Genomic DNA, 144,179 nt, shown 5'->3' with positions numbered 1-144,179 from the left:
AAGTCAACATCACCATCTGATGTGTAAAACATTCCTAATTATCATAGAGCACACCCCGTGCTAATTACTGTGCTTGCCTCAAAATAATGAGCCATGATAAGCCTAGAGTTCATGACAATAGATTTACATTTAAATGCCATCCAGTTCACTCAGTGTCAATATGCTGCTGGTTACCAGACTGACAGACATGATGAAATTAGCGTGCAGGCTCTCCCACAGGCAGGGACAGTGAACATGCTTCAGGGAGACCACAAACTGCCTGAGGGATAACAAAACTAAAGGAACTTTGTGAGCCATTCAGGATATAACTGAATGTCAAGAGACAAAAGGAGGAAAAAAAAAAAAAACCAAAAAAAAAAGAGACAGTACTTTAAAGACAGCAGCCAGCTGTGGCCTACAGAAAATCTTAAAAGAAATCTTTGTAGACTCTCCAGGAATATCTCATATCTCTGTACATCCCCAAAACAATTGCAGTAGATTGTTCCAGAAGTTCATGTGCATCACTGTCTGCTAACTAATGAAATCAGAGTCTCTGCTGGTTTTGGAGTCAACATACTTTTATCAGTTTCAGTGGAATTACACCAGTTTGTACAAACTGAGGATTTGGTAAGCCAACACACAAGAGAACTGTAAAAGAAGTATGGTCCCACACATCCTACACGAAGGGAAAAATGCAGAGGTAGATGTCACTCTTGGGTGAGGGGGAAGAGGAGAAACAAAAGAACATGTACTTGAAAAACACACATATCCACCTACAGAGAGAGCATTTCTGCCCACAGAACAAACTCTGGGTGCCCCACACAAACAGCCCTTGGACACTTCACTACTCTAATGGTGCAGATTACTGCTTTGCAGGTACAAATAAGGAGTTTCAGAACACAACAGGCAGGAGAGTATTTTTGGGCAGAAACATCTCACCCACATTATGATAATCTGGCCTTTGCCACCACATGACAGTCTCCTTCGCTTCATGAAGCTTGAGCTATGTGGGTGGGAAAGAGCTCACAGCTTATTTTTGGCTGACGATGGCTCCCACAGCACAAGTGTATATGTTTGAAGCAATGGCAGCTTGTTTCCTCTCTCTCCCTTCACATTGTGCACTTTCCATCATTCGCCATTATTTTGACAGAGCTAGCAAAGTAAGCCACTCATTGGTTACATTTGAGAAAAAAAAACTCCCAGCAAAACATTATCACATCTTTTAAAATATCTCCTGTCACAATACCCAGGGGCTTCTTTATTTTGGGTGCTCATTGGCATCCCTCTCTGGCCTAGAGGTACATACAGACTTCAGATTTGTATCAGCCTTTACAAGACATGATTTATATTCTGCAAAATTTAGGCATTGCAGGTATGTGTACAAATGCTGGTAACTTCTGACTGGAAGTGCCTTCTGGAACTAGCTGACATGTACCAAGAGTGAGATAACCAAACCACAGGCCTGCTCAAAGTGAATACCACAAACTGACTGTTAGGAGTGAATTCTAAAAACGAAACAAAGCCAACCAAACAAAAAAAACCTTCCCCTTCTTCATCTCTCCATTGCTACACCACCCATCCCCATCGATGCCTTTGTGGATGCAGACAGGCACTTAAGATACTTCATACTTGCAGGAGAAAAATAAACCAAACCAAAACCAAACAAAACATTACATTTCCTTCCTCATAGAGATTCCTATCTGTATGGGAACATGACTTCTGCTTTAAACCTTGTACTGAGATTCTAAGGCATTACTGTGTCTATTGCTAATTACTCAGGAGTATTGCTCAGGAGCAATCCAAGTCTGAGATGTGCATACCTGTGCAGAAGGGTTTTTTGCTTGAGCTTAGGCATGTGCCTTTCCAGTCTTAATATCTAGCACTAATGGCGCCTCTCTACTTAGATGAAGCACGAGAATTATGTTTCCCTGAAATAGAAGTCTTTCTGCCTTATTCATTTTCTGTGAGGACACCATCAGATTAGCTCAGGATACTCTTGACAGAATTATTTTCCAGGAGGATATACTGGCCTTTGATGAACTGAAAGTAAAAGTTAATTTAACCAAAGTGCCTACAAATGATAGAGAATGTTTTAAGGACTATTTGTAGTTATCAAAACAGATTATTTTGCCTTCTTTCTACCACAAATGCAGATAGATAGATATATATATCTCAAGTCTACAAAGAAATTTTTGCTTGGATCCCAAATCAATAAGATCACATTAGCAGCTTGCTACTCTTGAGCTCACAGGGTGCTGGAGCCACTATCCTCCTCTAAGAGGAGGACCCACAGTTGAACAGGCAGACCCTCCAAACTTGCTGAGAAAAGAAGTTGATATCCCTGTATCTCACCCACAGACTGCTAGGTTCCTGAGCTGACTACAGCTGATGTATGTACCTTTATGTGGTGGCTTGTTAACCCTGTTCCCTTCCTAGCCCTGGGCACTCCCTCGGTTTCCCCCTATTTGCTCCTGTGCCCCAGCCCCACCCACGGACTGCCCTTGGGCCCCTGACAAAACCACCCCGCACCCAGACCTCGTTGTCTCTCTGCCTCTGAACGTCGTGGGGACAGGATGTGATTAAAGCCATCTCAAACCCTCATGAGAGACCCTTCTCTGCCTTCTTTACCCCCCCTGCCCTGTAACGCTGCTGGCTGCCGGAGCCAGCTCGCGGGGCTGTCCCAAATGGACTCCGGGATGCGACTGCTCGCATGGCCCTAGGAAACCTGGCTGAGCTCTCAGGGAGCAGCAGCCTGCTAGGCAGACTCCAGAGGTTACAGCACCTTTATCATCATCAGAAGCTGTAATAGCCTCTGTTAAAGTGAACACAGAGCCTGCACAGAACACTGCAATATGTGCTAAGGCTCTATGTTCACTTTAAGACTGTTGGCTGCTACATTTTGTCAGCTCTTTTGGAAATAAGGCTGCTCAGTAACTGCTTTCCAAGCTTTCACATATGTACAATTCCCATCAGCTACAAGTGTAAATTTGCAAGCAATGGGAACAACACACATGCGGTCTGATGGAATCTGTAGAGAAGGTAAAGCTGTCACCAGATGGCATTTTTAAGTTTTGTAGAGCCAGATATTCACAAGCAGCATCTGAATTTTGAGTGCTTCAATTTTGTTTTTTGGGGGTTTTTTATTTTCTTGAAAACTCTCAAAACACAGCATTTGCTCCTAGAAATATCTTGTGATATTCTGTGGCTAAACCTCCAACAGCTCATTTTTCATGACTACATACCTAGACTATAAGAGCTCTAAATTACTACTTGGGTACAGACTGCTCAAAAATTCAGTCTATAATGTCAGTAAATAAACTTCGTATGAATATAGTTTTGAGTCAGCCCTAACAGTAGAGAAAATAAGTAGGTTGCCTGTTCCGTTCCTACAGGGAAACGTTGCCAAAAATACATAACTGTCACTTTTCATCTTTGGAATAATGTTAGCTACTGAAAAAAAAAAAAAAAAAAAAAAGATTCACAATGAGCAATTATGTCTTCAGCTTTCATGTCATTTTACATCATTCCACTATCAGCCATGCTCAAAAGCTTAGAGGCAACATTCTAGGTCAGTGACTTTTGCAGGCAGTGTATTCACTGTTTGGTAATTAAATCAGATACATTTAAAAAAACAGATTCTGAAACAGACAGCCACTTACAAATACATGACCAAAAGCATCACTGGCACTGATGACACTGGATGAGGAAAATTATACATGGTAGCAATCATTAACTATCACTGAGGATTATAAATTTAAGGATTATGATATTAAGAATAACTGGATCAGCAAATCACTGCAGAGAAAAATCTTTAAGATGTAGCTAAAAGCCATAGTGAAGGACTGACCTACTTTTCATCACCAAGTTTTATTTATACGTGTATAGAATTTTTTCTTATGTTATGGTTAACAAAACATCTCCCACCAAGAAAGCTCTCAACTATTAATAAAGCTAAATAGAGAATGAAATACTGCAGTAGATGCTCAGCCTTTAGCCTGCATCTCAGGCAAATAGCCACTAGTGCTGTTTCAGATAAAACTTTGAACAGCAAAACAGGGTCACTAATTTTCACTATGTGGAATTTTTCTGGATAAATTATTAACTCTTAAGACATAAAATTGGAATGTTAAAAAACTATTTCATATCAAACATTGCTCAGAGGCATCTATTTTGTAAAAATACAGAGCTTTGCCACTTTTTCAAACCTTGCATTTGGAAATGAATATTTATTAAGTCAGAAAAATATGTGGTAGGTGCTATAAGACATGCTCTTTGTAAGAGCAGTTCCCATAATTCTTCAAGGGACAAACGTATCTTTATTAAAAAAAAAAAAACAAAAACAAACAAACAAAAAAAAAACCAAAACAGCAACACACCAAACAAAAACAACCAAACCCACAAACACATTAATTTAGAGAGATACTGTAAGAAGATAAGCAGTGTGTTAAGCAGTGATGTTAATGGACCAAGGCATGTAAACAGTAAGAATGTAAGTTCAAGCCAGTCTTGTAATTCATGTAGTTTCACTTATTCCTCCACAACAGCAGAGACTATTGGTATTCCATGTTTTGAGTGTACATTCTTCATCCCATCCACAAGGTGCTATTCAGTTTTTGTTACCTTAGATCCCTTACCCCCAATAAGCATTCATATGAAAATCTTCATTTGTGACAACTCTGCGAGAAGATCCAATTTTAAAAGCCCATTTTGTTGATTTTTTTTTTTCGTCTGGATACTGAACCACTGGCTTTTTATTTCAAGATAGACACAAGCTACAAGGCCCAATCCACAGTCAGAGATTATTAAAATACCCTGTCCAGCTAAGCCTGCAGACCACTACAGACATTGAAGACAGCCCCACAAGCTAAAGATGTCACAATCCAATTGTAGCATTGCCATAGTTACTTCTAAAGTCCTGAACTGAAAAACTATTCTTACTTTTTTGCAGGACTTGTGTTGGCTGTAACACATGGAAAAACTGGCTTCAAGGAGGAAAATGCAACCCACCACATGTATATTTCTGACTATTACAAGACATGAAGCCTAACAAGGGGTTTCTGTGTCCCTTCCTGTGCCATAGGCAGAAGTTTGCAGGGGTGTCACACTCAGCGGCCAGCAGGTGTTGCACTGGGCAGCCGTGTAAAGCGCCTATTCACTGAACGCTGTCACTGCACTTATGTGCTCTGTATGGCAAGGAAAACAGAGAAAACAAAGAGGCTGTTATGCTTTAACTTCAAAGCCTCATACCCCAAGCTTCTGCTCTGTACCTCAGGCAGTGAAGCCCAGAAGAGAGGCAGCATAGTCCCAGGTAAAGATATTTTTCTGCTCTAATAACTTAATCTCTGCAGTACTTATAAGAGATTTGATTATTTTTTAATCTTGATGTAAGCATAGTGATAGCAGAAGGTCATCTGACATTTGTCATTTGACTGACAAGTAAATTTTACTCTTAAGCTTTCCAAGTTCACAGGAAGGTTTTGTCTGAAAGGTCATAGTTTAACCTTAAGTTTACCCATAAGAGCTGCAAGAATCTTGCTGCACAAGAAGTTAGGAGATATTGATCTTCCCAGTTTACAGTTATCATTCTCCAGTTGCACCAATTTCCTCTCCATCGGGGTAGAGCTTTTATGAGATCCCTAAAGCCTGTGTGCCGTATTTATTCTGTTGGTCTAATTAAAGGTATTACTATGTACATTGTTACTGAATCTGTCCCCAGTGGTGCTTCACATCATAAGTAACAGATGTGAAATGTACTCCTATTGGGACAAGCACTAGTATTAATTCTTACACTATCTCTTTAACCACTACATCACCTCACTATTTCTTAGGATTTTTCTTTAAATGAGAGAAAAAAAAAAAATACCACGAATATACATGGAACAAATAAATTTATTAGATCTTCATGGGCCCATATAAAGGCATAAGCATTTTGATTATGTAAAATGAAATCGTTTGACAACACAAGTGAGCAGTACCAAATTTCTGAAGTTTAATTGCATAGGACTGTCCCAAATATTAGTCTGTGAAAGATGGGGGAAGGGCAATATGTTTTCCCAACATATCTGCAGCTCCCTTTTCCCAATTTAATTCTTAGTTGTAAAGTTAACTAAGATGCTCAAGTCCAACATCAGGTTCTCAGTGAACTTGTTGAATAGTCCTGGACTTCGGACAGAAGCTTGCACACCACCACTCAATAACTTTTTATTTTGAGGGCAAATAACTGTCAACTGCCTTGAGCCTCACAAGTACAAGGCTATGTCATTGCTTCTCTGTTTCCTACAGCACCTATTATCCCATTGTACTGGAAATTTTAGTTTGCTCCTTACAAATCTTCAATACAACTCTTTCTCCTTACATCCCAGGAGATTTTTAAAAGTTGGACCATTTAATCCAATATTAATCCAAGGAATTTAACTTTATCCAACAGACAGACAATGCTGTGACTCCCCTTACCCTGTGTTCCCACTTCACAGAGATGCAAAAAATTGATGCCTAGAAAGAAGAACATCGGTCCTCCACTAAGCTTTTCAATCTTTCCTTGGAAGCACATCTCTCAGGCATTTTTTCAGGAAAAAGTGTGGGAGAGAAACTAGAGTTTCACATATGATTGACACTGTAAGCACAGGACACTCGGCAGTAGAAAAGAAACATTACTTGAACAGAGGTACCAGAACTGAAGATCTGTAGACAGAAATACAGGCCCCACTTTCTCACTGCAGACCAGTAGCAAAATGGAACAAGTAATATGTCCCATGGTCAAGCCTGCCGGCATCTTTGCTGGCCCCTAGGCAGTCATGCTTTGGGACAGCAAGGACATGCTTGAGTGACCCAGGCACTGTGGACACCAATGGCACAGGTGGATGATGGTGCAGATTAGGCCACATAGGAATGGGAGGAGGAGGTGGGATGCTTAGGATTAAGGAATTGTAGTACTGATAGAGAAGAATCATAGACAGATTCCAGTAAGAAAAAGTTTAGAGAGGTTGTGTGAAATGAAAACTTGGGGGGAAAAAAAAAAAAAAGAAAAGCCAAAAGAGAGAATACAGAAGCATCAGACAGCGTCTCAGCACAGATTAAAAACCATAATTCCGCAAAAGGAGTTGAGACATTTTGGAGGAATAGGGAAAGTGGGCCTACAAATACCTCAGAAAAAGGATCATGGAAGGACACACAATAAGTGGCATGCAGCTGTCATACCCCTTCTCCTGCTCACTTCCATATTTGCTAACAGCCCACTGCAATCATTAATCCCCTTGGTTTAGACAAAGATGGCATAGTGACAGTGGCTTACCTCTGCAGCAACAGCCCTGTGAACCCAGGTATCCATCTTTACCAGACACTCATTTTTTGACTCAGCAAACTGGCTCCATTGTCTTGCTGTGACTCTACAGGTCAGACTCTGGACTGGAGTCCACTCAAAGGTAGGTTTATATATTGGACCAGAGACTGGCAGTATCTGGCACATCACTGGCCTTATTCCCTTACACACAGCTACAGCCACCTGTCCAGCTCCCCCTGCTCCCTGAACAAGATGTCAGTGATTTAGACATTAGTGATATAGCACATGGGAGAATCTTTGCTAGCTCACTTTCAAAATAAGCTTTTCTATTTCTAGCATTGCAATAGGAACTGAGAGTTAGAAGGATCCAAAATGTAAATACATTTTGCTCATAAAACTACCAGGCTTTCTTCCCCTCCTTGTGGGTATTTTTCAAATTGAAGGAGTTGGCTGTTTTGAAGGGAAATAATGTCTGAGAAATCCATTGTGAATTCTGGTAAATCAGTATTAGTCCTTTTGTAGCCAGACCACGATAAAAAGCCTAAAACTTTTCATTGCTCTATTTATTTATTGAAATGTTTTGTCTCTGGGTGGAGTTTTTGAGGATGAACATCCCATTCCTGCAAGCATGCTCAGACAGCTATGCCCATGCGCAGCTGCTGATCCCATGTCTCACCATGCAGTTGCCTGCACTGCTGTATCAAAACAAATAGTCACATTTTTGTTCCCTACTTTGATTAATCAAGATTCATTCATTTCTTTTAAGAAATGTTCACAAGTTATGCTATAGCAACTTTTCACCTTGTGCTGTTTTTATATGCACAAGAGGATTGGTCTCATCCAGGAGGCTTTAGACAGGTCACAGCAGTTCCTGGCCAAATTCTTTCATCCTCTTGAAATACTATTTTGAAGTTCCTTTGTCCTGAGACAGTCATAGTCAGACTGCTTTTGCTTTCTGCCTCAAAACTCAGTAAAAACATAGAAACACATGAACAATAAAGGCATTTGTGATTTTCTTACAAGCGGCAGAAACTGTTTTCCGGGAGTTAATTTTTTCATCTCAGTTCTCTTTTCTTCAAGCCAACTTCTTTTTTTCCCCAGACTGTTAGAGTTCATAAAAAAATCTTCTGGCTTCTAGCAAACTTATGTTCTACTTTCATCTAGAAAGGCATAAATGTGTTGAGCCAAAGCCACAGTATTCACCACTATTCGAAACAATCTGTGTAGCTTTTTTACATCCCTCTTTGCAGCCTCCTATGCAAAACTCAGTACATAACCACAGCAGTAACCTTTCCAACTGTCCACACACATCATGCTCTGGGTAAACAGTCATATATAGCAGCAGCCTGTGGAGGGGTTTTTTATGACTGGGATCAAAATAGCTCCCTCAACTTGTATGTGTGAATATTGCCTTTATCATATAACCAAGACTCCAAAATTAGAATTGCAGTGGGTATTTCTGCTGATCTGAAAGATTTAACATCTCTTTTCTCATAAAAAATTCTATCTGAAATAAAAAATTAATGCTCCCAAATCTAGTACTACTGTACACAATGTAGGAAAGAGACAGTAATTTGGTATCTCAATAAATTTTTTAAAAGAATATTGAGCCAAAAAATTCAATTCCCACCAATGAGACATTGGAGAAAATTAAATAAGAGCTGTACACCAGGTTCCTTTTTTTATTGTTTTATAAGGACAGACCTGACATTTAGTGCAACTCGGGTTCAGAAATCATTCTTCTCTCAGATCCTCTATATTGAGGAACATGTAACAGCAGCTAAACATGCAATATAGTCCAAGCATTTTGTATAACTGGACTTCCCTGTCCTGTTCCCCCTCAATAAAATAATGAATTAACCATAAAATACATTTACTTAGTAGAACAAGTCTTTTGTGATTTCCAGTTAAACTGCATCATCAATGGATCAAAACAGGGAAAAATTTGGATCTCAGATTAATTTCATTCAGTATTTTCAAGCAAACACATTGAACATGCTAATCTCTTAATACAGATTAAATATAAAATAAATCTTAAGTTAATGTTTTAACTTCAGACCATGTATTTGAGTTCACCCAGAAGAAATTGGTAGGAAAGCTAAGACCCACCTTCTTCCATCTGGTTTGGTTTGTCCTGAAACCATTTCCCCTCTCCTTTCAGATGCATTAATTCAATCACTGAACTGTAAAGGTCTGGCTTTATTTAACATCTGTGCTTTGATGCACATATATAACTGGAGGATTGTAAAGCTTTTTGCTAAGCAGTATTTATATCTTTAAATTCATTAGGATTTTATTAGCTGTTGTCAGAGGTCATACACCAAACTAGTAGGTTGGGGACAAAATCCATATATATCTTCTGTGGACACCACTAAAGAAAAAGTTTGACAGGGGACAAACCATCAACTTCAGGGACCTGTTGTACTATAAATTCAGACAGACCTGAGTGACTTTCTTGCTCACTCTACACACCTTGCACTCCAATAAGCTTGACTGCTGTTGTCCCCACTTAGAAAAACAAAATATTGTATTCTACAAGGTGTTTCATTGGATCTAAAGGCTACAATTGAGGAAAGGGAAATAGATGTCTGTTTGCTTTATAAATATTATATTATAATATATATCTTTATATATTATATAATAATATAATTATTATGTATTTATATATTATAAATATAATACAAGCACAGGAACACAAGCAAAAAGAGACAGTGTCCACACAAAAAGGGTTTCCTGCATTGTTTCAACTTTCCTTCAGACTGAGGCATTAACAGAATCTGGTTTTTTGGTCTATACACAAAAATTGTATTTAATCATAATAGAGTCCAAGAGAAGTGTGCAGGTAAGGTGAAGATATGACTATAATGATGGCACTCAGTCACACCCCTCTTCTCACTAATTACAACACTCTCTCTCAAAAATTTCCAGGTATTTTGAGGAGCAAGTCTCTCCCTGAAAGAATCTACATAAAATCTGAGTAGCCTGACCAAAAATAAAAAAAAAATAGCATCTCTTAACTATGCTGTATAACCTCAAGATTAAGGGGATGCTGCGTGGCACTAAGTGATATAGAGGAGCATTTTTATTCACTTGCACCTTGCTCAAAATTAATTTTTTTTCCATATTTACTAATTTTAAAAAGTTGGTCCTTATGAGAGTGAGGTAAGCTTTTATCATTCACAAGAAACAGTATAGAAACAAGCCCCACAAAGCTATTTTCATGAAACCAGGGTTCAGCTGTGTTAGCCACAGAATGAAATACAATGTTGTGGCAAATTAAAAAAATATTTTGGAGTTTAATTTCAACTGTCTGTGTTGAACACAGAAAACTTGCTGTTAGTTTGTTCAGTTACTGTCTGGACTCGGATTTCCAGGGTTTTAGGAGTGAAAACTGAATACATGACTTAGACACCTTTGAAAACTCTGACTGACATAGGATAACATCTTTAAAACACTGGTTTTATTCATGGCTGAGACTCAGAGTGGCCCCAGGTGCGAGTAAGAGTTCCTGCACTGGTTTCACCTGAGGCAGCCACATCATTTGAGAGTTCACCCTGACTGAGCAAGTAGTAATAAAACAATCAAGGAAAACTAAATAAATGAAATCCATTATTTTAGCTCCAAGGATCCAGTATTTGTTTTCTTCCAGGTAATTGCTTGGGTACTGGAAACCTGGTAGCATGATGTGCTTGCTCTCCACTACAAAGGAAAAAACCCCACCTTATTCAGTCTCATTCCAAAGCTGTTACCCTTTACCCTAAATTTGGAAACTGAAATGAGATCAGTAATACTTTTCATCACTGTTTCTGGAAAAGGCTTTTTTCCCTGATGTGTAATACCCAATTAAATATTCTATCTGAACACTTTTGATATGACAATACCAAATGATAGTGCATATGAGCACAGAACAACTAAATCTGCAGAACACAGAGTAGAACATGGACTGGCATCAGAAACCCAGACTGGAATTTTCATCTTAGTTAATGTAATTTGCAGTTCACTTTTTTGGGGTGGGAAGAAGCTGGTGTGTTTTCAGAGGATTTTAAGATTGAAGAGTCAATGAACATGAGACTGTAGGTACAGATTCCTTGGCAAATAAAAACACACAATGCTTCACAAGAAAATAAGCAATCTTAGTTTCTTAACACATCCTACAAGCACAATGTACAGAACCTGACAGAAGTCACACATGAACCCGGGTGGAAATGAAGAGTTTCTCATGCATAATTGGTCATTAAATTAGCTGAAAATTTCTCCAAACTGACATAGGATAACATCTTTAAAACACTGGTTTTATTCATGGCTGAGACTCAGAGTGGCCCCAGGTATGAGTGAGAGTTCCTGCACTGGTTTCACCTGAGGCAGCCACATCATTTGAGAGTTCACCCTGCAAGCCAGCACCCAAACACCCTGGCATTCAGGAAAGTTAAAGGACATACGTTTGCTGTTTAGGCCACCTTAACAAATTTGCAAAGAAAAAACATCACTATGGAACCTAGCAAGCAGTGACCTTATGAAAGAAAGCCCAAAAGAACTTTATGCAGGATGTTGCTAACTGGCATCCTTTAGCTCTAGAACAGCTCCCACATAAACCAGGAAAGAGCTATGCAGAGCCACTGTTTCAGTCCATCAGTAGTACCACGAGTGCCTCAACACCTCGGGAGCTGCTAACCTTCCAGTCAGCTCTCAGACCACAACAGGTGAGGGTGAGAAAGCCGGCAGCTTGCACTCCAGACTAGAGAGCCTCCAAAGCTTTTCAAGCAGAAGCCACACAACTGTGTAACATAGATGATGTTACTGTGAACCTCAAATAAGTAACAGACCTATTGACAAAAGAGCAAATAGCAAATTCTGAATGCTGATTCTGGAAGCAGAATAACTGTGTCATACACTGTTCTTAAGCCTGTATTTTGACACATTATTGGAGGAGAAAGATGGTCCCTAACAGTCTTTCTCTACAGAAGGGGCTGAAAAATACATGTGGTAAGCAAATTTGAAAAGAGAAAATACAGTAAAGGGAGGGAGGGGGGGCACGTATTAAGGATCAGCTACTGCAATTTTAATGCTATGCAAGACTTCAGGAAAAAAGTTCAATTTTTAAGTTGAATTAGTCATATTAGGTTCAATAGGGTATGGAAATTAAAGTCTGAAGTCTCAAATCATACTTAATGATACATAAGGCTTCCTCTTAAAAAATAAATTACTACTCTTTGATAACTCTAAGAACTTCCCAAGCACAGAAAATGACCCTGTTAAAACACAGATATAATACTGATCACCCAGCTTTCAAGTATTATCTAAATACAGGGTGGGTTGAACTGGTCAAGTGGGAAGCCAGCTCTTTATCAAATTACCCACCAGGATTCAAATGGACATTATTTAAAGTAAATCAAAAAATAATTAGGTTAAGTCAAAGGACTGCTGATTATTAGCAACCCCAGATATTAGATTATGCAACATGCTAATAAACCCTTAGTTAAAGGCTCACTGGTTCCTCATCAGGCATGCTGAGTTAGGTGCTAATCAAGAAAGTCCTCACTAACACAACAAGAAGTGTTACAACTTCAAAGAAAGGTCTTCAGGAAGAGAGAATTCTGACTTGGTATCTTTAGGCAGCTGTTAAAAACAGGGTCCCATGTCTAAATCTATATTCTCAACAGCTCTCAGAAACGGCCACTGGTACTTTGTATCATATACTAGAAAACTTCAGCCCTTAAAGCAATCTTTCACACATGGCTTCTATGCTTATCTATAAATATAATGAGCAACCAGCCCCCACAGTGGTGCCTTGCTGTCTGTCTAGAACTACTCCTCTATTGTAAAATTTTCAGACAGTGCTTTTGCCCGTTAATAAACAAAGCAGCCAAGCTTGCCTCTGAGAGTTTAATCTCAGAACATCTAAACTGCACACATACCCATATATCTTTATGAGCAGATATTTGGAACAGAAACAAACTTTAGCAGAGATCTGCATTTCAAGCTACAAATCAGAAATGCACTCTTTGATGACCTTTCTTTATATACATAGTACAAAGTACACTATTAATAAACAAACATATGCCCCAAGTTCCCAGAGTCAGCTTTATAGCAAAGCTGTCCTTATGAACACAATGTTAGGTCTCCCACAAAAAACACATTTGCTTTATAAAGAAAACTGTGTAGCAGAGTACATCTGTACCCATACTAGCAGAATATACATATATAAATTGGAGACTATAAATGCACATTCACAAGCCTTGTGATACAATGCTTCATTCCAATTTAGCCATTTACTCCATAGGGACCCTTGTTTCTCTTGAGCTTTTCCATCCGTGTTCTAAATCCAATACCTGCTTTAAATCATGTTGTGTTCAGTCCACTAGAGGTTAAGAAAGCTCTTAGGAAGACCCTTTCAAGTTGTAACTGCTGGAGCTCTCACAGGTGGCATATTAAAAAGTTACAATACCAGACATGGACACAGTCCTGAGTCAGAAGCTGGGACCAGCTAGAGGAGAACACTAATGGGCAGTCAAAGAGCCTAGATTCAGCAGGGCAGACATGCTTTGCAGCTTTCCACTCCTTGCAGATGCGTTTAGGAGAGGCACCACCTGTTTGCCCAGATGTTTACATGCTCCTTTCACAGATAACTAATCAACCAGCTAATCAACCCTGATTGTGTTATGAGAATTTTACAATTAGTGGATACTCCATATACACAACAACTCCCAAACTTACTGTATTTCATCTACCCACAGTAATCCCATCAGGCTGTAAAAATTACAGTTGCATCCATGCTTAAAAGAAATAATCCCAATGAAGCATAGAAGAACCCAAAATGAAGTAAAGTTGTTGAAATATTTTCAGGGAAGTTATGCTCTCTGTAAGTTATTGTAAAGCTTGACCTCCTTTTTTTTTCTCCAATGGGGTTTCTCAACCCCAAGACAGACACTACTCTGTTGACTTTGCAGGGACTACAATTATACTATTCCAGTCACACAGCCCAAACTCTGTTCATTTTCTTTGTTTCTGGTATTAAAGGCAAAATAAATGTGATATAATAGAGTGAAAACCTTGGCACATTACTAATGCAAGCAGAAATACCTAATGAAAATACAAAATAGATCATCTAAATAAATCTTAGATTCATATGCTTAGGCTTACTACAAGTAGCTCAATTAAAGTACCATTTAGGCCCAAGTTTGAGAATATTTTGTATTTCAGGAACCTGTACAAATATTTCCAACTTATGTAATGAAATAGGCAACTTATAAACAGATATAGCAAGAGTTAATTAATATATGGGTACTTGTAGATCACACACCCTTGCTAGCTTATAATAGAGATCACCTGAAATTAAAAAAAAATCTATTGCTTTTCTTTACAGCAAACAACACTATATGGTGTTCCATTGGTATTTGGTTTAGGTTATTTTTGTATGTGGTGATACGTTGGTTCAACTTCCTGGTTAAAAGTTTTTGACCTTCATTTTCTAGAAGGGGCATGCATGCTGACACGAGGTGAATGCATATCATTTCATCTGCACTTCTTTTGTATGTTTAAGTTTATAATCAGTTTCTATTTGAAGGAAAACTAACAATAGTTATGGAGGAAACAGAGCTTTATCTGTCCCAAAAGCATGCTTTCACAAATACAGAAATACTCCATTTCATATTTGGGGGCTTCTATCCCTGTCCCCTATATTTTCAGAACCCTTTTCTGTCACTCTTCAGGTACCAGGTTCTGCTAAGAAAAGAATTGACTTGGTTTTGCATTTGCGTCTTTAAAAGTCTTTTTTACAGCCACAACTGCCAAACTGGGCTCACCATTAAATAAAAGTAGATTCCCGAGAACATATATTTTCTTTAAGTTCTACATTAAAGAGCCACAGATTTAACGCACGCAGGTTGTCTTGTGTATTACACAGAACAAGGCCTTTTTTGAATGTCTATTTCATATGCTGGTTTTTGTTTGCTCCCATAGCATACACACACTGATAGCCAAGAGCATAAATTATTGCAGTTTTCTCAGACTCAGAGCTCCCTGCCTATGCCAGTAAACTACCATGTTATTTTTGCTTCACTAATTCATTCTGTAACCAAATTCCTCTATCAAGAGGAAGTGATCTTCCTAGAAAAACAGTAAGATGTGGATAAACACCACCTATTCAAGCTTTTGATTATTTTAAGACTAGGTTCTTAAACTTAACTTTATTTTGACCTTAGTCTCAGTGCATAAAAAATTCCATAGATAGACTTTAACTTCACAAATTGGAATAAACTTACGTCCTCTCCCCACTACCCTCAATTCAAGGAATTGCCACTAACTAATTTCAGGTCCAGCTCTGATATAAAGTAACTGCACATTCACATTCTCTTTCTTTGTCCATACTGCAGATATAAGTGATATATTTTTTTTTTTTAATTTAAGCAGACCTGGTAAGGAAAAAAAGAGAAAAAAGGAAAAATCTTCCTAGTAGCAAGAAAAAGTGCATATGTAATTGGATTGCCAACAGTACGCATCTTCCAGAAGGAAAGACACACCACTGAAGATTTCTGCTCCTTAAAAAGCATTAAATACCTTCACCTACTTTTCTGACCCCAGTTTAGCATAAGAATATCTCACCTGACCTCATGATCTGTGACAGCACCAGAAAAACAAATCTTTGTGAGACAACCAAGGATACCAAGAGCACATACAAGAGATAAGGGCACTGTTCAAACTTTGCTCAAGAACTCTTGTTGGGAATCATGTCAGCCTGCAATTTGCTTTGACAAAACCTTTCCCTAGTTTCCCTGTCCACACCATTTAAAAGGCCAAGCCTCCTCTCTGTGTCACACACATATACGTAGCTACAGTGTCCCCAAACTGCAAGGGCAGTTGAGTGAAGCAACGAGCCTGAGGGCAAGGGAACAGAGACTGAGCTTACCCAGGGAGCTTCTCCCAAACACACACAGCAGCAACCTTATCTCAGCGTGAAGCCAGAACCTTTAAAACTCAGACTCCAAGTCACTTCCAGACAAAAAGGAAACCTTCCTCTCCCCTACTCCCACCACCCACACAGATACTCTAGCAGCAGAGCAGGTCTGATAGGCAAGTTAACAGGAACAGCCTACCTGAACATACCAGCTCCTCACGGGACACCACCGGGACACCCTCCACAAAGAGTTTACTACTACCTGGAGACCAGTCCAGTAGAGCCTTTACCGGGGCCTGAGGGTGGGCTGGGCCCCGATGCAGCTCTTCAAATCTCAGGTGCAGCCAGTTAGGTCATGATGTAGCCACCTCAGATCTCAGGTGCAGCCACTCAGGCACTGATGTAGCACCTCAGATCTCAGGTGCCGCCCTTCAGGTCCTGATGTAGCCCCTCAGGTCGTGATGGAGCCCCTCAGGTCCCAGGTGCAGCCCCTCAGCCCAGGCAGCCTCACCCCCGGGCCGTGCCACGATGCAAACCTCCACTGAAGCTCCTTCAGGTTCTTTGCACTGGCGCAAGGTCTGCAGGAGTTACTCCATGAGCCTCAACAGGTGATCCCAGGGGGTGCTGGTGAGGCTCTCCCAGGCATTTCTCTCAGTGCCAGGCTCATGGTACGGCTGTGGATGAGCATCCGTGCTCTGAGATACCTCCCCAGGCTGTAGCTGTCATGTAGCAGGCCCTTGATTGACCACAAAGATTTTTTTATATTTTAAAGATGATTACAAAACCTAATGTCTCCCATACTATGAACTGTTTAGCTGCCATATCCCTACTTGTGCTCCACCTGATCTCGCCAGGAGCAGTGGTTCACATAGTGGCTGGTTAATGTGAGCTAACGAGGAAGCTTTTTCACAAGGGGAGTTCACTTCTGATATTAAACAGCAAAAAAAAAAAAAAAACCAAACATTGTGCGGTAGTCTATGGGCATAATGAGTTGTTAAAAGCTTTCAGAGTACTTTCCAAAATTTTACCTCCTGAAACCATGCCTATGGGGGCTTTTCTCCAAGTGGTGTGATCAATCTTTTGAGTTACACCAACTCTTAATTACATATGTAAGGAATCCACATTGTCTAGCAGCTCTGTCCTACTGTGACTTTAAAAAGTATCAATTCCAAATTTCTTGAGTGCTGCAAAAATCTTTCTGCATCTAATACTCAGCATCTGTCTCGAAAACATATCAATCATATGATCACAAACAGCTGTTGCATTAGACTTTTAATCAGCCACGATTTTCAAAGGAGACAAAGAATGTTGGATGCAGTGATGGAAAGTTATTGCAGAGAATGCCCTACTTGAGAACTCAAAAATCCAGTCTCAGGGACTCTGAGCTTTACTAAGCACTGTAAATACTCTTCACGTATACAGACAGTAGAGTTATCTGATATAAATTGGAATAAAATACTAAGACACAATGCACATACAAGCTGTGTAAAAGGTGCTCCAGGCAGGTATTTTGCTATTAAACATAAAAGGAATGTTCCACTAACTCACACAGATTGCAAAGAATAAAGTTGCTGCTCAGCAGTCTGTTTTCTCTTCAAGTTTCATAAATCTCATTAATGAGGGGTTATGAAGCCTTATTGGAGGTACAACATATCCCTTTGCTTAGAAAGCGTTGATGTCCAAAAATGGCCAATTTCTCCTCTCAGTAATGTTAGTGTGAATCTGCATTAGCTCTGTTGGATTCAGGAGATAATACAGGGTAGCTCCTGACTCATTTTCAATAGAACATGCCAATTTGAAATAGTAATATGGCTACTCTGTGTTATCCATCTGACACAAAACCGCAAGACTGAAGAAAAGAAAGGCTACTTCTAGAATTGCTTTGGGGTTTTTTTGCTTTGGTTTTTAAATCCCAAACTCCTGGCATTCTACTATTATAAATAGCTTCATAAAGTACTAGAAGCTATGATATATGATGCAATCCCTTTAAAATACTTTTAAGTCCAGAGCCTTAAGGCATTCTAAACACATCCACACTGAGAACATGAGGCGTGGTGTTTGCTCCACAGTCAACCTGCATAAGCTTTCCTAGTCTTTGCCTTGATCCCGCCTCACCTCCTGACCCCTGCCTGACTTAGATGTTGCCTGCTGACCCCTTTTTGCCCAGAAGCAGGGGCTGGGTGTCGTGCCAGCCATCTCCTGGACTGCCTGTGCCTGCAGCAGAGGTGAGTGTTGTAAAGGCTGCTGCAGCTACTTGGGAACTCTTATCCCTGAGTGAGGGAGAAATCCTGGAGCTAAGGTCCACGGGCGAACAGTCAACAGAAATAATGCCAATCAACAAGTGATATAAAGTTCCTGGCAATAGTCAAAAGCTTTTATTTCTGTCAAAAAACATGTACTTTTGCCTTCCTTTCTCATAGGCAGATGAGGGTTTTCCTTCATTTTAGTCAGCCTGTGCTGCTTGAGGGAGCTCAATGCAGACATTTCTCTGCCTGCCTTTTGCCTCCTTCTCCAGGTGCTTATTCTTGCTGTGCTCAAAGCAGTTCAAGGTCAAAACACCCTGCATAGCAAAGACATTTTGTTTGAAGAAAGCTTCTGTGAGATGGGCAGGGCAGACTCAGCATAAAACTGTATCCTGCAGCAAAAAGTAAGTTCATCCTGTCATACCGTGATTTGTGGGTCCATCTAAAATAGCCATGGGATCATGAGGTTCTGTGAGCCTGACATTGACACCAGAAACAGTCACTCATGACAAATGTTACCTAGAAAGTATACTAGAGGAAAGATTAGGACCCAGAAGTCCTCTACTGTCTATCCAGCTGAGACAATATTAACAAATTCTTTTTAAGTGGTCAGACATATATGCAGCGGGTTGACTCTGTCTGGGCACCAGGTGCCCACCAGAGCCACTCAGCCACTCCCCTCCTCAGCTGGGCAGGGCAGAGAAAACGTAACAAAAGTCTCCTGGGTTGAGATAGCACAGCGAGAGATCACTCAGCAGTGAGCATTGTGACAGGCAGAACAGACTTGACTTGGGGAAATTAAGTTGTTACTAATCAAACTGGAGTGGGCTAAGTAGAAATCTTAAAACACCTTTCCCCCACCCCTTCTTCATTCCCTTCACTCCTGATTTGTCTACCTCCTCCCTGGCAGCAGTGCAGGGGAACAGGGAATGGGGGCTGCTTTCAGTTCATCACACATTGTCTTGGCTACTACATCCTCATCAGGGGGAGGACTCCTCACACTCTTCCCCTGTGCCAGCGTGGGTCCCTTCCATGCGGTGCAGTCCCTCGGAAACAGGCTGCTCCAGCGTGGGTCCCTGGTGGGTTCAAAACTCCTGTCAGCAAACCTGCTCCAGTGTGAGTTCCTCTCTCCACGGGGCCACAGGTCCTGCTCAGAACCTGCTCCAGTGTGGGCTTTCTATGAGGGCACAGCCTCCTTTGGGCATCCCCCTGCTCTGGTGTGGGGCCCTCTATGGGCTGCAGATGGACCCATGGACCTCCCTGGGCTGCAGGGGCACAGCTGCCTCACCATGAGCTGCACCTCGGGCTGCAGGGGAATCTCAGCTCTGGTTCCTGGAGCACCTCCTGCCCCTCCTGCCTCGGTGTCTGCAGAGCTGGTTTTCTCACATATTCTCACTCCTTTCTCTTCTCTCCATCTGCAACTGCACAGTGCTCCCCCTTTCAAATATATTGTCCCAGAGGCACTGTCATTGTTGCTGATGGGCTTGGCCTCAGCCAGCAGCTGATCCATCTTGGAGACAGCTGGCATTGGCTCCATAGAAGCTTCCAGCACCTTTTCAGAGAAGCTACCTCTGAAATACCCCACACTTCCCCTACCAAAACTTTTCCATGCAAACCCAATGCAACACAGTGGATTGTAACTCAATTTTGGATGCTGACTCTTCCCCAGAAAAAAATGCAAATATAGGTGCTATAGATTCCTTCACATTGCAAACAGTCATATGAAAGACAGATGGAAAACTCATGGGAATAAATGTTCCCTTGTCCTTCAGAGATTTTTCACACAGTTCCTAAATAACTAAATAAGGTGCATTTCCAAACAATTCCCAGACACAATGTTAATTAACACTATAAATCAGATACCTAAAATCAATAAAATCATAAATTAATAGAACTTGTAGAATTACACAAGTGTGGAGTACAGAATGGTTGTTAAAAAAAGGCAAGAGCAACAAAAAAGCCCACCAGCATTTGTTGAAGGCAGATTACCATGGAGCTGACATTACCTGATCTGTGGGGCTAGCAGAGTTCTCCCACCAGCACCAGTGATTGACAGAGTGCTTTCTAGAAAATACACTTTGTGCATTTCAGATGTGATCTGGGACCTTCAGTTTTCGAAGTCTGAGTTGCACCATTTTCACCTGCCTTCATGCCCTGCTTTGTGAATGGGTCAGCACTTTATAATTAACATGAAAACACTTCTTTAAGGTACAAGAAAATGTTTTTCAGTATTCAGTATCATGAATCAGTCTCACATCTTTAGATACCATAAGTACAGCTGGGAGTGGGGTTTCTTGTTGAAAAGAAAGTAGCCAAATTGTCACTTTAAGCTTTTCATGATAAATATTGCCAATAATAAGCCAATAGGTAAAATAAACATCCTTGAACCCTGTCTTAATCTTTGGTATCAAAAGTTCTACCTTTTGTCTTCCACCCTTACTTCAAATTCAGCAAGGTGAAATGACTGAATGTTTTAGTAGAAAGATACCTAAAATTTATTAAAATACACAAATATCTGTTTTTCTTTATGCCATGTGCTTAAGTGTTCTACCACTGCAGATCATTGGCCACTAACTTTAAGGAGAGATTAGTGAAGCTGAAGACCAAAATTCTTGAAAGTCATGCTTAATTCCCATTTCTGCTCCTCAAAGTAGCCCTACTGAAATAGAAAAGTAGTTTTCTCAGGCATCAGTCACATTCAGGAAATAAAATCCTATCAAGTCTTTGGTTCCATTGCAGAAAAAAAACTGGTCCATAAATTAAAAGAAATGTAGCACTCAGAAAACGAAAGTGGTAATAGAGCATGTGTCTTTTTTTCCCAGGGCAGTTATAATTATTCTAAAACATATCAAAAGAAAAGCAAGGAAGATAGGAATTGTCAAAACAAATTGGATCCAAGATCCGGTGTCAAAGACAAATGCTTGACACAGAAAGCAAAAAGTTCTGCGCTAGGAGAGTGTGAGATGGTCTTTCCACTCTGATCATTCTTGGTTCTTTTTCTTAAATCAGATCACTTGATTTGAACCCCATTTATGTGTTCCCTGCTAGTGGCCATTACTGCACATGCGTATCTTGACTGACCTTCACTTCTGCTTGCAGTTCCCTCTTTCAGTTAAGCCTCCATATTCATCAAGAAATTAGAAATGCTTTTTTAGCTGTTAGTACTCACTAATAGTCATCTTGGAAATTTGTTACACCTGGGTTGCCAACACTATGAAGCACATGTCTCTGACAGCCTCTTAATTTAGGTGTGTTCTCAAGAAAAGCGTGTTCCAACAGATCTTTCACTCTCCATGGTTACAGCCTGCCCACATTAATGATATGAATCAGCACTCCTGTTAACATGTCTTCCCATTAGTACTGCTTCTCATAAAAATGTTTGGGTTGTTCTTTTTCTGGGTTGTTCTTTTTATTCCCCCTTCCCCCCCCCCCCCTCCCCCCCTTAAGTAACACAGACTTTTTACAGCACATTTTTGCTCAGAAAACTGCAGACAGTATGTGCTCCTTTCTGAGCTACCTAAATCGTACTTTGTATTTCTCCAGGGATTCCTAGTTGAGGTCTTCAGTCGTGGATTTTTATTCCATTAACTGAAATGAAACAGACATGTAAATTTAATGGATAGCTCTGAACGTCCTAATTCCTATTCTGTACTCACTCTGCCAAACTACAGCAGCATCTGGCCCTGAGCACTCAGTAATGCAGCAGGAGCAGCTGCGTGTCATATACAGCTATACAGAGGTCTCACCTGTGAAACACAGACTTTGTTGTAGGATCAAGCAATAGCTGTACAGTGTGAAGGATACAGTCAGGGATTAGCCTACCAGAGCACTGCCTCGTTACTGATCCCATCATTTATAGGTATTTATGTGTATATAAAATGCTTTCTTGTACTCACATTTTTGTCCTGCTTCCTCCTTGATTCTCACAAAAACAAGCCACATAACAGTGTGGGGTTTTTTCTAAAATGCTTGTTTGTTCCCCAGTTACTGAAGATAACGTCACAGTCTTTCAATGTTTTTTTATCTTAACACTGAACCCTATTTCAAAGTATTATATTCACCAGTTTCCAAACAGCCTTTGTATCTTATTTCCCAGTGACTTGCCCAGAACCACACTGAAGACAAGGGCAGAGGAAGGAGCTGAGTCCTCCACCAGCGTTCCCTGGTGGGCAGATAACTCTCCAGGTCAGTCCTTGCTTATAGCTGGGGTTACTGTGCCTGGCAATAATAGCTCATACACACAAGAACCCCATCAGATTAAAGGCTCACATTACCTGGAAAGGTCTTAACATCAGATTAGGTTCCCAAATTCCTTTCTCCTGGAGGCTAATGAATGTGAGTTTATATGCTTAACTATTACTTCTCTGTGTAGACCTCAGGCATAAAATATAGGCCTACTGCTTGCCAAAAATTCATTTTAATGGTTCTGATAAGTAAAATTGAATTATTATAGATTAGTGAGTGTATGGATCAATCTTGGAGATCTCTACTTTGATACTTTAGTATATATTAGTGTTCATACTTATACTTCCATTCTTAATAGATGTACATGCATATGAGATGGGAGAAGGAACTGCTTTACTACAACTTAACCTGTTTTGCTGAGTTCATAGAGAATGGCTTTTCAAGCAGGATACTCTTCCTTCTCTTGAATCTGCACCAAAAAGGAGAAGTATAGGAGCAAACCTGTTTCAGATACAGCCTTCTGCATATGTCATTGAGACAACTGATCTAATAAACAGTGCGATCTGGCACCATTCAAGCCAGTACAATTTTCTCAGCACTGACAGCACTTCCGCATTGCTCCAGATAAACTGGCTCAGGTACCAGGCTCTATAGCTGCTCTGTCTGTGCAGTCTGCCCAGGCAAAATCTGTCCTGCCTCTCAGCCAGGCTAATTAATTCTGATGAGCCTGCTGGAATAACATTGCTATGATGCATCCGATTCCTGAGCTCCAAGCACACTGGCTTGGCATTAGCTGGGGAGCTCCTGTGCTGTGCTGCACTGCAGGACACTGTCAGATACTGCATCTCACATTTCACATACAGTGTACTCAGACTCTTAATAACATTCAAGATTTTGGCAGTTTTGCTTGAGTTAGATGGGAAGGGAAAAAACCTGCAAATCAGTGGGTGACTCATCACTTCCCCTTTCGTCTCAAAGAGTTAACACCAGGTACATCCAGGAGGCCATGAAGGGTTTGGCACCAACACCATGTTCTCCTCATCCATGGCAACAAAGATTAAATAAATATTTATTTATATTAAAAAATTGCTTTAGTAATACGTTTTTGATATTTTTTTAATTTGGACGTGAATGTTAGTGAAGTTTAGTGCTCATAAAAATGAGAGATTAATCCTGGCCAGAACATGGGTTGGTTCAAGTGGACCCTGTGTAAACTCCCACACATGTCTCTGTCAATGTGCCTCAGCGAGGAGCAGCAGTGAAACGTGGCTCCTGTCCCAGTTCTCAGCCTCTCCGGAGGGGAGAAAGTCAAATCTGCTGAAAAGCTCAATGGTTCGCTTGATTGCAAATAGGTTTCAAGCCCACCAGAACAGCACATTTAATTACACTTTCCTGTTTTGACACTGTAACAGGTACTTGTACGTCCTCCAACTATGCTCATGTAATTGGCTCTATCCAAAAATAAACCATGAGGCACCAGAAGTTGTATCTGTGATGGTGGGGTTTGGGATTTTTTTAATTACCTGTGAGTTTTTAGTCTACTGGACTCACTCCTGATGTAACAGTAGTCACTTCTAAGAGCAAATTCTAGTTGCCTCTTGCTTTGATCTTTTACAGGCACAAAAAATAATCCCAAGGAACAACTAATGCAGAGGAAGAGAGCACTGAGAAAGAAGCAGGTGTATGACTCTTGAGAAACAGTATAAGCAAGTAAATAGGAATTCCCCACAGGCTGTTCAAATTGTGTGCCTGTTTGCCAGGTAACCAGGGCTAACCACATACGGTTTTCCCCACTGTGTACCACTGGCAAGGAATCTTATCGCTGAACCAAATTAGCAGGAAAGCATATTCTTAGACTGCCATTGGCCAAGGACCAGTTTAACAGTGGACTCCAGGTAAAACTTAAAACAGATGATTATTTTTACCTTTTTTTTTTCCCTAAAGAAGCAGAACATGAATGTTAACAGCATCAACCACAAGAGTACCCAGATCTGTTCTCCACTTACAGGGCAGTAGAATCCAAGAATTGATTTGTTTCAAGGCAAGTAGTGCACCAAGTGCACATTTTTATGTGGATGACCTGTTTTTCCCTTAGTTTTTGGGGAGAAGAAAGAGCTTATTACAGAACGGAAACTTTCTGCACAGAGGCAGTATTTGCGAGTATCAGTTTCTCTGGTACTGAGGAGAAAAGTGTGTTGAATATAATCTGTTGGAGAATGGTTAGAGGATCAGGGATATGGATTATTGATAAAGGGTACAAATTAATAACAGAACTGTACAAGAAAAAGCCTGCAAGCAAAGGACTGCATGAGAAAAAGCCTCCATGAGAAAATGCCTGCGTGAGAAACAGGCCTGAGAACCAAAAAGGAGTTTTTAGGAGGTACAGTGCTGTTCTGATAAAGATGTGCTGACCATGAGAAGGGAGGAAGATCTTTGATCTCTCAAGACAAAACATAAATAATAGAAGCTTGCCAAATGTAGTCTTTTATCTAACCCAATTATGTAGAAGTTAGAATGCGCTTTCGTAAGTTTGAACCAATTAAGAACTGATAAGCATGTATACTTACACTATATAAGTGCCTCTGTATTGCCAATAAATGAAGCTTGCATTACCAATCACATTGATTGTCTGCATGTTTTCCCCTGCCAGAAAGTCAGCAATAATCTAGTCATACTTGCTTCTCTTATTCAAATCCCAACTTACTGCACAGCAAAATCATTGGAAATGATCCCACTAATTTCAGTTGATATAGGGCAGAGTCCTGGCTCAGACGACTGCTGTGATCATATTGACATCACTGGACATTTCTAAGCAATATTGCAAAAGCAGGTTGTCCATGGAACTGCTTTCCCCATGCTCACAATGTGCTTTATGGAGCAAAAACCCACACTGGGAAAACGCAGAGAAGGCTATAACTCAGGGAATTGCTTACGCACTATCCTGTCGGGTCAAAAATTTTGGTTTTCAAGAGAATGTGAAATGCATTGGGCTTAAAAAGCTCTCACTTATATAACAGTTGCCAAAGGGCAGCCTATTCATTAGCCAAGACATAAAAGTAAAAAGGCTGCTCCAAGGCCTTGAGGCAGCAGAGTTTCTTGAGCTGTGCTTCATAACAGCTGCCCTCCAAAGTCTGGTTAACGTCATCTAAAATGCTTTTTAACAGAGGACTAGGATGACACACTTACTGTCACAGCATTCCCTCTTTGGACAGAAAGAGACATCCTCTGTTTCCAGAGCTCTTCTTTCCAGTGCTGAACTCTGACATACTGGGCTTGTCCTTTACCTCAAAGTATTCACAGCAGGAAAATTTGCTCTTTTCTTCTTTAATATAACCTTCTGCTCTCCTTAGTCCTTGATAAACAATGGATGCTCAGATATTTATTGTACCATGTACTGCTGGCCCTGCACAGTTCAGTCCTCTACGAAGAGGCTGCTTTGATCTTTTGAGGATCAGGGGCAGCCTTACAGAGTATTTATGCTTCAGTTTTACAGGGCAGCAAGTAGGGAACCAGTACAAGGGAGCAAGGGGAGAGAATGTGTTCCTACCTATCAGATGATTTTATTAATTTGCCATAGAAATAATTAATGCACACTGCAATTTTTCCCTCAAATGCTGCTATAAAATGATATAACTGGCTAAAAAAAGAAGTCTTCCTCTCTAAATCTGGTGTGCCTTTTTCCAGTCCAGAAGTCCAGCAGAATAGCTGGACACTTGCATTTATTTCTTGCATACAGCCTGCTGCCCTGCCACGGAGGCATATCCTGTTCTCGTTCCTGGGCTGGGTTACCCAGGCTACCTTCAAACAGCCCTTTACATGTGATCTCTGCTTGTGAACCACTTCAGAGGAGCCATCGGCACACAGTTGTAGCTGTTCAGAACAGTTACCATCACATGGTCACTCAGTTGTGTTTGTGATGTCTCTCAGCCAAGAGTGTCAGGTTGCAAGGGAAAGTACTGGCTGGGATGTCTACTGTAGATCAAGGTCTTGCCAAGGAAACCTGAATAAACCTCATAAAAATATTTTCTCCTTCCTATTTATTTTAGATTTCTGAAGTTCTAATTACTTAATTTATCAAACTTGATTTATTTAAGAATTTACTTTGGATGCTGTTGTACTTGATGGTTTTGAGCAAAGAAATAACTGATTCATAATGACAGTCGGATGGAAAAACTCACAGCACCAGAAATTAAACTAAAAAAACCTCCTGATTTATTTATATTTTTAGCTACTAGCAAAAGCTTAAATAGAATGCTAGATGCAATTTTTTTTAATGGAATGCAGAAAAGAACTAAAGCAAAACAAAAAAATCCATAAACACAGGGAAGACCATACCCACCTGCTCCATCCAAACACTCTGGAGGAGAAAAGGGAGAGGAGATTTAAATGGCTGCTAATAGCATTGATCTGATGTCTCCTGAGCATTTCTTTGTGAGTGTAGGGCCACCTCGGTTCAAGCTGCCTCACTGCTTCTCCCACAGCGAGTCCTGCCAGGAGCATCCTGCCATGCAGCTGGCACCACTGCTGGCCTCAGGCCTGCTCTGCTTTGGCTTAAGGAAGCTGCTCACTAGGAGGAGGTGCCTACAGGAAGGCTATAGGGTTTATGCACCAAAGACGACATTTACAAGTACAAACAACCTCGTAAATGGGTCCTGATATCCTCAAAACCAATCTACATTCATGATGCTCAGCTACAGGTGTGACAAGCAGTTTAATTTTCCTTGCTATTGCCATGACAGCAGAACAGACTTTTCCTGTGTGAACAGGGCTGAGACCATGATTTCACACATGTTGTCAGTTCATAGTTGTGCCTCTCAACTCTATATTAGACTAGAACAGCGGCCTAGGCTTCAAGGCCTTTAAAACTCAAAACGGATTAAGACCAAAAATTGCTGTAGCCCAAACTTAACCACATGCTTGTAGTGTAGCCTATCATGAGTTGTGATGTTGTCTGGATACATACACCTGCTCGGACAAGGAACCTTTTCCTCCCTGTTTGGGCATAAGTGAGGAAAAAAGGAGAAGTAACCGGTATCCCAACTCTCCCATTTGTTAAAAGCAAAAAAGAGGGAAACAGCTCTCTCAGAAAACAGCATCATTCATAAAGCGCATTAAATAGCTTTGTACTTCAACAAAAGACCAGAAAATGAGAAGAGGTGCTTGTTAATGCATTTCTGTGCAGCAGTGCACAGTTCATGACTTTAGAAATACTGAATTAGGAATTCAAAATTAGCAAGCCTGAAGCTGTAGCTCTCACAAAACGCCATCAGAAAGCTGTTCCTGCATGATGGAAACGTAGAGAACAAGGTATCTACTTTGTGGCTATTTCTTTTCTATCTTGCCTAAGACAAACTCTCAAAATAAAACCTCAGCTGACCAGATGATGGGAGGATTCACTTCAGATGCAGAAGATGCAGATGTAGCTCTGAGTGGAAATGGGCCTTGAATGAAAATATCCACAAGCATCATGTCGGTAAGCCAATAAATTCAACTGACCTGCTTTTCTCACCTGCACAGGTAATCCCAAACTAATACTTTTTCTCAATAAAATTTGGAGTTTTAGTCCAAATATTCAGTTGGTACCTGTAGCATTGATTTTACAGGAATCAGTAGTTTTTCTGTCATCTACACATATAAGACCTAAAATATCAAGACTCTTCAGAAGCAGTAAAGCGGGGCCCATGGAATTGTGCACTGTGTCACAACTAAGGCTGGTCACTGTCACAGCCCTGCTCTGCTCACCCTGCTGGAGCACAGTGACACTGTGTCAGTGTAGGGGCTGTCCCTCCCCTGCTTTGCCCTCGAGATGGGCTCTGCTTCCCTGGCAGGGCAGACAGCTCTTGCTGCTTCCTGGCACCCAGGATGTGGGAAAAGGGGCAGGGAGCATGGGGATAGGACTAGGCTGGGTGTCATGGGTTAGCAAGCATAGTCCCAGAAGTGATGTTCTTAAAAAGGGGTGCTTACAGCTTCCTCTGTGACCTGACAGAACCTATCAGCTGGCCAGTTTGAATATGGACAATTCTTTGAGCCACTTAAAATTGTGACCGCCTCTCTGATCCACACTTAAGAATAGACAACCCCCCCCCAGCTCTGTCTCGTTTCCAGTGCTGGGACAGGTGGCTGCAGGCCCCGTGTGGGGGCCAGCGGGCCCGGCCCAGGCCCTGCTCAGGCTGGCCCGGTCCAGGCCAGGCCAGGCCAGGCCAGGCCATCCTGGAGCCGATGGGCCCTGTTCCACCTGCGGAACCCCCCCCAGCCCTGCTGTGGGCAGCTGGAGCAGCTCGGCTCCCCCTCTCCAGGGCAGCCAAGATTCAGCTGAAGCTGCACCGCTGTCCGGCAGAGGTCATGTGACCAACAGTGATAAGCGAAATTCCAGCTGCAAGGCCTAGGTGAGATTAACCCTTTTAATGCTGTGGAGAGCTGAAAACCTGAGGGAAGAGAAAGAGGAGATGCTTAAAGCTGAAATTCAGTTGTGAAGCTATGATGTATCAGAGTACCCGTTGTAATTTCATGGAGGCATGGGGGGTGGAGCGTTTAACTTGTACTTGAGAGCAAAAGCACCTGCACTGAGATAGGCAGATGCTGACGCAGCTGTAATTTAATGAGAAGTTTGAACAGGGAGAGATGGAAGTGATGAGGACTTTTGCTCCAAATGGGAAAGGAGAAGACCTCAGTTCCTAGAGATGCTCCCAGAGATAGTCCTAGAGACGAAGATGAGGAGGACCCTTTGCTCCCAGGAAAGGAGAAGGGCCTCTGTTCTTAGAGATGAAATGCTCCCAGAGATGGGTGAAGAGAACTTTTGTTTCTGAACGGCTCAACCTTGAAATTGTACCCCAGTAATTTCAAGAGTGGACCCTCGAAAGCAGTTGTGGGAAAAGCTGCAAGTCGGGGGGAAGGGACTCACATGCGAGCAGAGAACCAACCTGGGCGGCTGTCTCGTTGTGATAATGTTTTCATAGCATGGGCAAGAGAGACTCCTCTTCCTAAATGGACTGAACAAGGTTATTATGGAAGTGATAAACAGACTGAACATCTCAAGGGTTGTCTTTTTACATTGTCAGTGGGAGAAGGGAGAAGGGGGGGGGGGCGGGGTAGAGAAGAGATCTGAAGGTGAGGTATGATTTTTTTGTCTTCTTTTAGGTCTGTTAATAAACTTCTTTATATTCTTTCAAGTTTGGTGCCTGCTTTGAGTTTCTCCTAATTCTTATCTCACAGAAGATAAACAGTAATGAGTATTTTGGACCAAACCACTACACTAAATTGGTGTTTCCGCCCGGTTACAAACCAAACCCGCTACACTGGGAGATGGAAACAGAAGGCTGTTGTGGAAAACAGCCTTGAAGTCAATGAAATGCTGGAGCTTCCAAATAAGAAGAAAGCCTAGGAAGCTGATAAAATTTTTCAGATAGAAGGACATCACAATTCAGTAACTGAAGCAAAAACTACAGAAGGAAGAGTCAGAGACTTCAACAAATTACGCTGTAAAGATGAGAGTAGAGCTTTCTGCAGGGGGCTGTGAGCCTTGTCTGCCCTGTGAGTCTTTCCACTGTGACTGGAGCAGAGCAAGGTGTTATTTGATAGTGGAAATGCCTTGCTCTCTTTGGAAGGAGACATAACTCTTTATGGAATAATTTACTAATGCCATTTAAGAAATTGAATTCCTGTTCAGTGAGAATTTTATTTATGCTAAATCAATGTATGAAGTCAGAATTTCATTTTATTGCTGAATAGAAATTATATTAAGAAAGCAGCCTAGAAAAAGGAAACACTTAACGATACTGAACTGTTTTAGTCTTGAAGTGGTTTCAATGACATAATGATATATTAAAAATAATATATTTAAGTATTTCAGAAAGTAGCAGGAGTAAAAGGAACTATACTACTAAATATAGAACAAGATATTGTTAATCTCAAAATGACATATTAACATTATTAAAATAGGATTAAAATTATTCATTATTCTTTTCTTCAAGAAAAATATCCAAAATTGACATTTCTTGCAAAATATCTGCATTTGGCAAGAACACCATCTTCCAGTGGTAACTTACTACTGTCATTTTTTTACCATTTTTCTCTGCAGTTGAAGAACACGCACACTGACTTCTATTGCAACATCAGGAGAGCTGACAAATACATATTTGGTAGCTACTGATGCCAGTGCTGATTTAGACTGTGACAACACCAGTGCTCAGTAGCCATGCAGTCTCCTGCACCTCACCTATAATTGATTTTTTGCAAATTCATCCTGAAAACCACTATTATAAAGACCACCAGCTGCACTGCCCCACAAAAAAAGCTAGTACAGCCCCACCATGTCATCCCTGTTTCTCCTATTTTCCTTTCTTTAAGCCAAGCAGCTGCCAAATCATCAGCTCATGAATTTCTGGCTGGGAGTGGAATCTCACACTTGAGGCAATGAGCGATGCATGTGCACACACACGCACACACATGCTCTGCGTCTGAACTAGAACTTGGTTCTGGGGAGACACAATCTCTGCAATGCTGCATAAACAAATGCCATCTCCATTACCTCAAATGGCTCCATGTTACTGAAGTGGAGCAAGCTGGATGCACTGCAGGAGGCTCAGAAGTGAGCAAAAGGCGTTTGAAGAATTTCAGCACAGCCTGCCGGGAAGCTCTGAAAATACACAAGGGCCTCCCCAAGGACTCTGTGGAGCACTGACATGTGTGAGCTCTGGCTCCCAGCTGACTGCCAGGCAAGGTCAGGCTATCAGGAGGGTTCATCTCAAAATGCAAAAATTTGAAACTGAGTGCTGAAACTGATCCAAAATAAACTTCCTTTTATTTTTCCCTCTGTGTGTCAGACAGTCACACTTATGACTACATTAGCACTGCCAGCCATGGCACGGCACAGATGTGGGATTGAAGAAACACCCCAGCTGTAAATAGATCTATACCTATTCCTCTGAAAAAGGTTTATTACCTTAATTTTAAAAATTTTAGTAACATTATGCATTGCTGATGCTGGCAATCCTGAGTCTGAGGACGTAACTATTTAAAGCTAAAATAATGAGAGTAATATTTTATTATAACGTGTACTAAGTATCCTTCCTAATAATTTTTTATCACTAGAAAGATCTTTGAGCATAAACTTGCATGGTACTTTTGTAGTCACTTTTCTTTCTTTTGCATTGAAAAGACAGATTGACTTAGAAAGCTTTTGTATAAAACTTTTCTCTGTTGCTGTACCTGTCAAATAATTGGATGATATTTATCAGAAGACTTGAGGTTTTTCTGAAGCAGAGCTGATGTATATAGAAATGTTCTGTATTCTGTAACTGAAACTTCCTTTTCTGCTGTAGCTCTCCCTAGTCTAAAACCAGCATGTTGGTCCTTGGAAAACAGTTGCTTTATGTATGGAAAAGTAGCTGTGGTACAGCTGTGTAGAGCCATCCGGGAATTTCTGATATTCTTTTAGAGGCAATCTGTAGAATGTACCATGTCAAAAAACCCCTGGGCCTTTACAAAAGCAAGATGCCTTGTCAAAGAGATAAGCATTGCTACTGGAGAGTTTTTCTGAGGAATGTTAAATAAAGCATACAATTTCTTGCTTAATGAAACACCTGTCTTGGAGCCGCTACTCACTTTACTTTCTTTGCTGCCTCACACAAACAAACAGCTCATGATGGTAGCATTTTTCTTCCCTCTGTAACTCTTAGCCCCAGCACTTCCTGTGGCTCAGACCCACTCCCCAGCACAATTTGTGCCTCTCCTACCAGATTTCACCCAGCTTTCCTGATTTGCAGCAAAACCCAGAACTCACTGCCTGCCTCACTGCCCCAGCAGCCCTCCTGCACAGGAAGTGTCCTCAGGGTAACAGGGAGCAGAGGGGTGGGACAGGTGGGGACCCTCCAGGGCTGTCCAGACCCTTGGCTCCTGCATGTGGCCACCAGCTCCCCTCAGCCTGTCCATTCAGAGCAAGGAGCAGAATGCCCTTCCTTTCCCAGTGGGAGTGAGCTCAGTGCCACTGGAGCATGTGCTCCAGCAGCACTGGCTGGCTCAGAAGTGGAGAGGGTGAGTTCATGGACACTGGCTGCACATGTGGGTGGGAAAGGAGCAGGCACAAACATACCCTGCAAGAGCAGAAACCCAGCAGTGGGAGCTGGGGTGTGGGAGAGCAGCAGGGCTTTTGCCATCTCCTGGAACCCTGACCGCCAGAGTTGTGCATGCTGGCCCTGTTTTGTGGGATTGTGCAGCCTCTGAAAATGTTTTAATATAACTGCCTTGCTCATTACAGAGCATGAAAAACAGGAAAAAACTAAACAAAAGCAAACATGCACAGTCCATTCCTCACTGCAGTTACCTGACTGAGCAGAATCTTGGGTAGACTCTGGGGTTCTTCCTCTCCCCCATCTTCCCACACTGGATTCCACTAACACAGCATTGTAATTTTTACATACCCGCCTTTATGTCAGCATCTACCCAGAAAATTGTGGGAGAAATCCAGTCACTCCAGTCACATGAACACTTGATTACCTTCATCTGTTGCTCAAACTCCTCTCTCAGCTCATCTGTTGCTTAGTTGTTTTTATCCTGGACTTCAGATTCTAAACCATGCTCCAAGAGTGGCTCTCTCAGCTTGAGTCAGTGGTTAGCAGGCTTTCTGTGGTTTAGCTGTACTTCATGAGATAAACATTTTTCATCTTACTTTGAGACTGTTTCTCAACTTTCAGGCTATCCCAAGTCTCCAGTGTGCTACACTATTGTTCTTGCCCTGACAGAGCCAAAGCAGTTCCTAGCAAAGCTTACTAGCTTGGGCTTCGTGTCTCACCTGTAAAATGTTTCACCGTGTTCCTGGGGAACCTGAAATTAATCCTAAAAGTGAGTAAGGCAAGTGGCTGGAGCATCCAGCATAAGGAGCACCTTCTACAAGCTCTGTGTCACCACCTCATGGATGTTTGGAAAGAAATGGACAAAAGAGAAGGCAACAAAGCATCCCTGGCACACACATGGAGAATTGTTGGAAGCAACCAGAACTTCTAAACTATGTTAAGACAGCCTCCTTCAATCATACTGGGATTTAATGAGGTTTAATTCTACAATATGTTCTTTAATTTGAAAATAATTAAAAGCCAAGAGCTCAGTTTACCTCCTTGTGACTGTAAAGAAATTTACTGCAAAAGTGGTTCACACCAGGCACATGATGGCAGTTTCAGTGTAAAGCTCCATTTCTCTAATAATGAAAATGTGCATGAAGGAAAATTTAACATAGTTAAGGACTTCTCTTTCAAAGTACATGCACAAATCAAGAGTTAACTTGGCATTCTTCTCTTTAAAAAATACCAGCAAAAGACCACAGAAATCATTCTAGAATATAACTAAACAAATCAAAAACACCCACAGTTTTTACAGCCTAGGTGCTGCAGGAGCTTAAAAACCATAGGAACCTTTTTTCAAGGAATTGAAGTATATGAGTGCCCTCAGATTTAAAACAAGAAAAGTTTGGTGTAATTTTTGATTTGGGAAACACTTTCAGTTATTCGTAAAAGTGTGACTAGTCTCTGTCTCCACAGCCTTAGATTAGACAGCAACGCTCACCTCTTTATTTTACTACCTGAACTAGCTAGAGAGCCTTTACAGTTGGCAAATCTTAAAAGAAGGAAAATAAATTTATTGTTCTCTGACATGCAATGAACACCAGTGAACTAATCTGCATCCAAGGTTCTTTATACTTTTAATCTTCAAGGTATGCTAAATTTGCAATTTTGTTTTTAGCTCCTTTAAAACCAGCCAACAGATTTTGGGCCTACAATATCTTTTAAATTACCTTCCCATGTAGTCCCTAGAGCTTTCCCTCCACAGATGACCCCCTTCAGCTTTGCTAGTTTATCACCTAACACAAGTCCTTATTGAAAAGGGAGTTCAGCTGACAGCCAAGCGGAATCCCCCTGCTCTGTGTCTGCTTGCTGACACTTTCTGAAGCAAGACTGCCAGCAAGCACTTGTCTGAGCTGATAATTGTAAATGAAGTATTTGATCTAGGCTAATGGTACAATTAAATTAGGGTTTTAACCAAGTGTGACTGTACATGTTGTTTAGACAGCTCTCTAAGTATTTTCAATTGTGTTTTGCAATGAGAAATTAGGAATAAGCAGTGATAAACTTGGAGCACTGAATCTGTTGTGTGACTGTTCCTTTAATGGCTTCAAGCAAAATAAAATGAAGCCTCTTTCCTGTGTTCTGAGAGAGTCATGACACTTACCTGGGTACACACACAGTTTTAGAAGAATTAAATTATGTGTTTTCCTACCGACATTTGTAAATTTTATCCATGTACGGGACAGTGCAAGCTTTTATACCTTTAGAAGTAAATGATCAGTTTCCATAGTACTAGATAACAAAATCATTTTCACCTTGTCAACTATTAATTATCTTTTTTATTTGTTCTAAAAACAGTAGGCTAAAATCCAGCAAGAAATAGTAAAAATATCATAATTGCAACATACAAAACATCATTATGAAAAAAAAAATCCTGTACCAATTAAAATCTACAAGTTTTGAGGAAAATTATCAAAGTATTTTCCAATTCTGAAAAAAGGTTGGAGGCATTATGGAAGTAGTCCTTTAAATAAAAGTAAGCATATGAAATGTGCAAGCGCTCAGTTCTTTAAGCTCTAAGAGTAACAGGATGTGTTTTCCATCAAAACTGTTGCAATGATTCAAATCCGCTCTCCAAACTCCTATAGTAGTCTAACTCTGGAATATCAGATTAATATATGTGGAGCAATAAGGACACCTTGAGGACAGTCAGAAAAATGCAAAAATTGCTATTCCACACTGATATGGGAGGATTTACACGCTCTTTGTAAGTCCGAATTCTTTGGAATTGCCACATGATGTAAACGATAAGGTCTTAAAACTGTCAAAGTCCCACAAGTCCCAAGAGTATTATTAATGCTCTCATTACTCCTGAAATACTAGAGTATATGCTTACCTATAGGTTCACTTACTTGCTAGTAGTTTTGAGGACAGACCTGTTCTTGCAACACAATAATCTTGTTCTGAGTTGCTTTTTCCCTCGTTACAGAAATAAAAAATTTTCCTTCGCACTGCTCAGCATAGCATTACACTGTACACATTTTTAAAAGGCAAAGTATAAAAATAGTGAAAAGGTTTCTGGAAAAGTATTAAATGCTAATCTACACAAAAATTAAACTGCCACAGTTCTTTGTCACTCTCTGCAAGTTTCAAGTATTCCTTTAAATTTGTACCTTTCAAAAACTGAAATAACTAAACATTTTCCAAAAAAAAAAAAAAGTGGGAAGAGGAAGAAATCTTATACCTCTTCTTTTACTTAAGATTTTTTGCATGTGAAAAAGCACTTTTTTTTTAGTCTAGCTCTAAGATAGAACTGGAGTTGTGGGGCCATTTGTAGAGCTTTCTGTTCCCTTAGTGCTATCTGCAGCCTTAGAATCATCACATGTTTCAGGTGGCTCCTTTTCCTCTGGCAGTGGTGTGGCAAGACCAGTTGTGATCAAATCAGCTTCCTGATTTGATTTTCCTGCTTCACTGCAAAATTCAACTTTATCTTCCTGCTGGCTGTTCTTCTTTATTTGTCCATTCTGTGCAGGGTAGGTACTGGCAATGGTGTCATACAGAAACTGGTAATGTTCCTTAAAAATAAAGAGAAGAAGTTAGTGTGAATGGAATGCTCAGAGCCCAAGAATTAATCCATTCTTTCCCTGTTCTCTTAAATTTTAGGCATGTAGCATGTAGTTGGACAAGCAAGACTGCATATGAAGCAGCTTCCACAGTTTTTGGCATAGAGAGTGCTGCTCCTATGGTTTATTCTGACTTCATGTGAATATGACACAGAGACAGTTCCTCTGGAGTGACAGAAACAAAACACTCAGTGGCTGCCAGCCTGCAAATGGAGTTAATCTCCCAACTGCAGAAGGGACACTGCCCGTACATCATGAACCAGCTGCAGGAACAGCAATTTACACAATTTGTAGTTTTATACTATTCACCCTTTTCCAAAGGTGGTACAGAATTGCAGCTCTGGACATCTCAGACTCCTTCATTCCTATCAGCTAAGACCAATGCCCAAATGCTGGTGAGTGTGAATGTTCCAATTAGAATCAGTGCTCCCTATACAGAAATTATGCCCAAGGTTATGAGGATATTAGTGTCCTTGATAAGTAACCTCATCTTTTTTTCTTTTAATTCATAAGATTTACTTACAAAGGTGGAGACCATTCCCAGCCTGGTGCGACGAAGAGATTTTACGACTTGGAAAACATCTATTACTTCTTCTATTTCTGCACTTTCCAAGAGGGTCATTAAAGCACAAAATACACCAGTCTGCTGTGATCCATCACTAGAAGATGTGTAAAATGTACACGTAAATTTACAATGTAAAATCAGAAGTCTTCTGACTAAATGTTAGGTATGTTTTAAAGCCTTTATACTCATTTACATTTCCAAAGCATTTTTTACTGAACTGAAATTGTCACAATTAATTATATGTGTAGGACTCACACTGGACATAGTTTTTCTAGAGAGTACCTGGATCTCAAGTATCACTTAAGGGGAAGAGAGAAATTCAAAATGTCAGACTTGCAGTCTCAACTATTGTTAGCAGGATTATCTTCTGGTTTAGATGGCATGCAAGGCTATTCCCTGAAACAGTCCTAGAAAAGTGAACTTTTATACTAGAGCAAGAGATGATCCTAAAAACTCTACAGGATGTTCACTAGTGTATCCTGAAAGTGCACTCTGACCTAGCATTTCCCCACAAAATAGGTGCACCAGCCAAGAGCAGCTGCTCACAGCACCTGCTCTGTGCCAACACTTGCCCAAGAGAAGTGTGCTTGCTTTTCATCACTACAGTTCAAAAGGTTAAGATTGAGCAATTCAAGGAATCTTCTAGGGGGAGTTGAGTCTCCAGACACATGGAAAGGCTTGTGAGAAAAGACAGGCATCCCAAAATTATGGTTGCTATGTATACCCAGAACTTAGAGCTAGGTGAATATGTGTGCTGAACTCAGACCTACCAGCAGTGGACAAGGAGTGGGACACTGCGGGTTCTCCTGTTGTCCTCAGTGGCTGGTCTGGCTGGAAGCTTTTGTTTAATGTTGACAATCATGCTGACTAAATCTTTGGGGGTTTCTGGAACATCACAGCCACTCCATTTACGGTACTGATACTGATACACCTTCTGAGTTTCTTTTGTCTGGAAAACAGCAGTGGAGATGTAGTTAATGCTCAGGATAAAATATGGATTCACATAGTAACTCTATTGCTGCTGATTTACAAAGGAAGAATTATATTCCTGAGGAACTGCAGGGTGATAGTTCTATCTCATGAATATGAGGGAGGTACACATCCAAGCTTTGTTCAAAGTACAAAAGACAGCTGATCTCCTGAGACTCCCCTCCCACCATCTCAGCAACTCACTAAATAGAAAACTTGAGATAATTTAGCATTTCTCATGACTGACTGCTGGTCTGGAAGAGAAAAATATTTCCATTTCTTAGAGCAGGAGGTAACTGCAGTGGGAACTGTCTCTTCTCTTTTTTGAGGCTAAATTTATAAATTTGTTTTTAAATTTAAAAACTTCTTGAAAACCTCCTTTTGGAATTAGCAAAAAAACCTTTTACCTTCAGATGTGTAACATCAAATGCACGTATGGTATAGCTAGGACCAGAGTTGACATCTGCCATTTGAACTTCTAAGCCATCATACATTTGCTTTCCTTCTCCCCAGTACTGTGCACAGAGTTCCTAAAATGGATAAAAGTGCAAGTCAGTGATTACCATTCAAATCTCCTTTGATTTTGCCTTCCATGTGCACTTACAGATTTTAGTAACTTTAAAGTAGGAGGAATTCCACTGTAGTTTAAAATATAGCATCACACACTTTTCCATCAAAAATTCATTAGAGAGTAAATTAAGTAGGTAAATCATAGAGCAAAATACATTGGAAATGCAAATTCCTTATGCTATGGAAAACTCTTAAGTGGAGTGAGGGAATGAGAGAGTGCAGTGCAATGTTTTGTTTGCACATAGAGGATACTCAGTATGTCAGTGTGCAGACAATACCCTCACCTGATCTCCTTCCTTCAGCTCTGTCAACATAACAATGACTTTGACTTTTCTTTGGAACACCATGTGCCAGAAGTCAGAGATAGTTTCCTGCAGTGGTCCCTGTGTTGCAATCATGGCTTTTGGACCCCAGTAACCCTATAAAAGAATTTTTTTTCCTTCAATTCATCCAAAATGTGATTGTCAAACAATAGAACTCATTGTCATTTAAGGAATACCCCATGGAATAAATTAACGAAGCATTTTGTTTACATGGAAAACATGCCTATCACAGTAGGTAATGGTCTTAAAGGAATTCTACTACCCAAATAACATTAAACTCAATCCTCCCAAGAAAAATATCACTTCAGACTGACAACAATGTGCTGCAGTGGGTGAGACCTCACCCTGCCATTTTTCGCAAACCGTATTTTTAAGGGGTAAAACATTCTGTTCTACACAGCTATTTAGTTTTACCACTAAGAAATTGTGTTTATACCACACAAAGTTGGTGCACCAGTCAGTTCACACTGAGCTTCCTAAAAATAAAGATACATTTACCCTGAATAAGTATCCTAACTGTGCAGCATTTCAAAGGATTCAGATAAATGGAACTTAGCTAGTAATTCCATTAAAATCAGTTACTTCATTTGTGACCAATAACTGTTTTTCTTCTTTGAATATATAATGATACCAAAAAACTGTTTGCTCCGATTTTCAGTGGTAGGGTTTGGTCCATGTGAATAACTATACTCACATTTCACTAACAGGGAAAATATTTATCTGGTTTAACCTGTAGACAGATGCCCACTGATAGAAATACATGTTATCACGAGGCCAGTCTGAAGGCTAATGGTGTTAAACATAGATGGATTTGCCAATCAACCATCAGATCCTTCTCCCTTATTCAACTAAATTCTTTTCTATTGTGATGCCAACAAGAGAAAAAGAGTTTTAGCTGAAAGATTGTGAAATGCCTATAGTGGATCCTCTAAATACATACAGTTATGAAGGAAGCATTGATGTACTTGCTGGATTCCTCACAGTCGCTGTCCTCATCCGAGGACTCATCTGAATCATGCTCACTCTCCTTACTGCAATCATGTTCATGCCTGATGGGCACTCGGTTAAAGTCATCTGTGTGAGACAAAGTGTCACCGTCACAGCACACGGCCCCCTGCATTTGTGGAGGGGGGAGGGAATGGAAAAGGCCAGTCCTTTCACAACAGACTGCAGAACCAAGGTCACCTTGCTTGAAATAAACACTCCCAATAATTCACATTGGTAAAAACTCATCTCTTTTTTTTAATCATGATGAGAAATTTCTGATTTTACAGTGTTGAGAATACTAATCAAATACTACCCTTTAAGGTGATTTGCCCATTTTTTCAAAATTTTTCTACTAGAAGATAACAGATGAAATAAGGCAAGGTGGGATAAAATAAGGCAATGGAAAATACTTACAAGGAATTATGTTGGCGTTCCTATTTTTGCTTTTATTTTCCTCCCGATTCCCAGTGTTCTGCGTCCGCCACCCCTTATAGGATGGCAATCGCTAAAGAAAGAGGATGTTTGGTATTATGCTTGATTAAAATCATTCCTGAGATCATCATCTCCTCAGGACACTCACACCCAGTCTTCATCTCACAGTGCCTCACTCCTTACTTTAGTTCTTTAAACTTTGGTCACATTGAACTACAGTTTAAAAATGCCTGCTACCCACGCACAATGGCACAGGAAACCATGAACACAGACACAAGTAATAATTCTGTGAGCTCCATCTTTCTTAAAAATATTAACACCAAAGCAGAAATAAAACTTCATTCATATACAGATTATTTCATGAAGGTAAAGAAACTTTCTGTGTCAGAGAAATAAAGTATCATCTAAATGATCTATTACCTCTGGTATCTCTATCTCATGACTATTGTGCAAGGCATTTTCTAATACAAGTGGGAAGTTAGGGCAACTGAAATGCAAAGCTTATTTACCTGGAACTCTGCCTCCAGCGGAGAAGGCTCATTCGGGTGGTCTTTTCTTTTCAGACCATTAAGGCAGGAATGCAGTTCTGAGAGACTGACCTCCGTTTCTCCATACTGATTGTATTCCACCAGTGCTTGATGAATAAGGATGTACTGTGACTGGTGTTTGCCATTTGAAGATTTTAAACATGACATTATTAAAGAGTAAAAGAAAACCGTAACACTTTTTAAAACCATTATAAGAAGCTATTACTCCCATGATATCAGCATTAGTGTTAATAATATTAAGCATTAACATTAAACAGGTCTTAAATACAAGTGTTAAAACTGTAAAATGCTGAAATAAGTTAAAAACATGTGTTGCATCAGTCCATAACTTTTTTTGTACTCAACTCAAATGAAAATTGCACTTAGGCAGATGCATTTTAGAATTTTTTAAATCAAGTTTGACTCTGCAAGCTCAATTTTGCACTTGTGAATTGTAAGCCAGAAAGCTGTTCTCCTTGGCTTCCTCTTCTGAAGTCTAAACTTAAAAAGTTGAAGTTTCTAAAATTGAAAAATTATGTTGGAAGTTTTTCTCCCTCTTAATACTTTTCAGAGCTATATTTTCTAAGAACAGCTTCAACTGAACTGAGCAGTGCACTTGTGAGAAATACTGCTGAAGCCCTAGTGAAGGAGAGCTGTAAGTGACAGGAGTTTCAGGGACATACCTCTACTTGGACCATGAGGCATCGCTGCCGACGCAGCTTCACAATGTAGCCATAAACATCCACTCTGCCTTCTGCATCCAGCCCCTCCAACATGGCGTCAATCCCTATGTATGTCCCGGTGCGCCCAACACCGGCACTGCAAAGTGCAAAGGGATTTGGTTATCAACAGGGAACGGCAGCTCCCCCTCCCACTCTGAGGGGAGCAGTCACGAGAGAGTGAAACTGGAAAAGTGTAACAACAGGATTCAAAGTAACTGAAAACACTTCTTGCTGTAAATTTATTGGCAACACAAACAATGATGAGTTTGCATTTTTAGTATCTTTTAGTGAAAGCAAGGCCAACACGGCCAAATATGGTGCTTATAGCCAGAGCAGCCCCACATTTATCTGGCTGTTTTTCAAAAGTCTGTGTATCCTCAGGTTTTATCAACCTGAATTTCCTTCATATCCTCCAGAAAACAGGCCTTGTGTATCTTTGGCTGCCTCATTTTCAAGTGTTCAAGTCACAAAATCTGGGATCAGACAAACACTTTTGCCAGCTCCCTTTTCTGAATAGCTTCATTTCAGTCATTTACATTACCAAATTTTTTAAAGAATAATATATATTTACCTGCAATGAACCACGATCGGACCACTAAAAAAGTTGCTGAGAGCATTAACTCTGCGTCGGAGTTTGAGAAGAAGATGCGGATCCTCAGGGACTCCATGGTCTGGCCAGCTTGTGAACTGGATATGAGTGACATCTCTTCCAGCTGTCCTTTCTCTTGCCTAGAAAAAGTGTTGTTTTTAACACATATCAATCTATATATACATGAATATATGTATATATATGTATACTTAAGTAGAAGTGACTAGATTAAAGCTCAAAGCATGTGAAGTCTTGAGTTGAATTTGGTATGTTGATGCTAGACTAAAAGGGAGGATCTAAGGTTTGACAACCCTGATTATAAAACCAAATGAGAAAAACCCCTCAATGACATGCTTTTACTGGCCATATTTAGTATGGTTGTACAGGCACATCCTAGTAATTAATGCTCAAATTCTTACTCAAGAGTTGAATTATCCAGTTGTTTCAGTAATTGCCATTGTTTCAGTAATTATACATCACTACTCTACCACAAATGCAGAAGTCTTCACTTTCTTCCAGGGAATCACTCTTAAATTCCACAACCAATATCCATTTTATCTTTACTGATATGATGTCAGCTGAACAAAAAGCAAACAGCTCAAAAAGTATCAGCCCTCAACCCACTGCAATCTCTCATTTCTAAAGTCAGTCTTCAAGTGACAGAGCAATGTCCTGGTAAATAGTTAATTCTTAACATCCTGATCTACTCACTGACCACATGAAGTTACAACTTTCTTTTAATCCAACCACTTTCTGAGTAAATTTTAATGCAATATGAGACAGAATAGGAATTTCCAGCTGTAATAATGGGTCAAGATGGATGGATTCTGTTGCTTTGCTGAAGATCTGTCAGCAGATTTACACTTTGAGTCTGAAGGCTTTTTAGCTAAGACTTAGGCTCCATTTATCATCATTGAAGTATTTTTGCAAAGGGCCTGAGGTGAGAATTTAGCCTTTGATGGCAAATTTTGTTCTCAATTACATAGGGCAACTAATGTGACTTCAGATATGTGAAAGAGAGCAATTAACCAGACTTGATGACCCTAAAAATATCTAAATAGTGATTTTAAAATACATTTATAAATGCACTTGAGATTACCAGGATTTGTAATTGTCCCACGGCACAATTATCACGAGGGCAGATAATGGTTATCTATGAGTCACACTGATTTTAGTTGCAGAAGGTTATACTGGGATACGCACAAACCAGCAACTTTTTTGTTCTCAAGAACAAACTAAACACATAAGGAAACCACAGCGTATTTACTAATTTTTTACCACTTGTCAAGGTATTAATAGTTTAATTTTAAATGTATTAAAGGAAAATTTAAGGAAATTTAATTTTAAATGTATCAAAGGAAAATTTAAGGAAATTTAAATGTATTAAGGAAAAATACCTTTTGAAGTTGGGAAATATATATCCAACTTTGCAAGGAAGGACACCTACATCTAAGTTTTCCCTTAAGCTATATCATGCTTAGGAAAGACAGCAGAGCATCTTCCATTACTAGCTGACTCTTCTTTCTTAAAATGCAGACTCCAAATAGACACTCCAGTTCCAGTCAGTCTCACACTTTTGAGTCAACTTACATTTGTGATGTGCAGTTTCTGAATAACATAGTCTGGACATGTTTTACTTTCATTGATCTTTACAATGATGTCCCCATACGTTGCAGTTCCATTCTCCATTGATGGCCAGTACTGGGCACATTTGTTCTATGAAGAGATGACGTTAAGTCAGCAGCACAACAGCAAAGTGGTAGAGAGCTGAGAGCTAGAAAAAAGCCTAATTTAAAGTAGATGGCAACTCAGTATAGCTTTTCCAACTTCTCAATTCCAAATATCTAACAACTCAGGCCTCTGACCTGAAATTCATGGCCATGGAATTTAGTTTCAGATGTAAAGAGGGGAAAAAAAAATATCCTGTGCACTAGTTGAAACAATGAACTGTGACTGCTGCTGTTGCCTGATGGCTGTAGAAATGTTTGCAGCTACTTTCGTGGCTTCTTTTTCAGTCAATGAGGGCTGCTGCTCCTGCCTGCCTATAACATCATCTTGGCTGTCAACATCTTTAAATGCAGCTAAAACAGCAGTTCCCTTTCTTCCTGCTGTACCTGGAATAAGGAACAAAAGCAGGCCAGAAGCATCCAACCTTCCGCTTAAATAAAGGCAACAGAGGAAAAATATTCTTTCTAGGATCTACTGAGGACTCTGCCAGGATACCAGAATAGACAGAAGAAAAATAGAAACCATACCCTTTCTGACAGGTCTATGAGGAGATACAGTTCTACCTTGAGCCCTTTTCTGGATTAATTAGCTGTACTTTGGAAGCTCACCCTCTGCTACTTACAGCTGTGTCTAAAGTGATATTTTCTGATAAGACTGATAATTCGTAAGGCAACAATGTTTTAGCATGCTTTCCAACACAGGTTCTGCCACAATGAGAGAACAGCAAAGAATGAAAAAAAGTACTAAGAAGACTATGTAATTCAGCACAGCAATCCACTCTGTTTTCAGGAAAAAGATGGATGGAAAGATAGAAGGAGGGAAAGATGGATATTTCTTACCCTCTTTCCTTCCTCACAACGAGTCACCATGACAATAATTGTTGCCTTCTGTTCCCAGATCATTCTCCAGAAATCATCTGTGGTTTCATCCTTGGGGCCTAGAAGGAGATAATTTAAGGGACCTTTTCGGAGTGCAGCCACATGAAGAAAAACCCTGCCTGCTTGACATGCTTAGCCATGCAGTCTGAAGAGCTAACCAGAGATCACGCAAATAACAGCCACACACTTGATTTCATTATGGCTGCTGTCATCAGGCTACAACAGTTTAAAAGTCTCATCTGTATCTGTAGTGTATAGCTATGAAATCTGAAAACTTTTGGTGCAAAATTATACAAGATGAAAAACCTGCCTTTGAAGTACCACGTATTAATCTTCACAAAATTCCCTAAGCAAAAACACATTGACAACTTTGTCATATTAAATTTCAAAAGGTCAGATTTTCATTTTTCCTTTAAGCTTACTAATAGGATTTCAATAGTCTGCCGAAAATGGGTGACTAAAGAAAGCATATTCTTTTAAGGTTATAAATTACCTTGTGCAGCAATGTATTTTCTTGGTTCTTTGAAGCCCTGTAAAAAGTACATTGTTATTAACTTTTAGGAAGAAAGCATGAACAATCTAAAAGATTTGCAACTTTAAAAATAAATTCAGTATGCAACAGTTCAATGATACTAAATACATTACAAAGTTGAAAACAATTCCAATGGAAATCCTCAAAGGTGTTGATGCTTTAAAAGCACAGACTACAGGATTTCCCACACAGCATCTAAGACCTTTTTTTAAGTAAAAGTTACTCACATCAATGTAACTTGCATTGATATAGTCTGATCCTGGATCTCCTGGCATCTCTGAGAGCTCAACACGGTTATGGTCGTCTGTTTAAATAATTTAAACCAAAATAATTATGTTATCTCAAGGCAGTGAGAAATCGAACATTTATAAAACATGTCAAAATTATTACAGATACTCACATGGAAGAATATCAATGTAACGGTTTTTGTTCTGATTATGGCTCTTTTTGGCCTCCTTTATAGCAAATTTACTGAAAACTCTGGGAATACTCTGTAAAATATAAAATTTATTTTATTAGTTAAGCCTCAATTTAAAATATCTTTTACTTACAGTCAAATGCATATGGAAATAATTTTGTATTACTGAATCTGGAAGGTAACATTCTATTTCATACAATATTACTTCCTATATTTCTTATATCTAAATTTAAAAAAATTCTTCTCCCTAATGTAGATAATTTGTAACTCCAGAATTACATATTATTTATATCCCCATGGCTATGCAGTAAGACAAAGTTTAAAAAATATGTATTAAAAGGTACTTTAGAATGAGAAATATTTAGAATGTGTTCTTTATACTTTTGCTGAAGAACACCTTCAGGAAAAAAATTATTGTCATCTTACAATGAGGAGAGATTGGTAGCAAAATTAACTGAGGCATATTTGACCTTAGATGAGAATTCACTCAATTTTCTAGATTATTTAGTTATTTGTTTCTGACTAGTACATATACTTCAAACATGCTCCTGAATAGACTTCTTCCAACCACCGGGATAAAAAGCTGTGGTATATTTTGAGCAAAGGGCAAACCTGAAATTCTTCCAAGAAAAGCCTTCCTTCATCTGCAATCTTCCTCTTGTATGCGTCCAGCAATAGCTCTGAGGGTATTGGCTCTATGTTGAGAAGTTGCTTGTCATCATCTTTAACTGTAAATAAGCCAAGCATTTATTGTTACTGATGATGAAAATGTACATTACACTCCAGTAAATGTGATTCTAAAACTCCCAGATAAATTAACAAAAGGACCAAACTCTTTATTTTAACTTGGTGTATTTATGTTTTATAAAACTGGTGTTGCCTGAGCCAGCTGCGAGCAAACAGGCTGTGGGAATAAGAGAACTTTTCCAGCTCTACTGCCTGACTGGAGACACCTCCGGAGGCTACATGCAGGGACACCACATTATCTGCTTTTGTACAATGTGGTGACAGTCACGTTCAGGAAACAGCAACTGCCCCAATGCCCACAGCAGTGACATGGCCTCACCTTCTGCTTCAGTACTGATCAGTTATTGTCAGTGATTAAAATATAACAACATGTATTGCCTAACTTTACAAATTTTCTCCAATTTATGTTTTGAGTTGCAATAATCTGTAATATGATCTTGAATGATAAAATAACAGTTGAACAAGTTTTAACACCTCTTACTAGACACAGATTAATTTTTCATTTACATTTACATTAATAACCATGAATCTAAGTAAATGGATTTGAGTTTCAACACAGTATTACTTCCCATTTAATGTAGTTAGTTTCTGTGAGTTTTAGTGTTCTAAATTATTTTTGTCTTGAAGCCTTCTGGTACTGACTGATCCTGTTTTCACAGGCTTTGAAATATTGTGCAAAAAGTTGCACAAAATTTTCAGTTTCAGTCTTAGGGATTTGAAAGCCTTCAAAACTTTTCAGTAAAAAACAACTGACTAATGTTCAATCTCTTGTTTTGAAAAGGTGCACAGAAAAGGGAAATTTTGTTTTAAGATGGATTTTATTCTGGACTTATTATCAGTGTTAAACATCACAAACGTGTCTGGGATAACTAAAATTTGGTTTGCAATGAAATAATTAAGAATTTTTCAGACATTGATGAACTTTCAGTTCATTCAAGTACAAATACTTCTGTGTATTTACTGAAGTATTTTTCCCTCCAAATAGGGTGTTATTGTGTTGATATCTGTAATCTGTGTATGTAACCTAGAATGCAAACAATCCAAAGGTGACAGCAAGACCTGAGACTAATTTTATTTCCACTTGCTAAATATACAAAGATACTCACCTGCAACAAGGTTCACGCCTTCAGAAGAATTGCTGTAAGAAGCAGAAGCATCTGTAAATGCTTTGACCAGTAAGATATACATGATAATAAGTTAAATAAAATCAGTTTTGTATGAGAACACCAGGGCTGTTGTTAGCTAGCAGCCTGCATTACAAGCTGTCTTTGAAACAAGAGTGCTACACCTGGGATTATGCAGAGGTGGTTGGGATCCTTGTCCTCCCACCCTCCTGCCGTGAGGTGGAGAAATGTGGTGATCTGTTAATCCATCGCTTTTCCTATTTCATATGTTCCCCCTGTTCCCTTCCTAGCCCTGGGCACTCCCTCGGTTTCCCCCTATTTGCTCCTGTGCCCCAGCCCCACCCACGGACTGCCCTTGGGCCCCTGACAAAACCACCCCGCACCCAGACCTCGTTGTCTCTCTGCCTCTGAACGTCGTGGGGACAGGATGTGATTAAAGCCATCTCAAACCCTCATGAGAGACCCTTCTCTGCCTTCTTTACCCCCCCTGCCCTGTAACGCTGCTGGCTGCCGGAGCCAGCTCGCGGGGCTGTCCCAAATGGACTCTGGGATGCGACTGCTCGCATGGCCCTAGGAAACCTGGCTGAGCTCTCAGGGAGCAGCAGCCTGCTAGGCAGACTCCAGCAGTCACAACAGAGAAACAAGGTGGAGAGCAAAAAGCTTTACTGCTTGCATGATTTTGCCCATCTCGCCTACAACAAACATATATTTAATTTCTTCACTGGAGTGACTGCTCACACCATCTTCACTTCTCTTGCTAGCGACAGAAAACTAACACATAAAATATAATGAAATTAAGTTTAAATGCTAAGTAGCCAATAACAAGTCAGACTCTCTGGAGCTGTACAAGCAGAAATTAGTTTGGCTTCCCTAAACATAAAAGTTTGCATCTGAGCAAGAGCAGCTCCCTGTCCCCCTAAGGGGAAGAGTAGGGAAGGGGAGTCACCAAGTTCTGTTGTTGCCAGAGGGTTGAGAGGTTTCAGAAGAAATTTCCCAAACTCCTGTGTGTTGCAGTATCCCCTGTGTCTCTCCCAGCAGCCTGTGCCCCCTCAGGAGAGCAGCAGTCAGCCTGGCTTTGCAGGTAGGTGGCACAGGCATCAGGGAAGGCAATGGCCATCCTTCTATTGCCATCCTCTGTCCTACACAACTGCTTCGTTGCCATCGAGAAATTACTGTAATAAACAACACCTCCCCGAGATATTGTTCTGGGTGAACAAACATTCAAAAGGGTTACAAGAAAGTGTGGATTATTTTCAGTATTTTTGATTTAAATAATGAAGGAAATATTTTCCAGATATTTCAGAACATTTTTTCACAAAACTAGGGAAAAATCATTTTGTTCTGTGCCTTGAACAAGAGTAGAGCAGAGAGATTTTTAAATCTATTTCATTATATTTGTTTTATTAGACAAACACCAAAAAATTAGTTTCTTTTAAAAGGATTTAAAGGTAAAAGGTTATCTTTTTCCAGTATTAATGACTCATCAAACTTGTAACATTTTGCCACTACCCACTGTGAAATCTTGTGGAAAAACCAGAAGTCTCCCCCCCCCACCATTTATGGAAGAGAGGGAGACAAACATGAAGCTTACCTAAGCTTTTTTTGGTGAAGATCATAGATTTTGTACAGAACCAGTAGTAAAGCAATTGAAGTCACAATGATCAAGAATGCCAAGAATATAATCAAGGCTCTAGAATTATCTATCAACAGAAAAAGAATACATTTATTATTTTAAAATTACTTTAAAAAAAGAAATCTGTATACTCCCTAGAACCAGGGCTCATCAATTTTTAGTTTGAGGGGTTTTTTTGAGAAAAAACCAAACAGTTATTTTTAAGTGTTCGGTTTAAGCTTACTATGCCAAAGTAGAGGAGGGAATTTTATGTTCTCATTAAGAAAACTTTCCCTTAAACAAGTTCTCCAAGTCCACCTGTCAAAATGCTACAACTCACTGGTTCAGCATTACTGTGCTTGTCTCCTGCTTTTGTGTGACCTGTACACCTGAGCAGTGCAGCTCTCAGTTGCTCCTGATCTGGGAATTGGGAACCTCTGCCAAGTCGCAGATGTTCAGCTCCTGAAATGCAGGATCTGAACACAGGAGAAATAATCCTGAAGTGAATAATATAAGTTAGAGAAATTAATTTCTAGTTGCATTCAAATGTTTCCTGAAGAAACCACAGCTGTGTAATAATTCTGAATTATGATTAATGACTTTTCAATAGGATCTGTTACATTAATACTGAGAGGGGATAATATTTTTCAAATGCAGATCAAATATTAACTATAAAACAGGCAGTTTGGATTTTTAATTAGGAGCAATTTAACCAAATTTGCAATTTACATTATTTATATTATGCTAAATCTGAAGGTAAAGATACTGTACATATTTACTTACATCTGGTTTTTATACTCCCCACTACTGGTATCCCATCAAATTGTCCATTATTCACGAAGATCTGCATGCAGTGGATGACAATAATAGAGATGCTAAGACATGACAAGTAAAAATTTCTGCATAAAATTCTTTAAAAACACAGCACAATGGATATTCGAAAATCATCCATCTATTGACAACCTCACTGACAGCAGTACCTGCTGTCAATCTCTGTATTGCCATTTATGGTGCAACTCAGGTTTCTACCCAAGTTACAGCAAGATCGAGATCCAAAAATATAGGGATGACAGGAAAAAAAATTTCAAAAAATAAGAAACACATTTTACAAAATAAAAATCAGATGCATCTCAAAATCAATTTTATCTTTCATCAAGCCTCTCAAATCTGAAAAATAACCAGGTAATATATAAAAACCCCATTTCCTCAACAGTAAATATACAAATAGTCAACTGAATTTGATGGTTTTAGTACAAGTTTCTGTATGGGAGGTAATTAATAGAAGTTTAATTAAATAAACCATTTTCTTGCATAATTAACTTTTGGGTACTTTAAATGGTGTTAAAATACTAACTTTGTTTTGCTGTGTTTATGTTTTGTCATATATTTAACACTTATTCAACATTTTAAATTTCCTGAATAGAAATTCCTATCAGATCTAAAAGACAGCTTGCAATCAAATACTTCACACTGGGCTTTTTTTCCTCTTCAGTCTTCTAGAACTTGATCAGAGTCCTTTCATTACCAGCTACGGCCATTAGGCTTTCTCTGGTTTTTTGGGTAAGAATTGAGCAAAATAAGTGCAAAGCAGAAGCCAGGATTTAGAGGTGCAGAAGCAAATTCCTTCTGTAAGGAAAACTGCTCACTGAAAGTGGTGGACAAAAACTTTAAATGGTACAAAGATCCTGTGCTACTGGGACAATGCAAGGATCTTTTCCTCCTACAGGACCTCATCTTTATTTTCCAAATACAGAGCTCTCTGAGCAGAATCTGTTGGGAAAATACAAAATCCTGAAATAAAACTGAGACTACTCAAGTCGTCTGACACTGCATTTCTGCAGCTAAAAAGAGAAAAGGAGGAAAAGACTTTGGGAAATAAATAAATGAAACTGCTTCCTAAAAGTAGGAGAACTCCATCCTTACTGGTTACTTTCTTGCCTAAACTTTACTGAGAGGAGCTATCAGGATATAAAAAATATTTCTACTGGCCTTATTAAGAGAATCGCACAAGATCATTGGTCTTGCAGGCAACCCCAAAAGGGTGAACAGAAAATTGCAGGAAGCCTTCAGGAAAGTGAAACTTGTAAACAGAGGATGATATATTTTGTATAGAAACAAGGACTGGCTTGTAAGAGGCTGATGTAAGGACATGCAAAAGGATCTGAACTGCTTTACACCAATTAGTCCCTGAAGAACCAAAAATCTTCATTCATTAAATGGAATATGTTTTAAAAACTAAAATATCAATCAAGCTCAAGAAACTATTTTAATCTTATCGATCCCCCAAATTTCTCTCTGAGCCAAGTACAAACAGGCTATTCCACTTGCATTTGTCTTGCTGTCAGAACCTATGTGGAATAGCACACAAGGGATTGCTTGATAGGTTAGGCACATATGGATTGTAGTTCCAAAATAATAGCTACTTATTTACACCTGAGGCCTACAGATTCATAGATTGACTCCTCTGCCACCATATTTGCCTTTTTTTCCTAAAATTAGTATAATATGCTTAAACATTGAAAATACAGCAATATTTTCTATTTTTTAATACAATAAGCTAACTTACCTTAAATTTATAGTTTGTTAAGTACAAGAGATTTTCCTTTTTAAATTCACACTTGCTTTTGTTTTCACTTTTTCCATCATTCTCCCAAATCAGTATAAATTCTGTACGTGGCCCAAACACTTTTTGCTTTTTGCACGTAATCTGGACAGCATTATCAGCTGTCAATGTTTTTTTAACATCAGTCACTTCTTGTGGCGCTGTAGACAAAAAAAAAGGGTTACTTGCTCTATTCTCATCATTTGAAACCCAACAGCTCTATGTGCTCATGTCTGTTTCCTATCTTCTGTCAATAACTTCATATATTTTCTTCCTCAAAGATTTCAGTCCCAATTTAGAAGATAAGTAAAATCAATTTTGATCTAATCATAGGCTTATCTAAGCTGGAAAAGATGTGAAGTGGAACTGAAAAGGCTCTACTGAGAGTCAGACTGAAAAAATAGTATGATGCCAAATCTCTCTCTTACATCTGAGATCACTTTCTCTTTTGAGGAACACGGGGCAACAGACAAGACAGGAGAAAAAAAGAGTTCTCCATGTGAATATTCATTTCAAAACTACTGTAAATTAAATTTTCTACCAGGAGTCACTAGTGTATTTTAATATTTGGCACAGTGTCCCTTAAGTCTGGCCTAAAGCCACAAAAACTTTTTAATGATAGAGAATCTGTTAAGTCTAATCTGTGGTTTCAAACTTCATTTTTGTTGCAGCAAATGTTGTAGGCTTCAGACTGAGGAGCACAGCTGAGGGGCCTTTCACTGAGAGCTGATAAAACCTATCAGAAACTAAATCAGGCAGCCTCTGTAAGGCAACCCCATTAGCCACATTTCAGTAGAACACTGATGCCTGGAGATGGCCACCTAAAAACAGAGACTAGACAAGAATAAGGGAATAAAGGTAGGTATGTATTTGAAGGGCTTTCAAAGGTACACCCTGGGCAGTCAAAAGGCTACACCCAAGGTGGACCCTGGGTCGTGAGCTCTTCACACTTTTGTCCATTTGCATATCAATTCTCCAATTACAACCCCAGTTAATGATGTAACTACTCCAAGTTTGCCCTCCTCTTGAAAGGCTTTAGTTTACATATTCTGGGGCCTGGGACAATAAGGTGTCCTTGGAGAGCAAACCTAGAGTGGCTTGTTATGTCTAACCAGCATGAGAGAACAGCAGCTAACAGGCCACAAGAAACTTCAGAGTTACACACTAGGCAGTACAGGATTTGAAAAATATAAAAGTTAAAACCTAAGGCATCAACACCGCCATGGAATTTTTCTTCAAAATCATGTCAACTTGCAAACCAGCATATAAAAAAAGAAAAAAGGCATCTTCTTTTTTCTTTATGTGAAGAGCTAAGACCTGTGAGGCTTTATGAGCAGATCAAATATCCCATGTGGGGAGTGGCAGGATATTTGACTTGGCTGAGTGTGAGGTTACAACATATCTGATCATTTTTATCCACAGGGCAGATCTGTTAGATTCATATTCCACGTGCTGCTGAAAGAGCTGTGAAAAGGAGAACGTGAACGTTTCTGGAGGCAATGTGTTTGTTGAAGATGAAAACCTCTTTTATAAAATGTAAGCGTTTTCCTACTTCCAAGGACTTGTGTTCTACTGATACATCCTTCAGTAAGAAGCCATAAAACTCTTCCATTTCCTGTGTGACCTGTTATCAGCTGTTGTGACAGCTGGAGAAGTTCTAATACCATTAATTCATGAAGCAACTCATTATTTTCTCAAAAAAATAAGAGAAATGAGGTTGTTTTCACACCCATAAACTTATATCGTAGACTTTAATCTTCACCTGAATTATTAAGATATGAGTGGAACCCAGAAAGTGGGGGCTTCAAAAGGTAATATGCTCAAACTACATTTTCATAGAAAGAATCATGATCATGCTCAAATTAGGGCTGCCTAAAAATTAAAGCCATATTTAAATTTCTGTAAAAGTTAAGTCTCAGATCAAACTGTTCACATTTATCAATATATTAATCAGCTTTTTAATTTTTTTCATGGGGCTTCAGGTGACAATTCTGATCCTTGTATACTTCAAACTATACATTTGAAAGGATAGCCCCAGAAAGATGCACACACCTTTCTGTCAGCACAAGGGTTGGCATGTCTGTAACCCAGTGTTGGAAGCTGTGTACAGCTACATCCAAACTAACTGGCATCCATTATAGACCTCAGTGTTGGTGTAGCCTGGGTCTGCTTCAAGCGAACAGGTAACTACAGAACAGAAGGTAGAGTCTGCACGTCTTTGTAACTTTCACGCCACAAAGAAAAAAGCAAATATTTTTATTCTCTTTTTGTTTAATTTGAATCTGTTCTTTACATTGGGACATAAGGGTTCCTAAAACTAACGAAAATTTCAAATTAATATTTTTTTTTTAGAAATTATGTATCTATAAGAAAAATATGAATACCAAGTGCGTAATGAAAAAATAGTTCAACATTAAGTAATTTTAAAAGGGACACATATGAATGTCAAAACAATTATTTTAAGCACTTTCTTGGCTAATAGTAATACCATGTATAAAATATAATGAACTACACTAGGGAAGTACATATTCTTTGTGTTATATCAGCCTAGGTCATAACAGTTTGCAAACGAGAGATTTACCTTTTGCTTCTGTTGTAAAGTTTGTGCTTACACATCCACCACGAAGGGTTTCATTGCGCTTGTTGATTGTATATGTAGTCACAGATACAGAAGCTGTGGTATAAGGTTCAAATTCACTGAAAGTATAGGAAGTTGTTTGGATTCTGTTTTCATGAACATCTGAAAAATGAAATTACTTAATGAAATTAATGAAATCTATATTAGGAGGACAAGAACTCTTACACTTTATCAGAGCTACCTGAAACCACAGTTATGTGTATTTCTATTTTTAACTTGGTTGCTTTGCTTTGCTTACTAATGCTAAGTGAATGCTCAGGAAGAGGAGTAAATATATAAATATATAGAGAGTATTTATATATATAAAGTGCATTCAGCTTGGGCAGGGCTAAGTAGGAAGATATCACTCTGCAGACTGAGCATGTCTATCCTGGTATGATGCCAGAGACGTTGTGGTGGTCCTGCTTTCAGGAGTGGCAAACAGGACAGAAAGGAATTGCATGAGAAGCAACATGAGCAAACCTACTGCCCACCGTGCAGCTGGGGCTTTGGTGGCTTGGGGAACTGGGAGAGCCGTGGCCTTTCCATGTTTCCTTCTACCTGCTTCCGATGTGGCCTCCCTGCACCCACACATCACTGTCTCGGTCTCCTACACTGGCCAAGTCAAACCAATCACAGACACTGGCTCATGAAGCTGCCACCCCTTTGGGTTGTGGTCAAATTTGGGGCTTGGAGAATGGGAGAGATTATTTGTATCAGGGGTCACAGGAGCATGACAGCCTTTGGTTCCTGTGGCAGCACAGGTTTACATAACCTGCAGTACGTGAACAGAAAGGCTGAATTAAGCCTAAAGGGTGAATCAAACCAGGTCTAGCTTAAACCTGGTACATATTTATTATTATCAGGCTCTTGATTTTAAAAACCTCATTGTCCATTCCTTGTTTTGAAGAAAAGCTTGCATCTGGAGAACATGATCCCAGTGCAATGGATACAAATTTATTCATTGAAATGTAAGGTGGCCTAGACCAGCATATCTGACAGGAGTGGCCATTTAGCAGAAGACAATCCCCTGGCTATACCTAGCTAAACATTTTTATGTCTAACTGCCATATGTTTATGCCAACTGAACAGTGACAGGGTCATGTCCTGACATGGTAAACTGAATAATCTCAACTGAAAGTTCAACTGGAACAACCTCAAAGGAAAGAAATTTAAATGTTTGTTTAAAAAATAAAAAATTGCAGTGTTAAGAAATTCCAATAGGACTTGACAGTGCATTATGCTTGGTGCTCTGTAATTACATACATTCAATGAATTATTTAATAGTGAATATACTTACTTTGGCCTTCCACAATGAATTTCACGAAGTAGCCATCTATGGGACCATTTGAATTGTTCTCAGGTTTCATCCATGTAACTGTTACACTTGTGGTATTTATATCCATTACTTTAAGGTGTTGTGGTGCTTTTGGAACTGTTGTAAAAGAAAAATAACAATAATTAACAATAAATGAAAATGCAAGTATTCCTCTTTTTACCTACTTTAATTAAATTAAATTTCATCTGACACTAAAGCAAGATACCAACAACATGTAATATTTTTTCTACTGTACTTCAGGAAATTATACATAAGTATAAACTGAGTATATGCAAAAGCATCATATTACAGTAATTTCATAATTAATTAATTCAGGACAAGGTGACTACAGCAACATCACATTTTACTAAAATTGTCCACTCTTCAAATCAAGAGTTTGAAACTTGTTTCAGACTAGATCTGCACGTTTTTTGTGTGTGTCTTCATTCAAAATTCCTTGTAGTTGACCGTGTTCTCAGCCTCCAAAAAAACAACAAAAAGTTATCACAGTCTCTGATAAAAGGAAAGAAAGGCTTTAGACTGGAAGACTGAGAGGGTGACTGCAATCAAAGAACAACTACAAGGGCAGGAGACCAGGAAGGAAGAGCTGAAGGAGAACCTGAGTATGGCTGAGAATGCTGCTCAAAGTGTATCTTGAATTGGCCATTGAAGATGGCCCCAGGAAACACAGATAATGGGGTTCATAGCAGGGGTTTCCAGAAATATGTGGAATGTAAAGCAAAAGTAAGTATTACACTTACTGTCATAGTCTGTTTGTATGGAGAAGCTTTGGTTGACAACATCCCTTTCATTAAAACGTATGAATCCAATGCAGTAGTACTCATGGTAGGGTGATAAATTTTTCAGTTCTTCACAAGTTAAATTTTTACATCCTGAGTGTGTAGGCTGTGAATCTGTAGACACAAGAAGAGTTTTATCAATATATTTCACAACTCCAAAAGTATGTGGCACTATTTCAAACGGGATTTTCTCTACCATATTTATTCAATATAATTTGTAATAAACTACCATAATATTCCAAACAGAAAAATGTATACCTGATAATTCTGACTAGATTTTAGGTTCTTACACACTTAGTTTGCATAGATCTTTAATTTTCATCAGTAAAGGTCATATGATTTGACTTTCTAAGGAAACAGCTTTCCTACAGAAATCAGAACATGTCATGGGGAGTGTGGCAGAACCCTGGAATGGCTTCATAGCTCTTCAGCTCCCTGAAGCAGGAAATCTCCAGGTGTTCATTACCCATTTTCTGGGACACATAAGAACATTCAGCATTCATATTTGCCCTATCACTAGGTGCCTTTGAGCCATCATGTCCTCAGGATGGCTGGCTCTGAGAGCAGAGAGCCTGGCCTTGCACCGTCCAGGAGCCTGTACCGCCAGTGGCCCAGGCAGCCTATGAAGGGTCAGCTCATAGCAGAGCTGCAGACTGCAGCATTTCCAAAGTGCTCAGCTCCCCTTCAGAAAATCAAACAGGACCTCAAAATCTCCAGAAGTCTGCAATTTGTGAAGCTGGTAAACTCAGCAAAAGAGGTCTCGGTTCCCAGAGACCCCACTCTGTGGGGATGGTAGTCCCTCAGCTGGTGATCCCAGGAATTCTGAACTACCCTTCCCTCAGACTGGCACAATTAATTTAAATCTGCCAGTCTCTCACCAAAAGACAACATCAACAATACTTTAGAAGATAAATAAATAAATAACCCACTGTCAGGCTCCTTTAGAGGTGATGTCCCGTTGCAGGTAACAGTCACATTAGCACAGGCCAGTGAGCTATTCCGACATAACCTGGCAGATTTGTTGGTTATGTCCGTGACTACAAGAGGTTTATTGACGACTGAAAAGGAAGAATATTATACATCATTGTGACATTGGCTATATTGAGTCTTTAAATAACAGTTTGTTTTATGGTTTTTGACCTCTTCTGCAATATGAAGATACAATCGGCATAGAATAATATACAAAGAATTTAATAAGAAATGGAAAGTAAAAATTGAAAAAGCCTTCACGAGATAAAGACCCACAGGTATTCAAATAATAAAGTTTTAGTCCAGACTTCAGCATAAACAGCGACTTTGAAGTGGTGGCTGCTCTTGCTATTGTTTACCACACTGCATATGGCACATGCAGTTAAAGTTCCCTTTTTTCTTTACAATGAAAAAATTACAGTTTGTTTACATTATTCTTTGAGAAAATACTGAGAAGTTTTAATGAGCAATTTCAAAATATCTTGCAAACCATGGACGAAATATCAAAACTTTCTGTCTGATTCTCTGAGAAGCGACAAGAATAGGCAAAGAAACCTGGGGAAGATTAATTACTGCATATCAAAAAAAAAATTTAAAAAAAAAGAAAATAAACTACTGAAACCCTTGTACACTTACCTTTCGGAACAGAAAAAGAACTACTGTCTGAACACCTGCCGTTTTTAACTTGAACAGTGTATCTCTTGCATTTCCGAAGCTGTACTGAACGGTTGCTGGAATTCACAGTTATGCTTTTGCCATCCCCCAATATAAAATATTCTCTGTCTTTTGTGAAATTTTTCAGTTCAACTTCAGCCATTTCAGAGTCGCACTTAGAGTCTTTTATATCTTTAATAATATCTAAAAGAAAAGACACTGTAAATGGAGGTGCAAAGACCAGAATTGTTAAATAACTTTAATCCTACTTCCAGAACTGGAAGACATTTTATTAAATAACCCAAGATGCTAATTGATCAGTTTTATTTTTTTGCTGCTTTATCAGCTTTACCAGTTTTCTGTATTTGAGTTTACTGTTTGGTCACATTTCAAGACTGAAGAAGAATAAGGGGTTTGGTTCTTACCACAAGGTTCTTCAGGTATCACTGTGATAATTTCTACAAGAAAAGAAAACAACATGAAGGTCTCTTAGCAGGTTGGGTTTTTTTCCACCGAGCATTGGAGAAGGGTGACCAATACTGCCCCAAACTCTTTGTTCAATACATTCAATACAAGCACATGTATTTAGCACTCCTCTCACATTTGAAATAGGGAAGAAATTATCAGCTACACATAACCCCATTCTCTAATTAGTTATTTTAGGCATCATGTGTCTTTCACAATTTTCATATGACATCAATGAACTAGAATTTAAACTGGTTATTAGTAACATTTCTGAGTACAAAGTTGCACAAGAATATTCCATAATCACACATTCTCATAGCAGTATGCTAAGCTGCAGAAGTTTTCCAGGATATGTATACTGTGGAATGGGTAACTGAGCAGTATGTCACCAAAGAAACAAAATTTACCTGCTTTTTGCACTGCCACTCTTACCTTTGGAAAGAGATTTGTACAACAGTACAGATTGTTTAATGACTATTTGTACACTGAGATACCCCCAAAAAATTTTAGCTGGTGTTTTCTGTACAGAAGCTTGAGCAAAGAACTTCATCCTGAAAACACTTACTTAAAATATCCTAAGGTAAAGATGTTACCAAAACACACAAATATCTAATTTCTTTTTTAGAGAAGGCAGGCCCTCGATTTGCCTCCCTCCAGGCTGGGAGTCACCTGGCTGGACAGTGGCCCTACTGAGAGGGCCACTGGACAGTCACCAGGACTGGGCAGAACACCCACAAGTAAAAGCTAAGCTCAGTTTGTCAAAGAGCAGACAGCAGCCTACAGCTACTTGAAGGACAGTTGAAAAAGATGGTAAGGGTCTGGATGTACTTTGCACAAGCACATACCTGTATGTTACTGACCCGAGTAATTCCTTACAGCCCAATGGCAATTAAACCCTCTCTAAGTGTTTGAACTACTGCATCCCAAGAAAGTATTACTGCTGTGTGAAACAAAAGGGAAGACACTGGAAAACAGAGAAGCACACAGATCTTGGATGTATTCACAACTTTGAGCTGCTTGGGTGAATTTCTGTGAATAACAAAAGGAGTACTGATACAATAATTGACAGATTTATCCCCCTACTATGTGCCACTGTGTGGAAATAATTTCAATTTTTCACTTGCTTGACAAGTAACAAACCTGGTATCTTTAATATTACTCATAAATAGTTAGAAAGATTCCTAAAAACATCCTTAAGTTTAATGCAGTTGTATGCCTAATTTGTATGCTTAGGTTTGATACATTCTAAATGAATCGTCTCATTCTAACCCATTTTCTGTGCCTGATGTATCATAATTGAGGTAACTGTGTGCAAGTTTGTCACCTATTGTGTGAGTGGGGCTGATCCCAGTGCTTGTTGGCATGCTGACTGATGAGGTGGTGCTGTGCAAGGATGTTGAATTGTAATCATCTGTAAGAAAATAAACAACATATCAGCATTAAAAACTGAAGTTCATTCTTTCATATGGCTTTGTCTTCAGAAATGTCTTACACTACAGCCCTTCTCCACCTTTTTTTCTTAGGGGATTTTTGTTATTTAGAGAAGACGGCTAAAAGAAAAGTCATGTCAAAATAGTAAATAAAACAAAAAAATGAGTATGTAAATAGAAAGCAAATTTTTAGGAGTACACCCCTTACAAATGAATTTTGCAATGTACAGTGACAATTTTTTTGGTCATTATTTAGTCATAATCCAAGACGAAGTCAACATAAAAATGTTACAGTTTGTGAACTGGGAAAAACAAGAACATTTTGGTATATTATTACAGTAAAACAATTAAGAACAGTTCTTGTGCTGTTTCACAAACAGCAACTCTAGGTAGTGCTCATTTGCAAGATCATGTATCTTGCTCACTATATTTCTTACCATATATCATTATTTATCTCCATGTTTTTAAACCACTGACAGGTTTATATATTCTCTTTTAGGCTCATTCCTATTGCTCTTGCTTTGGGGACAGCCTTGTTGGCAGCAGCTGGCATTTTGGTGCTACTGTGACGACTGCAAGACTTGGCCTCCATATACCAGACCTGGTCCTGAGATCCTGCAAATAATCCTGGTATTGCTGCTGTGCCAAATTGCAGACACCTTTTTGATTTGAGGAACCATGAGCGGAAAAAGGCTACCCTGATGCTGAATGACTTCGTTTTCCCCCAGAATTCTGAGAGCAGAGAGTGGCTTCCAAAGGAAGAGTGCAAACCTGCTGAACCATTCCCGAAGGCAGAGGGAGTGCGTGCGGTGAGGGCAGCAGTGCTGCTGTTGAGTGCTGGGGTGCTCGGTGCCGTGCTGGGGCTGGGCGCTGTGTGCGTGGAGAAGTGCGTGCTGTTTGCAAGGGTGGCACCTGTGGCACCTGTGGTGAGAGGTACAGCAGGGTCGTTAATGCTTCACGTCTGCCTGGCCAAGGAGGGACAGAGCTGTCCCCAACACTGGGCTGCAGTGCTGGAGCACTCTCATACTGGAATGCTGGGAATTTTTAAGGAAGCAAAGAGACAGCAAACATTTAAAGTGCAGGGGATTCACAGGTGTCAGATGAACATCCAGTGAGTATATTCCTTTTTGGTTATGTCTGCACCTTTCATGCTAAATGCTGTGTTTTAAAATGCACTCAAATACATGACTCAAAACCAGACTTGTCGGATATTATTGCCTATTAAGACAGCATATTTCATTTTGTTGCATGAATGAAAAGGCATTATACACTCTGTGAGGTAACTGTGTGTGAGAAAAAGAAAAAAGAAATTATCAGGGAAAAAAAATCAATGCAGTTCTCTCAAGTGAATTAGGTTTCTTACCAGGTGTGGTCATTGTTATCGTCTGTCCTGAAAAAGAGAAAGAGATAGAAAAACTATAAATTAAACTTTCAAGGAACTAAACACATCATTGGCCAAAAATACAAAAAGACACATTCCTTCCTCCCAAACATCAGCTAAGCTTTTCCCAGGAAATTACCCATTCTTAAGTATTATTTAGTGGATGTAGCAACAATCAAACCCCCAAAATATCAAGCATGTGGTCACAGAATCACAGAATGGTCTGGGTTACAGAGGATCTTAAAGACCGTCTAGTTCAAACACCAGTAGATGCCACCCAGTAGATTAGGTTTCTCAGGGCCACCCAAAAACTTCCATCCACTTGTTTGGTTCTTCCTTCCTCTTTCTTTTACTTTTTCTACCAGTTCTTTCCCACTATGTTTGTTTCTTGGAATTTATTTCTTTTTTTGTGGCATGTGTTTTTCAGATAGTACTTTCCTGTTTATAATTTCTCTGTTACTTCAGCTTCCCTACATGGCACTTCACAACTGCTGCAGCTCTACTCTTTTGAAAATAAACTCCTTCAACCTTTAAAGCAAAAAGCCAGGTTTATGTGACAAAGTGCAATACTTATGAGGGATACATAAGTATCCTGTTCATGTGCCAGAATCAAAACCATGTCTCTTGTCTCTGACACAGATGATCAACATAGGCAGTTCTCCTGGGACTCCAGAGATTTTCTCCCTATCGACCTGACAAGCAGCAGCACACGTGTTGGTTGCTTAGTGGGCACCATGGATCCTGCACCCCATATGGACAGTTCAGAAAGCTGACAACAGCCATTAAAAACACACAGCCAGTGATGGCAACGTCACCTGCAAAGAGTGAGCAATTTTGTGCTCAGAACTGTCATGAAGTGTATCTAAGCCATGATATGAATATGAATGTAAACAAAAGCTAAAGTCTTGCAAATACTTGTCTAGTGAGCAGCTGAATTTGTTGTGGACAGTATATTATTCAAGATCTCTTACCACAAATTAAAATTTGGAAAAAGCCAATAGGCTGATATCTTACAGAAAAAGTATCAAGAGAAGTCAAATGAAGTCCAGCTAAAAAGAGTAATGCAGTATTTCTTTACAGAAGTGGGGAGGGGTGTTGCCTAAAATCTGCTTCATGAGATGAGGATATGGGTCTGTCTATACTTTGCTTGAAATCATATGACACTGCCAAAATAACATTGCTCTTAATTGTAAGAATATAGTCTCTAAAATGTAGCAGACTGACAACAGGTTGAATAACACGGGTGTAGAAGCCACTACATTAACAGGTCTAGCATGACGATTCATTTATATCTATATATCTTCATTGCATTCTTTTCAAAGCTACAGAATATTAGCAGATGAAGCTTCCTAACCTGAAAGAGGTTACAGATAAGAAACAAAAATATAGGTGATCTTTTGAACTATCAGTGTACCTTCAGCATCCAAAATCTCCTATCTGCAACATTTCTTTACAACAATTGCATAAACAATAGCTATACACATTAAACTGCCAAGGAACCCTGTAAAAGCTAACAGTTATACTCATTCATATTTGCCATAAACAATTAATTTTCAATGTTCTTTCATGGTTTTCAATTCAGTGTTTGAAAACTGGCAGTTGGTCATTCTAAATTCCATAATGTGATTTTTCTTTATTCAAGTGGCTTCTCAGATGAAGAATCAATTATTCCCCCTCCTTTCCCTAATCTTACTTTAGTTCAACACATCAAATATACCTCAAGCTAAAAATTAACCTTCTGTGAGCATCAACACAGATCAACTTTCACTTAAAAAACTTTTCCAAGAACACAATAAAAAGAAGTTGTAGAAAAAGTCCTAAATTAAACTCTGCTCAGATTAGTGAAACATTAAGAAATGTTTTTCAAGCTGCTTACTGATCTCTAATGCAAACATAATAGAAACAAAAACATATACATCAAGACTGCCTCTTCCAAGTAAAGTGAGATAATAAGAGAAAAGGGGGATCATAAGCTTGTTGGTGTTGTGTTTCTGGTTGCCTCATTCACTTCCTCAAGATTCCTGTGAAAATAATTTTCCCCATCCTCCCCCTTGTAAAGTTAGGAATAATGCTAGTAGCTTAAATAGAGTGTAAAGTTTATTGCTCACTCGCAGTGAGAGATGCTAAACATTACACATAATCATAGAACTCCAGGTTAGAAGTGATTTTAAGAAATCACCTGGTCCCACTGCCTTGCTCAGAACAGTGTCTTAAAACAGTCTGGAAAGTAATAGTCCTAGATTGCCTTTTTTTTCCCCCTACAACTAAGCAGTGTTATTTTAACAGAACTTCATGGCAGTTTTATGCTCTTCTAAGCATTTTAAGGGTCTCCTGCTCTCCTGTGATTCTCTTCCCTGATATGCTTTATTGTAAAAATGGAAGAGGACGCAGTTGAAAAGAATTCAATAGGTGGCACCAGAACACTAGAAAATCCTCTCAGAAAGAAAAGCAAATACATTTCCCCATGAAACCTTATTGGGAGATACTTGGTAAAATGAAGGAAAATCAAGAAGGATCCCAACACACCAGACTCTGTTGCTCTGAGATTAATAGGTATATTGCTACTATTCATTTATTTTTAAAAACCTGACCTAGAGCTAACAAATATGTCTGCGTTAACCTCAGGCTAACAAAGTAAACCTCAAAGACAAAACTGTCTGCTCATGTTTATATTCTAAAACATAACTCTGGAAACTTGAAAGCTGAAATCCAAAAATATCTTTAAAATGTAATAAGGATGTCCAATCCCCCAAACGCACGGTGTGCAGTACCAAAGCTTGGTGATTGCCAAACTAAGCAAGTCGGTCTGAGTTTAAACAAGAACTATCCCAAAACTTTTCTCAAAGCTTAAACTGCATCCAACCATAAGACAGTTTTAAGATGGTATGTGTAGGATAGCCCAAGGATAACATCAGATAACCCAAGTGGAAGAATTAAAGCATAGAAAAAGTTCCTACTACTGAAGTAAGTTTTTTAAGCCTCCCTTTCCCTTGTCCTGCTTTGGCCACCAGTTGGTTACTGCTGACTTACCTAAAAGATTTGCAACCCATCAGTAATGTTTGAGCAAATCTGGCCTTAATCACATGCCCTGGAAAAAGGTATAACCAGCAGCTCATCCCACGGGCAGATGGGAGACTGGCTAATTGCTTTCATTCTCCTTCCTCTCTGGCTACCAGTTGGCAGACAGAATGCAGCTTCTGCTTGAAAGGAAGGGTTGAGATGGAATGACAGGCTGCCAACAAAATACACCTAAAGCAAATGAGCTGACCACTCTTTCTGCTGAAAACCCAAAGACGTACTGGCCCTGTAAGTGAACATGCGACTGCTGCCTTATGAAGAAACCTTTTGATGTCCAACAAGAAGAGCAAGTGGAAAAACCGGGAAAGAAACCAGGCCACCAAAAAAAAGCCTATCCCTTCAAACCCCTAGGACAGCCTGGGTCACATCTGGAGGTACAGGAGCTGCTGTACCACCTCTGCAGTACTGACTCTGTGCTCAGTGCAGTGAACTGTGGTTGCACCTGTAGAAGAAGTCCAGTTGTATAAGGAGACAGCTTGTTGCTGTCTTAGGAAAGTGCTTTTACTTGGCAGGACCAAGCAGCTTAACAGAAGACAAGTGGGACCCAGAATATGTTAAAATATACTGTTTTTCAGGGAAGTCCAGGGTCTGATCTTCTCAAGCAGAAGGAAGTGCCAGCACACATTTCCTGTGTGCGTGTGCTATTAATAACACAAACTCCAGCTGATAAGATGGAGATCCTCTTGAATCAGCATTAAGAGCCTAAAAATGTTATCATGTTTATAGGGGCAAAAATCCATTAGCTGATGACAGGGAACATCCATTTTAATTCCATTCTGCTGCTTAATTTGTGCAGTGAGTAAAATGGACCTGGTTTTGTATTCCTGCTGGACTGGCTGGGAGACTACACTTGCATCGCAGCAGCTCAGGCTGTCTGCTCTGAGCACAGGATTGCTGCAGGACTGCATTCCTCCATACACACAGCATAGAGCAATGTGGGAAGGAGGATGCCTCTTCTGCTAATAGTGCATTTGGTGTTTTATCTAGCATGGTACCATACCAGCTGGCTCTTCACATCCAGCTGTACTCCTCGTGTCTTTGCCAGAGCTGGGAGGGGGCCGAGGAAGTAATCCTTCCTCTCAGCCTCATGTCTGTAAAACAGTTGGCAGCCGGGTTTTGCTGCCAGGAAAAATGCTTAGTGATTCTGCAGAGCTGCTGCCCTTTTCCCAGGATCTCTCCAGCCTTTACTATATTGGACAGACCCCAGCAACCCCCACCAGGCAGCATTTTACACCAAGCAACGAGTGTAGGACCAGATTCTGTCTTCCCTCTTTTCACAGCTGAACAACACTGCTTCAGCAGGGTCAGGGCTCTTCACATCTGCACAGAAAGCAACAGGATGTGGTCTACTTGTTCAGATGGAGCAAAGCTCTTTGAGGGGGTCTCCTAGCAAATAGCACAGACATTGCAGCTCCCCTGCAAGCCAACACTGAATTGCAAAAAAAGAACAGCTCCTGGTGGGAGGTGAAGGGTGAGTAAGGCAAGAAGCCTTACAAAATGCTGCCAGCCACCCTTCTTTGATTTATTTTTAAACTTCAAGTGGGATAGGACGTAGTTCACACCTACTTTAAGGTTCCCTTGCGCTGCCAGAACCAGCTAAAGAGACCTTAAAGTAAAAGAGCATCAGGGCCAGAGATGTTACTGTTATTTTTGCCAAAAACACAAAGTGAAGGGATCCACTGCTGCTTTACAAACAAATCTGGGCAGACCTAAGAATAGACTAGCAAACACTTAAACATCTGAGTAATTCTATACCACAGAGGACCCCTCAAATTTTATAGGTGGGATCTCATGTGCAGAAGTGCTTTCATAATCAGAGACTACAAAATTACACTTTATTCTTTATCACTAACCCTGGGGAAGAAAAAAACTAAAACTGTTCCTAGTTTCTGAACAAAGTGCTGCTTTTTGAAAATTGAGTAAAAGAATGCCATACAGAGTTCATATTAAAAATACATGAAATTTTGCATGCTCTGAGTCAAAAAATAAACTACTCATTTGAGTCTACAGTGTAGAACTTTCTCAGGTAACAGAGACATTTCAGAGGGTCCTAAAAGAGAAACCTACTCTTGTGGTCATTGAAGATGAAGTCATCAAATCACTTCTAAGTTATTCGTTATCTAATTGATAAAAGTCTTCATAGCCCTATAGCAATCATAGGAATTAGAACTAAATAAACATTTTAATTTCTTTTCCACAGGCAACATTTACAATATTTATTTTCACCAGAAATTAGGGATAAAATGTTGAAACTGTAAATTTTAATTTAACAGAAATTCTAACATGTTCTGATTGAGAAATGCCAATTGTTTCCTTTTGACACCTGGATTTAATGTCCATTCTGTCTCTTCAGAACAATAATTAAAATAGTTTCCCTCTGATTTCTCAAAATATTTCTTTTTGTACAAGTTCATTAATAATTGCCTCCCATAGCAATTCCTTCACACAGTGCATGGCAGCCTAAGAGCCTGATCCTGGCACTCTTTCCTACACCTTAAACCTTTGGTTAAAGCACATATCTGACAGTCAAAGGTCTTGCTGTTCCCAAACACCTGCCAGTGCAGAGACCTGACTTGCACGGGGGAAGGCGTGGTCTTCCTGCAGAGCACAGCTCAGGAGTAAGTGCTGGCCTGACTACAGCTAACGTGATAGGATGTGGTATTACGCTTTTAGTGAAAACTGACCTCTGAAATTAATGCTTGTTCTAGATCCCTCTCCTTGCTGTCCACCTTCCAAGACTGGAGTTATCCCTATCCTCCTCAAGTTCAGAGTCAACTATAGGCATTAATCAGTATTTACAGCTACGGAGAAGGCAAAAAATTCAAATTAGCCAGCAGTCAAATACAAGGGGAGCAACCAGAACAAAGAGATGGAATTATGAATATATAACTGACAGATACAAGGAGGAGCACAATATTGCAAACTCAGGAAAGAGAAGGAAATACAAACATCAAAGTTTGTCAGAGTTTATAAGGTAAAAACTAATTATTACCAAGTATAACTTGCGCAAACATACTGAGCCTTTCTTAAGAAAAGGAAAAGAAAAAAGGCACAAGAAAAACACTGAGATAATATTTTTTCTCAACTAACCTGAAACTGAATATTTCTGACCATTTAAAAAAAGTTTCTGACCATTTTAAAAAAACTTTTCTTGTTGTGATAATGCAAAATAAACATAAGAGTTTAATTTTTTCAGAGAAAAATAAAAACACAGAGCAAAAGAGAATTTCTCTGATGAAATATTAATTTAATGGAAGTAATACTTGTTACCAATGATATGTAGAGTTTCTCAAAACCATAAACCTGACGTACAACAAAAACCAAAAGCAAAAAAACCCAAAAACTAAAATTAAATTCTTTTTGCCAACACAGTTCCTACAAACCTAAAATAAATACCCAGGAATATTGTGTGTTTAGCAGTCAGGAGCACTTTTCTGTCAACTGCACCATATTTAATTGACATTCTCAGTCTTCACAGGACGACTTTGTGGTAACCCACTTGCACAGCTAAAGCTAACGACGCCTTTGCTGCTCTGTGGTTTCTCTCATGCTGTTTACTTCTGCATTTCTTCTACAGAACCCTGCTCAAAAGGAAGAGGGTGCAGCATACTGTTGTTTAGAGCTTAAGTGCTTCCAAATGCAAACTGAGTTACCATAGCACCCACATGCCCAAGCAATCAGACTTATCTTAGTGCTAAACCACTTCTCTAGTGCACTCGTAAAACATCCCTATTAAACTCCTTTTCATCACATTTGCATTTGTAATTATTTTCAGTTGTACAGGTTCATTAATATGACACAGTGGGGGCGGGGGGGCAATCTTTGGGATGAAGTCCAGGCTGCTTTGCAGAGAGTACTTGTCACCATGTGAATTGTCTGCAAGAGAGGAGAATATCAAACCCTGAGGTAATAGTTCCTTCAGCTGTGAAATGCTGGGTACCCTTCACAGTCATTAAGAAACACCTATACACAAGGAATGGAAGATTGGCTGTGATATTTGTTTGGCAATTTTGCGCTACATGCAAAAAAAATCTGTTAATATTTGCCCTGCCCTTTATATATTTTCAGTATTTGTGCACATACAAAGTCTTGAGCCAAATTCATGTTGTTCCCATGCTAAACTTCTCTGCTCCCGAGGGCCAGTCCTTCTGACTTGAGTCATGACTTTCCTAGCCCTGCTGCACCTTCCTTGATCTTCCTTTCCCACATGGACCATGAACAGAAACACTTGCTCCATATTTCTCTGCTCAATGGCACTGATAGGATGGTTCTGGATTTGCTGAATGGATATTGTGTATGACAAGCAGAAGGAGCAAAGAACTTACACCTATTATATTGTCCTCTCCATTCCTACTCCATGGTTTTTGCAATTGCCAACTCTATTAGTCATAGAGAGCTGTGGAGGACAGCAGAAAGCAGCTCAGTTCTCAAAAGTTTTGATCATAAAAAGAGGCTACAGCTGAGAACTGACTGACTGTTGGTGAGAGTGCGAGGCAGGGGCAACCTTCCTTCATTTGAGGCCCTTCATTGGACCACGGCTTACTTAAATATCTGACTTGCTTCTCTGCTTCTCAGAGACAGATATCTGAGTTCCTTCAAGATTAAAGCATTATCTGGTTTTGTAGATCTTCCTGATTGCACATAACTTTTTATATAATTTTGCCAGCAATAGAAAATGGGTCCTTTGCTCTGATAAACAGAATCAACTTGGAAATACTTCTCTAAACTGTCTTTAATTAGCTCAAACTTCAAACCATAAACAATTTAGTATTGTATGAAAAGTAGGGGAGGCTGCAACTAAATGATGTTTAAGGTCTATTCCAACCCAAGTCTTTCTGTGAGTCTGTGATTCTAAAATCCCCATTTTAGCCACTGATAACATAGAGACTGTTGAAATCAGAAATACCTTCTGTTTGCCAGAGTCCAATTAGCATGAAGTCCTTGGATCAACAGCTCTGTACTTACTGAGAGCATTATATCAGTGAGGACTCTAATCAGCGATTTTCAAAAAGATTCAGCCAGTGATTTTTAAAAAGAAATTAACATTTCTTCCAAGAAATGACATCTCCCTGTGAGTTATTCCTTTTTGTAGTAGTATTCTTCTCTGATCCACTGCTATGTTAAACACCTTAACAAACCACTTGGTTGATTGCTATGCACTGCAGATTTTTTACTGATAAAGGACACATAAATGTACCACAGGAGTGCCTTGGCTTCACCTTGGCCAAGGGCTGAGGGCAGGGCAAGCAGGGCTGTGTGGTGGCACACAGACTCAAGCCAGCAGGACCAGAGTGTGACAAATGACAGAGCAACAACCCACCAGAGAGCAACACTGAATAACTTCTGCAAAGGTGTAGTGGGGGTGTTCCTGGGGCTGCACTGACACTGACAGCACCTGAGTGACCCTCAGGTAGTAGCTGGCAGTAGCAGCTGGGGACAGAAAGAATCCAGAGCCCCACAAAGCTGCAGTCACAGAGTACCTCTGGCACAGGTGAATGTACAGCTGGTAGCTGCACTGTTCCCATAGTTGTTCCCCTCACCAAGGTAATTCAGTACTGCTGCAAAAATCACACTTTTCAGACAGGGCTGTGACTACAACATTTCTGATACTTCTAGGAGATGGCAAGTGGCTCAAAGGAGTGTTGGTCTGAGTGATGCAGTGATGCTTGGTGCTACTGAAGTGGCCCTGATACAGAGCCAGATGGTGGGGCTGGGGGAGTCAGCTGCTGTCTTGGATGAGAACAGGTCCCGTGGTTCAAATGAGCACATTGGAGTCAGAGTGAAGATCTGAGTGAGGATCTGCCTTTATCTACTCACAAAATTAAACATTCATTTTTAATTGAATTATCTGATGCTTGTGCAGTTCAGGCCTAAAGAAAACCAGCTGTTTATACCACAGCAGAGTAATGCATGTGCTATTATTCAGTACCTCCAGTCACAGTGCTGGGTTTTATTGTGCCCAGTTACTCTGCCTGCACAGCCTCAGCCTTTGAAAGATTCGCAAATCAGGATAAAGATGTGGCACAAAAATTTCCTTTTCCAGTGATCTGTCATTTGTACTTCTGTGACTTCTTGCTCCGAGCTTAACAGAACCCTCAGCAGTCCCTGTGCTCCATGAGCTGAAGTCCCAGACTCACATCTCCAAGCAGCAATGCTCTAAACTATCCTGCTAGTCTCAGTCATCTCCTATGACCCAGATTTCTTCCAGCATGAAGAGAAGATCCTAACCAGCACTGGCTGATAGACAACTAGCTTCTGTTTCTTGAAAGGATAGAGAGTACAGAGGGAAAAAAATCATGCAGCTCAGTGGAGAACCGTTCCCATACCAACTCTGCCTGCTGGGCAGCTTCCTCACCCTCCCGGGGCTGCCAGCTGCAGCCAGCAAACTCTCTTTGTTTCAAGGGACAGTGATTTTACTTGGCTACTATCTTCACTTTTTCTTTTTCCTCCAGACATTCAGGCCAAAATTTATCAGAATTGAATATCCGTCATCAAATATGCTATTATATATATATATATATATATATATATATATATATAAAATAACATTTTTGTTGTTCATAAAATACTATGACAGCCAGTATTCACTGACCAACAGCTAAATCAGCTACATACTTGTTAGGGTGCAATTTAAAACACAGTAATCTCTACACACAAAATGTTGATAGGAAGCATCATGTAAGGGTCAGATTCTACCAGCATTATTCATGCAAAAATCATTTGAAAAGTAAATCACTCAGTGACGCATATCATTCTTTTCCAAAAAGCTGCCTCTTGAAATTTATCATTCATTTTTTATTATTTCCCTGGAGGCTTTTAAGAAAAGACTGGATGTGGTACTTAATGCCATGGTCCAGTTGACAAGGTGGTGTTAGGTCATAGGTTGGACTCAATGATCTCAAAGGTCTTTTCCAACCTAGTTAATTCTGGGATTCTAGGATTGTGTGAAAAGCAGAAATTACACTATTTAAATTAATCAACATTTCCTATATTTGATTTATGACCTGAAATCCATCTTGTACTCAGCCAGAATGAGAAAAATTGGGACTGTGACCAAGTCCTACCCAGGAATTCCACTTTTTACTCAACTGCATGAGTGGTTGGATGTACCTTCCATTTCTGTGCCTCTCTAACAGCCCATGCAAAGTGGAGATAGTGACATATTGCAATTAGAAATCAATTTAAAATGATGAAGTTCGCAGACAAGAGATCTGAAAGTGCCATAAAAAATGTGCTCACGTCCATCTGATTGCAGGAATAGGAACAGGCTGCAAAGAGAGAAACTCCTTGAACTTGAGCTCCCCAGAATGCTATGCACACCCTTATGAAAGCCTCTCCTTATCTCAAAATCTGGATTGCAAAAGCTGGGTTCTGTCCCTTCAGGGAAGCAGAGCAGCTGAGCAGGTCAAGAAGAGGCCCTTACTTCATGCCACGTCAGAAGCAATGATGAACGGATTTCAGAAGATAACTGAGTCCAACAATTCCTCCAGAATCCAATAAAAACATTAAGTGAAAGTGATTTTTTGATCCCCTCTCCTTCTTAATTTTTCTCTTGAAATCAGATGAGCAATTTTGGTACCCAACTCTGGGCCATTCACTCCATTTCAGATGTGCTCTTTTTTTTCCTCTTTCTCCATCTGCTATTTTCATTATAACAAACAGGAGATGTGAGATCCACCTTTAACTAACAAACCACCTGATAATCACAAGCAGAGAGAGGCAAAACCAGTTAATCTAATGTTGCTTTAAATCCTGTGCTGATCAACCTTTTCTAAAAGACTCTATGCTGAATGTTTCAGGAAATAAAGGCTCAGAATGGCAGTATTACACTCTGCTCAAAGGGATTGTGGTGCCCCACATTCGAGCAAAAATCTAAAGCTAATGTTCCTCAGGATTTGAACAAGACAGATTTCAGTATCTTTATAAATAATTCAAAGCAAAAAGAACATAAATAGTCTATGCTTCCATCTTTTGCATGTGGCAAGCAAGTTTCATTAGTATTTCACGAACAGTTCCCTTTTTTATTATAATTTTTTATTTTAAAAGCATTAAGTAAGTGGTCTGGGAAAGAAAAGTAAAATCAAAGATACTAGATAAGGATGCTAGACAATAATTTATTTAGGAAAAGAATTTTATGGACCTTTCAATGTATAGGGACCCAGGGAAAGCCCTCAGGCCAAGGTTAAGAGAACATCCAATTTCATGCTCCAAATAATTTTACACTCTTTATATAGGCACAGCTATGCACAAGCCAGGAAATTCCACAGACCTGTAAATATTTCTTATGTCTAATAGTAAGAAATGTGTATATAGCAACATTACACATCTAATGACAATAACAACAACAACTCCCACTTGGAGGTAGGAGGTCAGAAACTAAATTTGATTCGTAAAACAACTATTGGTTTGTATACACACATCCACATGGATGGAGCAGTTTGGAAGCAGAGCGTGTACTCTCTGCTGTGAGGACAGATGGAAAAGCTGAAGCAGAAAGACACAAGTATGTGAAAATGTGGGTAAGACTTTTCTAAGTCTGTACTTTTACAGTATTTGGTTGAAATACTGGTGAATGTATGGCCACATGGCCTGGTAAAATTTACTGCTCTTTCATTTTTAATATGGAAATAGTTAAGATTTTTTTTCTATTGCATAGACTAAGGCATTTGAAGATATTATTTAGCACCTATTATTTAGCATTTCGTACGTATACCCCACAAAATTGATAGTATGAACAAACTAAAAAAGACAAAACCTTCCGGTAGGTGTTCAAGGAAGTACAGAAATTTGTCATTTGTCATTTACTTCAGTAAGAATTAAGTATAGTTTAATAAAAGATCATAATTTGAAAAAAAGGTTATCTGAGTCAAGACTGCTACAGAGTCTGGCACATAACAGATCTCTTAATAACTCCCCAGCAACACAAGCAGGAAGTGGGGACTCACAGTGCTTAATTCAGCACTCAGCTCTGCTGGCTCAGGAAGGCACGTGAGCCTTCTTTGTACCTCCACTTGGTGCACGGAGACAACTCAAGTGTGGGATCACCTGGGTTTCCATGCTGTGCTCTGCACCAGCATGTACACTGTTAGGAGTACTTGGATAAACTCAGCTATCATCAATGCCCTGCATAATCTACAGCACCCACACCCAAACTCTTTGTCAATTTTTTCTGCTTTTGTAATACTTGATGCTGCAAACTGAAATTCTGAAGGCAGTTTAATTCATATTAAAATTATGAAAGACAATTTATAATGGTGCCCAACATTAACAAGGCAACTGAGAAAGACAGAGAGACTGCAGCATTTCAGTCAAGATTATCAAGAGTATCCTCATGAGCAGAAAGTTTGAAAAATCTATAAAAAAGTAAAACTCTAGCTTCTGGATTTTCATTTTGCTGCACAAGACCGTTTTGTAGGAAATTCCATGGTCAAGGATGCATGATAGATGCTCTGCTCATCTGCTACAAACCCAATCAATTCTACATTGCTAGCACAGTGTGATCTTTCTTTCCTTTTGGATATAAAATATATTCCTTATATACATTTACATAAGACCCAAAGAAATTAAGGACAGACCAACATCATCTGCAGTGACGACAGCATAAAGCAGTCTGAAGAAGTGCAATGAAAGATATGTCATGAAACTACTAGCCTTCTTTTTAGGTTGACAGGGTCAAAGGAAAGCTTTACAAAGATTATTAAACTTCCAAGAAAATAAGGAACACAGTGATCAGGGAATGGAACCCTGTACCAAGGATATAATGTGTTTCTATTAGGGTAAAAATAGCCAATCCTCCAGGGCCACAGCAGATGGTGTAAAAGAAAATTGAGTTAAAGGCTGTCAATTCATTTTTGGCACATGTATGGGGCAGACAGCAGCCCCAAAGGAACAGGATTCTCTGATGAAGGGAAACGGAACTTTTTAAAAGAATTCTCCAAAGAATGCAAGAAATGGCACTGAGGTCCACAGCATCTCCTGCACTGAGCTGAGATTCCCCTGCTCAATCCCCCATCATGGGTGATTGGGAAACTGGCATTAGCAGAGGAGCTGGCTCTGCAGCGACAAGTGGCTGATGGCTCAGTGGCATCCCACTGCACTTGGTATCATGAGGAACTTCTCAAATCAGAACCACTGTAATCTATTTGACCATGGCTTTGGTCTACATTACATGAGGAATATGGGCCTCTTGCCAGAGCGTTGGCTCTCCAGCCAGGAGTGCAAGTGTTTTTACTTGTGCAAAGGTACACACTGCTAAAATGGCTTAACTGCCAAGCTTGTTTTGTCTTTCAGTTTTAAGTTACTGGCAGCTGCTAATGAAAGTAATCTTCTACCTCATCAATGTTAATGAGCTTTGGCACTACACTCCTGAATGTGGTTGTAAAAGTCCTGCTTCCTCCAGTAGTTGTGTTACTGCTTGTTCAGGGGCCTCTCTGCCTGGCTTTGCTGTACCATGTAATCGCATCCTTTTTGGCTATGACCACAGTTAGTCAGCCACATGGTCTAACTCCCATTTCAGTTTAAATCAACTTCAGGTTAGATTTGAGTGGCTTAACAATGGGAGGGTTCCCATTATCTTGTTTCTGCCATCAGACCTTAGGGGACAAGGCTGAGAGTCAATGCTGGTGTTTACCCATTAGTCAGCTCAAAGTTTTGGTTTGGCAGAGATATAGAGACATTACATACAGTAGAAACCCACTGCAATCCACCACCTCAGTAGGAAGGGGCAGAAGAATTATTTTAACACTTAAAAGTAGATTAAAGTCTTGTTAAATGTGTTTGGTCTGTAGTAGTAAGTTTGGCAAAATGTCTGCCTCTGTTCCTTCCTAGGCCCTGCATTAATGCTGACACTGACAACAGCTTATGAAGCACGGCTGACACATAAATGCGCTCAGAGAAGGGGTTGGGAAGGTCCTGCAGGGCTCCACTGCCTTCTGCACATCCACCCAACAATGCTACTCTGTTCTGCAGCTTAAAATTGCAAAAGCCATATGTGATTGGCTGCTTTTTTCCCTTTTTTTTTGCCTTCTGCCCTTCCTACCAGCCAATGTTTTGGAGTTCCTGATTCGATGCTCTTTCATCAGCCAACCTCTAAGCTGCAATGGTCCCACGTTCAAGGGGCTGGTCCCCACCTGCCTGGCTCCTCATTATCTTATCATCATGCATCTGCTTATGTCACACTCCAGGAAACTGGCCCACAGCTCTGATGATGCCTCCACAGCACAAATATCCCCATCTGCAAGATGCGTTCAGCCTCCACAGCCTAAACACTGACATGTTCTTACACCAGAGTTTCACTAGGAACTTAGAGCTGCTTCAGACTTGCCACCTAGATTGCCTTTTAGGATGCCTTTACAGTTTGCTGTCTCTCTGACAACTTGATCAGAAATTCTGAAATTCAGAGGTGATAAGATCACAAGGATTAGTTCAGTCTTCTACAGAGATAGTATTAAATTTGTTTGCCCAGCAAGCCTGTGATGTATAACCATGGCACTGTTTATCTTTCTAGTCTTGAGCAGTTTTCACTGGGATAATACGGTTTGACTTCTGGTAAACTAAGAACCTTAATTAAGATTTATATTTCTTTTCAGATAATAACATTTCCAAAATAGATCCAGTCAGCCCCACTTAATAATTTATTGCTAAAGGTAAATAAAATTTAAGTTGCTAACATTACAAAATAATAAAAGGAGAATGTCCATTTCCCTAGTCTATAACTTCATCTGAAAGGTATATGTATTTCAAGACTAAAACACAGCTGAATTTCAACAGCTGCATATTCAACATCTTTTGTACAAGGGTAAGAATGGACACAGGAACTGGCAGCAAATAATGATTACAGATGTACAAGAAGAGTTGCATTAGTTAGCAGTTATGTGAATTTACTCCTGTTCACCTGCAAACCTAATATGGCAGAGAAGAAGCCAGAGCAGGTTTTGCTCCTCCTCTGCCACCACCAGGAAGAGTTGCACAAGCAGCAGGTTAAGCTCACAAGGTGTGCTTTCAACTGTGAAGAGTATAAGGCAAATCAGGCATAACTTCTTAAACTGCTGCTTTTTAACAGTTTTTGGAGCTAATGGACTTTTTCAATTTCCTGGTAAATGGCAGCCTGCAAGAACTAAATGGTGTGACAGGATGTGGGTGCCTTAATTTTATCTCCATGTAGCAGAGCACTGGGCTGTACTTAGCAAAGCAGCTCTCAGCTTGCACTGAAAGCAAGTACCTTCCCATTCCCAGGCAAGGCTGCCTGTCAACCCACAAATGAGTAAACTTCCTAACTGAGGTAAGGGGAATGGCAGCAACATACAGAAGTACCAACACTTCAGCCTACATTGTTTGAAGGCACAGAATTTTGCAAAACTAAAGAACCAGAAAGTGTAGATGCCCTAATGACTCATTTTTTTCATTTTTAGCGTGCTTTTTAGCTACAAAGCACTACACAGGCAACCACCACAATGACCCAAACCTCATGGTACACTATGAGACAGCAAATATCTAAGAAAAAAGACTGTAATTTACCTTCTATGAGCATTGCACAGAATATCCAGAGACTGTCCTGATCTAGGATGATCCAAGCTGCCCAGTACAAACATCCAAAGCACTTTTTTCTTTTATCCTTCTGCTATTACTGTTTCAAGTATTCTTTTACTATTGAAGTCTCATTGATCTAAATTCCAAAGAGCTACCATTAAATGATGATCCCCTGGCTACCTCTACCATAGCAGCTGATGCTCAGGCATCTGATTTTTATTCTTATTGGAATTTCATATTCATAAGTCCTTCAAGAAATGTTGGGTGAATTCCACAACATTCAGCTCTGAAACTTACTTCCTAAAGACAACATCCACAAGCTTTTTCTCATAAGTCTATTCATAAGCTTTTCTTTCATAAAAGAAAATCTAGCATTAATTAAAAAGAAAAAAAAGTGCCATGTCCCATTTCTGCTCTTTCCCAGTGCACCCAGAAGCAAACACCTCGTGCTGTTAAACTGCTGGGCCCCCTCCCCACACCACTAACAGATTGTAGCCAACCCTGCTTTCTACTGTTGTCATACTTTCCAGCACTGAACAGGAATCTCTCTGGGGCTGACTGCATGAAAACTTTGTAAAAAGGCACTTTAGTCCTCTGTTTTATTGCTTCCATTACTTTTTAAAAATCTAGCAGACCCATCGAGTTATTCACAGCTTTTCTCATACATTGGAGTAATTTGTTAATTTATTGTGGCTTATGTGATTTCCTGAATTAATGTCTTCCTTTTGGTAATAATTACTTCGAATTTTACCTAGAGTAGTTGATATTATCTTTAGATAGCATCGCTTTAGATGGATTTTCATCTTCAGAAGAACACCACTAGTACCTACACAAACACTCATAACCCAGCTTTAATTGTTTTCTCTGGCTTTACTGCTCCCTCTCCATTTAGGCTGAGGCACACACTGGAGCAGTGTGTTGTCATAATTTCCTTACAGGTTCTAAGATTTCAGTTTATATTTGTATACTTTCTTTCCATACAATCTAAAATCCTTTCTCCCAGGGCTAACTTTTAACACTTGTCCTCCCAGAGAAGACTAGAGCTCATATTCTGCAGAAATAGCACTGGGGATTTCAAAGGAGATGTAACTTTTACTGTTTAAATTATACCCAGAAGATAGCATATATATTTGCAATACACTACATTTATGTAGCCTACTAACATCTCTCACTTTTTAATACAAGTGTGCATATATTTTTACAATACTAACTCCAAATGAGATATTTATGAGATAAGGCAGTGGCAGAGATATACCATGAAGCTCTTCATGGTATATCTCTGCCACTGCCTTACACTGTGCAAGGAGTCCTTTGGTTAGGTAGGCTGGGAGCTTGATACAGCTGAGTGAATTAACTCTGTTCTTTATATGCCCAATTTCCAGTTTAACTTAATGGTATTTGCAATGAGATTCTACAAATGTGTGCCTTGTCCTCACAAAGAAGAATGCAAACTCAATTAGTGTTCACTCCCAAGCACTGGGAATGGAGAAGGGTTTTTCAGACCATTAAAACAATCACTGCATCTGCATATTGTTACCTGTGCTTTTCTTAAAGTAGAATAAATTCTCTGTGAAAAAGTATCAATTAAAACATGACATTAAACCAAGTCTGTATTTAGGTAAAAAGTGGTGAATTACTACAGCAAGAGCAAATCAATCACTGGAAAAATTACACACTGCCTAACATGAAGAGAGACATCCAAATGGCCTCAGGCTCCATCCTTCATGCATCAGTAGAAATCGATGAATATCACTATACCAACAAACCTGAAAATGTTTCCAAGATTGCAGGTCCAGATCAAGCACCTGACACCAAAGAGGAAGCACTTCCATCTGCCACACTGGCTCTGCATGAAGGAAGTCTAAAGGTGCAGGAGGGATGGAAGCAGCAATGTGAGTCAGGAGCGACTTCCTGGACAGCCAGAGGGCCGACAGCCAGGCAAAGATGTTTACACCTGGGCACATCACACCATATTTCTCTTCCACTTTATAATTTTTATGGATTTTTTTTATTTAATAGTTTGCATTATTAAGGTTTTTAAATAGTTTCCTATTAATACAATTTCTCTAATTTAAATTTTAAAAAAACCCCAACAAGTAATTCTGTCTGCTTAACAAAATTACAAATATTAGAAAACAGCATAAAAACAGTTGATTTTAATAAAGTTGCTCTGACAGATCATAAATGCCAGTGAAAAGAAATACAGAAAATTAATTCTGTTTAATTATTAATCTACTGATGGTACAAAGCTAGTGCAATGTACCTGGAAGTGTCCTTGAAATGCCTCTGGCCTTTGTAAGCAAGAAGGTGGTCAGAATTTATTTTTGCAGAAGATGAACAACCCCTGCATCTCCAGAGAATCCTTTGAATCTCCCAGATCTAGAAAATCTGCCTGCTATGATGTTTAAACCACATTTTTGTTTCTGTAGCATGCAGACAACTCCAATCTGAGTTGAGAAACTAAGAAGTCTTTTTGATTTCCTCTACCTTCCTCATAGAAAGGCTTCACCTCTGAAGAAGGCATGAGCTGGGCTGGTGCTTGCCAATTTGGTCATTACATTACTAAATCCATTGACAGCAATATTCAAACACTCACCAGTAAGATTGCAAGCACTGGACACTAAAACAATATTAAATCTAATTATTTTTAGCAAAGAATCATCAAAGAGCTGAAATTCAGAAAGAATTTTGGATATTAAAACAATAGCAGAAATACAAAAAGCAAGTGTACCATAAAGATAATGAGCAGAGAGACCAAGCCAGGATCTATTTGCAATCAAACTGGTTTCTCCTCCAGCAACTACATTGTGAAGCATCTAGATGGAATCTGTGGTCAAGAAACAGCTAACAGTTCAAAAACTCAGCATCACATACTGTCAGCCATTCCCAGCATTATTATGAGTGAAATCTCCTGTCTCTGTATGACAAGAACTCATGGGGATTTTGGATTTGAGCTTGTTTTTGAGCTAAAAGCTTTGAAGCACTTTTTGTTCTGAAATGTGGCATCACAATGAATTTTGCAACAGATCATTTCCCTAATGATCACATTTCCTGTAGAGAGACTTTACATCTTCCTCTATGAATACACCAACACTGCAACACATTCTGCAACAGCTTCCACCTCCAGTGGAAAGGCTCTTATAGTCCCATAGATTGAAAGAGGACTCAAAGAAATGTGTTACTGACTTAAGTCCTGGGTCAGGTCTCTGCATCACCAGCACAGCTGAGCTGTTTTGATTTGGGGGTTGGATTTATTTTACAAGGTAGATGGTAACTTCTATAACAATCTGCCTGACTAAGACCTATCATCACTCTGATCATGTTAATTCTCATTTGCATTTGCCTCCTGCAGTGCCACAATAATTCCAGATCACAAAATAAATGCAGCTCCTAAACATACTGAGCCCTGCTACAAAATTACTGGGACATTATTGTTGTTTCTCTGCTCTTGATTTACTCTTGCTCATGTTCATTAAAAAACACGACACTCTGACCTGATCCAAGCATCCAAGCGACCCTTTTACTTGTGCTCAATTTGATACCTCTGATTGGAATTAGGTAGAAATTTTCTGTGGAAAAATTTCTGACAGGAATTCTCTCCCAGGAAGAAGGATTAATGCCATCAAGTCCTCCTGCAGTAGTCTTTGCTAAATATCGTATTGAGTTCTTGTGTCCACCCTTTGCTTGGATGACAAGTACTTTATGAAGAAGGTTAGCCCAGGATTTCTGCAACCGTCTGATGTGATTTCCAGGCCTCCTACCATGCTGCTGATTGACCAACAGTGTTCATTAAATTAATGGTTCATTTCATACAATAAGCAGTGTTAGACTCTTGGTTTGGGTTGTTCAATATGGCTTTTTGCTTCAGTTTGCTACAAAGTATGTGACTTCCTTTATGAAATTACAGTCACAACCAATCAACTTCAATGTTTGGATTAAAAAATGCTCCTTGTTTAGTCTTAATTTCTGATCTTTTTTTTTTTGCTTCTTACTCACCAAAAGGTTAAGTATTTCTTTTTGTTTAGCAGCTTTCCAAGTGACCTTTCAGAAGTCAGCTATCTGAATGTTTCCATTTAACACAGAAATAATAACTTTTGTTTGCTGAAGTGTTCTGATCTCTGTGGAACAGTAAGATATTTATGAAGGTGCACTGAAGTCCATTTATGAAGTAGACATATTTTATATCAGCTCTATGAGGTGACAATTTGATATGATGAACAGGTGTCCCAAGGCTCTTTTCTTTTGCATTTCCTTTGATAAATAATGTTTAGCAGCACTTACTAAAACAAATTTTGGTCTGGTTTCTGCAAACTTTTCCCTCTAATGAAACAAATATTTTGCAAGGTAATACTGTCATTTAAAAAATGGTTTATAGGTCTTTTAAGGAAATCACATTTCTTTGTCTCACCTAAAATATGAAAGTGACCGTCACTAACATTATTTTTCACTCAAACCCACTGATATGTGTGTGAAATAATCAAGGTTTGGTACATTCCTGAAAGCAGGAGTCTATTCTAAATCCTTTAGAAGAATCTTGTGTTTCTACTTGCATACTAAACCCCCACACTGTAAAAACTGGCAGCCCGTTCATGGTTTGTGAATCCTGAATGATGTCTATGGGGTGGCCAAGAGATCAAGCCTTGTGTGTCTGGTCTGATAATGATGTAGTTTAGTTTCACTATAAGAAATCCCATTGAATTTGACCAAGTTTAAACTAGTGAATAACTCTGCTTTCCCAATAGAACAGATTTAAGTAAGTAAAACAGTAAGACCTTATTAACATTGATTTTAAAGTCAAGCTATTTTGTCTTGGCAAAACTCTCACATAGTTTGAAAGCTTCTCCAGGTAAGAATCTTCTGAAGAGACACTACAATAATTTCTCCGAGCAGAATTCCTCCCCCACACCTGTAAGAATTGCCTATACTCTTTCTTAGACTGGAAGAATGGCAGTATTCTGCCTACACTTCCTGGAAACTGTGCCTAGGTCTGTGTGTCTGCTTTTATCAAAATATCCATCAAAGGTCAGGTAATTTTCCATACTCATCTAGAGATGAAGATGCTACCTATCTTGATGAATCAGTTCAAGAGTGTTAGTGCTTTCCCCTCAAAATGGATCAGATATAATCACTAAGAAAATGAAGTGCATTATTTCCATGACTGTTTCCAAGCATGCTCAGAATTACAATCGTAGCAGATTGGGCAGCTTGTTCCACTGTGTCCCCCCAGTCAGCTCTTCCCTGGCTTTGGAGTTGCTGGCAGGAGACAAGAGGCTGAGCAGCAAATCAGTCAGTAAGGGCTAACTAGACTTCTGCACTAGTTCTGGCAGCTATAAGAAAGTATGAGCATGGGACACTGAGCACTAGTTCTAGAAAAGAAAAAAGACAAAAAAGAGTAGAGAAAAGAGGTGGGGGGAATGCTATCACTGAAGAAATACTGGAGATAAGCCAGCAGGTTTTCATCCTCTTTAGACCTGTGATTGTGCCTGCAGTACTAATTTACTCCTTTAATGAGAAAGAAACCCCATGATTTATTGGGAAGGAAAACCATGCCATTTGTTTTAGCATCAGGACTGCAGTTGCCCCTACAAGTTATCAATAAGTCAGCACATTCATTTTAAGCCATTACAAAGGTCACAATTTCCAAAACAGATAAGGGATTTAGGACCCTAAGTGATCCTCAAAATGTTCACTAAAAAAAAAAAAATAATCTGTCATACTCCTCAGCAAAGAATACAAAGACACTTGACTGAAATCAGTTTGTGCTGCAGGGATCCTAACATGACTCAAAGAAACTAAAATATTTTCTTTTACTATTAAATTCTTATCTTGGCATTACGGCAGTAACACAAAATTTACTTGACATCTTAGAAAGACCTGAAATAGTCAGCAAATCAGTTTTCTTTCTTCAAACTTTTCTTATACTTGGGCAAAAATATTAAATATTTCTATACAATATTTTGCAATATGTTTCCTACCAACATCCACTGTCCAAAAAAATAAAATAAAAATAAAGCCTACAGCTCAAAACAGAGACAGTGCAGTGATTTTTCAGAAGATGTTTTTCCTACTTCCATCTCAATTCTATGCTCCATTAAATGGGAATTATACTGCCCAAACTGAAACTTAAAACATTCTGAAAACTGTAATTCCACATTTCCTGTAGAAATACAGATCTAGTGAAGATTGTTAAAAATATTCTTAATATTCATGTGATTTACCTTTAATGTGGCAACTACTTTAAGATATTTCAGTCCTTTGTGCAAGAATCAGGAAGGTCTCATAAAGGAACATTTTAAGTCTTTTGCAAGGGCTTTGCAAATAAATAACATCAACAAATGCAATGTGCATTTTGACAGTAATATTGAAAATACAAAAATAGTGATAACACCAACATGATACAAGTCATTTTCATGGTCATAAAGACAACAGAAACAATTGTCATCCTCAGAAGTAAGTAGGAAAGACAGTTACCAATGGGATGCCCTTGGTCAAGAGGTACAGGGGATGTGGTAGCTTTGGCACTAAGCTTCTGCAAAGAGATGAACTGGCAGAAGAACTTCAGCACAGAATTACAGCCCGGAAAGTCACAGCATGTACCATGTACAATGACTTTTTATAATAAAATCACACATACACAAGTTGTTCCAAAAGTCATTGTCCAGGGAGCAAAGGCAATTATTCAAGAGCTGGCAAATACCATTTGCACTGCCACTGCAAAGCCCTAGTTCTTTTCCTTTCCTAACACAGACAAATATTCACAGAGATGTTTCATTCTTTGATTGCAGACTTCTGGTTTGGTCCAGCATAGAACACAGCTCCAGAGCATGTGGTGAGGATACCTTTCACCTGCAGAGCTCATTCTGTGCATGAGCCATGGAATTAGGGAGGCAGAGAACCATGAGAAAACAGAGATCTCACAGCTAGGTAGTAAAATGGAGGTTTAGGTAACAGGATTACATTCCAGTACTCACCACAGAATTCTTGTATGATGTTACAAAATCTACTCATACTAAATTTTACATGCAGCAATCATTAATAATTGGTCTGCATTTAACAGGTTCTTAATTATACCAATCTGATTCACAGAGGTGGTAACCTTTCAAAACTGCAGATTAACTGAAGCAAGAGGTGCTTTAAAGAGTAGGGTGCTTGTCGTAGATTAATCTTTCCAATTAATAGACTGATCTTCTCTTTGGGCCATTTTGTCATCACAAATATGAGACTCTGTATGTGCATAGCACTTAGCCTAGAGAAGATAAGCAGCAGCATCAAAAAGCTCAAAAAGAAACTAACATTTCTAGCTGTAGAAAGTTTTCAATAGCAATTCTGTAAATATGGCCTGAACTGTACACTGAGCAACATAGGTGTAACACATTGAATGGATTTTCATTCTCTTCACAGAAAAGAGAATCAAGTAGAGGAAGAACCTCTTTCTGAAGTTCTGAAGAACTTCTTTCAGTGAAGATGCTGATTGCATCCACCACCACTGCAAAGATCTGGTATCAGCCATACATCAGACTTACCACTCTATCAGTATCTGCAGTGCTCTTCAAAGACTACCTTAGAGATTTAAAGTGATTTTTAAAAAGTGTTTGGTGTTACTGTACCTGCTTCCTCCCCCCTATGGTTACTCATTATCTCAAGGAAAGGCTGCCAGGACAGGCAGAGCTCAGATTTTACAGAAAGATGATATTAATAAACAGTTATTATACACACATTACAAAATACAGTTCCATTCAAGGCTCTGCTTAAAGCTGTATCTTAGGACCAGCTACTGCATTTGCAAACAGCCATTCCAAACCCTTAGCATTTCACAACAAAACCTTTTCACTCAAACTTGCAGCCATCTAGAACCCAAAAGTCCTTATGACCCTGAAATCCAGCACAGCAAATTAAAAACCATCAATTCCACAAAAACCAACAAAACAAAACCAAAACCCCTCAACCCTCTGAAATGTTCAGTAAATATTTAAAAAAATATTCTGTACTGTATTATGGATCCAGATCACACTTGAATTATTGCAGGCAATCTCCAGAGCTTTTATCTACAGAGTTCACCATGTGATATTCAGGAAATGTGATTTTTTCTTTTCAGTCTAAATAAATCAGATAGGTCAATTACATGTCAAAATTAATTTATTATTGTTATTACTATTTATGGCCACTGAGATATGAGAATGTTGAGGGCAACCTAAAATTTTTTTGCACTGCACTGAACAGAATGTGGTCCCTCTCTTCCAAATCCAGATGCTGTTCATGTTAACTCATCTCCTGCAGGCAGAGGAACAGCTACAAGAACTGAGAATCAGGAGGGTGGGATTACATGCTCTCCCATACAAGAGAGTAAATGTGTGTGGATGTTTGTAACACATCATCTACACATTGTGTTATTTGTTTACTGTATTTCACTCACTGGTGGGAGAATCCAATATGTTAATGAAAGGATTAAACAACTGGAGAAAATAATAATTGCAAATAAATATAGTGCCTTTGGATGTGACCTGATTTTTATTGTTTCCATATACCAAGAGAGGAGCTTTGGAGCACGGTAAGTTTTTACCCACAGTAGTTTTATCATTAGGAGTTACCTTCCAGGATTACTTGCACTAGTTGTTGACATGTATAGAAGTTGTAAGAGTACAATGTGATGATACCTGCAATACTTGGACTCCTGTAGGAGAGTTTAATTTGAATCCCGGGAATAATTTATTGCACGTTGCTTTGAATAAGGAGTTGTATGTCCCTTTCTCAGAAAAGGAAATAAATAGCACACAGGATTATGCAATTTCTCTGGCTGGCCACATATGCTGCTATCACTTTTTCCATTGTCAGTGTTTCTCTCACCTCTAGAGCATTTCCTTTTAAGAAATATCCACACTGTCCAAAATCAGATCAGAAATCCTTTGAGGACAAGACCATACTTCATCCTACATTTGTCCAGCACCTGGCCCAGCAAGAATGATTGACCACAACTACAGCAAATAACCCTTCTACAAACACAGAAGTAAGACGGTCACATCCAAACAGAGGAGCAGCTCCTTCCTGACTTTTCAGGTATTTAGTATTCACAACTTCAGGAAAAGTTTCAGAAAATATTAACTTGCAGCTGCACACTACAGTTTTTCACATTGTCTCAGTGACCAACACATGAAAGTCCTCTGAAAATCTGACCATTTTCTTTTCATTTCTATGTAAAAACAGTTCCCAAATGTTTTGGAGCTTACAGTCAAAGCCAGGGATATCTCCTCCAAACAGCTTTCTCAGGGCAGCTAACAGGAAATCAGATCTTGGAGTTTGAAGACCCCCAGTAGGTTTAAAGGGGGGAAAAAAAAAAAAGAACCAAAACAGAAAAAAATCCCAAACCAACAAAACCAGAAAGGAAAAATAAATTCTGTAAGATACTTGAAAGCTTTTTCAAACTTTCCACTGACATCACCACTGAGGTGAGACTCAGGTGAGCAGCAATTCTATTGTGAAGAGAAACAGAGAGCATCAGCTGCAGAGAGAGCAGCTAAAAACGGCATTTCTGGCATGCATTTTGTTATGAAAATGTCTTCCTTGCTTGGTGAGGAGTGTGGTTTTTAGAAGCTGTGCAAGCAGTCCTTCCCTTGCCATTTAAGGCATCCTCCTGCAATGACAACACGCTTGTTGACATCCACATTGTAAATGGTTTTCTTTCCAATGTTAACACAAAATCTTTAACCAGCTACTGCACCAAAATTTTTTCTATTTATTCAGGACAGTGCACAACTGCATCTTAGCAGGCCATTGAGCCCAGCATTAATTGCACCAGGAAGACAAACACAGCTGTTGCTTTTTTATTAACTTTTGGAATAATTGATCCATATATCTTGCAATTTTTGTGTGACCTTTTCTCCTGAACTGTTCTATGATTTCTAATTAATTTAATGCATTCTGTGTTGATTCAAAAGGCATCTGTAGGTGAGTTCCATAACCGTATACCTCTATAAATAATGTTTTACTACATATTAAAACTTAACTACTTTATCACTTCAAAATCCTCATGGCCAAACCAACCAGTCTGCAGAAAAGTATAAAATGCTAAATTCGGCAGGCCAAGCAACACTGGATTTTATGAAAGTTTCATGTCTGAGTGTTATAAAACCTTGATCCATTACTGTTACTGTCAAGGTTAAATAACTCTCTATATATTTCACATTCATTTCCTTGAGCTGCCTCCCTCATATTCAGCACCATTCCACTGTAAACCTATTCTAAACTGTAGATAGGAAGCTGTCACTGGCTTAAGCTGTTATTATTCCTACATTTTTTTTCTAAGAGCAAGAGTATTGGATGTCTCTCAGAAACATTTATTTCTAAGTCATTTTATTACCAAAGACAGCAAAATCAGAAATGCTACATATTTCTTTCTGCTCTTTCACATCTTTCCCCCAAATCTTTCTTACCTCAGACTAATACACCAGACTGCAGGTGTGTGGAGGATGTAGAAAGATCTTTCACTTTTGTTGAGGCAGCACAGTTGAGCACAGAAGCATTAATGAAGCTGCAAATGAAGTCAAGCTTTTTTTCTGTACTTGTTAGGCAGTCTGAAGTATCCCAAATGTTACCCTTCTACTCACACATACTGCACAGGCATGAACAGTCACACACTGTATTTTGGGAGGAGGTCCCTTGGTATACACGACCTAGGGCAATAATTTCTTACTGCCATCAGGGACCAAATTAAAAAAAAAAAAAAAATCACATAATTTTAAAAATATATGTTTCATCATTTAAATTTTTCCAAGAAAGTGTGATATGAATTAAGAAATCCTCCAGATACTCTATCCAAAACTCACTAAAACTGGAAGATTTCTTTAAGGTGTATACACACATGATTTTGCATTCATTTTAGGCATCAAAAGTCTATCTTAAGAGGTTAATCAAACTGCTGCAGTAGCAGCACTGGTCATCTTTCCTTTGATTATGTGAGCATAAGATTTTAAATCATATGCTGACAAAGTCGGCTTGGCCTGCACTTCTCTAGAGCAGGTGCTCAGGTTTATAACTACTACCACTGAGACTCCAAAAACGTCTCATTTACTAGACAGGCTTCCTATTGTATTTACCCTTAAATGTGGAGGATAACATGAAACCTTTGCAGCTGTGATCTGTTTAGCACACTTCAGCTCATCCACAGACACAGGAAGTAAAAGGCTGGTGGTCCTGTTCTAGTGTCTCAAGAACTTATTTATCAGCTTCAGTTATTTCACCCACATTTCACCCAATAATGGGTAAAATAGAGACTACAGTTGATGTGACCGTGTTTTACAGAATTTCAGATTTGCTGAAGTTAAGCACAGTATGGGTCGTTCTTACTCAGCACAAAAGTATCAGCTCCCCATTGACAACACCTGTGCTTTGGGACTGAGAAAAAGGTAGAAATTTATGAACAAGTCATTTGCTCCATACTTTTGCTTTCTTTGCTCACACTACCCAAGATACTTTAATGTACAGCCAGTTTCACCACATTAATTGCTGGTAGTTTACATGTTGCGAGACACAGGCATACCTGTAAATATTTAAGGAATTAGGACTCTACATTTTTCCAAAAGGTAAGTGTTACTATCTTCAGTTTGACAGATGATGAAACTGAGGTCTGGAGAAATGAAAGCAACACTTCACACCAGAAGTTTCTAAGACAACCTAGACTGCAGCTGACTTCTGTCTCTTAGATCTTATTCTAGAAGCCTGACTCGGCTTTGCCATTTATCTTACCCTATTTTTCACCTACATAGTCTTAACTGACAAGCCTCTGGAAACAGTTCAGGGCTTAATACTATGTTGGATATTCAATTCAAAGTTTTCAATATATATGATTACCTGGAAAGGCATCACTAGCCCTATATTTTTGTAACATCTCAGCTAAGGTTCTGTATTATATATTTTTCTGAGTATAAAAATCTTTCAACTCATATAGGACATATATGCTTCATTTAATGAACTACTATTTCCTTACATATTTTACAAAAAGCTTCATTGTATGGCTTCATTTCTCTATTAGACAGCTATTTTTATTATTTCTCTTACTGTTAGGAAAAGAATCTGTTTCAAAAGGCAATTAAAAATATTCCTCCATGGAGCCCACATTTTTGAAACAACAAAAAAGTCATTCATGCACTACAAAAGGTACCTCTAGAGCTCTTTGCGAGGCAGTGGGATTATGAATGAAGAACAGACAGATTGTAAGAGAAGTCTTTGAAACTAGAGAATAGAAACCTAAGCAAGCAGGCCAGCCGAGAAGGCACTGACACAGAGGGAATAACTGCAAGAACAGTACTGCAAAGTAGTGGTATAAAAGAAAAGAAGTGGATCCTGTTAGCTATACAACACTATGGATAATATAAGCTAGCACTGAAGTGCTCACAGCTAGTTTCTAAAATCCTGGCATTGAAGGCCCCAAACTGCTTTACTTGAAAGGGAAAAAAAGCCTCGAAATAGATAAAATGCTGTAACAGTTACTGAAACACCAGTGAAAAAGATCTGTTTGCAAGTGTATGGCTAGCCTGGAAATATATCAGGACATGAAGGCTGAAAGAACAGTCAAGTTGCAGGGAAATAAACAACTTTCGTAACTATCTGTTATTTTAATCTTGATATTTACAGGAGGAAGCCAGAGTTTTGCCACTCTTTAAAACTTTTCACCTTTTTTTTTTTTTTCCACAGAAGTGCTTCAGGGCTTAAACTGAGCTTTGAAGAGAGTCAACTACTTCCTCCAAAATATACTGGATGTACTTCGTAAGTCTGTCTGAAAGAAAAAATTGCTTGATTTCTAGTTACATATGATTTAAGATAAATCAGTGTGACGATGGGTATCTCGGGATGATGCAGAAAGCAGCAGAGGTCGGGGACAATCGCTGTCTCACAGGCAGCACTGGCAGTGACAGTGCCAGCAGCCAGCTCAGTGAGCCCATCTGTTCTGAGCAGGCACAAACACCCAGCCCAGCCCTGCCTAAGCCACTGCACTCCTGTAACACGGGTGCTCTGCTGGGCGTTCAGAGGATCTCACAGCCCAGAGCTGAACTCTTGCTAGCAAGCCTTGACCAGCACTTCACACCTTCTTGCAGCACTTCTCATTCCTCTGCTGTCTTGGGTTCCACCCCCGTGCTGCGCTCTCCCTGCTTTAGCTCTCACCCTGGGACTGGCAGCAGAGGAGGAACAGCCTCCCAAAGAAGGGGGAATGACTCAGGGCAAGTCTGCCCTGCACAGGGCGGTGCAGAGACACTTGGGCTAACCACACCAGGTAGTTGACTATGTACAAAAAGTCAAGCCATGATGCAGAGAGGTCACTGTGGGGTTAATTTCTCCTGCCTTTCTAGTGGACCAGATTTATGCTTATGAATATTAACTCTTCAAGTAGATTGAGAATTTAAACAGAGGACAGAACACTTCCATGACTTGGTGTTCTTCCCTAACTCTCAGCATGATACACTAAATACCACAATGCAGCTGCACAGCAAAGAAAACAGAATATGTACAATATACCTGCATCTTCAGTGTGGAGACTGCTGCTTGTTTAATGCATACACAGGCTACCAGACCAACAAGCAGTTTTGCAGATAGGTCATGGGAGTCAGAAAAACAGAGCTTGATTCCTGACACTCGACAGACACATTTTGGAAAGTCACTTCATCCTGTTTCCTCCCCCCATTTCTTCTGCCTTATTTAATTATATCTGCAGTGTTTCTAACACATTTGCTGTTGATTTGTTCTTCAGAACCTAAATATATAAATATAAATTCACCAAATTAAAACTAAAGGAAGTAGTTCCAAATACCAAGCCACCAAGAGCTGGACTTTCTTTAGAACTGGTCTCTGCATGGCAGTATTTTTGGCTTTAGGTCTACACTGGTAAAATACTCTTAGTATATCAACATACTGATGTGAGTGAATAAAAATGACTAGAACATGTCTTTTCCGTACTATGTAAGGAAGACCCATTAGTCCAGAACCAATGTCTCTTGTACTGTATGCATCAACAGACATACTGATAGCACATCAACCATCCAGCCATCTGCTTGTTACGTTTGCACAGGTTTAGGTGAATGAGTAAAGAAAATCATATATTTAGTCCAAATCAGTATCTAATTTCAGTCCAGAATCCAAGCACTTCAGCCAGAGTGCTGCTGAGCTCCAACCAACTTGTATCTGGGTTGTAGCTTAGGTATGACACCATAATGAAACTAAACTGCTTCCAGTTTAGCAGTTGCTTGTGTCTGGCCAGCCCAGGGAGCGAGCAGAACTGCAGGCCACCTGTGTGCACACCAACTCCCTGCCTCAGTTCATTGGGAATAAAGTACTGGGGTGGTGCACAATGTGTAAAGCAGGCAATTTGTTGTAAATGATTAAGAGGTCCCTGAGTGCAGGACTCTAGGGTATGCATTTCAGAAATCCTCAAATGCACCGCTATAACAAAAAGGAACAGTCCTAAACAGAACCTGCACTGGGGCATCCATAAGAGGACAACATCAGTGGTGATGCTCTAAAGCGTTTGCTTTCTTCTACGTTAATATACATTCTCCTGCCAGAGCAATTCCCCTTGTACTTTATCCTACTCATGAAACGAACCAATATTACTAAGTTCCACTACTTAAAAAATTAGGTTGGCCAGACTCTTTCCAAGGCGATAGACTGATCTGTGAAAAAGATTCTCACAGAAAATTGGAGCCATAGGATGAGCTATGCTGATCTCTCTGCAAAGAAAATGTAACACTTCCAACTGGAAACTTGCACAGCTGTTGGGCATGGAGACTGCACGGCCAGATTTCATGCATGTGCTGCTTTTGGCTGGGGTAGAGTTAATTTTCTTCACATTATCTATCATGGGGCTATCTTTGGATTTGTGATGAATCCAAATAATAATCCTGGGATGTTTTCATTACTGCTGTGCAGTGCTTACACAGTCAAGGCTTTTCCTACTTCTCATAACACCCCACTGAGTGAGGAGGTTGTGGGTGCACAACAAGTTGGGAGAGGACACAGTTGGGACAGGTGACCCACCTGCCTAAAGGGATATTCCATATGGCATCGTGCTCAGTATATGGAGCTGAAGGAAGGAGGAAGTGGGGACATTCAGAGTGATGGCATTTTTGTTCCCAAGTCACAATTACAAGTGATAGAGACCTGCTTTCCTGGGGATGTCTGAACACCTGCCTGCCCAGGGGAAGCAGTGAATTAATTCCTTGTTTTTCTTTACCTACAAAACGTTTTTTATCTCAGCCCCTGATTTTTCTCACTTTTACCCTTCCAGTTGTCTCCCCAGTCCCACCAGGAGGCAGTGAGCATGCAGCTGTGTGGGGCTGTTACCAGCTGGGGTTAAACCACAGCAGCCCTCTTTGGCACCCAATGTAGGGCTCAAAGGGTTTCAGATAACAACAGATCTGATTGGAATGTGTTAGATGGAATTTACAGCCTTTGTGGCTCTTTGGCTGCTTTGGGCAGACTCCTGTGCTTGCCCTGGGCTTGATGCTTTACAGTTCATTAGTGTAGTGCTCATCAGTGGCTGCTTTTTGCTTTCCCTACTGTTGTGCTGCTGATCCCCTCACTCTGCAATGCCTGGGAACATTTTGAGGACAGCCATGAGGATGCACAGGGACTGGAACATGGCCAGGGAATCACTGCTGTTTCTGTGCTGCTGTACTGGACACACTGGAACTCCAGTGTGAACTGAAGTCAAAGGGACTGCAACCTGTGGAGGAGTCCACGTAGGAGCAGGATATCCTGAAGTTTATTTAGCCATTAATAAGTCCATGGCAGAGCAGGTACATCTTGAAGTGGCTGTGGCTGTGTCAGTGCCACAGCAGGTGCACTCCTGAAGGTGTCATGGCCCAAGGACAGGTGGGTGCTGCAGCAGGCACACCTTGAAGCACCTGTGGCTGTTCATGAAGCTATGCTGGAGCACGTGAAATCATGTGGCCATGGATAAACCCACAGCAGAGCAGGAACACCCTGCAGGGACTGCAGCCAGGGGCGAGGCCGTGTTGGGCAGGTTTGCTCTCTGCGGGGATGGTGGCTGTGGGTGAGGCCCTGCTGGAGTGGATCTGTTTCTGAGGGCACTGAGGCCCATGGACAGGGCCGTGCTGGAACAGCTGCCCCTCAGAGCAACCGTGGCACAACTATGGCTGTGCATAAATCCATGCAGCAGCTGGTGTGTCCCTGAAGAGACTGGCTCATAGACAAGGCTCTGCTTGGAGCAGGTACAACCCTAAGGGCCTGCTGCCTATGGATAAATCCAAGCTGGAATAAGGGCAAGGGGATGAGTTCATTGCACTGTTAAACCCGATAGGAAGTGGGTAAGAGATTGTAATAGAAATACCTTTAAATTGTTGTAACCCATGATTTGAGTTGCATATTATAGGAAATACTATAACAAGAACCACCCAAACCAATGGAGGAGAAGCCTTACAGGAAGCAGAGCAAGCACAGCAGGAACGCCAACAGAGCTGGCTTTGGTGCACAACAACCACGAAACAAACCACCTCTCCTGTCCTGAGTATGACAACATGGAGCCCACAGTCCTGGACTAAATGGACTCCGTGCGCAGGTGGTGGACATTTTATGCACACTTTGCAGTGGTTGATAGGCTAAGGGAATAATATCTGTGTATTATACCAAAGGATGGGAAGTCAGGTAGTGATTAATGTTGTATTGGACAGCATGGGACATAAACGGTATGGGATACAGAAGAAATCCGTGTATTATCAACCCGGTTTTCAGCACAAACCCGAAACAGAGTCCCATGCTAGCTGTGTCCAAAATTAACACTATCCCACACAAAACCAGCAGTGTGCCTGCTGAAGCTTGATACTTTTAAGTTGGAAAGAAACCATTCACACCCAAAACTAGCAAGCAATTATTTAGTTTCCTGAAATAAAGGAAGTGGCTCAGAAGTGGGTGAAAGCTTTTGAAAGCTGTCAGATTGCTAATACTTTTGTGAAGGAAGGGGGAACTTGAAATAATGATCTAATGGAAACAGTGCTTGTTCTGCTAGCATTTCTTTTTCCTAAAGTGAAGCAAAGGTGTTTCTCTGACTTTTTTGGCTTGGGTTAGGGGTTTTTGGGGGAGGGCTTTGGGGCATTGTTCAGGTTTTTGGGGTGTTTGGTTACCACTACATGTCTCTTTTCCTTATCAGAAAAATTAGCTGGATTCATGCTTTTTATTTGAAGGATTTAAAGAGTTGAAAAGGCCTTTGTGCAGGCTCTAAGTTCTTCTATTTTGTTTGGTTTAATGTAGTTTGATGCTCCTAAAAGTGGCGTGATGATTACCGGAAATAAGTGGTGTTCTATAGGATGTCTGAGCTTGTGGAGGAAGTCAGACAACCTTAAAATTTCTTCTGCTAAGTTTTCAAAATCACTAGATACAACAGTATCCAATATGATATATTGGAAAATAATTTTAGTAATAACAATAGAAGTCCCAGTGCCCACCCAACACTTACAATCAAGTGCCTGAAAACTGATTGCCATAGAACCAAGAACACCCTTTCGAAGTGCTGCTCCTCCATTAACAAACCCCTCCCTGGGAGACTGCCCAGTCTCCCTTGGCCACAAGGCAGAGCAATCTGCACAGCAAATATGGAGTATAATGGTTCTGTCACCCTGACAGGAGAAGCAATCTCTGTGCCAAACATGGTCTATGAAGTTGTGTACTTGATACTACAGCATGAGATTTAATTGCTTTAAGTGTAGTAGAGAGGAGTGAAAATATCATTTCCTTAAGGCTCTTCAGTTTAGTAAATGTAAAGAGGAACTGGCTCAAGTTAGTCTACTGTGTGTGAACAGGGAAAAATAACTATTACTTGAAATAAAATGCTATTACCCATTTATCCGTCTTCCAGCCCTCTCTGTCAGCTAACATGTTGACTGACTGTGGAGGTGGCTGAGAGAGCAGACAGTAGCCTGCCTTTTCTGAAGAAAAGGTAGCAGTGGGAAGTCTCAGAAGGACTTATAAAATGGAAAGTAGGACAGCAGATAAAAAAAAAGGACAGGAAAAGCAAGAGATTTTGTTCTTTTCCTCTACAGTGCAGCATTCACTTGTTTTCTTATAATATCCAGCAGCTATCAACCAGATTTATGCAGTGCTGTCTCTGTTCAGGGACTTTGAGGGACAAGAGAACTAATGTTCAGGCTTCAAATGCTCTTCTTAGCTGGTTATCAACTAAAGGCAGATCATTTTGTTGCTTACATCAGTATAAACCTGGAGTTACTATAGTGACAGGAGGGTAGAAGCATGAATAAATTCAATGTAAATGAAAAGAGATTTCAGCCCTGAATATAACTCGCTGCCATTTCAGAAAAAATATTTCAAGCCACTTTTTAGGGTCAACGTTACTCTAGAGAAAAGCTTTTGTGTCTGCCGTCAACTATCCCAAATTACATTACTAGCTAAACTGATGGAAGATACATATGCATAAAATGTTGCATTTTCTTCTGATGAAAATATTTTCCTGCACATGGATACTTTTTTGTATTTTTATTAAGTATTACCTCGAGATTAATTGCTTTTCTTGCTACTCTCTTTATCTGTCACATCTAACATGTTTTGCAAGTTTGTCCTCTTGGGTTCTTTCTCTCATAGAAGTAAAAAAAGTCAAGCAACAAATTCACCTGCAGTGAGGTAATTAAATGTTCCAAAGACTATTTAAGGGGCAATTTTTACAAAATAAATAAATAACGTCTATTTTACAAAATAAGTAATTTACCAATTGTAGAGATTAGTTTGCAACTTCTAGAATTTTTTACTGATCCTCCTGCAGTAAAAAAATCAAAACTTGAGGAACTGTAAGCAGATTCTGTGATCAGGGAGTGGCTAACATTGATGGGAAGATTTTTTCTTGAAGGATTTAAACACAGAAAACAAAATATTGCATCATGAGATGAAGCTGAACATAAAAACTACATTGAACAGGTTCACATAAGAGACCTAAATGTATTCTTTTTCAAATACAACTACAAATGTGTGGGGTTTTTTAAACGGTTTGTGTAACTCTCACATAGGACCACGCAGAAGACATTTTAGCCTAGTACATGATGTGTCAGTCTTCCTGACCTAGGTTCTTACACCATTGCATACAATTGTATTCTAATTTCTGAACCAAGAATATATTTCTCCACTTTACAAAGCTTTTCATTGGTTTTACATCTACAGAGGATATTGAGGGATCAAAATGAGAGAAAAAAATATCAGTTGTGACCTACCTTTGAGAAAAGCATCCTGTCCCAGAAATGCAACACCAAATGCTAAGAGTTTAAGCCACAAAAACATGGTTATTTCTGGAAATTAGGCGTATCCTTATGAAACAGCATGTGTCTCTCTCTGGAAAGCAAAATAAATGTTATCTGTCTGCCAAAGAATTTCTTCACCAAACTTGAACCCAAAAGGAGACTAACTAGGCACATACATTGCACTGTCTGCTTATCTGTGAAGGAGCTGCTTCCTCTGTAACCCTAACTAACCACTCGCAAACTCGCAATGCACTTCAGTGATGTCAGAGACAATTACTTCTTCAAAAAAACTTCTTTCAGTTTTCAGGAAGTCAAAGGGGTTTTTCTTAAGTTCCTGCAGTAATACTTAGCTTCCTTAATTCAACTAAAATAGATTATTTTCAGCTATTTCTTTCTTTGTACTTAGGAGCTACACAAGATTTCACTTTTCATAGGACTGGATTTAGCCAAGTCATTTTTTCTCTTCATATGCACTTTTCTACTGCACACATTCACTGATTCCCTTACATGTTATGCATGTTTCTTGAGATTTCTGTTGAGAGGAAGAGAAACCCTAACCACGAGTCATGAAAACACTTGTTCTGACAACAAGGCCTTCATAAAAAGATGCATCCTCAGGTGAAGTAACTGATGATTAAATGAAAACCCTTTCAACATGGAGTTGAACTTGTTCTCTAGGAGTCCCTTCTAATCCTAAATATTTTGTGATTCTGTGGGATATATTTCTGAATCTTTCTACAAGGATGTCTTTCTGGGTATGACAGCAATACACAACAAATGGATAGAGGCAGTCTAATTCTGTTTTCTATAATGTTTAGAATTAGAGAACTCAATACCATTCTTAACCATGATTTTGCCGGAGGATTGTTGCCACTTTCATGGACTTGATGCAAGGTACACAAAAGACATCTTCCCTCACTGCATGCACTGAGGAAGTTCTCAACAGCTTGGTAACAAATGCCCCTTATATAGTAGACTAAAAGGGGAAGAAATGTTGGGATTTCTTCTCTTATTTAAGATTTCTGAGGTTCTAAAAGAACCAGCAGAACCCTGTCATAAGACAGGTAAAGAAGGGAAGAGAATACTTTTGTGCTGCCTATTCATAAGTCCTTCAGAAACCTAAGTATCACACAGGAAAAAGTTGCACAAATTCACATATTAATTCACAAATTACCTGTGTGAATCAAACTCCTCATAAGATTAAACACATCTTCTACAATTTTGAGTCAAGTCCTACAGGCCAAAATCTTAGATTCCATTAAGCAGTATGTCTCTATACAAAGTGGCTGTAATAATAATTATATTGTAAATATGTTCAGAACAAAAGTAATACAATGACATTGCTCTGACATTCCAGAGACTCCAATTTTGATATAAAATAACTTCATCATCCTGGAGTTGTCACAAATTAAATTCAGACTATAGTTATACGTTGCTTGCAGCACCGACATCTCAGTCCCTTTTATCTTAGACAAAACCAGGATAACAGCATGGCTGAAGTGTGCCATCTGATGAGCGGAGTGCATGGCATCCTGTGGAGAATCTCTCCTAAAGGTTCTCAAAAAAACCTGGCTCCATTCCTACCTGACCTTCCCCAGCAGTTTTATACCACCTCCACTCAACTCCTCAAGCTGCGACCCCAAGACAAATTCCTGCAGAGTGGATCTTTTCTGGCTGTGTGATATTGACAGAGCTTCCACAGCACTGAAATATTGCAACATACCCTATCTATTATTAGGGGAGAACATCACACACTCTAGTGATCACACCATTCTAGGTATACTGCTAATCATAAACCATCAACTGTTAAGATTGATGACCAAAGTTACAAATTTACCTAAGAAGCACACAGAATTGTTGGAGCAAGTCCAGAGGATGGCCATGAAGTTGGTAAGAGGATTGGAGTACCTTCCCTATGAAAACAGGCCGGGAAAGTTGGGCCTGTTCAGCCTGGAAAAGGTCATGTGGAGACCTCATCGCAACCTTCCAGTATCTGAAGGGGCCTAGAGGGAAGCTGGAGAGGGACTCTTCATCAGGAACTGTAGCGACAGGACAAGGAGTAATAAGTTCAAGTTGAAAGAAGGGAAATATAGGGTAGACATTAGGAAGAAATTCTTTACTGTAAAAGTGGTGGAACACAGGAACAAGTTGTCTAGGGAAGTTGTGGATGTTCAAATACTGGCACCATTCAAGGCCAGATTGGATAAGGCCTTGGGTAACCTGGTTTAGTGGGAGGTGTCCCTGCCCATGGCAGGGAGGTTGGGACTAGATGATCTTTAAGGCCCCTTCCAACCCTTAACATCCTATGATTCTATTAGAACATGTGAAGTCTTTTCCCAAACATAAACCACAGTCTCCTTTCCCAAGGTTACACCCAAACCTTTACTTTTGAGGGAATGGGAGACGATTAATTTATTCTACTTGCACATTAAACTGTCGTCTGTTAAAATAAATCCTTTCTCAGGAGAGACCCTGCATTTTTAATTGGCCAAAATAATTATGTCAGTATGTAACTACAGCAATATACTTCCCCTGTGCTGGAAAGAATCAAAGCCAGAACCATCCACTTGTATTAACAAGGATTTCTAAAATGACATTAAAAATGTGCAGCTGCTTAAGTTACCCATCTCTTTGGAAGTCTCTCTCTTTTGTAAGCTATAAAAAGAGCCACAATACCTCCAAAAAACCAACCAAACAGTATAAGATGCAAATATTTCCTTGTCTGATTCACCTGTCTTGAAATACAGATTTGATAAATTATCATGAATATCTCCTATTCTGTGCTATTAAAAACCAGCTCAAAGGGCAATTGTATTACAACTGCAATAAAATTTTAAAAATATAAGTCCCAAATAATAATCAATTTTGCTTTCAATTTGCATCTGAAGGCTTTGGAAAAGATAACAAATCCATGCCTCCTTCCTCCTACCAAAAATTTAAAGGAAAGAGCCCTTGAAATATAGAGAAAAGAAAGTTAATTCAAAGAAGAAAGAAGCAAAGCAGCATGCCCTTTCTCCAGGTAAGTTGCAAATATTGTTATGAAGCAATAAACACTACACCCGCCCGTCTCGGTACATAGGCTCTCATAAGACATCAGACAAAACCGCTGTAGGTACCCAGTGACACGTGAGACAGTGCAAAAGCTCCGCCCAGACCCCGAACAGTCTCAGAGCTTGCTGAGAGACACCCAGATCTCTAATAGCCCCCACAGTCACTGCTAACTTGCTTTCTACCAAGAGGTGTTTCTGTAACTCTGTTTTGTAAGCTGTGCTGCTCAAAGGCATCAGATTACAATGTGTGACAGAGGGAGGGAGCAAGCACATGCATGACACTTCTGCCCCAGAACAAAGCCACCATATGATAATGCAGCTCAAAAATACCTTACTATTCTTTGGGGAGAAGCCAAGGAGCTGCTTCCTATTCCAGCGAAGGGCAGAGGAAAGTAGAGAACAGCCATAAAACTCACTACTATTTACCCTAAAGGCAAGGAGAGCTTGAACTCTTCAACCATGTAAAATTATTTTGAGATTCCCCTTTCCTACTCCAAAGAGCATTCCCCAAACCATTCCCTATCTCTGCCTGGTGCTACTGAGCCAGGAGGAAACAGACTGGATAAAGGAAGGCAACAGTAGCAGTAATCAGGGTATGAACAGCAACTTCATATAGCCACAAGCCAAATAAATTTGTGTCTCACGCTGGATTGTCACAGGTTGCCCCCAAAGATTGGCCCACCCTGTATCTGCCATCAGATATCAATAGCCACACTTCCCCTGCACACTGACACCTACGGGGCCTGTGCCACCCAAAACCAATCATTTCTGGTGCTCACTGGGTTTAATGCCATAGGAACCATGATGGAAACATGCCAGTGAAACCACACTCCGTTTTTTTTTCTCTTCATATGATTTCGTGCTGCTCAGTTTCACCCTGTGTTCATTTCCCTGAGAGTTTAGCCAGATAACACTGCAGCATTCATCTTCCTCGCACAACACAACTTCCAAGTCCAGGTTATCAAAGTCAGTATGGTTTCACTTAGCATAATCACCAAGAATTTTAACTGGGATGTATTTTGGGTTTTTGAGGGTTTAACAGCATGGAGGGTGAGGGTTAATTCAGGCAATGGTGTTCTCCAGGGGTACCTAAACCTAAAGCTGTTTTGTGTCAATGTGTTTACAAAATGTGGTATGTGTATTAGTTTTCTCAATAAATGTATTCTCAAGAACTCACCTGTGTTTTCCTTTTGTTCAGAGGCCTTGAAAGAATAAAATACAAAGCATGTAACTAAATAAAAATTAAATTCTCCACATACTCCATACAATTTTTGAATTTAAAGTAATGCAGACTTTGTTTTGCAAACTCTCCCCTGCATTGAAATCATCTCATATGACTCAGCTCAGTTACACCGATACTCAGCACACTGCATAACAGAATTGAGCAGTTCCACAGAAACTGAGGGCGCACGCTCTTGCGAACACTAAGGGACACAGGGTAAATTCATCCTAAGGGCAACTCTGTTTAACTCTGTTAAGCTCTGTTTAAACCTGCATTATGCATTTTATCCAGTAAAATTAATTTGACAGTCTTACTGTGAAAACATTGCTCATGCTAGAGAATATATCTTATAACAGTCTTAATATTTCACTGAACATTTGCTAAGGGATCTATTTTGCACATACTTTTTCAGACTTGTTTTCAATTGCCAAGAACTATTTCCCGAAGAAAGAAAACATTTCTACTTGATGTGTCATATTGGATCAAATTATTTTAAGGTCAAGAGTAAACAATAGAGCTCTTTGTGCAAGCATACTGCTCTGCTGCTATCAACCCTCAGGCAATGATGATTTGACATCTTCACTTCATATGTTGCCTGCATGATCTGTGCTGTACCTGCTCAGGACAGAGAACGTATTCTGGTATCCCTGAGGCACTGTTCACAATCTGGCCCAAAATGAGCAATAAGTCTACGAGAAGCTCCTGGAAGTACCAGGCACCTACTTCTTGCTTACACTGAGCCCAGGATAACACTGGGCTCAGTTACTGTGAAATTAATAGCTCCTTTTAACATGCCCACCTAGAATTTGCTACCCTTAAACAGTGTCAGCATACCCATAAGCCCTGAGATTTTTTAGATTTGTGCTGAACATCTGCTCCTCCTCCTGAACTTGGATGAGTGCTGGATGCTGAGAACGGCTCAGGATTTACCTTTGTATAAGGTGTTCAGATATTGCACAATGAATGAGATCATTTTACGCTATAAAACATCAAATAAACACTTTTACCCACAGTGTCTTTTCTTTGTATCTTTCCATCATTCACTTGGAAAGGGAAAATGAAAAGGAGGGATGACAATTAATTGAATATTTGCTACCCACTCCTTGTTGAAATCTAATTCAGAAGAGCTCTTCAACAGTGGCAGATTTTTCCTTCTCTTAGTCCGATTCTGTTTCCCCTCCACTCCTCCCCCCCCAATTTTCATTTCCTAGTATAACTTCTTAGGTTGTATAGGCACTCATGAGATTGTCTCAGCAAATGAAGAACCACAATTTTAAAGGGCAGTGAGCACAATGCCAGGCAGGGCACTGTTCTCTGAGAATCAGGCTGAAACTCAGGGATACCACCCCAGCTGGAGGTACTAAACAGCTCCCTCTGTGCAGGGTCTCCCCTATCACCTTCACCAAATCCACCCTGCCTTCAGCAAAACTGGTTACTTGCTTGCTGATGGCTTGGTATTAGCTAATCTGTGTCTGCTGGTTAATTTTCCCAAATTATATGCAGAATTATACTCTAGTGCCTAACACTCTGCAGTAAATGCTGTCTTACCTGCACCATAAAGTCACAATTGCGCCATGTTTGCAGAAGGCCTGACAGAATACGAGTCAAAGCAATAGTGGCACCTGCCAACACAAAAGAGCCCACACAGAAAAAGAAGAAAGTGCTTACAAGAAGCAGTCTTTTCCAAAGTGTTTCCATTCTGGCTTCATTGCAGATCACTGGACATTCTCTTATCTCTTGAACATTGCTTCCTGTGTGCTCTGTAGCAAATTTAAAGACCTGTCTGTTTATTCTGAAGCTAACACACAGGGTGGGCTTTTCTTTTTTTTTATGTTTTTTTTAAGGCTCAACTTCAGCTGAAGCAGGCCAGGACCAGGGTCAGGGTAGGCTACTGAACCCATGTTTCAGGCTATGTTCCTACCATATGCTACCTCTGAGCTAACTGCTTGCTGGTCTCTGTTGTAAACGAGCAGAGCAGCTTGCCTTCTGAGAGTTCTTGTTGTAACCGCGCTTACAACAAGTTCTCTGTCCCCTTTTCTGTTTTTCCCAACCAGGTACCTTCTGTAATATTAACTTCTGTATTCTTTGCTTCTAGCACTGCATCCTGCTTCCACCCAGACTGCTTCCCACCTAGGATGCCAGATTTATTGTCATACCCTATTAGCTGTGCTCTACAAGTTGTCCTGGTGTTCTACTATCTGTCAGATGACAACACTTATATTCAAGAGTACTTGTGTGCATTTTTCCAATACAACACAGGATTACTCTATAGCAAATGTTTTTCTAACATCCCAACTATGATGTTTTGGATGGAAATGAAGTCCCACAGCTGATTGTAGTCGTTATGGTATAGAAGCACAAAAATGCCTTTGAGCGAGGTATTTATAAGCATAAAGCACAAATCTTTACCTAGAAGGCTGGTCTGCTCACAGTGATGCTGTCGGTCATCTTCTGATAGCCCATCTCCTGCCCTTCTTCACATTGTGACATGAGTTTTCTCTCTGGGGCTGTCCAAAAGGGTTAGAGAGATGTCTCCAAAGATAAGTATGTGGCAGGCATTACTTCTTCCTCAGGGGCTTGTCAAGAAACTACTGCTCAAAAGCTAAAAGAGTCTAGAAGATTTCTATAATCCAGACTTGCAATAACCATCTTTGAATTTGAAACGCTTAGGAAACCAAGCTGATTCCACTGATGTATTTACTTTGTGCATCAGGGTCTACATCTCCCTCCCTCCCTCAGTTTCCATGCCTCTAAGCAACTCAGTTTATTTGATTCACACACACTATAAGCCATCTTAAAATGTGACAAGTTCATAGTGCTGATACTCTGAAAAAAAAAAATCTGTCCAAAGATGCACTGGATGTCTTGGTTTAATCTCACACTACAAAAACAATAAAATATTTAGCAAAGGCAGCAAATTCTAAACTTCTTTAAAGAAAAAGAGTTATGCAAAAGTCATTCATTCCATTTCCAATATTTCTCTATCACTTCTTGTTAATGGGCATAATTAGAGTCAGCTAACAAAGGTGCAAAAATATTGGAAATACACTTTTAAAGTAACAATCATGTAAACAGTAGACAAATTTTGGCAGAGTTAAGCAAATACTTGAGTGATTTATGACAGGTAAGAGAAAAGACAGCATTGGGAAGACAAACACTGAAATAAATGGATTTGGTTTGTAATATGGGTTTTATAGCTAATTTCTATTTCACCTTAGAATATTTTGTAATAAACATTCAAAGACATTTAGCACAAATTGGCTATTTTAACTGGGTCAGAAAGCCCAAGGAACACATTGCTGAGGCCTTATAAACACATACAGTCTGTGCATACCATACAATGGAAGAGCCAAAAATAGCCAAAAAAGGATGGTGGAAGGGGAGGGGGGCAAGCTGGTAATCCATCATGCTGAAACAGTCCATGTTGTGGTATTCCACAAACACCTGGAATTCTCAGAGTGTGTAAACACCTGAATCACAACAGGAGCAAATCAGTACCAGATTCATTTATTTCAAGAAAAAAATACCCCTTTCACATGTCTCATAAAACAGGACAGTAAGAAATACCACAATTTCACAACAACTATTTTATAATGTGCTCATGTGTGCACTGGCAAAAATCTCGTCTCTGTCAAAAACAAAATCCAAACCCAAAAAAACAAACAAAAAAACCTGAACAAACAAAAAAACCCCAAAAAACCCTAGTATCACTATTTTTTCTTAAGTTTTACTCTGAAAAGTTATAAAATGTTGGCAATATAAATTATTATCAAGAATAGCTCATTTTTCCCATACCAAGCTCAGGCTGATATACTAATTTGGTAATACGCTCTCACTCCCCAGATCAGCATAAAATATTTGCACATCCTCTTTCTGCCTTACAGCAAGTGTTACTTCCTACACTTAGTAAGTTAGGAAATATCACAGAAGATGAAACCTCATGCAACAATTATTTAGCAAGAGGCTCTGTCTGTTTTTCTCTTCTTCTCATAAGAAGATCCTCTTTAGAGTTTATGAAATTCTGTGTTAAAATATAGAGGCATTATTTAAAACTGATTTTGATGCAAACCAAAAACACAATGCTGGTTCCTAGAGCAAAGTCAGTCTGTCAAGCCTGTAGCCTGGTAAACAAAAACGAAGGCTTTTCCTTCAGACAAAGCTATACTAAGCAATCTGAACCTCATATTAGTTTGATATCCCAGCTTAATTTTCAGTTTACCGAGGTTCAGAAAGTTGCTCCACACTGATCAATGGAGACACATTCTGGAGGGGTGAATTTTCTGAGACACTTTACCCTCTCCATCAGCACATAGTCATTTTAGGTGGAGGAGACCAATCACCATGGAAAAATACAGATTCACAAATAAGTTTGCCTAAGAAAAGCAAATAACCTGTTCATTTTCCTTTTCTTCTTCTACCATAAACAGGAACAATTTAAAGACAGATGACAGCAAACAAAACAAGACATGCCTGCCCTCCTCTGTCCCTGATCCAAAAATCCTTCATGCTATTCCTTGCTCTCAGAACCTTCCTTTCTCCAGATTTCCCACATTAGCCTGAAAAAAATCCTGAACTGTCTCACTGCTCTTTGCAGACTCTTCACCTTCTTGAATCATGAATCTGTAAGGTCAGACTTACATACATGCCATTCTAGCTGGAAATACCTTTCACATACTACTACAATTTTTGGGTGCCACAATACCAGTCCTGAGAAAAACAAGTTCCATGCATATTTTTGCATGAGGAACACAAGCAGGGTGAGAAAAGAGAAGTTCAAAAACAAGGTGGGAAGAGCTTTTCTCTGCTGCTTCCACTGTGGCCACTGCTCCATGCCAAGAGGTAACAGGAAGTAGAAAAAGTAGCTTTGAGAAAACCTGGGTTTTATACATGTCCTAGCTCATATTAGAAAGTTGAGCAAGCTGAAAATGTACATATTCTTTGTACGTCCATATAACCATGTGATCTCTCTGAAGGTCATGCATCTATATTTATTTACCTATTTTAAACAGTTTTATGCTTTCATTAACAGATTAATTAAGGGGGGAAATACTTTGGTTTTCATAATCTACAATAGTTAAACTATGTGAAATCAGTTTTATAAACTATCTACCGATGTTCAAAATCTCCTACGACTCTTTATCGAACAAGTAAGAGCTCATAAGGAAAACCAAAACCCCAAAGGCCTGTCAAATAGATTATCTTGAATCCCAGAAAATACCCACTTAAAATACTGATATTATTTTTCATGCTGTATTTATCAAAAATGTATGCAGTGGAAACAAGTTTTATTTAACTGCATCATTAGACATATTTAATACCTTTACTGTTGTGAAAGATCACCAGCAGTGTTTTTCAGGACTGTCAGATTTGGACTACTAGACCAAATAAAGCTATAACTGTAAAACAATAAAAATTTCTGACTGCTGCTTTTTGCTCTTGCCTCAGCTTGGCCCATAAACCAACGCTGCTCTCACTTTTCCAAGCTGGTTTCACTTTCTGGTTCCTGTATGATAATTACCAAGGCCCAGAAATGGTGCAGAGCCACAAAATTTATAACTGAGGGCCTGAATATAACCTTCTTTTCCAGCTAAGTGAAATTCAAGCTACATCAGTGAAGCCACAATTATATTTATGTTGTCTCTGGTAGCTCTCTTCATAGATAGGCTTTCTGGAAATTAGCTAAGGCATTTTGATGCAGCCCACTGCTGGTCCCTGTAGTGAGGAATACTCTGGGAGCTGAAAACAGCAGTGTTGATATGCTGGTCCTCAATCCCCAGCCTCAATTTAACATAGTGAAACACTTCAGGTGAGTGCATGTCTTCTTACCTTTGGATTGTTTGGATAAAAAGATTGGTCCTTTGGGGACAAGCAATCTAATATCTCAGATTTCATTCTGTACGTCAGAGGTACCAAGCTCCTTTTCACCAATCTAGCTGCCACAGGTGCCAGCACTTTCTTACTGAAAGTAGAAAAGTACAGAGACAGATAAATACCATCCATATTCTCATCTAAGGACTACATTAAAGATTCAGCAAAACTTTTTGAGTCAGATGCCTGAGGTTTTTCTCAATTGATAAGCTGGTTTCTTAGCTCTTGTCACAATACATGGGGTGATCTGAAGCTTGCACTGAACTAAAGCATAGATGACACTGACTCCCAGGTGCTGCAGGACCAACAAACCCTGCTCTGGGGCAGGGGAGAGGTTGCAGATGTGTGCAGACATTTGAAGTTCTGTCCAGTCTGAGTACTGAGAGTACATCTCTTGAGCTCCCTGGCTCCCAGCTTATCTTTTTCAGCTTGTCCATAGCTCCCATTTAACAAGACAGGACTTGAACACACTGTATGGAGCAAAATGGTCCATTACACAGCCCGCCCAATAACACTTTCTGGCAGTATATTTGATGGGATACATTTTATGTCTCAGTGTGTCTTGGCTTGCAGTTGAACCACATATTTTAATATACCTCTGGTGTACACAGTTACCAGTAACTCTTCCTCCCCTTACCTGCTGAAGTGTGAGGCTGAGTTTTCTCTGTTTAAAAACATATAGCTGTCACTTTATGGCCATCTCTGCAGGATTATTTGGAATAATTCAGACATTTTCCTCATTGTAAGAAATACATTGCTAGTGCAGATATCTGTGTTGTCCTTCTCCTAAGCTGGGGACGAGCACTGACAGAGTCTTTCTTTTTTCCCCAGCTGTCCCCTGACCATACCAGTGCTCAGGGAAATGCACCCATTGGCACTCAGCTCTGTGCAGCGCACATGTTCTGGTCAAGCAATGTAACTGTGTGTGGGAGGGAAGGAGAGGAAAGGGAGGAGAGCAGAGGAGAAAAGCAGATCATGAAGCAAGAAGTGGTCACTGAGAGCTCTGCAAGCAAGATGCTGGTAATAATCTCAGCAGAGAAAGCATGGACACTGGTACAATGCACTGTGCTCTACTACATCCAACTCCATCTAGAGGTCAGGCTGCTGTGCCCTACCCTCGCCTCTAACGCATTTGTGAAGTCCAAAGGAGTGTTCCAAAAGGGCAATGGTATGCAGGATTCTCAGTGTATTTGTAGGGACATATAGGAACATGTACATGAGTATGTAAGGATGGATGAAGTCGCAGAATAGTTGTCATTTTTAGATGGAAGGGTTATCAGGCAAAGAAGATCCTTTATGTGTTTTGTGTTCCATGCTACACAAAAACCTTTGAGCATATACTTGTTTTAAGCAACTCATTCTGCCCAGCTCAGCAAGGGTAGTGTTCAAATTTGCTGCTAAAATTAATGTCAATAGCATTTAAAGGGTCACTTCTTGGAAGCTTTCAGCTCTAAGAACTAGAGTAAATACATACCTAGCAAGAGACATGGTAACTTAGATTTATAACCTGACCTTGAATTATGGGAAAATATTTTATAACATTCCAGATTTATGATTTTACTTACTGAAGACCCTGACTGTAAAATGAGGTTGGACTTAAAGAATAAAGTTCACTTCTGGCTTTCTTAACAAGTAGGTGTCCTTGGACTGTAGTAATCTCATAACATAAACCAGATTCAAGAAATCTATATGCTTCCCTAATTGTCACAGCTAAAGGCTTTTAAACCAAGATAAGGTATGTACTTTCTCACATCCATAGATGCAGAGACACTGAGCAAAATTCTGACTTTTATTATGCAAATTTCTTGAGAGTATGATATTGTTTTTCTTCATATCCAAATTTTACAAATACCTTTTCTTTTTCTTTATTTGTAGCCTACACAATCGTTGCATTATAACATTTCAAAATTTTCAAATTTATCTCAAGGAAAACAGCCATTCTTAACTGCAATAAAAATTCAGAGGTAAATGCTTTGAAGTCTTATATCCTCACTCCTTCATGATGTGTAAATCAGATCACTTGTCCTGCAATCATTAAAATTTGCTAGAACAGGCTTTCACTACAGAAAATTCAAATACAACTATTATTCACTTGATGGCTTAAACTGATAATGAAATAGATGCCTGTACTTAATTACTTCTTCTGTTTAAGAGTCAAGACCAAAACCTACCTTTAAGGTATTGCATTATTTTCTGTTTCAGAGTTTTTCAACTCTCACTCATCTTACTTACAAAAATATAGGGAATGGGAAAACAAAATGAAGCACAGAAAGCAGCTTCAAAAATTGGAACTTTACAGTTACTTCCCCTTTCTTGGTTTTCAGGAGTAACTATAAAAAACCTCAGATTTTATTTTATTCTTTTCTTCAAAGGGTTGCTAGGAATAGAATTCAAATTATCAGAGGTTCCCTTTCTTATTTAGGGCCACTGACTGACCATAAGAAAAATGTATTGAGGCAAACAAATACATTAGATGTATTTGTTTGAAATACTTGATATTGAAATTCAAACAGTTCTTCAAGCAGAATTCCTAACAAGAAGGATTTGTGACAGGGAGTCTACAAGATTTACTTTGAAGAAAGAAAATGTGTGTTTAAGAGACCCTCAAACCTTCAAAAGAACACCTCCTTCAAAAGGCCCCACCTCACAGCTATAAGGGATTTTCAGAAGTTAATGTATTTACATAAAGTGGAAAGACTTGCAAACTGTACAAGGCAATTACTGGAAACAGTGATGTAGTATTGAACAAAGTGGTCCCGATTTTCCTTGGGTTTTTTTTCAAAGAAATTCATTATTTCTTTCATCTACACTAAAACTATAGGCCAAATCCTGTAGTTCTTACTGAAAAAAAAGCAATTTTACAGACCTCATGCTGGTCTTACATGCAAAGAAATTGAATGCTCCAGCGAGGTGAAGGAGAGAAAGAAAAGGAACTTGGAAATGCAGTCCATATGAAAGAAAAATTGTATTTAAAACGCACCAAATAAACACTAAAGACCTATTACCATGTGTTTGAGCAGCTTTTTCTGATATTTCTATGACTATAAATATGTTCCTATACAGACACATATATATGCATGTATATTCATGCACCATTCCATACAGAGCTATCCAGATTAAAAGCCTGTCCCTTCCTTCTTCTTTTTGGTTATAATACATTGAAACCAACACACTCTTTGCTATCATCAGCTAATAGGACTCCATGATGCCTTATTGCTGCATGTTTCAAAACAGCTTTGTGAACTTATTAAAATTATATTTCAGAAAGAGAGGGGTAGAAAAGCTAGAAGACACACATAAGCAGCAGGGTCTAGCTGGGTTGTTCAAAGTGATCAATGCATTTATTTTGTTTGGGGTGTTCTTATTTTATTTTTTTTTTAAATTTCCCCTTCTAGTTTATGCACAACTTTTGCCTTCTGAATCCCACCTTTACGTTTCTCCTTATCTCTGGAATCATCCTGGAGATGTTTCAGAGAGAAGGGGAGAGACTTGAAAAGTATTTTTGTAACAGAATAGGACAGGTAGAGCTTTTCATCAACATTGCTGTGGACATGCATGCTTGAGCACATGCACACACCAACCACCACATTTCCACTAAAGATTTTTCCCTGACTTCCATAACTCCAGTATTGACTGAAAAAAAAAAAAATTCCACACTGCAGAACGTGGTAGAATGTCTGATATTTTTGTATGGGAGCTCATTTTTATTCATTTTTAAAACTATCTTAAATAATTCAAATATATTACTGACCATCAATCAGTTCCCAATTAATCAATCACTCTGGCTGAATGCTTGAGACTGTTTAAAATCATGTTGCATATTTGAAGAGCAAAAAATATAAAAATCAGTTTTTCTACACATGATGCCCAGCATACAAAAGCTATGAAAAAATCAAGGCTCTTAGCTGCAAAATCTACATAGCTGACTAAGAAGATTACAGACACAAGCATTTCCTAATTATTCTCAGCATAATTAACTAGATAGCACTGAAATTCTAGGACTCTGAAGCAACATTGCTTCTTGTGGACACTTGGATGGTGAATTCGGAAATTTTTTACCTTACAATTTCAAAACCAAGGCAAAGGCTTCCATTTATGCCACTCTGGAATGATCCTAACTGTTTCCCATTTGTATGGGAACCTGAAACACTTCTGTTGTGAAATACTCTTTTCAATATGAGGGTTTCCTCCAACACAGAACCTACTGCCACTCACCTACTACTAAAACTGAACTTTCAGAGTCTGTGTAATCACTGCAGTAAATGCAATGAAATCTTCAAGCCATTTCCTAATACTTAGACTTTCCTTTGTTCGAATTTTAAAGTCTGCTGCTGTGTGGTCTCTGTGCAGAGGCTGTGATTCAGTAACATGACCAAACCATGAGCCTGAAAACATTTAAATAAGCTCTTGATGATTACAGGGGAAGAAATACAGCCTATAAGGCCTCTCCATTTTCCCACAAGGATATTGGTGCAAGCTAGGGTACACTAACTGTAGCAGTTACAGCCTAGATGTATGCAGCAGTTTTTCCTCTTTATATGCCTTGAACAGTCCTTAGAAATGAAACTCCATCACATTTTCCCCACTGCTACCTGCAGCTGTTAGACAACCTGAGAGACATCATGGGGTGCAGGAAAGGGCTGGGTCATCTCTGTATTCTCTCCAGGCCAGGACACAGGCTGTCCACAGACTGTGCAGTAGAGCCCCTGTCATGCCATAGCTCCCACAGCTTTTGACCCTGGGGGCTGAGGATGCCTCTTTGCTGCACCACTACTCTACTGCCTCAGAGGTCAAGCAAACTGCTGGTAGATGTGGAACTAAAACATTTTCATTCTCAAGTGCCAGTCAATGTGCTCAAATCATGTTCCTGCAGAGAACTCTGGGGGTTACCCTTGCAAAATTATTTTTCAGGTCAGTTTTCTAAAACAAACAGATTCTTTGACAAGGTAGTTTTCAAAGCTGCTATGAAGATCTGTAAGCCAAATAACAGGATAACACACAGGCATAAGCATATTTCACACAAACCTTTGATTTGTTGGTAACAACCTTATCAGATACTGTCTGAGGAAGGGGAAAGTTCCCGCAGCCAACTCATCCCTTTATATATCTAACCTTCAAAACAACAAAAATTTATATAGAGGAAGTCAATGTTACTGTAAAGAGTCAGGTTTCTGAACTTCTTACCGTCAGCTCCCCTCCCACTCTAATTCACATACCTATTGTCACAGGTTTCTATGCTGTAGAGCCTTGTTATTTCTTCAGTATCATCAATACTTTTAAGTGTTTCACACACTGCAGAACTGCAAAAACAGAAATGTGAGAGATTCAGAAGAAAACACTGATATCAAAGATATTAAAATGACAGAAGGTAATTTATACTTGGAAATTTCAAGGAAATGATAGTGCTTTACCGTTATGCTTCAGAGCAGTCCCCAGGGTAATAGCACACATTTCTTTTGGGGCTTTTTTCTGGAATACATGGGACATAATATGCACATTATGAAAACTATATCAACCTGTTGCTATTACGGGCAGTTTACACAACATCCACAATGCTTGACACTGTAGCACAACATTTATTTGACATATACAGGTGAGTGCCTGCCCCCGCACCTCACTGAAGCTCGCAAGAAGAAAGCCTCGTCTTTCATCACCATGTCTGTCCCTCTTCTTCCCATGTGGGATTCATTAAAGACACGGCTGTTGGAGCCAGCAAAAGGGCTGGCAGGGCTACACCTGCAGCTGGGGCAGAAGCCTGCCTGGAGGTCAGACTCAACATGAGGCCCTGGGTGTCAGCGCTGAGAGGGAGCTGCTGGCATGGGCAAAATGCAAGAATGGCTGCTCATACTATCACAGCTTATTTCATAAAAGCAGACCTGGTTTTGTTCTGAAGGCAAAGAGGAGTCAAGTTGCCAGAGAGAGGCAGAAAAAGAGTAGTTTCTGAGACTCAGTACTTTGCATACAGCGTTCACCCCTTCCTTGAAAAGGGGGACAAGTGAAATGGACAGATGAACTGCTGTAATGTTGTGAATTCTGGGACACATATCTACAGTCATCTCTGCTATTAAGAGTAGGATCTCAGGTGGCTTTGAAGGGAAAGATCCAGTAGGGCACACTGACACAATAAAGGCTATTACTTCTTAGGCCTCTACTAAAGAATTTCAATGGATTTAATTTAATTTCAAGAGTGTTTTGAGAGCCAAGACTGTGCAGCCTTTTATCAAGGGTTACCATACCCATAAGCATGAAGCTTCTTTTTTTTAATGTATCTTTTGAGGTTTTTCAAAGCAATGATTTTTTCTTTTGAGAGACTTCTATTATAGCCTATGCCATGCTCTGTGAGAAAGGTTTAATCCATGCTGCTTCTGCTGTTACCCATAGTGTCAAAAAAGAGCAATGCAAATATTCACAATATCTTCAGACAGAAATAGAGAGAATACTTTTGTGCTTTCATAGTAGCCTAATTCCAATTTTTTCTCTAAAAAAAAAAAAAAAGAAATCTTTCCAGGCATTTATTTCAAAGATGAAACAGGCAGCTGCTCAGAACTGCCAAAATGATAATAATTTGCCTTTATTGTTGATTCCAGCAGCTCCTTTCAGACCACATATTTACTAGAGCAAACTTTTCCTATTAACATTAACTGCATATAAATGAAGTTCCATTTCATATTAGAAATACATTTTTTAAAGTTATTCACCTCATTCTTGCTATGACTTCAGAATGGCACAGATAGAAGTGAGGCTCTACTTTAAATGCTGCGTGATACCAGAAATCCCGTGGCTCTGCAGGGCCAGAAAATATTCCCTGGGATAGACAAGGATCTTCCAAAATATTCTTCTGTACAATCTTTTGCTCCTCTTTGTTCTCCCAGACAAAGTTTGACCCTTAGAACTTCTGTGCAATAACCACAAAAATACAGAGCCAACATCCCCACACAGGAGCTGTGAGGGAGGCCCACAGGGAGCTCTCCCATGTTGGCCCATGCTCCATGGTTCACCATTATAAGCATAATTCTTGTCAGAAATGCACCTTTTCAGTCTATTACACTTCCAGGACAATGACGCTAACCACCTCTGACCTATCTTTGGATCACCACTCCTGTTGTTTCCCATCCCACGTCAAGGAGCATTCCAAACAAGCCTGGGCCTAAGGCATGGTTTGGAGCTGAGGCCCGGGGAGGTGTTATGAGGGCCCAGCTTCCCCGCGGCGGCTCCCTCCAGCTCCCACCCCAGTCCCACCACCTGGACCCAGGCCCAGAGCGCACCTCTGGCCGCCTTCCCTCCCCTCCTCCTCCCCAGAAGGGCAGCCCCAGGGGAGGGGAGCTCTGTGGGACAAAGCGGGAAGGCTGCTCAGGCGGGGAAGGCAAGGCGTGAGGCACGGCCACCACCCGGCACGCAGCCGTGTGGGCAGCCAGGCTGCCGGAGGGGCCTGGCGCCAGAACTCGGGATGTGTTTAACACACTGTAATGGTGCTTAGCTTCCCTCAGCTCTGACGTTACTGGCAAGTGAAGTGTTTGAAGAAAAGTAAACCTAACAGTGCATTCTGACCTTCTGTTCAAGCCTGTAAGAGGGACAAATGCTCCACATTAAAACATACAGAGATCCTCACCATCAGAATTATCTTCTGCAGAGGAAAACCCAAGACCCTACTAGCTACCAAGAGAATGGCAAAAAAAAGGGGGGGGAAGTGTTTAAACTGCGCAAAAGCTTGACAAAAAAACTCCTTCCCCCTCTAAAATGAGGAACTGCCTGAGACACAAGACTCACTACTCTCACAGCCACATGACAAGCAAGAGAAACAGAGAACAGAAATACCAGAGACATGATGTAAAGTGGTGGATAAGCTAAAATTAGTTAACGTTCTGATTTCTTTTATGAAGGGAGGAAAAGTTCTATTTTTATTTTTTTAATTACACCAAAAAACCTAGAGAGCACTGGAAAGTGGTGAAGTAGAGCTTTTTAAATCTCAATGCACACATGTACTAACATAATTACATGTACATGTTAGTGTTTAGGAACACTAATTAAAAGTAGATTCTACAAAGTAAGGACAAAAACACCTCATTCCCCTTCAGAACTGGATCAGAATAACATCAGGAAAATTTATAGGGACTATCTTAGCTGAGGCAACTTCTGCTCTAGTCTTAAGAGACAGGTTGCCAGTATTTGTAATTTTTTCCACCCCAGGTTTTCTGTCTTACCTTTCCAAATAAAGCTTTCCTTCTTCCTATTGAAGTATTAATATTTTCACTACAAGAAAGGAAATTCTTATTCTTTTTTTTCACTTTCTGCTTAAGCTGGTGTCGCTCAGAGTTGGAATGAAATACAATTCATTTGACTGAGTAGAAAATTAAGATTTTATTAAAAGTCAGAAAACTGATCAAACCACCTTGAGCTTTATGCAAAGCAGCAGTACTTAAGTACAACGCAGAGAACCACAGGTTCAGCTCCTCTAGGCTGCAAAGTTTAACTGTTTTATTTGTGGTATCTCTGTTGATCTTGTTAAGTCTAATTTGAGACAGAGCTGAAATTTTCTGATATACTACACTCAAATTTTCTTCAAGTGAATGTAGAGCTGTGACATGCGTGTGAGTTGTTGGTTAGCCTACACAGTTCAAAATATACTTACATGGCTCCCCACTTCCCCTCCTTGCCTGCCTGAGTGTGCAAATACATGGGTAAAGCTACAAACTTCTTTTGGGAAAGGCAGCCATGTGAAAATCATAGAGAGGATGTAATAAGGGAGGAGGCACTATTGTAGTGCAGAAGAGCCAGAAAGAAGATAGCAAATATCTGCACTGGGAAAAGAAAAGAGAGAGAACTATTTGAAATGACACTCTGTGCTGGGGCTGGCTGCAATGGAGTTAATTGCTTCATCGCAGCCTGCACGTTGCCACCTTGCTGATAGCACAATTTTAAAATTGTGCTGATAGAACCCCAGTGTTTGAGGTATTGCTGAACAGGGCTTGCAGGGTGTCAAGGCTTTCTCTGCTCCTCAGCTCTGTCCCCCACAGGTGCAGGCTGGGGCTGGCAGGAGGCTGGGAGTGGGCACAGCCAGGACAGCAACGCGGGCTGACCAAATGGGTGCTGTGTGTCATGCAGGGCCAGGCTCAGCCACAGAACTGGGGACTGAGCCTTTCCACAGAACCCCTGTTTGGAGGCTGACTAGGCATTGGTCTGCTTGTGGGAGGTGAGAAGCGACTTCCTTTGCATCGCTTTACTTTCCCCTACCCTTTCCCCTCATTTTTAAAACTGCTTTCATACCTTGACCCACAAGTTTTCTCACTGTTGCCCTTCTGATTCTCTCCCCTATGCCACTGTGGGGGAGTATGTGATCTGCTGGGTGGAGTGATCACACCATACACTGAGAATAGGAAATAAGCACAACCATAATGACAGTTAAATTGTAAGTTAACCTGAAAGTTAGAGCCATAGAAACTATGGCTTTCTTCTGCTGCTGCTTTTTCTTTTGCACTTTTTTAAAATTGACATTTACTCTACCTGAATTATCACATGAGTAGTGAAAAAAAAAAAGGGCACTTTTTTTATTCTTAATTTTTCTCCTGGAAGTTGAAGAGATCTTTAGGAAAAGTAATTAAATACACAGCTCACACTGGCTTTCTCTGAATGCTAAACTCCCCATAGTTGCAAAAATAATTACTTCCATTAAGACACAAACCAAATTTAGGAAAAAATATGAGCTGGTTTAAAGGAGGTGTTTAATACAGGGTCATCAGAGTGCTACACCAGCTGAAGCTGGGGCTGTGTTGCAGACTTGGCCAGCAGTCAATAAGCTCACCCAGACAGTGTGGCAGCAAGCTCCCTCTAGCAATATTTTAATATTTATTCATCTTTGCATACCTTTTTGTTCCCATATTTTTCAGGCCTACAGGTGAAACTCAGGCTGCTGAGGTCAACTGTGGTGATGTCAACAGAGTGAAACCGTCCGTTTCAGGAAACACTAGCAAGAATCTTAGCTTGTAGACATAATTACAACTTCAGTACAAAGTTCATAGCTTTTTCTTCTAATGTAAGCAAACAGGGTTTTTGAATTCAGAGAGAAAAGGCCAGGATTTTCAGATATGTATGATGGTTTTCACTGCATACTTTTCAGTTTGTGTACAAAGACCTTTTGCTATTAATGCTAACAGGAGCCCATCATTCTTTCTCAGCATGACAGATCTTACTGCATTTGAAGGTGCTCCATTTTCATCAGAGGAACAGCTCCCACTGTGCTGCAGGAAGTCATGCAGGTGTGCACCCTGCTTTTCCTTGCTTAGGCCTTTCTAGAGCAGCAAAACAAAAGGCACACAGACCCAGAAAAGCACCTGAGCCAGCTGCCCTGCCTGACACACTGCTGATCTTAAGGCTTTATCAGTGAATCAATGTCGCTGCTTTGAAGCTGTAGCCTGAACAGAGTGTGCTACTTAGCAGTTCTAGCAGCTCATTTGGAAATAATTCGGTTCATAATTTTTAAAAAAGTGATTAAAAAATTGTATGCCTTGGGAAATACAGCCACAGAGAAAATGCATGGGAGACCTTCAAGTTAAACACGTTTCAGTGGAAACTCTGCCTGCTGCCCTCCTACATGCAGGAGAGTCTGTGCACACTTAAACCACAATAAAAGGATGCCACAGCACTACCTTTACTGCTCAGTAGCAGGTGGATTGAGAAGGTGGTAAACTCATGCTAGATAAAGCTCAATCTGTGTTACAGCAAGCAGATTTTTTCCAAATAAAATAATCTGAATTACCCCGGGTGAATTCAGCCACTGGCCCTGGCCTTCCCACTGCAGAGATAAAACAGCAGCTACACAGCCTCCATCTAAACTCAAAATACCTGATTTAGAGTGTTTCTGCTGTTCAAGCTGTGGGTGAGCAGGGAAAGCTCAGCAGGGTCTCTCATCCCTTGTAGCACTCTTCAAGAGCTCTTGTTCTACAGCTTTGCTTTGAGGCAGTAAGAACACCAGAACTGAGCCTATTTTTCCCTTTCTGTCAGCGAGGATAACGAAAAAAGGCTCAGGAAATTCTGGAGGCCAAGATAGAGAGACAAAATGCTGAGAAGAAAAAGGACACTTTAAAAAAACAAAACCCAAACCCCTTTTCTCTGCCCTCTCTCACTTTGGTAACACCTCTCCTGCCCCCATTACCAGTCCCCACATCGGCTTTTCTTTTCTAACTAAATGAGTCTGGAGCTGACTTGGAAAGAAAGCCAGCAACTATGACACAGAGAAGTTTCTTACTGGTTTGTGTGATGAAGTAGGAGCCTGTTTGGCCAGTCAGTGGTTTAACTTAATTTATTTTAATGAATTATCCATGAGGTGGGATACACAGAAGTGCCATGTCAGCATAGTCTGAGGTCATCACAAACATCATCAGACAAGCTTTGAAATTAGTTCTAAGTGGCAGTACTTCATGCGGAGTCTAACAAAATGTATATAAGCACCAGCCAAAATAATCATCTTCTCCCCTGCAGATGTGCACTAGTACCTGCCTGATGCCACGAGGAGGGCCAGCATGGCATCCCACCACACTGTATGGAAACCAGTCACAAGGAAAATTATAAACTGAGATTTTTTTTAATTCATAAAAATATTGAAAGTGTGAACTGTGACATATGCAGCTCAAATGATCTCCTTAAGAAATACATTAATATTTTCACAATGGAAGAGCTTCATAATCTCTTGAAGATTGGATCTTTTTCCCATAAAAATTCATCATATAGAACTATTTTATGAGAAATATTAGTTAACAGATTGTAAATATCAAAATTCAGATGATTAATGAGGCCCACATAATATAATTATAGCATTGAGAACTGCTCTGAAAATTCAAAGGGTCTCACCCATAATGCTGTCAGCTAAATCCAGAAACTGAAACAGTTTAATTTGCCAGTAGTTCTGTAACATTTCTCGCAGCAATGAGATTTGCTTGACAAGACCCTTTGCCTGGAATATATGTTTGATGTCTGAGACGAGCCTGACATTTCCACTTCCTATTTAATTTTTAAGTAACTTCTGCTTTAAAGTTCTGAGCCCAAGTTTCCTGCCCCAAGTAAACCAGATCTCTTCATTTTTTACTTTCATTTTCCACTTCTGCTTTTCTTTGCCAGTAATATCACTTGTAGCTGAGGCCCAGTGGCAAATGGCTTCCTAACCCTACAGTTTCCACATTTTCTGTAGAATTGATCATCACTACTTCTTCTATGTCTGAATAAAATAAACTTCAAGGTTATACATTAAAATCTTCTAAAAACAGTGCCATGTCTGCTCTCCTGGAGTGAGAGTGAACCCCTGGTTTCAGTGCTGGAGACAAGCAAGCATCTCACACAGCTTCTGGATGAAGAAATTAACTCAGTGATTAATACACTGTAAGAAAGGCAGAGCTTGAGTGAAATTTGACTTTGCAATATCACAGAATAGAAACCAAAGTCCTTTTCCAAGTCTCAGTGCTACCGACATTCAGAGCACTACTGAAGACAGCAATAGGGCAAGAGGCTTCTCCTTCCATTTTCTCTCAAACCTACAACTATTTGGGAGGGAAAAAGAGACTTCATACCAATTGCACGTATTTCCTCATCAGGATCAGGTAAAAGTCTAGCACAGCAAGGAAGCTGCGAGACACGGCTGCCCTGGGAAGCCCCAGGAAAGAAAGGGCACTACAATAAGAACCATTAACAGAGAGCACTAAATAATTTTTATATAAACATATTTTAATTATAATCTATGCAGAAATCATATCTACGTGTATAAATATGTAACTATGTATATTAAACTGCAGCAGGAAAAGAACATTTACATCAGAAGGTGATCTCCAGTCCTGGCAGAGCTCTGTCAAGAACTTCTAATAAATATACTTTAGTCATGCTAAGAGGTAATGTTTTACAAAAATAAATCTATTTTAATCATGCAACTTGGCATGTCCCTCTCCTGTGCAATGGCTGAAGTATCTGTAACAAGGGGGATTTGTTGGGTTTTTTTATGAGGATTCAGAATATGAGCATGCTGCTTATTCATGCAGTAGCTCACAAAACTCTTCCTTCTGTAGGGAATGGGATGTGCCTTTGCAGCCATGCTCAGGCATTCATTTGACTGTTGTGTGTGTTATGACTTGAAAGTAAAACCTAGCCCACCATTTATACCTTCCAAGAGTCCGGATCTTAGAGCTAAGCCCACAGCTTCTCACTCCATCTCATGTCCACTCACTTCCATCATGGCACATTACAAGGCACATACTCATCACATGCTTTTTTAATCTTTAGTCCCCAATGAATTAATTCCTATTGAAGATTTTTTTAAAGTGAAAACCCCAATGAGTAGTGTTAAGAAGTAACATTAAACAGAAGCCTACAAGCAGTTCTTGGTGTTCAACCAAAATCAATTGTTGACTGAGCCTGATTCTTCACTTTGAGGGGAACTGTTATTAAAAGGAAATGCCAAGAAAATATTCTTTTCCCCTCAGTTCCTAGACAAGATTAACTGTATTCTGCTTCAGAAATAAGATTCTAAAAAAGAAAAAATTCCCCATTAAACTACAAGCCATTTGAAGAGTTCTTTTTTTCCCCCAGTGTGTTAATCAGACACTTCAAGTTCTCTGTGACCCTGAAGAGAGGAGAACATTCCTTTCAGCCTCACTGCTGTGTTTTTCCGACTGCACTCCCAGATCTGTGCTCCCAGCAGCAATCCAGGCACAGCTGGCTGGGTTGGTACAATCTGGAAGCTTGTTGCAATAACACACAGAACAAAAAACACAAGGAAGAGCCTGGCAGCTGTATAAAACTCCCTCTGAGCTCCAGTCTCCACAGAAGTTCACCAGCCCCAGCAATCAGCATGACCAGCCAGTCTCAGGGAATCCAGCAGCTTTTGCAGGCAGAAAAACGTGCCAAGGACAAACTGGAGGAAGCCAAAAAAAGTAAGTAGCTGGCCTGGTTTTACTGTACTTCTCAAATGCAAGCCCTTCAGAATTACAGTAGCTCACAGAAAAAGATTACTTCATCTGTGTACATGTACTAGTGCTGCGCCTTGACTGCTGCCAGGCATTTACTCAAACGTGAACGTTCAGAGTTTGCTTAGAATCCCATGTGCTTGTGTGTACATGTACATGTGCCTTACTACATTAAACAAGATTTTCTTTGTTATATTCATCCTGTCAGCTGCATTTGTTCTTCCTTTATCTCAATGCCAATAATGTCATTACTGCCTTGCTATTTAAACTAAAATCCTGTGTGCCTTTGGCTGCCAGTTCTGGAGGACCAGACTCCAAACTCTTTATTTTTCTTTATAGGTCTTGCTAAAATTTTTCAGTGTTCCTCTTTACTTGCAAAATTCAGTAACTTGTCTCCTAGCTGAAGCTGGGCTTCAAGAATGTATATGAAAACTAAGGGGAGACTTTGGGACAGTGATCAAAATCAGGTAAAATCTCGAGCATTCTCAGTACTGTAATAGATCATTCACAGAAGTTTTATTACATGGTACAAGTAATTATTCTCCTGAGTGCAGGTAACAACCACGTGAGTCATTGACCTGCACTAGCCCTGAAACATTAGTACTGTTTTCTGGAGTGATCTTGCTTTAGAAACCAGCAGCAGGAAATAACGCTGTGCTGCAGAATGCGAAGAAAATGCACGACAATGATGTCATGTGGAGCAAGAGTGTGATTAAAGGAATATATTTTGTTTTCCAGGGAGGAATGGAAGCTAAACAGAGTAATTTGTGTAGTTTCCATATTCCTTCTACACATGAATCAGTATTGTTGTGTGCTCATTAATTTTTATCAATTTGTACAGCAGCACACAAAAATAAGTAGAAAGGCAAGTCCCCTCCCTAAGCACCCAGCCACTGCCTGTGCCTTGCAGACACAACAGAGATTAAAACAAATCCCCTCACCTTCATCAAACAGAACTCTCTCAGGCAGAAACTTGAAAGCAATGGATAGTTAAGTAGTGTTTTGACCTCTTATACGGCCAAACCAGGAGCTCTGGGAGGTTTTTCCCTTCTCATACAGGGCAGAGGAAACACACTGCTCCTCCTACCCAGAGAGCACATGATCCAGAAAGGCATAGCCCCAGTGGAGGGAGAGGGAGTTTGGCCTGAACACAGACTGCAGAATCAGGCCTTTAACTGTGATATCTTGAAGTGAATTACCCTTTACTTTTGGGTTTAGAGGGGGTTTTTTTCCTTTAATTTCATTTGGGTTTGTTTTTAAAACCAGAAGAGTCACTTTAGCTTTAACAGGCAGTTAAAAGGAAGCTTCATAAATTAAGGAACTCCAAAACTGAAAAGAATCATTATAGCATAAAAGTGATGACCAAAGCTGAATGTCTTGCAGAATCCAGACACAGTTATGGATGCATTTACTCTACTCTGCAAAAGACACACTCCCTTGTCAGCACCTCATCCTCACTTGGAGTGCTTGTGATAAGCACAAGGTTTCATACAGATAAAGTATCTTCAGAGCCCTCTGAGTCAGAAACTTGAATTAAACCCCTACCAATGCTTACCTCAACACTAACACACTGGTAGGAGTTATTAACCAGCTACAGAAAAACAGCTATTAAGAATTTTGCTATCAGTAAAATTATTTATAGTGAAAATAAATCATCACTATGGCTTTCTTTTCTACTACTTTTAAGGCTAGAATTTTCTTGTATTTACAAAAATTATTAAGGAAAATTAAAATATCAATTCACAAATTTAAACATAAGAAAACAACTCAATGACTGTGAGGGAGGAACAGGCTGCCCAGAGGCTGGGGAATCTCCATTCTCAGACGTTCAAAACCCACTGGATATGGCCTCAATCAAGCTGCCATTGCTCCCATCAGGGAGTGTATCCCATAGGATCCTTCCAGCCTCAGCAGTTCAGTGTGATCCGATGAAAAATCTCAAGAATTTCAGAAAGATTTTATTCCTAGGTAGAGCATATCAAGGGCAAACAAATAAATAAATCCACCCTGGATTTTGTGCTAAACCAAGCACTACAGGTAATCTCTACAACCATTATATTCAACATTGCAAGAATTGCAGTGAAGCTACAAAATAAAGTTTAAAATTTCCATGTTGTCCCTAATTTCAGTATTTTTTATAGCAATGTCACTACACCACCTTAGGTAACTGACTATGCCAGCATAATTTAAAATACTGTGGGACAAGGACAAAAGGGATTCTTTGAGAGGCAAATCTGGCTATGCTAAATTGGGATTACTTCAGCAGTCTCTTCCCCACATTGATTCTGCAGTTAGATCAAAACAAAGGACTGCAGAGTTTGAGCATAAAAGCAAAGCCAAAAGGAAATGTATGAAATGCAACAGATCTGTGCAGTGCGATTGGTTGACCTGTGCACACACGGCTGGGTGAAACACGGGAGGACGTGCTACCTCACCCCCAACAGCCAGCTCAGATCCACCCAGGACCAGTGTGGATCAGCAGCTGCTGCTCAGGGCCTGTTCTCTGCAGGTCTGGGCTGCCAGGGAAAGCACTGAACCCTTCCAGCCGTGCCACTGCTGCCCCAGCCCTATGACCTCCTTCGTCACCGCAAACAGGAACTGCACACCACCACTGTGCCCGAGTCTGGCTGCTGTGCTAAGACGGGGACATCAGCTGGCAGGCTGTTCACGAGACACACCCAGAAAAGGCATTTGCAAGGAAATGTGACTAGCAGAACTCCCTGATGCAAAGCCTTCGGTGTTTACAGTTGATACTCACATAACCAATCAAAATGAAGTGTGAACACGCATAATATTGTATATAAACAGGTAATGGGCCTAGGTTTTGTTGACATATGTGCAGTTCATAATGCAAAAGCCACTTTAAATAACTGAAAAAAATTAGCAAATTAAATTGATAAACACAAAACAAAGCAAAAATATAGTGCTAAAGCTCCTCTGTACATGCTTTTTCATACTTCTTGCTCAATACCCTTTATCCTGGCATGATGTCATTAGCTGATATCATTTATACCTGAAAAATTATTAGTAGTTTAATTAATTAATTAGTAAATGCACATGTGCAAGGCTGAAATTATTAAATTTATTAAACACAAGCCAAACCGGTCTGCAATCCTTTGGCCTTTTGAGCATGGTGCTGCTTTATCTATCATTTTTACTTTAAGCACAATTTGGATCCTGGAAATAACCGAGCATTAGCAGTGCCAAGACATCAATTCCTGAAAATCCTTTTGGGTAAAACAAGGGGAACAAATGTGTTGTGAACACTGGGCTTAGCAAAACTTGTTCTCCTATAGATTTTTATGTCTTCCCTTGAATTTCTCATGCCTAATAAAAAGAAAACTCAGATGAAAGATAATAGGAATCATATTAAAACAAAATTAATCAAAATAAGATATTGTAAACAGAATTATATCCATGGAACTCTCTTGGATAATATCCAAGACATATTTTATCTACTGAGAAAGCTGTACATAATGCTTAGCTGCCTCTATTCTATTAAAAGTACAAAATAGTTTTCTCAGAATGCACATCCCCAAATCCCATTTTCCAGGCAATTTAGCAAAGACAACTGTTCTATTTTAAGAAAACATGATTAATTTTTGGCAACTTCTTCAAATGACTTGATTTCTATGCAGAAATTCAGCCTAGATGATATGTTTGAAAACCAACCCCCATTTTAGCATTGCAGTTTTGGAAAGTAAGATAACTTAGTGTTTGAACAAATTAGAATGCAACATTTTTGCCTCCTACTGTCTTTCTTGCAAGATCTAAAAAACTCGAACAACCTAAAAGACACCAGTTCTTGTGGATCTAACCAGAGCAAGGTGTTTCATTAACATCATAGAAATACCTAGAAAGAAGAATATAGCCTTTCTCCATGCTAATAACACCTTCCCATGTTGGGCAAGAAAATCCCATACAGGACTGGCTAGTCACAGCAAGCTTTTTAGGCTTGGGCCAGTTTAACACAATGCCTAAGAATTTTTTTATAGGCTGTGGACAAGGAAATCATGCATAGCACAGCTGCTTTGCTGCTGCCCATATTCAAGTCGGGAAAGAGGGACAGAGGGCCAGCAGCAAACCTGGTCCCCACAGCATGACCTTTGCGGCAAAAATCTCTTCAAACTTGGGGCTTTCTGCACCTCACCTCTATGATCCTGGAGGAAATGTCATTGGGCCAGGCTGGTTTGCCCATCCTCCTGTATTTCTTGCCCTCTTTTTGCACGATTTTGGCTGAATTTCAGTGTCTTCCACCCTTCAGTGTGTCAGGGTTGATTTCAGCCTGGCTGTGCTCTGCAGAGAGCCCAACCCAGCAGATCAGTAAGGCTTTGAAAAGGCAGTCCTGTATTGCACAGCTATGGTAGCAGACAAGTGGTTAACAACAGACTGATTAATTAATTTTGGTTTGTCTCTAGTGGAACAGCAGGTTAAGCTCTAGTTTGTGCTTAACTTAATCAGGTGCAGCATATGCACCATCGCATATGTTGGCAGTTGCCGATTCTGTCCACAATGTTGTTGAACTAGCAGTAATTTACTCACAGCTTTTCCACTTAATTAAATAGGAAGCAGCAGGTTCCTGCTGTACCAATTCTTAAGGCATCACGGAAAAATGAAATGGCTGCCACCCTACGGTGACACCCTATGTATTGTGCTTACTCCAGAGCACTGTCAAGAGCTGACACGTATGTATGTATGTACTCCTCGGTTCACTATCTACATTGTCAGAGGCAAGGGAACTGTTGTTTTACAGTAAATCTCTTTCCATTTTGTACATTTTAAATGGATATATTTATCTATCTGGTGGCCAAATATGCAACATATTTACTACAGATGGCCCCCCAGATGGAATTTGAAATTAAAATCCCACTGATTTTGAAATAATTTAATTTGCTATAGAGATACAGTTCCTCAGCTGGTGAAATTGGCAAAGCTTCATCGTAGTCACTCCCCCCGACTGCCAGCTCCAGAGAATCACCCCCCGGCTCCACTCCTACAGAGTGGAAACTCTACAAAAGGCTGATCAGCTCCAAATTTGGAAAGGAGAATAAGGGAAACTTCAAAATACAGACCTAAACCTGGTTCCAAATTTTGTTGTCCAGACTTAACGTCAGGCTCTTACACAGATCTGTCAGTTCACTCATCCTGGTCCCAATACTTCATACAGTGAATGGTAGAAGCTGGGAGAAATCAGCCTTTATCAAAGAAATACAAACTGGAAAAGTACCCACTAGGTTTTAAACAGCCTCTCTCCCCTTTATGCATAAGCACAGTAGCTCAGTGGCAGAAGGACTCTGAGAAATATAATTTACCACACAAGAGAGCCCTGCACTGATAGACTGGGGGTCAGTAAAGCTATCTAGTTCCTCAGCAGGCTGCTCCTTCCTGTAAAAAGCCTGTATACAGTGCCACCCCCGAGGTTCCACAATAAGCACACCCACAAAAGCCAACAGTCTAGGAATCAAGACTTAAAAGGTAATCCACATTTCATGCATCTCTCTGCTTCTACTCACCCATCTGCAGATAATTATTTTGGAAGGAGCCATCAACTGGTGAAGTCATTTCCTGCTGAATCAGGTATTTTGCGCAGGCTTTTGCAGAATCTCAGATGTATTAGAACAAAGAGTCTTCCTCCCAAGCTTCAGCTTCCTCATTGTGCCATGCTCAGTGGAAGCAAGTTGTTATATGATACACCTGATAAGGCTTCAGAAGCCCAGCTCTGGTGTAACCAATCCAGTGGAACGGCTCGGAGGAAACAAATCAGAAATATTTATGTTCCTCTTCCTAGCCGAGGCAGAGAATGTTCCCTAGGATTTCAGGAAAGCAGAAAAGGTATCTTTTGTCTTCTGTGCTTGAATTGAAAGCTCAAAAAAAAAAAAAAAAAAACAAAGGTTCTTATTGCTCAGTGATGTTAAATAGGTTGTTACAGTAAGTAAATAAATCAATGTGCCACATGAGATCAAGATGGCTCATTCAGCTGCCTAGGCCGCCACTCTCTCATTCTTGTGATATCCTAGTTTAAGCAACTAAGCAGTTTTTCAGCCACTGAAGATACTGCTCCTGTTAAGAAAGGGAGCAAGCTTATTCCCCCCCCTCCTAAAATTCTAGCTGTGCAGCAGAAAGAGACCCCAAAAATCAGCACCAGCCCAGGTGTCTCAAGTATAACATATCAAATTCCATACAAGAGGTTTACAGTTAGAAAATTACTTTTTCCTCACAAGGTAGTGTAGCAGAATCCTGAGGAGATCCATGCAACTTTACCGACTTTATAAACAACAGAGAAGCCCATGGGGGTTTTATGACATGCTCACCAGCTCCTTCATGTAAAACCGTAAACATCACATTTCCATCAAACCATTTACTCTTATACTTTACATGACAACCCAACTAGATCCAGAAAGTACCTTATGCCCAGTCCTGAAATTACTTACGTGCTCTTGATTTGACAAGCCCATAGTGTTTTACCTAAAACAAAGTAACTATTCACAGCAAACAAAATTAGGTATGTAAACAAGCCTGGTGAGGAGGAAGACTCTGGTTTCCACTTCACCCTAAAATGTCGCCTTACAGACCACCTTCTAGTTTAAAATGAAAAGAAAAAAAAAATTTAATCCCTTTCATAGTTTCTGTGCACTGGCAGAGAATGCCATTGACCTCCTCCTCTTAATCACTCACCTCTGCGTTTAACAAAGGTTAGTGGAAAAGGGTGGGGGAAGAGAAGGACAAAGCCTGAAAGTTGCAACTCAGTTTGGTAGTGGTTAAGACATATCTTGCAGTATTTTGGAAATCTGCCAGCTCTAAGCAGAATCCAGTTGGTGTGGGATGAAGGGATTCTGGCAACCAATCAATACAGGAAATCTTACAGAATAACGTCTTTTCCCATCCATGACAACTAAAATCTGTTATCTGGCTGCTACTATTGCTGATGAAGAAAAGATAGATATTTATTTAAACACCAATCTGTGATTAGAAAAAAAGCATTTGTGTTGCGAGAAGACGTGTAGTTGCAAAAAAACTTCTGTTCTCAGCAAACCAAGAAGCTCTTCAGTTGTTGTGTGCTTCTGCACAGGAAGTTGGTCTCAGAAGATGGGTACTTGCATGACTGGCTAGCAGTCAAAAAGTATTCTAATTAAATCACTTTGTCTTTTCTGACCATTCTTGTGCAAATAAATCTGATGGACAAGACTTTCAGCAAAGTCAGTGTTCTACTCTGCCAGCTAAACACCTCCTATTTAGAGAGATTCATCTTTGGGGATACAGTGATGGTATGAAATAAGTGCCTCTTTCTTGCCCCTCTAGGAAAGGGTAAAAGGCTGAAGCAGGCCAAGGAAGAAGCCACAGCCGAGATAGACCACTACAGACTACAGAGGCAGAAGGAATTTAGAAACAAGGAAACAAGTGTAAGTTAGAAACCTGCATATGTTCTTTTCTTGTACCGATCTGCTCAATGGTAAACCAAATTGCTTCCAACAGTATTACATGGAGACTCCTGCAAACCAGTGTGGTCATACTGATTAAACACAGGGATTCCATCTAAAGTGTGTATATGCTTCATTTGGACATTTTCACAGGCTTTGAATGCATTTGTAGAACAAATTGTGGACTTTCACCACTAAAATTGTCCAGATTGCATGTTTGGTTCATGCTTATGCTTTGAAGACATATGTCCCTTAAGGAAAATTACTTTTGGGTCCTCTTTCTACAACCACAGACAGACCTAGTTCCTGTCCTGAAACTGGGGGATTCAGTAAAGTGGATGTGTCAGTAAAAGCAAAGGTTTAAAATGTTTCTTTCCATTTCTGTTCCACTTCAGCTGTCTCTTTTAATTACATACAAGACTGCATCCTTTATCAACTGAAATCACCAAAACCTTGGAGTTTTTCACTATGTTTCTATAGTAAAAGTGATCTGACGGATATTTTCATATCTGAATAAAGCTGGTTTATACATTTATGGCATCTTGCATTTTTCCCTAGCATTTCCATCAAAGTTCACAAACCATTCCCTTTTTACCTGGTGACCTTTCTCTTACATTTTTGGTCTTGTTTTTTCCCCCAGCTTGTATCATGCAAAGGCAAGGAAAGTACTTGTGCAAAACAGCCACAAAAAGAAAAAAAAGCCTAAGAGGTCAAATAAAATCTGTTTTACAAATCTGTCATTTCAGTCACGCTTCCTATAAAACATTTTCCAGCAGGGATCACAACCCTTAAGAACATCTGTACACACAAAGTCTCTGCCATACCCTGCCAGCCCCCAGACACACTGTCACACAGGCAGGCCAGGTAGAACAGTCTCAAATGTACAATTTCAGATGTTTACTGACACCAAAATAAAGTAACACCTCTAAAATTTGTTCATCTTCTCAGTCAAGCCAGACTTCTTGTTCTAGGTCTTGATAGCAGAAAAGTAAAGATGTTGCTTTGTTTTGAACTCAATTTTTTCATCACAAGCAAAATTAAAGCTGCAGGAAAGGCCACTGTTTGTCGACTGAACATTTCACCTGAGCAGGACAGAGCACATATTGCTCCTTGAATGACAGGGCGTTGTACAAGATCATTGCAGTCCTCCTCCATGTTCCCTGACCCATTATGTCAAACATTTATCTACCCAGACAAATGCCATCATTATTAACCTGTGTCTGCTAGGCAGTCAGGAGCTTCAGCAGAGCCGGTGCAGAGGGAACTCTGACGCCCGGATCAGTTTACTTTCCCAGGTATTTGGACACAGGTATTTGGACACAGGTATTTTTAATTCTTTGTCACAGTCTCCTTTAAAGCCATTCTTCTTCTTACTTTGTGTTGCTTGTATCCAAACTGGAGCAAATTTTCTCATACTATGAGATGCTTCATATCCATCCAGAATTAACAACAGCAACAGAAAAATAACAATAGAGGTCAGAATGATAATATGCAAAATATTTTTTCAAAACATGCAAAATTTTTAGCCTGGATCTCGAACAAATTTTGCTAAAGTTCATGGGGTTTTCACTCTGGAGATGTGCAGCCTAGTTCTGAATTTTGTGGTTTCTGAGCCAATGTAGTATTTTAGCAGCTTTGAAATTACACTAGTGCAAAACCTGTATGGGCAAAATAAGGGACAGACCTTCAAGGTCAGCAGAAATCATAAACTAAGCAGAGCATTGCCTTCATTCTGCAAGAAAAAGGTCTTCAAATTCAGAAGCAGAAAAAGAGGGAAAAACACATAGAGTAAGAATTTACTATCTCAAGTTACAATATTAGCATGAGCTGAGAGAGCAGGTCTGTGGAGGCTCTTCTTAAAATTATAATACTTTTCTTGAGACTTTCAAAAGTATTTAGTAGCTGGATAACATGCAACCATCTGGGATCTCTAGAAAGTTCTTTTCCCCAGTGGAAAAAATCAGCTCCATAAATTCAGTCTAAGCTGTACAACCTTTCCCACACATGACCCTTGCAACTTGTCTAAAAGATAAAATAAGGTGTCAGCTAAAAATATCTATTATGGAAAACTATAATCTTTTCCCAATACTTAGTATTATGTCTACAACCGACATTTCTTCCAAATTGAAAAGTGTTTTACGTGTGGATTATGGACAAATGCCTCACTACATTGACAGGTACTGGTAAATGCAACAGGGTAGGTGGCTTGTGCAAAAGATGCTTTTCCTTCTTCTAAGGACTAAGTTGGGCTAAAACCAGATGGAAAATAGAGTTAATGACCCCTCCCCTGTTTCTGGTCATGCTGTAGGTACCCCACTAATATATCACAGGTTAGCTCCACCTGCTAGTCCACCCCAGAGAACCACGGCAGGAACAAGAACAATATGTTACTTATTCCTTTCTTATTCTGCCAGCATGCAGAAACGTCTTCTCTCCACATGGAATTCTTTAGCTGGAAACCAATTTCTCTGCTGGTATCTGAAGGACTTTTCCATAAGGGAAGAATTCAAGGGATGTTGGGGCAGTGAGGGAGGAGGGAGCAAAGTCACAGATTTGGAACGTGTGCATCTGTTTATAACATAACCTTGCTAAAATGTTCAGTGAGTCTAGAGTCAATTAAATTCTAAGCGAATGTCCTGATATTAACTGTGCCAGAAGCTGTCTGGTATTTCGCCAGATAAGAAAATGTAACATTAAAAGACCTTGTCTGAGGCCTGTTGAGGGTTATACATCACTAACTGCTGAAGACATTTCAAGTACTCTGAAACTGTAATTATGCATTTTCAGGAAGGTTTTTCCATGTTTGGTCCTTAGCTGCACTCACAGGCATTCTCAGTGAGGCCAAATGAAGCACACGGTGATAGAACTTAGCTGACTAGTCATTAAAATAGAAAACAAATTAAAATGAGCCATATAAAAGACAAAACACACACAACATTTTCCCTCAGGGAGCTGGGAAACTTTCATTGCATGGGGAGATTCCCATTGCTAATGAGCATATGAGAGTTGCTTTTAATCCTGTTTTTATGCACACAGCTCAACCCAGATCATACCCTTACTGTTTGGAAGCTCTGTGGTGTGTTTGTGTTATGCTTGTGCTACACGATGAAGAAAAGTACAATAAACGTGGTCATATATAGCCTCTCATTTTGCTCAGAGGTCTTCTGCTTTTTCAGGTAATGGGCTCCCAAGGTAACTTCTCTGCCAAAATAGAAGAGCAAACAACAGAAGCCATCCGAAACCTCACAAGCAGCTACCACAGGAACATGGAGAGCATGATGAAAAAGCTCTTGAGCACAATATGTGACATCAGCCCTGAAATTCACCCAAACTTCAGACCTGTGGTTTAAGATTCAATGATGTGCTGTGTTCGTAAAAAGTAGCCTTCTTTCTTCATAGGCATAAATACTTCCTCATGTATTGTTTCTATATGTGTGAGAAAAAAAGAGCACGAAAGCCAAAAGCACACCATTCCACACAGGCTTTTGATGTGACAGGAATTATCCAGGATATCACAAGCATTTGTTGGAATATTGTTTCCTGTAGCTAAGCCCCTGTCATTTAGACAGGGGCAAATCAACAACAGCAGAATAAATGATTCTTTGACACTAGCAGGTTTTCAGTGGGAGTCTTTATTCCTTTTGTCTTCTAAAATGTTCTGTACTTGGATGTTACGTTGCATAAAGTCTGTTTATCCCAATCTTTACTGTACTTCAAGTTACATGAAATAGAATATCACAAAAACTTAGAATAGAACATTTCTGCTTTCCCTGTGATACATGGAGTGGTCAGGTTATGAACCACACAGGAACCCTGTAGATTTTGGTCAAAAATGTAAGTCAAAACATTTTCAATTTTTCTATGGTAATTTAAAGCAAAATATAGTTAACTTGTACAAAATTATGCTTAAAAGCCATACTCAAAGTATTGTCCTAATATTTAACTACACCACAAAATTTATATAGCTTTGTTAAGTCTGAAGAATGAGAACAGGCATAGTCATTATTAACAAAATTGCTATGGTGCAAAGCACAGAATGGCACTTCCATTATTATCTGTACAGTTACCCTGAAAGCTCAGGAATCCAGGGGCTCAAACTCTACACCAGTTATGCTAAATGGTACCTGAATCCACAGGTTGTTCACCAGAAATCACATCAGCTACAGCTCACTTCTCTAAGCGACCTTGGGTAATACTTTCCTCTGCAATAGCACAGATTTCCCTTGGAATAAATTCTACTGAAGTTAGGAAAATACAATATGATCTATGTTCTCAAGGTGAAGCTCGTTCAGTCTGATGGGATGAAGCTGATGGGAGGCACCGATGAAGTGGGGATCTGACACACACCTGGCACCATGAGCTCCTTTAATGCCTTGTCTCCACTACAAAATTACACCAAATTAGAAAAGAAGCTTGAGAAATTGCAATGACTAGCAAACAATAGCCATGATTTTCAGTCCACATAGACGCAGACAAATCATTTCAATTTCACAGCAGCTAGTCACAGGCAATCTCCTGTTCCAGCAAGGTTTACACAGCTGACATGCTGTCATGTGTAAAATGACCGTAAAGCTGTAGTCAACCTAATGTCAGCAAACATGACTCCTCAAGGCTGTGCCTGGATACTACATAATCTCCAAGCCCTGATTGTTACAGTCTCCTGTGCTTGATTATATTCTCTGGGGACCCAAGGATGCTGAGGAATGGGAAAGAAACTGGAAATCCTATTGACACCGGCTGAAAGGCTCATTTATTTAGGAGCGCTTTGAACCAAGCTGCGATAGGTTTTGATTTACTGAGGGGATGAAGGCACTCCAGTCCCAGCCTGTGTGCAGGACCCAATGCAGGCACCTTCCTGCACAGCTTGGGGCAGTCAGGACTGCCTCATTGCCCCGGGGGCACGTGCCTCCAGCTTGAGTCATGGCTGCAGTCCCAGTGCAGCACTCAGCTGTGAAACACAGATCTTCTGTGAACTTAAGCAGTCACCAGGGTGGGCACTAACACCTCACAGGGTCTCACTGCAGTGCTCAGGACTGTTTTCCTTTCCCTCTGGGCTACCTCAGCACTCTTGCCTCCAGCTATCACTTCTAAACATACAGAAATGTTGCAGGTTCAGCTGCAGAACTAAAGCAATGGGACTTCCATTGCCAGCTGCGTGGGATAAAACACACACCCCCCTGTATGGTGAGAGCAGAATTGCCACAGCCTGGTGGGCAGCAAAATAGAACAGCAGCTTCTCAGGAGGCAGCCACCCAAGTTACATGAAATAAAGGTTTGTCTTCCTTGTTACCCTACTTCATTTTATGACAATCCCTCTCTCCCTCATTCTTGCCAAAATCTGTCTATTGTCACCAACTACTTCTCTTACAAAGCTTTTAAGGCTGTCTGTACCCTTCTGGTCCTAACGGGCACACACACATCTCTTATTTAAATATCCTCTGTCCTGCAGTCACAGCTATGTCCTGCCTGTATCCTTGTTATCATCTGCATACCTAAGGTACGCTCTGAGTCTTAGGTTCTCAAACTTTTTTGGACATGATTATGTTCTTGAACTCTGGCTAGTCCATGGCTACAACTCATGAAAAAGGAATGAATTTGATATGATGAGGTCTTTGATCTTGACATATAAATCTGAGAGCTTTAGCACTCTGAGTAAATACTCTCTTCTACATTCAGTCCTTCTGGACAGAAAAAAATTGGTCATACCATTACTTTTAGATGTACAGAGGTAAGGGTCAAATTAGACTTCATATAATTTGGCAAGATACTGGGGTTTTAAAGGAAGAGTGTGAAGTACCAGCTGCAGCAATGGAATATCGGGGTACCAATAAATGCTGAATTTATCAGTGCTCAAAACACCTTGTATGTGACAGTTACATACTCATGGTAATGGCAAATAATTGTTCCATGCAAAAGAAAAAGAAGGATGCGTAATTTCAAAATGTTTTTAAATGCTTAAAAGATGACTGAATTGGCAGTCACCTACCGGGGATGATTACAAATGTCCTTTCAGCTCCTGGGGATATTCCCACACCCAAGGGAGGCCCCAGTCCTCACAGTGCCCTGGCACTAATTATTTATTACCTAATATGCACCAACGCAGTTGCCAAATAAAATGACAACTCTCACATACCACAACACAAACATATTTTAAGAAATAAAAAGCCACATATAGATAGCACTCATACCAGTATAAATCCTTCTCTTTTGTTTCAAAATTACCATTGAAATCAACTGTAAAACTTCCAGTGTGAGATATTAGGACTGAAACAACAAACTTGAGTTTCTTAGATTGGCCCAATTCTTCACTGGCTTACAAGAGAGGGGTTAACAAGGCTTTTCTGTCTGGAAATAAAGAGCAGTTTTAATCAATAAATTCTAAATCCACTGATTAAAGTATCTCAAATAACAACTAGTGGAAAAGGCCATACCAGTGGAAAGTACAAGAATTCTTTTATACAACTCATGGCAAGGATTGGGCTGAATTTCTCTGGCTGTTCTCCCTCAAAATTCTCCTTTGAGTTATAATATATGAGGACCTAGTGATGTGGTTCCCATTCATGGGTGATGAGGGAAGATCTCTGAACTCATGCCAGTAGGACAGAATATCTTTCAAGTCTAAATAAAGTAAAATGAAACAAGACATGAAGAATTAATACTATGCTCTATGTTGAAGCTGTCTACTGACTTTCCCATTAATTTCTGAAGAGTTTGAAAGCTGAGGTTTAGGAAATCAGAACCAGATGTTAATCCATTACATGGATTATGATATTAACTGAAATTTTTCCATATTAAAACATACTTGGAAGTTCATACAATCTGTAAAACATAAGTTGTTCTTGTAAATCAACATATGTAGGGTATAAGTGTGTGTGTGTGAAGTTTTAACAGAACAAACATTTCGGTCCATGACTTAAAAGATTTTGTAGCTCCGGGGCTGTGAGGAATGTTTCCCTGTAAGTTGGGGCAGGATGACCTGCTGTTGCAGAGCTCAGGAGCCACCACAGACAAAGTGGGAAAGATGACTATGTGTTAGGATGTATTGAGCATCGCCCCTGGAGCAGGGGGCTGTGTTAAACTTTGGGCTCAAATTTAGGCAGGGTCAGAGAGCAGACTGAGTCTGGGGCTGAAATATTAAGACATTGTTAGGCTATTAAATTATACCTTCCATCATTTGCAGTAGCAATGGATATTAGCAATACTGACAGGCAGGTAATACTGCCATCAATGAAGACATGTCAACAGTAACAGTTCTTAGAAAGAATGAACCTTGCCTCTGTGGTCCATTAATGAAAATACATTCTGTTCAACTGCAATTTCTCTTAATTGGATGCATCTTTCAGCTATGGATTTAGTTTTTTCTCAAAATAGCAGCATGCAGACTAATCAAATGTTATCTAGACACAATTCTTCTTCAGTCTCAGCCAGAAGTCACGCTAGTACTCTAGGATGTCCTCACCAAAAGACTAACCCATGGGAATGTGGCATCTCATCATCATCTTCTCCATGCCCTAGGGCAAAAAACATGATCCTGATTGCCCAACAACTCAGTGAGGAGCCAGGTGCTATTGAAAATAAACATAAGGGGAGGAAAAGATACCGGGCAAAGGTTTTGGGGTGACAGCAGCAATTGCAGGTCTTTTCTGTTCCAGGAACCCCCCACAGCCACATGTTGATTAAGTAGGAAAATTGAGCATTATGTAAAGTTATGTTCTGCTTCATGTATACAATGCATATACTTCAAAATAATTTCCTCCAGCTCATCATTGAAATCGAGGGAATGCCTGTTACACAATACACGAGTGTCATATATTCCTGTCAGCTTTGCTGTGGCCTGTCCTTCACAGATTTGATTATTCCACATTTTATGGTAGCATAAGGCACTTCATACCCTAAGTCTTCCCCAAGGAATGTTAACGCTTGTTAGAAGTGCATGACCCAACCAGTACTACTGCAAAACACTTGGAAAATGTTACATTGGAGTACTATTAATACACTCTATTGCACTTGCACTACATGACTGCATGTGGAAAATCTGATGACTTGCAAGCTTATTAACTTACCGAGATTCCTCATTGCTTTTATGAAAGATATGCCACAACTGAACTACCTGACCCTGGGTGATTCCTGAAACTTCTTCTGGCCCCAGATCTGATTTAATTCCAGGGACATCAGACTCCAAAATGCTACCAAATTTCCATATCACTTTTGGAAATACAGGATTTTTGAGCAGAGCTGTGCTCCAAAAACAAGCTTTCCACATAATACGCCAGAAAAATGACCTTAAAACTTGCTATTAAGTAGACCTTGCTTTAAGAAACACAGTATTTATAATTGAATTCTGTTGAAGCAAACCAAAGAGCATAAATATTAATATAAAACAGATCATCAATGCCAATATAACCTAATTTGTATAACCTTCTCTATATATTTCATGTAAATATTTATTTAACAATCCTGTGGAACTGATTTATTGTAGAAAAGAGACAGATAGCTAAAACCAGATATAGAACATAAATGTAATGTAACCATGTATGTGTCTTTGGCAAATAAATCTAGCATTTTGTGTTGGTCTCCTTTCCATGCAGACTTACTTATGGGAAATGAGCAATCCCATTGCTGGCAGTGGGATGACTCATACCTGTGCTTAAAATGAAATAAAGGTGAAGTGTGGTGGCAGCTCTGAGTACAGAAGTGAGACATTGCAGCAAGGAAAGACTGCCAGGGCACGGTGGGTGCTCAGAATTGCTCCTGCCATGAATTCTTCTCCAAGGGTGTCTGCCCTGCACCTCACACCAACACTGCTGTTCTACCAGCCCATAACCACACCCTTGACTCTCCAAAAACATGGCTCCCCAAGCATCAGGAGGATACGTTTTACCTCTTACTCATGGTTTCCCAGGTGTTAGCAGTAGCAAAGAAGGTTTAATAAATTAAATAATTGCGTCTTATAACAGATTAACACTTCTTAACAACACAGCTACTAAGATCAGTTGCAAGGAAAAAAACTAAAGTATTGTTTCCTATTAACACATAACTGCTCTGTCTGTATGTGCTATGGGTAATGTTTCTCATGGCACAGGCTGCTAAATCCATTCAGAGCATTTTCCCTAATGCCTTTTCCATTCAGCACTTTTCTCTTGTTTTTAAACAAGTCACCCACAAAAGTGACATTGAGACAATAATTTACTCCAAGGTGAAGAGGGTTTGCAGACTCTTTACCCATTTCCAGAAGTACACCCATTTCCAGCTCCTACTAACTTGTACAATTTTGACTGATACATATATATGAGCAAAAATACATCCCATATGTATCCTTTATTTTCAAGAATTTAAAGTAATTTTCATTATTCATTCAGTTTCTGGTTCTGATCATAATTATTTACCTACCTTGGAAAAATAACCAAAAACTACTTTCCTACTTGTTTGTGTCAAATTTAAGCTTGAATGATTAATCGGTTTCCACTTAATTGCTGCATAAAAGAGCCAATATTCACCATAAAGGATTTTAGACCTGACTGAGGAGAATAATCTCCAAAGCAATTAAAGGTTTCCTAGAAATGTTCCTTCCAAACTTTTGTTTATTGTAGAACTATTGTGAGAAAACCACTGAAGACTTGACTGTCAGCTGCTGGCAATCACTGGAAGTCAGATAATACCAACAGAGTAGCAAACAACACAGTTTAGTGAAAATCTGTGAGTGCTGCATCTGTCTCTGGCACTTTCTGTGCTGTGCTGTTCCACAATATCCCAGCACGTCTGCTGCTCTGCTGATGCTATTGCTCCTATCTGAAACTAGATTCAGTAAGATAAACACCTTTTGATGGAGGGGGTTGCTAGCCTAACAAGGCACAAGAAAGATGATGTGCATGGTCACAGTTTGTGCCAGGTCTGTGTGCAGTCACTTCACTGCCCAAAATAGCCCACTGTCAATGACAAAGGCTGAAGGGTACACCGGGGAACTAAAGAGAAGCTCAAAGTGGGGGTGCCTCTCAGGAAAATTGGTACTTTCTGAGAGAACTTCCCATGAAAAGTTTTTCAATCAGCTCAAGTTTAAAATTGTGCTGCTCTATTATTTTCAGTGAGAATACCTTTAATAAAGAGAACTCATTCTGAAACACACTGTAATACCCTCTGGACCACAGTCTGCTTGAACAGAACAAATGGATACAGCCATGTTCAGTGAAACATGAAAATTTGTCACAGCTTTGATCTGCACAGAAATTCACTAATTCCACAGTAAAGCATGGTGTTTAGAAATGATTCACTTGTTTGAGATGTGACTCGTTCAAGCACTAAGACCAATATTTATACTCTTTGGTGGTTAAGAAAGATGTCGTATTCAGAAGAAAATATGTTCTACGCAGAAGCATGTGGACTTGTCAGCAAACATTGAATGCAGTCATATATACTAATATGTTATTAATTGCTTTGTGGATAGTAAAATCAAGTCCCTGATATACTTCAGAGTGAAAATATCTTTCCTCTCCTTGAAGTGGAGAGCAAACTTGTATCCTACGTACGAACATGGATGCCAGCATTCCTCAAAATCTTGTCCAGCTTTTAAATTAAATTTGAGATTCATTCTCTATTACCACATGGAAAAGGTAAGATTAAATGTGTACTAGTTAAGACAGCATGCAATTAAAATTCAAAGCATTAACAAAAATGGCACCATGCAGTTTACAGTTGACTTGCAGACATAAAGTTTAATGAGCCTCTTTGTTTTCTCACCCCTCTGCAACTGGTTCCAACTCTTTTAACTATTCCTTTGCCTTGTAAATTCAGGCCCTTGCGAGGTGAAGATCAGTGTGAAGGTGTGTGTAACCTAACAAGTGTGTCTGAATTTGTGTTTCAGTGCCCTGCTTCCCCTCAGCTGCTCAGGTGAGACTGGAGCAGGCAGAGCACCAAGAGCAGCCAAGTGCAGGAGTCAGCCCAGAAAATTGGCACTGCAGCACTCACGAATGTTTGTGGAGAAAAGAACATCAGTGGTACATGCACAGGCATTTGCTGACCTTATAGGCTACTCCTGGAGTTCAGACTTCAGTATGTCTATGGAAGAGCCGGGAATTGAAAGAGCAATCTGAACACAGACCTATAAACGAGAGGAAGCACACTCCAACAGCGTGGGTTTGTGGGGGGTCCAGTTCTTGACTTAAAACCTCAGGCTACTGCCCTAAGAAAATTGCTAGAGGTGAATATCCAGCTCCTATGCACAGTGGGGGCTGTCACCAACCATTGGGGTACCCTGTATTTTTTGTGTATTTGTTCTAACACAAATGAGGCGGAGAAGATTTACAAAGATCGCACTGCTGACACGACTGAAAAACTTGAAGGCATCTCTCCATAATTCTATATACGGATTTCATCTGCCTTTCATGGGATCTCTGCTCAAATTAAGTATATCTTCCTCACCAAGGGAGTGCAGGTATGCTGTAATGGTTTGTTGGTTAGTCTTTTTCTCACAGCCACTAGCGCCACTGTGAAGAGTGAAAAAACCCATAAACATAAGGCCCCCCCAAAACTTTCCTGGCTTCTCACTTTCATCAGGCCAACATTTTCTCTCACACAAAATGCAACCTGCTTTTCTTTATGTCTAATGTGTACCCTAATTTATTCCCACCATAACCTCCTTAATTTCCACTTACCTTATGCATCCAACTTCCATTTTCCTCGAATTATTTTTCAAATAAGTCTCTTCATGCTTTTTCCTTCTCTAACAGGAATTCATCATAGACACATTGCTTCATTTTCCTTCACTACACTCCTGGTAATCCTACCAAAAGAGCATGGCAACTCTAAAACAAATTGTGTTATGAGGCTACTACCCAAGAGCATCTCAATTTCTTTGTTTTCTGACTTTCCTATTCATCTGTTGCCATGTTGTGCTACAAACTCCTGAAGACGGGAACCACCTACCCTTCTGACCTCAGCTCCAAGTCCCACCCTCTCTGGAGTCCTGGTCCATGACTGTGGTACCCAGGAGTTATCAAACACCAACTATTACTATTAAACAACAGAGTTTGTATTGGGTTTGATACAACAGAATGACTGAGGAACATTTTAAATTGAGAAGCCATAGGTAATTCTAACTTGTCCCTCTTACACTCAGTAGAAAGCAAAAAATATTCCTTGTGTTTACCCCTGGGGTGGGATTAAAAAGGCACATTATAAAAAAAAATATCCCATTTGTATTGTTTTCACTGAAAGACTTTAATTTAACAGGTCTGACCTGGATTAAAAATAATGACCCTCCAAATTCCAAACATTCTTCATGTAAATACTGGCTGTCCATTTATAGTATAATTCAAGCCAGTTCGTAACTTGTAGCTGGCTCACCACCACCTGCCATTAGCAGCTTGTTCAGAGTTGAGCCTAATTGTACAAAGAGAGGAGGAAACCATCAAAGTTATTTCTTAACCAATCCATCATCTTTTATGCCCATCTCTAAGTGTGCCACTGTACTGCTGGTAGGCAGACTAATCTCTCAGATATATAAAGGGAAGGGACTGCTGCTTTACCGTTACTGCTGGCTAATCTTATTAAAATAACAATATGTATACAATAATTAGATGTCAGAAATAATGAGTGCTGCTCTAGTTCTATCCTCTCCTTTTTTTTATTAGACTGTGTTTCAGGAGAAGGTGATCCGGGGGCCTCTAGTTCTGACCTTTATCAAGTATTCCCGAGATCTGCAGCTCAGCTTTTCTAATCTTACCTTGACTTCTCTTCAGTGACCCCCCGTTCCCCGTTACAGACTTCCCCAATTACCTCAATATTCACAGTATTCCCTAAAGCACCGCGACATGGAACACTATTATCTCTTATCTATTTTATCTGTTAACCTTAGGAACACCAGCAAGCTATTATGGCAATCACTGTGCTTACAGAAAAAGGACAGAAAAGGGGCTGTGCTTTAAAAGCATCCATGGAAAATGCTTTGCCATTTTGAAAATATTTTGTCTTTTCTTCTAAAGGAAAAATAACCAGATATTTCAGAAGCAAAGCCAAAAGTATCTCAATTAAGCCTCTCAGCTCTTCTGCATTCAGTGAAGTACTTATATTTTTTAAAGATGTCTCCCCTTGATTCCCACACATCTTCTATTGCTCACTCTTCACAGAGAGCCTGTCAAAAGACAACAGCCACCTGGGGATGGAGGTGCCCTGCATCTCTAACTCTAGCCCCATACCCAGTTTTCCAGGTTGACTGCCAGGTTCTTACGTTTGTGATGCTATGCATCTGCCTGAGGATGGGAAACAAACTCCTGAAGAGCGGCTGCTTCAGGAGAAATAGATAGTTTGGGAGAGAAGGAGCAGTCAGCTCAGAAAAGACAGTAATAGCATGAGACAGCTGGAGGAAAGATCTGCAGGAGAAAAGCTCATCCCTGTTCATGTACCGTCAGTAGAACCAACAAATTATTTTTGTTTCCCAGTCAAAAGATTTTGGGCTTTTGGAAATCTAAAATTTAGAAATAACATATATATAGACAGCCAAGGTCAATTTTTCCCCAGTTAAAGGTGGTTTGTTTGTTTGGGTTTTTAAAGTTGCAGATCTGCCCATGTGATCATATTGTGTAATATTGCTGCTTCCAGATAAAAGGGGAAAAAATTTGTCTGCTTCTCAAACAAACTCGAAGCATACATTTTCATCTGCTGGTTTTGGTTACTGCTTTTTTTTTTAAAAAAAAGAAAAAAACATAATCTTCCCTTTTTCCAAAAAGCTCAAAAAATTTTGAAAGCTATTTCTCAGTCTGAGGGGGGGATCAGGGGCAGAAGTATGTAAATGCTCTGAGCACAGGGGCAAGGAGAAACCCTCTGGGCTCCACTGTACTTTTGAAATGACATTTTGCAGGTACGGATCTTATTCTAGCTCCTGAAGAGACAGCAATATATGCCGAAGTAGTCGAGGCAATTTAGAGGTGCTGAGCTTTTCTGGTGAGGAAAAAAAATTCACGCATTTTGTGCTTTCCATGTTTAAAGATGTTGTTTAATCACATAATTAAATTGCATTTTGAAAAGTAGCGCAGAATGCTATCCCCAATCAGGACTCAGTGCCAATTCCATCTCTAGTCAGCAGATGGCACCATGAATTCGTCAAACAGGATGGAGACCAGAAAATTATAAATTTATCCCCCCAAAAATGGGGACAAAAAAAAAAAAAGGAAAAAAGCATACACCCAACTTGACACACATAAAACAGGAATTAAATTCAGAGGGTGTAACTTTCCCCTCGTGCTACCCCTCCAAAAATACAACGGGCTGTGGAACACGCTGTGTGACACCCTGATGCACAAAGAGCAGCTACACCTATAGTGTCGCCAGCCTTGCCCTGTCACTGACCTACATTGTCTCGTGGCCTCCTGTGAGACTGGAAAAAAAAACCCAAATCTGAAACCATAAAAAAAAACATTAAAATAAATCCCAACTTTCCTTCTGACCTCCCCTTGCTCTGAACAGCACCTCCAGAGGAGGAGGCCTCCCCTGGGCTGAAAGGGGGACCCAGGAGCAACAGAGTAGGGAGCTCAGAGAAGCTGCAAGCAGAGCTGCAGATGCAGCTGCAGAGGCCAAGAGTACAGAGTGACAGGGGGTGTGGAGTCCACCCAGCGAACCATGGGCTGAGAGCAGGCAAGTGCAGAAGAGTTTGCAAGACTTTTTGTTTCACTCAAACAGCAAAATTTCTACTTGGAATTCAAAGGCTGGTAGAGGCAGCCTCCCCATGTCCCTCACCAGCACCCTACATCCCTGAAGGAGCACAGCACGAGCCCACAGCTCCGCTGCAGAGGCAGGAAGCTCCGCTCAAAGGAGCAATTCGGCATTTCTGGGTGTCTGCTCTTCCCCTGGCCCAGCCATGCTCATCCTAACCCCTGCTGGTAGGATAACTCTCCTGGCAGGCATGGAGCTGGCACCCACCTGGCACCCCTTCACACCCACTGGGCTCCCGCAGGGCTTCGCTGGTGGGCACAGCGTGCCATGAGAAGGCGGTTCCTTGGCACACACGCCAAGGGATGTGCAAGATGTGCTCACCCCCAGCAAAAATCTGCTGCCTTAAATATGGGCTTCTCTGTGCTCTTACATATGAACAGTGAGTGTGAAAATCCTGCCTGTCCATCTGTTCCTTAAAGGTTTCTTTCTTTTGCTGCGTGTTAGAATTTCTCCCCAAATCTTCTTCAGTGGCACAAATCACATCAGTGACATTTATAGGTTAGGTAAATGGTATGCTGCTGACATCATCTAAGCACAGTAACAGGCACATTAGGTTGTCTGCGGATACCTTTTATGCTATGGACTTCAAGCTCCATTTATCCTGTTCTCAACGAGCAATAATTAAAATGTGCACTCACAGAAGTATTGCTCTGAGAAGCAACAGCCTATGCAAAAACCAGAAATTTTCCCAACAGAACAGAGCATTCAATCAACAGTTTCAATCATAGCACAGGAATGAAAACTCTGACGTATAAAATTTAGAGAGGAGAGCAGAACAACAGTAAAAAGATGAGCTTACCTTGCGTTGCATGGAGTCATCTTGTCTCAGGCCCAAGGAGCAGATGCTGTAAATTTTTACCACTTCAGACTCTGCATGTCTGGTTGTTGCAAAGTGATTTTTCTTCCTGGCCATTCCTTACTATTTTCCCAGCCTGCCTAGCAGGCACAACTCACGAATTACCAATACCTCGGCAGTGACACAATTGATTAAGTATGAGCAATACCAGCTTGGGTTTTGCATTCAGTCAGAGCTCTGTAATGGCAGCACAAGGGGCCTCGCTTGTTGAGCAAGAAGGGCTTTATGTCACTTGTCCCTAGAGCAAGGCACAAGTGATCTTGACGGAGAAGGCAGCGAACATACTGTCAGAAGCCATATTCGCAGGGAAAAGGCAGAACAATGGAGATTAAATGACAGGGCAGAAGCAAGGAATTAAATCATCCCCGAGGCTCAGATATTCCAGGCTTCCCCCCATGACACCTGCTAGAGGCACAGGGGAAGACCTGGAGCAAATCCCTGTGGAAGTCTTGCCGTCTGTACCAACACTCTCATGGAAAATCTGCAAAATCGCTTGTGGCTCTTCTAAAAATCATGGGCCTTACAACCTCATGTCCAGCTGCACACTCACTTTTCAGCCAGTTTCCAGTCTGAAAACTGGTCTGGAAAACAACCGTAGAATTGCTTTGAATCCAACTCTTTTTAACTCTTTGTATCTGTAAAAAGCATAACTCCTGCCTACCCTCCTGCTGTACTAGTGTAGTTAACTTCCACATGGTAAAAAGAAAGGAAAATAATTGCTTGCTATAGCTCAAAGGAGGTTGTGTAGGCCACGTACACACTTCTAACTTGGTAATAACTCCATTCTTCCAAAGGACAGGAGGCACCCTGAACCCACACCTGCCCTTTCAACAGTGCACCCGAACCACCACAGCAGAGCCCTCTGAACACGAGCATCTTTTCTTTCAGATGTGCTTCATGCTCTTCTGTGCTTACATGGACCCATAAAAGATATTTTGGCTGGGAAGACAGCAGTGAGAGATTTAGGATTGTCACCTGAGAGGCAGAACCACAGTTCCGGGCCTAGTGCCATGGAAAAACTAAGTTTTCCACAGACTGGGAAACTGTGAGGAG

The 144,179-nt window shown here is 39.9% G+C and overlaps 2 protein-coding genes and 1 long non-coding RNA gene across 6 annotated transcripts; 1 reads left to right on the top strand and 2 right to left on the bottom strand.

Moving 5' to 3' along the window:
* Nucleotides 1-34,953: 34,953 nt before the first annotated feature.
* PTPRC (protein tyrosine phosphatase receptor type C) lies at nt 34,954-96,340 on the bottom strand. Of its 4 annotated transcripts, XM_048313178.1 has the most exons (31): nt 96,243-96,340; nt 96,040-96,157; nt 61,199-61,225; nt 60,607-60,756; nt 59,730-59,816; nt 58,366-58,398; nt 57,923-58,144; nt 57,247-57,375; nt 56,279-56,431; nt 55,500-55,634; nt 54,164-54,322; nt 51,547-51,743; nt 49,764-49,824; nt 48,960-49,068; nt 47,351-47,382; nt 46,110-46,225; nt 45,480-45,570; nt 45,307-45,383; nt 45,041-45,077; nt 44,509-44,606; nt 43,532-43,657; nt 41,924-42,081; nt 41,314-41,449; nt 40,613-40,762; nt 40,086-40,176; nt 39,625-39,758; nt 38,646-38,780; nt 38,199-38,321; nt 37,593-37,771; nt 36,781-36,916; nt 34,954-36,209 (listed from the first exon to the last, which is right to left on the bottom strand). In XM_048313178.1, the coding sequence occupies exons 2-31, from the start codon at nt 96,104-96,106 to the stop codon at nt 35,937-35,939; spliced, it is 3,621 nt and encodes a 1,206-aa protein (XP_048169135.1). In that variant the 5' UTR covers nt 96,107-96,157; nt 96,243-96,340; the 3' UTR covers nt 34,954-35,936. The 4 variants fall into 4 exon arrangements, with proteins under 4 accessions (XP_048169135.1, XP_048169137.1, XP_048169136.1 ...); XM_048313180.1 differs by lacking the exon at nt 60,607-60,756 and having other exon boundaries at nt 96,243-96,339; XM_048313179.1 differs by lacking the exon at nt 96,243-96,340 and having other exon boundaries at nt 96,040-96,236.
* Nucleotides 96,341-102,012: 5,672 nt separating this feature from the next.
* Nucleotides 102,013-111,502, bottom strand: LOC125330486. Its single transcript, XR_007205561.1, has 4 exons — nt 111,423-111,502; nt 106,165-106,297; nt 102,748-102,845; nt 102,013-102,098 (listed from the first exon to the last, which is right to left on the bottom strand). It is a non-coding gene; the product is annotated as an uncharacterized LOC125330486 (long non-coding RNA).
* An 8,357-nt stretch (nt 111,503-119,859) lies between these two features.
* Nucleotides 119,860-131,178, top strand: ATP6V1G3 (ATPase H+ transporting V1 subunit G3). The gene is made up of 3 exons (XM_048312153.1): nt 119,860-120,116; nt 127,449-127,549; nt 130,744-131,178. The coding sequence occupies exons 1-3, from the start codon at nt 120,035-120,037 to the stop codon at nt 130,915-130,917; spliced, it is 357 nt and encodes a 118-aa protein (XP_048168110.1). The 5' UTR covers nt 119,860-120,034; the 3' UTR covers nt 130,918-131,178.
* Nucleotides 131,179-144,179: the final 13,001 nt, after the last annotated feature.

This window comes from Corvus hawaiiensis, chromosome 9 (genome assembly GCF_020740725.1).
Source record: "Corvus hawaiiensis isolate bCorHaw1 chromosome 9, bCorHaw1.pri.cur, whole genome shotgun sequence".
NCBI classification, from domain to species: Eukaryota; Metazoa; Chordata; class Aves; order Passeriformes; family Corvidae; genus Corvus; species Corvus hawaiiensis.
This window is presented reverse-complemented; position numbering and strand designations above follow the sequence as displayed.

Bases quoted from the DNA above. Each gene is read 5' to 3' on its own strand.
- PTPRC (XM_048313178.1), bottom strand. From the start codon at position 96,106: ATGTTTTTGTGGCTTAAACTCTTAGCATTTGGTGTTGCATTTCTGGGA. The intron at 57,376-57,922 runs GTAAGTGTACAA...CTTCCTTTTCAG, and splicing joins TTCTTTTTCTGTTCCGAAAG to TCGTCAATAAACCTCTTGTA. The intron at 49,825-51,546 runs GTAAGTTAGCTT...CACTGCATGCAG, and splicing joins TAACAAACTATAAATTTAAG to ATCTTCGTGAATAATGGACA.
- ATP6V1G3 (XM_048312153.1), top strand. From the start codon at position 120,035: ATGACCAGCCAGTCTCAGGGAATCCAGCAGCTTTTGCAGGCAGAAAAA. The intron at 120,117-127,448 runs GTAAGTAGCTGG...TTGCCCCTCTAG, and splicing joins ACTGGAGGAAGCCAAAAAAA to GAAAGGGTAAAAGGCTGAAG. The intron at 127,550-130,743 runs GTAAGTTAGAAA...CTGCTTTTTCAG, and splicing joins TTAGAAACAAGGAAACAAGT to GTAATGGGCTCCCAAGGTAA.